General features: G+C 39.6%; 2 protein-coding genes and 1 long non-coding RNA gene across 3 annotated transcripts; 1 reads left to right on the top strand and 2 right to left on the bottom strand.

Moving 5' to 3' along the window:
- Positions 1–43,277: 43,277 nt before the first annotated feature.
- On the bottom strand, positions 43,278–132,059 carry LOC122654695 (AP-2 complex subunit alpha-1-like). Its single transcript, XM_043848904.1, has 27 exons — positions 131,617–132,059; positions 112,409–112,540; positions 108,939–109,064; positions 105,555–105,617; positions 105,376–105,473; positions 105,068–105,275; positions 99,387–99,458; positions 99,213–99,305; positions 78,408–78,509; positions 78,132–78,229; positions 76,676–76,757; positions 76,446–76,534; positions 70,262–70,367; positions 70,088–70,153; positions 57,280–57,386; positions 57,089–57,193; positions 56,368–56,488; positions 55,960–56,142; positions 55,628–55,870; positions 49,923–50,003; positions 49,551–49,715; positions 49,354–49,440; positions 49,132–49,257; positions 45,214–45,294; positions 45,064–45,135; positions 43,948–44,027; positions 43,278–43,866 (listed from the first exon to the last, which is right to left on the bottom strand). Exons 1-27 carry the CDS (start codon positions 131,746–131,748, stop codon positions 43,707–43,709), a joined length of 3,078 nt encoding a protein of 1,025 aa, XP_043704839.1. The 5' UTR covers positions 131,749–132,059; the 3' UTR covers positions 43,278–43,706.
- LOC122654696 lies at positions 106,991–124,555 on the top strand. The gene is made up of 3 exons (XR_006331952.1): positions 106,991–107,002; positions 124,128–124,233; positions 124,333–124,555. It is a non-coding gene; the product is annotated as an uncharacterized LOC122654696 (long non-coding RNA).
- Positions 132,060–134,409: 2,350 nt separating the features above from the next.
- On the bottom strand, positions 134,410–142,472 carry LOC122655411 (uridylate kinase-like; the record flags this gene model as incomplete). Its single annotated transcript, XM_043849606.1, has 6 exons — positions 134,410–134,948; positions 135,035–135,205; positions 135,341–135,576; positions 141,891–141,982; positions 142,092–142,145; positions 142,287–142,472. Coding segments are annotated over 6 exons (837 nt in total), but the record flags the coding sequence as incomplete, so codon positions are not given.
- Positions 142,473–144,179: the final 1,707 nt, after the last annotated feature.

Raw genomic sequence — 144,179 nt, 5'->3', positions numbered from 1 at the left:
CCTAATTCTATCCTCCGCCCTCCACTCTCCAATCTCCACTCTGATCCAGTCCTTATGGCAAGTTGCAGTCGCCGAAGTTGATGAAGTAACCGTGTACCACAAATCCTTGATGAAGTAACTGGAGTTGATGAAATAAACCGTGCACCCTTGTGAGCATACCGCCGGTCAGGTAAGAAAACCCTAACCTTACTGAATCTCTATCTCTTATATCTTACCCTAACCAAGAATCTTCACCGCAAGCCATTGTGTTTATTTGAAACAACCCAGGAAACAGGTCATTATCATATAGAGATTCTTTAACTTTAAAACAATAAGAGATTCTGTTGTGAAGATGCTCTATGGCAACCTATAACAAAACCTACATTCTTTGTCGACCAAATGGACAAGTTGTATAGAAGCATTATTAGCTGACATGTTGATAGCTAGCTCTTCAAAGTTGCCTTTTGTTGCAAATTTTATCCATGAGCCAATTTTGAAATTTCCACGGTTCAAAGTTTCCATACAGAGCTTGAACTTCTGAATGTTCACCTGCGAGCGTTTCTGCAGTGAATTTTCTACATAATCTATATACTCATTACTAGAGAGCCAGAAGTTTTCATTAAAATCTAGAACAGGGAAGGAAGCCCAAACACTTTCCCATCTCTTTGACAATAATATAGCAATCCGTTTATTTACCAAATTTGTTCCCAGAAAAATAGTAATTTCATTCTACAATTTAGCTTAACAGATTCAAAATAATCAAATCGAGTATTACAATTTAGCTTTACAGATTCAGCCGATTAAAAAGATGGAGAGAGCAGAAGAGCACTACAAAGAAATAATGCCAAAAATTCATCAAAAAACAGAGAATATAGTAAGGATTTATAAACTTTAATCCAAAACACCAGGCAATTTTCACGAAAGTAGGAAACTGTGATAAACCAAATAGTTATATATTAATAAACATTATAACCCACCAAAACTGGATTGTTGACTCAAATCAGATAGAGTTGCGCACCTGGGTGGCTGAGACTCTCTAAAACCAAGGGCAACTTCTCAAATGAAGAAGAAAAATTCATGAAAACCCTTGAACATTAAATAGTAAGAGTCATTAACAGAAACATGAGTTCTGGGCTATTAGGGATGACCTACTTCTTGCCAAAGAGAATGAAATCAGAAGAGCTAAAGTTTTAGTGGGAATCCATAAGCACCACCCTACTATGTTAATCCCCTTGGCACCTGACTCATCTATTGCATCACTAAAACTTCTTGTTACCTATGTTTAATCACATACTCTTCTCTCATTGTTAGTAGAGATAATGGGTCTAAAGAGGATCTTGGTAGGTTTCACTTATTGGAAAAACATCCCCAAATTCTGCTTTGTATAATTCTAGAATCTATGAGTTAGGGTTTTATTGAGTTTTTCTGGAACTGACCTTGAAACTCTGTCTATTTTGTGGTTAAATTTTCTTTTTGTACTGTAGATATAATTGTGATGATTGCTTTTTTTACTGTATTCTCTATTTAATATGATGTTCTTGATGGGTGTCCCTCTAATGTATTATGTTTTTTTTCCTCAATTGTCTAACACTGAGTATGGAGTATCCAATTTATTTCCACTAGAATGGTATAGTGACAAGAAAATGGTTTGACCCAGATAGATATGGGTATGTGGACATGGTCTTTGACATCTATAATTCAGTCATTGGCCATGTCCCTGTAGGACATAATGTGAAATTCAAGGTCAAAAGTATAATCTCGAGACAGGGTGAAGTGGAAGTGACAAATGATAACACTCTGTATCAATATTTTACTTCTCATGGTTTGGATGACATAAATTTCTATGTTTATGATGTTGAAGCAAGCCCTTCTGACAGTGAGACTTATACAGTAAATGGGTTTCCCAATAGTATAGTGTACAGAGAAAGTCAAAGAGAAAATGAAAGGCAAAGAGATATGGAAGTGGAATTTGATTCCATAGTTGATGATTATTGTCAGACTCGTTTGCTACGAGATAGTGTTTGGTGTAATAGGTCAAAGCATAATGTCAGGAGGTGTGGTGGTGTATGCAGGCTGTTTCAAATGGCAGCAACAATGGTAGTGGTGATGGTAATGGTAGTATTATTGGCAGATGTACTGCCGATGCCAAGTATCCTGATCATGGAAAAGCAATTGCAAAGACCAAGAGTTTTACTGAACCAAGTGGAAAAGCTACTAGTACAAGCTTTGCAACTAGTAGTGGATTGAAAAAAACTACAGATATTGGTGAGACTCCTACTAGGAGGGTGACCAGGACTGCTAGTAAGACTCCTACAAGGAGTGTGATCAGGAGTGCTACCAGGAGTGATTCTTTGCAATCTACTAATTCTTCAAGTGATGACTTGGATTGGACACAACTCAGTAATGAGGTGAGTGATGAGGGGAATGATGATGGGAGTCATGAGGGTAAGGATGGTAATGCTGTCCCAACTGAGATTGATGGTTTGATGGCTGATTCTGATACAGAGGTTGTTCCTCCATGTGAGTTATCTGACTATGGCTCTGAAGAGTTTTTGGGGCCTGCACAAGGTATTGCTGTTGAAGATAAGATAATGTTTGATGTTGGTCATGTATTTGCTGATGTATATGCATTTAGGAAGGCCCCCAAAAAGTATGCAATACAAGAGGGTATTGAGATTTTGAGAAGGAAGAATGAAAAACATAAAGTGTTTGCCTTGTGTAAAAGTTCTCGGTGTCCTTGGAGAATATATGCCTCCCTTGTTGAAGATGGTAAAACATTTATAGTGAAGTCATACAATGGTTTACATACATGTGTAAAATTGAGTACAAATAAGGATGCCACTTGTAGATGGATAGGTGAGACCATTGCTCCTCTACTCAAGAATGACCTGGAAATGAAAGTGAAACCTTTAATGAATTTTTTGATTAGGCAATATGGTCTGACAATTGCTTACATGAAGTTGTGGAGGGCAAAAAGAATTGCTGAAGAAATCAATGAAGGTAACCATGCTCATTCTTATGCAATGTTACCACATTATGTTAATTTGGTGTTAGAAAAGAATCTTGGGAGCATGTTCATTCTCAGATATGATGATAGACAAGACATGCCTGAAAATCCAAGATTCAAGAGACTTTTTTTTTTTCCCCCTTCTAAGCATGCAGTGAAGGTGTAAATACCGTGGTCCTCGGGACGAGGGTTCCTCAGCCTCTTGGCGACAAGAATTGGCTTCGATGAATAACGGTGTATCATTCCGATATATCATCATGGGGATTGGGATCATGCTTTATAAAGAAATGGAGTTGCCACCTAGGATTAGGGCCTAGGACCCAATGGATGTAGCCCCATCCGGGGTTAGCGGAAAGGATTACGTGATTCCATATGGTCTGGTCAGAGATTCAGGGTAAGTAGTCAGGTTACGAGGGTGGGAAGGTGTTAGGCACCCACCTCGCCCGGATAAACCGATCTTTCTACTAGATGCTGGTTTTTGAATATTCTCCCTTAATAATATATCCTATACTAACATGTAAGGCTAAATTATGATGCACTAATCATGACAAAAAAGGAAAAATCATTTACTATGTACACTAAAACGAGTTACTTTAATTGTCTACATTATGCCAAAAATAATAAGGAAAGAGACAGATACCTGTCAAGAAATACACAAAATAAATGAAAGCGCACCGAGTACGAAATATGTGATGTCCCACGGCTCAGGTGGAGACGGACGATCGGCTTGTCTCTCTCTTGTCGAACAGAGTAAGGACTATATGAGATGGGTTTCGCTACTCAAACTTCGGGCAGAGTAACGGCTATATAAGGGATTCTTGTTATCTGTATGCAGACAGAATAACGGCTGCGAAGGGGATTTTTCATTATCCGTACACTGACGGGATAACGAAGTTACGGGATAAAAACCACTCTTTACTCGAATGGGTAATCGAAGGATTTACCCATACCTTCGGAGTCTTGCTCCAACAGAGGGAGAGAATTGGGAAAAAAGGGCCAAAGAATGAGCTGGGAGGGTCACCCTGCCCGAAAAACAGTTGAAAAATAAGGGAGGGGGACCCTCACCCTTGGCCAGATAACACCTCCACGGTACCGTGGGGGACTTTTCCACGGCGTCGTGGGTGACGTTAGCAGGCTGATGTCACACCCCTTTGCAGCGTCATGGAAAAAGTACACTGGTGCCGTGGTGGGCCACCACGGTGCCGTGGAAGTGTCCACGGTGCCGTGGGAGCGCAGTGTTACTTTTTCCTTGATTTTGGGCTTTAAATGGGTCATTGGTCTTTTTGGGTTTTTGTCTCCCTTCTGACTCTTCAGGACCACCGTGGTGGGGGAGGGTGAGTAGTACTTCTGTCACGCCCCCATCCCGTTTGAGGAATAAACTAATGATAAAGGGGTGACTAGGACGACACGTGTCGTCCCATAAGACTACCAGAATCACGATTTGCAGTGTCCCAACGCACAGTCTTAGTCTAAAAGAACATACCATAAGATTCAGAGTACAAAAGGCAAGGAATATTCCATTTCCAACGATCATAAAATAAGCGGAAGCGTTTGTAGTAATTACCTCATGTTCATACGGTTAAAAGATACATAAATAGTTTGGATGGATATCCCGAATGACCATAGCATAACTACCCCAAAACAAGTATAGCAATAAATGTTTATACAAGGCACGCGGCCCCAAAAAGACAAAAGAAGGGAACACGTCCCATGTATCAATACGGCCCGTAGGCGCGATCGTCACAAGGACACCCATCACCGTGCTCCTCGGTCACGGCCTCGGGTCCTCTGTCCGATAATCATCGTACTCCGAGGCCTGAACCTCGAGTCCTGCAAAATAAGCATCTCCTGCAGCCTCACCTAAAAAGGTGTGCACAAGAGGGGTTAGCTCCACCGAGCCAGTGAGAGAGAAAAGGGGATGCACAATCACACAATCACAAATAGTCCATGGTGCATGCCATTATTAATTCATTTACCACCTAACACACAATGCTAAGTCAATGGGTATATGCTACGCAATAATTCGGGAAGACACTGTGGATCCTTCCATTCTCACCACAATGCAACCTCAATTATTACCATGGAGCCCGCGCCGTCGTAGTCATCACCACCCGAGGGGAGACCCGATAACCATTACTACCCCTGGCCTGGCCTCTCTAACTCTCCACAGCGGCGGGTGCTGCCTGCTACCCAACACCTAAACCCCTGTTGGTAAGGGTCGTAGCATAGGGAACGAGCCTAACCACAGATATACTACATGAATCCTATCGTGTTGAGAGGTACATCCGGGTGTGTCAACGTCCCATTCCATCTAACACCCGGTACCAGACAACACGGCGCATACGACAAGAATGAGATGCAATATACAATTCCCAGTAATTGGGGTTCCGGTGCCGATTTCCCGGCATCGTAACCCAACACATCCATATCATCCTAATCAATTATCATCATCAAATAAGAATAAATGCAAGTATGCAATCATGCTTGAATGATAATGTCATAATATAATTCATAAATGCATGAATAAACAATAGTAAACAAGCTCAAACAGTCACCCAAACCCACTCACCGTTTACTTGAACTAGGAATTTGATTAAGTGTAACGATTCCCGCACGAGATCACCCCCTAGCACAAGTGTTGGCGCCTACGGAAGTGAATAAGAGTATGAGAGAGTGTAGGAGAGGCCTCAATGAAAAGCCCCGCAGTTTGCACAAGTCATAGGCCTTGAAAACCATGTCGGAGGCAACGTCGGACTCAGCAGGCTTGCCTCCGACCTTGCCTCCGACCCTTTCTGCAGGCTCAGACCACATCGGAGGCAACATCGGAGGCACACAGACTTGCCTCCGATGCAACCCAAGTGCGATTTCAAGGTCTTAAAAGCCCAGGGTTGTCCCATTTGGTTCTCTAAGCCTCAAGGGACTAGGGAGGGGGTGTCTTGGAGTCTATTTGGGTCTTAGAAACACCCAACACCTAAAGATCTAAGGGGGGTTTAAAGGAGCCAACAACTCCGAGTCCAGATTTGGGGTTCCTAGGTGGTTGGAACCTTAGGTCGAGAGACCCAGTTGGAGATCCCAAGGGATGTAGGGAAAGTAGGATAGCATCCTACAAGGGGAAACCAAACATGGTTCAAGCTACCCCTTTGGGTTTCAAAAGGAAAAAAAAACCCCAACTTGGGGCTGCAACCAACGAACCACCCAAGCTCAAACGAGCAAGGGGGAGGAGAGAAAAAGGGGAAAAAGAGCACTTGGCTCACCTGGTTTGAGGTACACTCGAGGTGCCCTCTTTGAAGCTCCAAACTCAGCAGCCGTTTCTTCTTCTTCTTCCCTTCCTTCTCCTTGCTAGCCCTCTCTCCTCATAACTCCCTTCTCAAGCACGGTTAGGTTAGGTTAGGTAGAAATGAGCCAAGACTAATGAATAGTCCTACCCACCTCTCTCTTATAGAAAACCACTATTGATGGTCTATAAGGATAAGGCCTCATAAGTGCACCCTAGGGTCTATTTGGGTAGGGTCAAACATGGCAGGGCACCAATAGCACCTTAGCCACAGGGTCTCACTCACAAGGGTCCTTGTCGCACATTGGATGCAAGGTCGGAGGCAGCCGAGTAACCTTGCATCCGATGCGAGTAGGAAGGTGGTTCCCACCATAAGGGGTCAGGGCCTTTGGGCCACACTTCGAGGGCTTTGAGGGGGCAGTAAACACACAACAAAAATTTGGTCAACCACTTACCCCTGTCACGTCAAGGTGCAACCTCTGTGATCCCGAAGAGTTTTCCCACCGCGACGCTAAGTTCGTCACCAAGTGAAGTGTCTAAGTAGGGCGATACGGGGTGTGCTGCCCGATACTCCTCACTCTTGGGACTGGTACTTGGAGGGTAGTCGATGAAGCCACCGTCGATGAATTTTCCCCACTCCCGATTGAGGAATCTTTCCTCGACTGGCAAACCCGTGTCGAAGTCAACAATCTTGTAGCTTGGTTTGACCACCATTGTGAACAGCTCACCGGCATACATGGCAGCACCCTCTACACGTCACAAGGATAAAAGAAAGAAAAATATTAGGGTACCGGGTGCGGGTATAACAACTTCCTTCAGCGTTTAGTAAAAGGGTCTGATAAGTCATTTTAGGATGTTAGGGTAATTTGGTTCAGATGTAGGGACAAGAGTCCTTGAGAGAGATACCGATGTCTGTCCGTGTCCTATTGTCATCATCGTCGGGGGGTGACAAAATTCAGCGTCTACAGAAGGGTTTTTGAGGGGATGTAGACCATTTATAGGACTTGATGGCTGCCATCTGAAGGGTAAATATGGAGGGGTTTTATTATCAGCTATTTTTGTTGATTGGAACAACTCATTCTATCCTGTTGCATATGGAATAGTAGAGGTTGAATGCAAAAGTAGCTGGTTGTTTTTCCTAGAGATGTTAGCAGAGGCTCTCCACAATAGTACAAATGATTTGATCTTTATATCAGATAAACATAAGGTAAAAAATCTAAGTTCATAGTTATGGATTTATTCAATTTTTTTGTCAAATGATTGACTTTGACTCTCTATTTTTATATGTTGTAGGGACTGTCAGATGCCATTACTGCAACATTTCCACATGCACATCAAAGGTGTTGCAATAGACATACCAAAATTTTAGGTCAAAATTTCCTGGATTGATATTGAAGAATCATTTTTGGGCAGCCTCGAGATCCCACACTCAAACTGTATTTGGAAGGAAAATGAATGCAATCAAGGAGATTGATAATGATGCCTACCTGTGGTTGATGAGAAATAAGCCAGACATGTGAGCTAGACATACTTTTGACAATACAGCAAGAAGTGATCATATTACAAATAATATGAGTGAGTCCTTCAATAACTGGATTACAGATCTGAGGAACAAACCAATTCTCATATTGGTTGATGAATTAAGGAGCAAACTGATGGACAGATTTTACAAAATGTATTCAAGGGGGTGCACCTATCATGATACATTAACACCAAATGCTAGAAGCAAGTTAAATAAGGTCCAAGAAGAGTCTAGGATCTTTCGGGTCCTACTAGCAGATGACTTTCAGTATGAGGCGACAGACAACTTAACAAGTAGATGTGTGGTCAATTTGAAAGATCGTACATGTTGTTGCAAAGTATGGGAGTCTACTGGTATGCCATGCAAACATGCAACAACAGCTATCTTACACAAAAGGGAGTTGCTTGAGACATATTGTGATGCATATTACAATATGCAGAAGTATATGGCAACATACTCTGGGTTCATTGCCCCACTTCCTACTCTGGATGGGTTGAGAGAAAGTGTTATGAACTATGTAGTGCAACCTCCTCATTTGAAAAGGATGCCTGGTAGACCCCTCAATAAAAGAAGGGAAGATGAGGCTCCAGCTGTTGAATTCAGAAAGAGGAGTCGAACTGTGATGTGACAACTGCAACCAGTTGAGCCACAATAAGAGGAAACGTGAGAGAGCACTAGTAAAGGACAAGAGAGCATCTAATAGTAGGACTAAGGCTGTTGTGCAGGTATAATTTCTTAATGTTTTATCCTATATTTATGTTTGAGCATGCTATTCTGAGCTATGAAGTACTGATGAGGTTTAATTTCATGCTATTATAGGAAAAAAGCCAAAGAGCACCAGTTAAGGACAGTAAAGCATCTAGTAGTAGGACTAAGGCTGTTGTGCAGGTATATTTATTATATTTTTTTATTCTATAATGTATACTTATCTGAGCCATGAAGTACTGATGAGATTTAATTTCATGCTAATATAGGACAAAGTCCAGAGAGAATCAATGAAGAAAAAAAGAGGATCTAGTAGTAGGACTTAGGTTGTTTTGTAGGTATATTTATTGAATTTTTTTATCCTATAATGCACTGAGCCATGAAGTACTGATAAACATAGGATAAAACTTTAAGAAATTACACCTGCACAACAGCCTTAGTCCTACTATTAGATGCACTCTTGTCCTTTACTGGTGCTCTCTCACATTTCCTCTTATTGTGACCCAACTACATGCAGTTGTCACATCTGACAGTTCGACTCCTCTTTCTGAATTCAGCAGCAGGAGCCTCATCTTGTTCCCTTCTTCTATTGACATGGGGTCTACCAGGCATCATTTTCAAATGAGGAGGTTGCACTACATAGTTCATATCATCTTCTCTCAACCCATCCAGAGCAGGAAATGGGGCAATGAACCCAAAGTATGCTGCCATATTCTTCTGTATATTGTAATATGCATCACAATATCTCTCAAACAACTCCCTTTTGTGTAAGATAACTGTTGCTGCATGTTTGCATGGCATACCAGTAGACTCCCATACTTTGCAACATATACGATCTTTCAAATTTGACCACCCATCTACTTGCAAAGTTGTCTGTCACCTCATACTGAAAGTCATCTACTAGTAGAACCCGAAAGATCCTAGACTCTTCTTGGACCTTGTTTAACTTGCTTCTAGCTTTTGGTGTTAATGTATCATGATAGGTGCACCCCCTTGAATACATTTTGTAAAATCTATCCATCAGTTTGCTCCTTAATTCATCAACCAATATGAGAATTGGTTTGTTCCTCAGATCTGTAATCCAGTTGTTGAAGGACTCACTCATATTATTTGTAATATGATCACTTCTTGCTGTATTGTCAAAAGTATGTCTAGCCCATATGTCTGGTTTATTTCTCATCAACCACAGGTAAGCATCATTATCAATCTCCTTGACTTGCTGTATTGTCAAAAGTATGTCTAGCCCATATGTCTGGTTTATTTCTCATCAACCACAGGTAAGCATTATTATCAATCTCCTTGACTGCATTCATTTCCCTTTCAAACACAGTTTGAGTGTGGGATCTCAAGGCTGCCCAAAATGATTCTTCAATAACAATCCAGAAAATTTTGACCTGAAATTTTGGTATAAATGTCTACTGCAACACCTTTGATGTGCATGTGAAAATGTTACAGTAATGGCATCTGACAGTCCCAACAACATATAAAAACAGAGAGTCAAAGTCACATTTATGGATAATCATTTGACAAAAAAATTGAATAAATCCATAATTATGAACTTAAATTTTTTAACTTCTGTCTATCTTACATAAAGATCAAATCATTTGTACCATTGTGGAGAGCTTCTACTAACATCTCTAGGAAAAACAACCAGCTACTTTTGCATTCAACCTCTACTATTCCATATGCAACAGGATACAATGAGTTGTTCCCATCAATAGAAATAGCTGATAATAAAATCCCTCCATATTTTCCCTTCAGATGACAGCCATCAAGTCCTATAAAGAGTCAACATCCCCTCAAAAACCCTTCACTGCATGCTTTGAAGCAAAAAAAAAAGCCTCTTGAATCTTGGATTTTCAGACATGTCTTGTCTGTCATCATATCTGAGCATGAACATGCTCTTAGGATTCTTTTCTAACACCAAATTAGCATAATGTGGTAACATTGCATAAGAATGAGCATGGTTACCTTTATTGATTTCTTCAGCAATTCTTTTTGCCCTCCACAACTTCATGTAAGTAATTGTCAAACCATATTCCCTAATCAAAAAATTCATTAAAGGTTTCACTTTCATTTCCAGGTCATTCTTGAGTAGAGGAGCAATGGTCTCACCTATCCGTCTACAAGTGGCATCCTTATTTGTACTCAACTTTGCACATGTATGTAAACCATTATATGACTTCACCATAAATGTTTTACCATCTTCAGCAAGGGAGGCATATATTCTCCAAGGACACCGAGAATTTTTACATAAGGCAAACACTTTATGTTTCTCATTCTTCCTTCTCAAAACCTCAATACCCTCTAGTAATGCATACTTTTTGAGGGCCTTCCTAAATGCATATACATCAGCAAACACATGACCAACATCAAACATTATCTTACCTTCAACAACAATACCTTGTGTAGGCCCCAAAAACTCTTCAGAGTCATAGTCAGATAACTCATATGGAGGAACAACTTCTGTACCAAAATCAGCCAACAAACCATCAATCTCAGTTGAAACATCATTACCATCCTTACCCTCATGACTCCCATCATTATTCCCCTCATCACTCACCTCATTACTGAGTTGTGTCCAATCCAAGTCATCACTTGAAGAGTTAGCAGATTGCAAAGAATCATTCCTGGTAGCACTCCTGGTCAGAGTACTAGTAGCACTCCTGGTCAGAGTCCTAGTAGCACTCCTTGAGTCTTACTAGCACTCCTGGTCACACTCCTTGTAGGAGTCTTACTAGCAGTCCTGGTCACCCTCCTGGTAGGAGTCTCACCAATATCTGTAGTGTTTTTCAATCCACTACTAGTTGCAAAACTTGTACTAGTAGCTTTTCCACTTGGTTCAGTAATACTCTTGGTCTTTGCAATTGCTTTTCCATGATCAGGATACTTGGCATCGATAGTACCTCTGGCAATAATACTACCATTACCATCACCACTACTACTGTTGCTGGCATTTGAAACAGCCATGCATACACCACCACCCCTTTTGACATTATGCTTTGACCTATTACACCAAACACTGTCTCGTAGCAAAGGAGTCTGACTATAATCATCAACTATGGAATCAAATCCCACTTCCATATCTCTTTACCTTTCCTTTTCTCTTTAACTTTCTCTATATATTATATTATTGGGAAACTCATTTACTGTATAAGTCTCACTGTCAAAAGGACTTGCTTCGTCATTCAAACCATGAGAAGTAAAATACTGATACAGAGTGTTATCATTTGTCACTTCCAATTCACCCTGTCTCGAGATTATACTTTTGACCTTGAATTTCACATTATGTCCTACAGGGACATGATCAATGACTGAATTATAGATGTCAAAGACCATGTCCAGATACCCATATCTATCTGGGTCAAATCATTTTCTTTTCACTATACCATTCCAGTGGAAATAAATTGAATATTCCATACTCAGTGCTGGACAATTGAAGAAAAAAAACATAATACATTAGAGGGGCACCCATCAAGAACATCATATTAAATAGAGAATACAGTTCAAATTTAGAATAAAAAAGCAATCATCACAATTATATCTACAGTACAAAGAGAAAATTTAACCACAAAATAGACAGTTTCAAGGTCAGTTTCGAAAAAACTCAATAAAACCCTAACTCATAGATTCTAGAATTATACAAAGCAGAATTTAGGGATGTTTTTTCAATAAATGAAACCTACCAAAATGCTCTTTAGACCCATTATCTCTGCTAACAATGAGAGAAGAGTACGTGATTACACATAGGTAACAAGAAGTTTTAGTGATGCAATAGATGAGTCAGGTGCCAAGGGGATTAACACAGTAGGGTGGTGCTTATGGATTCCCACTAAAAACTTTAGCTCTTCTGATTTCATTCTCTTCGGCAAGAAGTAGGTCATCCTTAATAGCCCAGAACTCATGTTTCTGTTAGTGACTATTACTATTTAATGTTCAAGGGTTTCCATGAATTTTTCTTCTTCATTTGAGATGTTGCCCTTGGTTTTAGAGAATCTCATCCACCCAGCTGCGCAGCTCTATCTAATTTGAGTCAACCATCCAATTTTGGTGGGTTCTAATGTTTATTAATATATAACTATCTGGTTTATTACAGTTTCCTACTTTCATGAAAAATGCCTGGTGTTTTGGATTAAAGTTTATAAATCCTTACTATATTCTCTATTTTTTGATGAATTTTGGGCATTATTTCTCTATATTGCTCTTCTGCTCTCCCCATCTTTTTAATTGGCTGAATCTGTAAAGCTAAATTGTAATACTCGATTTGATTATTCTGAATCTGTAAAGCTAAATTGTAGAATGAAATTACTGTTTTTCTGGGAACAAATTTGGTAAATAAACGGATTGCTATATTATTGTCAAAGAGATGGGAAAGTGTTTAGGCTTCCTTCGCTGTTCTAGATTTTAATGAAAACTTCTGGCTTTCTTGCAATGAGTTTATAGATTATGTAGAAAATTCAATGCAGAAACGCTCGCAGCCAGGTGAACATTCAGAAGTTCAAGCTCTGTATGGAAACTCTGAACCATGGAAATTTCAAAATTGGCTCATGGATAAAATTTGCAATAAAAGACAACCTTGAAGAGCTAGCTATCAACATGTCAACTAATAATGCTTCTATACAACTTGTCCATTTGGTTGACAAAGAATGTAGGTTTTGTTGTAGGTTACCACAAAGCATCTTCACAACAGAATCTCTTATTATATTAAAGTTAAAGAATCTCTATATGATAATGATCCATTTACTGGGTTGTTTCAAATAAACACAATGGCTTGCAGTGAAGATTCTAGGTTAGGGTAAGATATAAGAGATAGAGATTCAGTAAGGTTAGGGTTTTCTTACCTGACCGACAGTATGCTCACAAGGGTGCACGGTTTACTTCATCAAGGATTTGTGGTACACGGTTACTTTATCAACTCCGGCGACTGCAACTCGCCATAAGGACTGGATCAGAGTGGAGATTGGAGAGTGGAGAGTGGAGAGTGGAGAGTGGAGAGTGGAGGGCGGAGGATAGAATTAGGGATTGTTATTCATTTAGGATAGAAAAGGGTAAATAGGTCACTTCACTACACCTAAAGGGTAGTTTAGGTGTTTAAAAAATATTTAACCCAAGCAAACGGTGACTCACTAATGGACAGGGCTACTTGAAAGACATGGTAAAGTACAGGGGGTGTTCAAGTAATTTTTTCAAACTTTGGGGAGTCTAAGCAAAATGGCTATTGTACAGGGGGTGTCCAAGTAATTTTCTCAAAAAGGAACCTATAAATGGATGCCAATAACCATAAAAAAAAGAACCTATAAATGGGTGCTTGGGAAATATCAAGTGATGTAATACTAGGACAGTTGCATTTGAATGCATAAATCCATCATGATCTAAAAGTAATGGAAATTCTAGAGTGGAATTTGAAATGTCTACGATGTCTCTAACATAGTATTTTGCGTAACGGATTGGGCTTTTTTTCCAGAGTTCAAAACTATAGTTTAGAGCCTCCCCCCCCCCCCCTCGAGTGATAGTTCTTAAAATGAGAAGTGCTATTCTAGTGCAAAAACTCGCTGATACAACATGTTTCGGGTTTTTTTTTTATTGTCCTCAACTATATCGTAAATGATGATCGAAATCCTTGATGCATTCATAAATAAGTAATATATGTACCGATAACCTTGGTTGTGCCAAACCCGCTCACACATCCTCTCGATAGCCATAAGTTTCGAATTGCCATGCACTTTTATGTAATTAATTTCAATTTATTTATTTTATAAATTTAACTTTGGGAACACTATAAAAATCAATATTTAACTAAAGAAAAAATGAAAAAGGGAAAACTCTATTAAACAAACTATCTAGATCGGCATTCCAACTCTTTCTTAGTTAATATTGACTCCAAATAATCTAATGCCTCCCCGATTCTCCTCGCCTCTTCACCCTTCCTCATTCTACATATGTCTAGAATGGCCAAGTTGTAATCCTAGATTTCGTCCAATGTAATCATCATTTCTTTGGCCTTGTGTAGACCTTGTATCAATCATGAAAAATGTTGGTCCTTCTCTGAACTCCTCTCTATATCTACACTTATAAAAGATGATGGTGTCACTAATTTTAAGCTCTTTCTCCCTAACAAACTTGTACCACTCTTTTGTAAACACAAAGCTACGACAGCTTTTCCAATAACAATATCGAAAATTCTAAGGCTTAAGATGGCTTTTATGGCATAAGTTTTGGGGATGAGTAGCCTGCTTAGTTTCCCAACATCACTAGTTGTTAGTAACTTTTCAAACAATTTTTTATACAAAAGATTCCATCCATTTGATTGTCTTTGGCACATCACTTCATTCAGAAGATCCTAACCATTTGATTGTCATTGGCCCACCACTACCCATCCATTAGATTGTTGTTGGTCCATCACTTCGTTTGGAAGTGCCCATCCAGTTGATTGCCTTTGGTCCACCATTGACTATCTATTGTTCGTCGCTTCATTTTCAATCTTCAAATATTGCTTCGTTCTAAAATTAGCCATCTCTCCGTCTCTACGTTCCCGATAAAGAATTGCGAAGAAAAAATGACAGTAAGGGAGAGTTGGAAAGAAATAGGTACTTCTACAAAAAAACAAACTCGGTGAACATAATACACTATAAACAATAGAATGGGAAAAAATTAGTTGTTATCATATGAAAAGTTTAATCTCGTATGGAGAAAAAACCTACAATTAACTTTGTAGGTTTTAGGAGATTTATAAATTAACTGTCCATATACTAGGAATTTTTTTTGAGAAACAGAAAGACGGTCAAACATGGGTAATTTTGAAGGTTCACTATAAAATCGTGAAAAGCTATAACATTGGGGCATAACGAATACCTGACTATGCCATCATGTTTTGCCAAGTTTCACTACAAATACCAAAAAAAGAAACTAGGGAAAAAAGTTTTACACACCTATTGTAGGAACCTTTCCTACTACTACGTGGAAAAATGATAAGGTTATTTTGACTGATGGATTGAAAGGTCCCTACAATAGGCATATAGAAACTTGTTTCCCTTGCTTCGTTTTTGGTATCTGTGGTGAAACTTGGCAAAACATGGCATAGTCAGGTATTAGTTGAGCACCAACGTTGTAGCGTTTCACGATTTTATAGTGAACCTTAAAAAATACCCATGTTAATTCATCTACAAAGTTAAGTGTAGATATTTTTCTCCATACGAGATTTAACTTCTCGTTTGATAACAACTCCTTTTTACCCATTCTAGTATTTATAATGTATTATGTTCACCAAGTTTCTTTGTAGAAGTTTCTGTTTCTTTCCAACCCTCCCTTATTATCAATTTTATAAAAGGCAATCAAATGGGCGGATTCTTCTAAAAGGAATGGAACAAAGGCAATCAGCTGGATGAGCACTTGAAAGTGAAGTGACGGATAAAAGGCAATCAAATTGGCGGATTTTTCTAAAAGGAATGGTGGACCAAAGGCAATCAATTGGATGAGCACTTCCAAATGAAGAAATGGACAAATGGCAATCAAATAGATGGGCTATTCTGAATGGAGTCGTGGATCATAAGCATTCAAATGGACAAGATCTTCTGAATGGAGTGGTGGGCCAATGGCAATCAAATGGACAAGATTTTCTGAATGAAGTGATGAGCTAAAGGCAATCAAATGGATGCACTCTTTTGTATAAGAAATTGTTTGAAAAGGTACTAATGGCTACTGACGTTGGGAAACTGAGCAACTACTCATCCCCTAAAGTTATGCTATACAGTACTTCACTAGTGTTATAGTGGAAGCCATCAATTTATTTGTCATCTTTTATAAGTGTAGATATATAGAGGGGATCAGAGAAGGGCTAGTATTTTTCATGATTGATACAAAATCTGCACCAGGCCAAGGAAATGATGATTATGTTGGACGGAATCTAGGGTATTGACTAGGTCATTCTAGACATATTTTGAAGGAGGAAGGGAGAAGAGGCATAGAGAATAGGAGAGGCAGTAAAATATTTTGAGTCAATATTAACTAAGAAAGAGTTGGAATGCCTATCTAGATAGTTGGTTTAATAGAGTATTTTCCTTCTCATTTTCTCTTTAGTTAAATGTTGATACTTTTTACCGAACATATAACTATTTAATATGCGAATAATAGAGTACATCTTTTACTCTTTACCTGTGGTTAATCTAGTAGTAGTTCTGTATGCCTACAATATACTTTGAAGTTCTACTACCCACAATCCTTTGGCCTCTTCAAATTTCTTTTTAATGCCCTCTAGAAGAGCGTTCTGTTTGTGACCTCAGCTTGCCCGTTTGCTTGAGGATGCTATGGATGTGGTTCGGTGGTCGATCTCTAATTCTTCACATATAGCTTCAAATTTTCTACTGACAAATTGCCTTCCATTGTCGGTAACAACTATTCGTGGGACACCATGCCTGAAAAACCACTGAATGCTTTAAGATTTTCTTAACTTTCTCCTTAGTAATGAGCGTTAGGAATTCTTCTTCAACCCACTTTGTAAAGTAATCAATTGCTACTATTACAAATTTTTTTCCTTGGTCTGCAACTGTTAAGGGTCCTAAGATATCCATCCCCCACATTATGAATGGGAGAGGGTTGATCATTGGGACAAAGTCGATGTTGGTTGCCTTTAAATTGGTGCTTGGAGCTGACACGTCTCGCTTTTTGGTATAATTCATGCATTCTTTGTGTAATTTTGGCCAATAATACCCTTATCGTAGAATCTTGAGTTCATGCATTGTTCTAGTACAGATCATTGGGCAACTATACAGCGCATCCTTAGATACCTCAAGGACACATCCAGACATTGTCTTCTGTTTGAAAGTCAATCAAAGATGCTCTCTGCCTTTTCTGATGTTGGTTGGGCTAGATGCCCTGATGATCACAAATCCACAGGAGGATTTGCAATTTTTCCTGTCACTAGTTTGATCTCATGGAGCTCACACAAGCAAGCTACGGTAGCCCATTCTAGCAACGAGGCCGAATATCGGGCTATTGCCGACACGACCGCTGAAGTCATGTGGCTCTAATCATTCTTAAAGAATTGCATATATTCCTCCCAACTGTTCCAACATTGTGGTGTAATCGTCAATCCTGTGTTTCATGCCTGTACAAAACACATCGAGATAGACTTTCACTTTGAGCAAAATATGTTAGCCAAAGGCACTTTGGATGTCCGGTTCATTTCTACGAAAGATCAGGTCGTTGATATTTTTACAAAACCAATGCAACACAGTCGTTTTGATATGTTAAAGGCCAACCTCAAGGTGGCTCCCTCCCCCTTGAGTTTGTGGGGGTGTATACTCGCCAGCTGCTAATGTTGTTAAGAATCAAGGTGGAGTTCCCACTGTTGATAAGGATTAAGGTGATCGTACTATTTTATCTACAACTACCAATAGTCGGAGATCTTCATCAACCGATTGTGATAAGGATGCATGCAATATTACACCTAATGTTCATAAGGGTACACCTAGTCCTTCCATAAATAAAGGACCACAATCATTGTTAAATACCAATGTATCCCAAAAGATTGAGTAGTGGAAATCAACTTATCACGTGAACATAGGTTACTAAACCGAATCACGTATATTGTCCTGTGGTCTTTTCTATCACATGTGTATAAGAATTGAGCTACCAAAAAGTTTTAATTGAAGAGCCCAAAAAATATAATCATAGTTTTTGTCTTCATTGAAGTTCACCACAATAACCATTAAAAAAACAGAAGCTATAAATGGGTGTTTGGGAAATACCAAGTGATGTAAATACTTGGATAGTTGCATTCTCATACCTAAATCCAACATGATCTGAAAGAAATGGAAATACTAGGGTGGTATTTGTAAGGAATGTCTACGATGTTCATCTACTGGCAGACACATGGGTCATCCCAATAAAGATTCTATTGTGTAGTGTTTAGGGCAGTCTAGGATGTGTAGGGACCCCAATTAGGATGGTCCGAGACGCTTGGTGGGACTCTGAACTGTCCTAAACCATCCCTTGTTTTTTAAATACCTTGTAGTAGAGTATGGGTATAAGTAATTGTAGTAGAGTATGGGTATAAGTAAACATGAAGCTAACCCAGATATCTGTTAATATTGAATGCCCCCCCCCCCAAGAAAGCATCCAATTCATACCTAAGTAAGATAGATTCTACGGACTACCCACATAGTTGTGCCTTCATATATTAGCACACACCCTCTCGATAATCCATGTTCTAGTATACCTTTCGATGTCTTGATCTGCATCTACTTTTTGGAGCCTAAGAAATCCTCCCATAAATCATCTCTACCATTGAACAAATATCAGTGAAAAATGTAGTTTATTATTCACATATCAAATAGCTATATGTTTCGAATTGCCATGCACTATTATGTAATTAATTTCAATTTATTTATTTTATAAAGTTAACTTTGGGAACGGTAAAAACATTAACATTTAATTGAAGAAAAAATGAAAAAGGGAAAAGTTTATTAAATCAAATATCTAGATCGGCATTCCAACTCTTTCTTAGTTAATATTGACTCCAAATAATCTAATACCTACCCTATTCTCCTCTCTTCTCCCTTCCTCATTCAACATATGTCTATAATGACCAAGTTGAAACCCTAGGTTTTGTCCAACATAATCATCATTTCTTTGGCCTTGTGTAGACCTTGTATCAATCATGAAAAATGATGTTGGCCCTTCTCTAAACTCCTCTCTATATCTATACTTATAAAAGATGACGGTGTCCTTACCTTTAAGCTCTTTTTCCCTCCAAGGCTTAATGTTTGTCAATGAAAAATAAATTGATGGTTTCCACTATAACACTAGGGAAATGCTTTATAGCATAACTTTTGGGGATGAGTAGCCCGCTCAGTTTCCCAACATCACTAGCTGTTAGTAACTTTTCAAACCATTTCTTATATAGAATAGTCCGTTCATTTGATTGTCTTTGGCACATCACTTCATTCAGAAGATCCTTTCCATTTGATTGTCATTGGCCCACCACTCCATCCAGAAGAGTTTGTCCATTTGGATGCTTACAGTACACCACTCCATTCAGAATAGTCCTTCCATTTGATTGTCGTTAGTCCATCACTTTGTTTGGAAGCCCATCCAATTGATTGCCTTTGGTCCATCATTTCATTAAGAAAAATCCGCCCAATTGACTACCTTTTATCTGTCGCTTCATTTTCAATCTTCAAATATTGCCTCAATCTAAAATCAGCCATCTCTCCCTCTCTACGTTCCCGACCAAGAATTGTGAAGAAAAATGACAGCAAGGAAGAGTTGGAAAGAAACAAGAACTTCCACAAAGAAACTCGGTGAACATAATACACTATAAATACTAGAATGAGAAAAAATGAGTTGTTATCATATGGAAAGTCAAATCCTGTATGAAGAAAAAAATCTACAATTACCTTTGTAGATTTTAGGAGATTTATACATTAAATATCCAGATATGAGGAATTTTTTTGAGTAATAGAAAGATGGTCAAACATGGGTCTTTCTGAAGATTCACTATAAAACCGTGAAAAGCAATAATGTTGGGGCTCAGCGAATACCTGACTTGCCATGTTTTGCTAAGTTTCACCACAAATACCAAAAAAAGAAGCTAGGGAAAAAAGTTTCAACACACCTGTTATAGGGACCTTTCCTACATTTTCTACTACATGGACAAATAATGGGGTTATTTTGGCTAGTGGATTGAGAGGTCCCTACAACCAGAGTGTATAAACTTTTTTCCATTGCTTCTTTCATTGGTATTTATGGCGAAACTTGGCAAAACATGGCCTAGTCAAGTATTCGTTGAATCCCAACGTTATAGCTTTTCACAGTTTTAAAGTGAACCTTTAGAAAGAGCCATGTTTAGTTATAGCTTTTCACAGTTTTAAAGTGAACCTTCAGAAAGAGTCATGTTTGACAATCCTTCCAATCTCCTAAAATCTACAAAGTACTTGTAGATTTTTTCTCCACGAGATTTAACTTTCCATTTAATAACAACTCTTTTTTTTCTCATTATATTATTTATAGAGTATTATGTTCACCAAGTTTCTTTATATAAGTTCTTGTTTCTTTCAACCTCCCCACTACTATCATTTTTTCTTCGCAATTCTTTGTCGGGAACGTAGGGAGAGAGAGATGGCTGATTTTAGAACGAGATAATATTTGAAGATTGAAAATGAAGTGACGCACAATAGGCAGTCAAATGGGCAGATTCTTCTAAATGGAATGGTGGACCAAAGGCAATCAATTGGATGGGCTCTTCCAAACAAAGTGATGAACCAACGAAAATCAAATGGATGGGTTATTATGAATGGAGTGGTGTACCGTAAGCATTCAAATGGACAAGCTCTTTCTGAATGGAGTAGTGGGCAAATGGCAATCAAATTGACAGGATCTTTTGAATGAAGTGATGAGCCCAAGACAATCAAATGGATGAACTATTCTGTATAAGAATTTGTTTGAAAAGGTACTAATAGCTAGTAATGTTGGGAAACTGAGTAGGCTACACATCCCCAAAAGCTATGCTATAAAACACTTCCCTAGTGTTATAGTGGAAGCCATCAATTTATTTTTTGTCAAAAAGGATCTTAAGCCTTGGAGCTTTCGATATTATTATTGGAAAAGTTGTCGTAGCTTTGTGTTTACAAAAGAGTGGAGCAAGTTTGTTAGGGAGAAAGAGCTTAAAGTTAATGACACCATCATCTTTTATAAGTATAGATATAGAGAGGAGGCGAGGAGAATACGGGAGGCATTAGATGAAACCTAGGGTTACAACTTGGCCAAAAAAATGATGATTATGTTAGACGAGACCTAGGGTTACAACTTGGTCATTCTAGACTTATGTTGAATGAGGAAGGGAGAGGAGGTGAGGAGAATAGGGGAGGCATTAGATTATTTACAGTCAATATTAACTAAGAAAGAATTGAAATGTCGATCTAGATATTTGGTTTAATAGAGTTTTCCCTTTTTCATTTTTTTCTTCAGTTAAATGTTGATGTTTTTTATCGTTCCCAAAGTTAACTTTATTAAATAAATAGGAAAACTTTCACGGACACCCTCTAAGTATTCAATATGTCACGGACTTACCAAACTTGGTCAAAATGGCAACCTTCCCCCTCACGTTAAGCAGGGTTACCACCCAAAGTTAAAATGTCGATTTTACCCTCTTAGTTATTAAATAAAAAATGGGTAAATGACACTTAAGGTACCTAACGTTTGATAAAATTATAAGTTGGGCATCCAATGTTTGACAAATTACGTTTAAAGTACTAACCATCACCATTCACCACTGCCGCCGCCACCAGCACACCCTCGTCTTCCCACACGACCACCACCACCCCACCACCTGCTGCAACGGCCCGCCCCCTTGACTACTCGTGACGCCTGCCCAACCAAAATTGTCGTGTCCATGATTTGTTTATTCGTTTCTGTAAAGCCACTCTATGATTCCATCCCTTTGATCCTTCAATTCGTTTCTGTAATCCAAAGAGTCAACAGAGATTGTCGTGTCCATGAAATTTCAGACATCCACCCCTTGAATTCCTCAAAATCAATCTAAAATCATCATAGTCCATTGTAAGAAATAACCTCCGATCCCCAAATTTCACCTGATTTTTCCCGCTGGAAACTGTTGGAAGACCTAGAGTTTGGAATTCATACAATTTGCAAATTGATCCGATCAGATAACGTTAAGAAAAACAAAATGATGTTGTTAACATCATTTAACCTGCAAAAACCAGGGAAAGAAGTGGTGGCAGGGGTTTTGAGTTGGGGTAAAGAATGAAGTGAGGAAGATGGGTTTCGTTTTGGGGGTTTTGGAAAGGGAGTGGGTAACGATGATGATGGATATTTGGTTAATGGAAGGGAAATAGAGATGAATTTTGAAGTTCAGTGGAGAGATGGGTTCGGTTATGGTGTATGGAGAATAATAAGAATAAGAAGAAGAAGAAGAAAGGGAAAGAGAGGGTAGTTGGACAGCGGCTGTGAACAGGTAAACAAAAAAAACAAAATGGTCTTCAATATTGCTTCATTCTTATCTCTAATAATCTGTTTGATTTCTGATCTAAACTTGAAGAAATTCAAAAGCAACAAATAAAATCGCACAATATAGGTACCTTTGGTTGTGGAGGGAGTAGATTTGGTCAGGACGAACATTAGCGAGCGCACTGTTGAACGCCGTGGAAAAGGGATTACCGGAATGGGAAGAGATGAAATCCTTGAGAATCTCCTTTGGAATTAGATTAGTCTTTTCAGTACTCCTTGAAGAATCAGGGGTGCAGCTCCTTTGGTGGATGAGCTACTGTCTTGTTAAGATCGCCAATATCTTCTTCTTCTTCATCTTTGAGCTTGGAACAATCGAATTGAGATTCGAGAAACTAAAACTCGAAACAGGAACAGAGAAATTGAATGAAAATAAAAGAGGAATCGATGAGTAGAAGATGGATATATGTAAAGTGTATTTATAGGTTGATAGACATGCGAGTCTGGGCATCGATTACGATGGTCCGTCTAGGTGCTGCCATGAAAGTCATTGACATTGGTGGTGGTCGGAGGTTGCAGCGGTTAAGCAGAAAGAAACGAAGAAGAAGAAGAAATGGTGGGTCCCATGAAGAGAATGGTTTGTATTTGGGATTTTACCCTTAAGGGTATTATGGGGAGTTCACAGGTAAGGGTAATTTTGCCATTTAAAAAAAGTTAACAGCCACTTAACTGCAGAGACTAACGGAGTGGACTAAGTTGAAATAAAGTCATAAAATAGGGGGTGTCTGTGACATTTTGACCAAGTTTGGTAAGTCCATGACATATTGAACCGTGAAATTTTCCCTAAAATTGAAATTAGTTAAATAAAAATGCATATGAGAATAATAGACTACATCTTTCACTAATTTGTTTCAATGGTCAAGAGGAATTATGAGAGGATTTTTTAGACCCCAAATAGTTATCCTACTCCCTCTCATAAAAGATGACGAGAGGGTATGTGCTAATATATGATTGACTTTGAGTCTAAAATTTAACAAATAATCATTCATCTTGTCCATTCCCCATATTTATTAAACGGTCGAAATTGTCACATCATATTCCACACGGCACAAATATGTGGGTAGTCCATAGATGTGAGAAGAGAGAATTTAGAGAATGCTTGGATGTCTTAATCGATCACCTATAGCCTTTATTTATAGTAAACAGAATTACAACTTATTCCTAGTCTAATTAGGAATGAAACTTACTCCTAATCAAAGTAGGACTAAACCCCTTTAAAATAAAGGACAAAAAATAATAAAGCTAAAAGACTAAATTACCCTTATCGGGTATTTTAGCCTATTTCAACACTCCCCCTCAAGTGGGAGCAAAGATGTCGATCATGCCCAACTTGACTAGATTTGGATGAAACAATTTTTCAGACAATCCCTTGGTGAAGATATCAGCAAGTTGATTAGCAGATGTCACAAAGGGAATACAAATCAGCCCATCTGCTAATTTCTCTTTGATGAAATGCCTATCCACCTCAACATGTTTGATACGATCATGCTGTACTGGGTTGTGTGCTATGCTGATTGCAGCCTTGTTGTCGCAGTACAGCATCATAGGAAGACGAATAGGAACACCAAGATCTTGTAGCAAACCTTTAAGCCATAGTAACTCACAAATATCTTGTGCCATAGCTCGAAACTCAGCTTCGGCACTAGAACGAGCAACCACATTTTGCTTCTTGCTACGCCATGTGACAAGATTTCCACCTACAAAGGAGCAATACCCAGAAATAGACTTCCGATCTACAGAACTAACCCAATCAGAATCAATGTATGCTTCTATCCGTAGATGACCATGCGTAGACAAAAGAATTCATTTTCCAGAAGCTGACTTCAAATAGTGCAAGATACAAAGAACAGCCTCCATAAGAGAAGAGTAGGGATCATGCATAAACTGGCTCATAGTACTCAAGACGACAGCAATGTCAGGACGAGTGTGTGAAAGATAAATCAGCTTTCCTACAAGTCTTTGGTACCGGCCTTTATCAACAGGCTCACCCTCTTTCTCCTTGAGTCAAACAGTAGGGTCCATAGGAGCAGAGGCATTTACTTTGCATCTTTGGGATATAAATAAAAATCATTCAATTCAATGCCATCTATAAATTACAAACAATATTCTGTATACGTTCAAGTTTTTTGGGAAAAGGAAAGGATTATATTAAGAAATATAAGAGAGATTACATCCTAAAATAATGATGACCCAATGCATCTTTGTGCAAGAGGTCATAGAGCCCCTGAGGGAGGCTATCTATCGATACAAAAGTGGAGCTCGTGAGTAGTATTGACAAAGCTGGCCAGAAAATCTGCACAAAAATTGGTTTCCCGCACATGGAAGTGGAACTTTATAGCCGAGAAGGAATCACAAAGATCCTAGATCTCATGAAGAAGCCCCATAGAGTGCCAAGGGACCACCGAAAGACCGTTAATAATCTGAATGGCGGAGAGGGAGTCGGAGCGGTAGTGGATGTGATCCAAACCAAGGCTGAGGGCTTTTTGGAGGCCAGTATGGATGGCCAGCATTTCCATACGGAGGATGTTTGTATCAGTATTCCCTCCTGCAACAACGAAGAGAGGAAGACCAAGGTGGTCATAACCAATAGAGCCACATCCACTATAAGAGGCACAAACAGAGCCGTCGCAGTTGATAGCCGTCCAACCTGAGGACGGAGCCAACCACAAAAAGGGGGTTTCACAAATATGAACAAAAGAAGCGAGATATGCCAGCGGTCTAAGAAAGCCCTAGAAGAGGGCGAGTCCTTGACCCAATGGGTGAGGTTCGAAAAGTGAAGCCGGGTATCGGTGATGATAGACTAAATAACCGAGATTGGATGCTGAGCTTGGTCTTGAAAGGCCCTGCGATTTCTTTCAGCCTAGATACGATAGATTGTGGCTGAGAAACAGAATTTCTTTATGGAAGCTATGATGTCAGTGCCTTTGAAGTAATCTGCCACCCAGCTGATCTCCTCAGACCAAGAGCCACGAGGGTTATGGCTGTAGCCACATCTAAATAAAATCTCTTTCCAGATCTGGGTAGTGTAAGAGCAACTGAAAAACAAGTGGTCGATGGACTCTTCCCCCTGGTGGCATAAGTAGTAAGAGAGCTCCTGTGAAATCCCCCATTGTGCCATCTTAGAACGGGTGGTGAGGGCATGACAGATGGCAAGCCAGGCAATGAACGAGAACCGGGGGTGAGAATTTGGTCCAAACAAGGTTGTACCAGGTGACCTCTTGACTGTGTTGGCGGATGGAGTTCCAGGCAGATTTGACAGAGAAAGTCGCAGAGGGCGTTGCGGTCCAGATAGTGATGTCGCAAGGAAGTCGATGCAAGAATCTAATAGTGCTGATGTCCGGTCAGCGAAGCTGGATAACAGGATCAGCAGTGGGCGATTCGATAGGGAGGTCAAGGGATAGCATGGAGTTGACCATGGCAAAGTAGTTGCGGCTGAGGGCTGGGGCAATAAGAGTACCGGGTAATTTGAGAGGACCCGTTACAGGGGTCATGCCATAATAAGGTGTGAGAGCCATCTCTGAGAAGAATACGAGTGCATCACATAACATCTGGCCGAGTATCAAGAATAGCTCTGAAGGTAGCAAAACATCGAGAAGAGGTAAGGAGAGACCACATCAGGCTAGCTCTGTTCCAATCGGTAAGGCGGCGAATGCCAAGGCCACCTTCTTTCTTTGGTTGACAGACTCGATGCCACGCAACTTTGTAAGCACCCCGATCACTATGCCTAAACCAGAGGAACCGGGCCATGACCCTTTCAAGGTGGTGAGTCACACTAGAAGGCAGCTTAAAGACATTGACCCAGTAAGATATGGTACCAAAGATGACAAACTTGATGAGCTGCAAACGGCCAGCGAAGGAGAGAGCTCTACCTTTCTAAGAGGCTACCTTCCTTTCAACCTTGGAAGTGAGACTTTCAAAATCAGTGGGGCACATCTTTTCAGAGGATATAGGCACGCCGAGGTACTTGATCGGGAGGGAGCCTATTAGAACGCCAAGAGAGGCCAAGATCAGAAGCTATAGGGGCTGAGGACAGTTGGCGAAGAAGATATTTGACTTGGATTTGTTGAGACAAGCCCGATAAGGTTGAGAAATTATCAAGGCATTGCTGGAGAACCAAGGAATTTTCTGCAATGGCCTTACCAAAAACAAATAAATCATCAACATAACAGAGGGAGGTTATACCAGGCTTGGCACAAAGTTGATGGTACTTGAAGTGACTGGAGGAAGCCATGAGATTCAGGGAGTCCGAGAAGTGCTGCAGCACAATGGAGAACAACGCCGGAGATAAGGGGCAGCCCTGTCTTAGACCATGAGTTGCACAGAACATCCGAGATTGACTGCCATTGATAAAAACCACAAAAGAGGGATTTGTGACACATTCAACGATCCAAGAGATTAAGATGGGAGGAAACTTCAAGTGCATAAGGGTGGTAAATAGGAAACTCCATTGCACAGAGTCGAAGGCTTTCTGGAGATCGAGCGTCGCAGCAAATCGAGGCATGCCCAAAGGCGAGTGGTAGTCATGGAGCAGGTCTTGACATAGGAGAACATTGTCAAAGATACATCTTCCTGTCATGAAAGCCGTTTGGGTTTTATCCACAAGCTGATGAAGTACATCATGAAGCCGATTGGCGATGAGCTTGGCGATGAACCGATAAAGGATGGATCCAACCGCAATGGGATGGTAATCCGAGAAGGTGGAAGGGCTCTCCCACTTAGCAACCAGAATCAGCTTAGACAATTTAATTTCAGAGAGGCGGCGCCCGTGGGTAAAGAAATCATGAATAGCCGAGCAAACATCAGGCCCAGTGATGTCCCAGGAGGCCGTGAAGAACCTAGAGGTGAATCCGTTTGTGCCCGGAGCCGAGTTTTCATTGTAGGAGAAGATGATCTGTTTGATCTCCTCGTCAGTGAAAGTACGGATAAGGTGCTGACCTTCCTCGTGCAACAGAGACCGATCGATTAGAAGATCAAAAGGGGGACAATTACCCTGAGAGTTCTGAATGGCGGCAAAGGAGTGGTGGAAGAAGTTTGCAGCTTCATCTCTAATTGAGTCTTCATCATGTAACCAATTACCCTGAGAGTTCTGAATGGCATTTACTCGGTTGCGGCTTCGCCTTGAGCTGATAGAACAATGGAAGAAGGCTGAGCAGTTGTCACCCTGTTCAAGCTAAAGGATATGCTATTTCTGGCGGATCTCAGCCTCTCTAGTAGTAGAGATATTGCGAAGATCAGAAACTACAGCCTTCTCCCTCAACAGAAGAGTGGTATCCCCAACATTAGATCGGAGAAGGGATTGAATGTTGTTTAAGGAGATGGAACATTCTTCAACTTGATGATCCAGGTCCTTGAACTTAGACCTACTCCAATTCCTGAGCCAATTTCTCACTTCGCGAAGTCTAGAAACTAGTCTAAAAAGGGGGGTACCCTGCTGAGGTATCTCCCAGGCCTCCTTGACAAGAGGAATGAAATCAGTAGATTCAGTCCATTGATTAACAAAAGCAAACTATTTCCCTTTCCTTTCAGGCCGAGGCTCCAAGGTAACCAAAATAGGGCTGTGATCAGAAACCAGGGGATTAAGGAAGATAGCCTAGGAGGAAGGGAACAAGGCAGTCCATTTAGAGTTAACAAGAGCTCTGTCAAGCTTACAGGAGATGCGTAGGTCGCCTATGCTGCTGTTGCTCCACGAATAGAGGTGCCCACTCCATTTGAGGTCAGTGAGGTCTGAGGCCCATAGACATTCAACAAAAGGTTGAGTGATAAAAGGGGTGAGAGGGCACCCACCCAGCTTTTCATGAGGAGATAGGACAGAATTCCCCCAAGACAATCCAAGGAAGCGGGGAGGTGGCAGCAATGTTCTGAAGGGCATTCCAAAGAGGGATACGCTCAATTGCAGAGTTATGGGCGTAGACCATCGTGTACACGAAGGACTGTTGGGTTGCCTTGATGAGGACAGAGGCATGAATCATTTGGGAGGATTGGTCAATGATCTGGACATCAACTAGTTGAGGGTCCCAACAGAGCCAAATGCGGCCAAGAGGAGCAGTTGCATAGTTGGTGGATAAGTTTCATTGGTGACAAAATCCACGAGAGATAGTATCAAAGTTCATTTCTTACACCTTTGTTTCAAGCAATCCAAAAAGAGATTGATGTTGAGAGCGAACCCATTCCAAAATGAGACGTAGCTTGTCGGGGGCATTGAGGTCCCTCGTATTCCAACTGGCGAGCCGGATCGCTGAGAAGAGGTATGGTTGGGGTCTTTCACAAGGCACCCCATGCTTGGACTTCAATCGCGTTCCCAATGGATAGAGCTAGGGGATCCACTTTTGTGCCTCGACTTGCCTCTATTAGAACGACCCCTATTTGAAATAGTTTGAGGCAAAGAAGTTTGCATCTGCAAATTCCCGAAAGAGGGGAGAATCTATTGGATTCACACCGTTTTTCTGCCGCCGAGGGGTGCTTTCGATGGTTATTTAATGAGCGGGCCATAGCTTTGACATTCACCGGGTGGGATCCATCCAGCCATTCAACCGTGAGATTGTCGGCTGGAGCAGGGGAACAAGGCAGGAGATTGGGAGGGACAATGATGTAGTCCTAGGTAGGAGTAATCCCACTAGGAACCAGGGTAATAGGATCAATAGCAAAAGGAATTAAGGGGGCTGCTGGTTCAACAGTTACATTAAGACAGTAGTGTAGTTTTAGGTCAAAATTCTAAGGTTAGGGTAAGGTAATGGGAAAATAGTTTATAGGATTAAACTAGGCAGGTTTTAAAGGTCTTAATGAACTAGGTTTGGTTAGATTAGAATAAGTTTTTAAATTTCAGAAATTCTAGGTTTAGGGTTTCGAGTTTTGGGAATGAAGGGGGAGATGAGATTTAGGGTTTAGAGCTGGAATTTGGGCTGGAGCTTAAGGTCGAGTGTTAAGGGCAGTGTAGGGGTGGTTCGGTTGTAATATTGAAGGATTTGGATGGTTGGATAGGTTTAGGTAAGTTTTAGGGTTTTGGGTTTTAATGGGGAAGAGGGGAATTAGGTTTTAGCTGTTAGAATGGGGGCAGAATGGGCATCAAATGAAGGAGATGGCTTGTTGGAACTATGGTGTAAAATTGGAGCAAATCTGATGGAGGGAAGGGGCTGGACAGGGTAACTAGGGTTTAAAACAATAGGTTTAAGGGGAATCGATTAGGGTTAGCTTGGATGGAGAAGAAGAAGAAGGAAACTTGCAGGGAATTAAAAATAACTCACTGATTTGATCTCCTTTAAAGGCAACAGCAGCTTGATGTAGCTTGATAGCAGAAAAATGACCTCCCGATCTACAAGATGCAAGGAGTCGCTGGAGTCCACCAGCCCTTCCACCTTGATATGACTCACAAGGCCTTCTTGACATTACCCACAAGGAACACTCCTAAAGAGCAAGCAGCAGCATAAAGAAACGATTTTTTTAAAACATAATTGGTGGGGGGAGCCTCTCCCACGATCTCTTATTAAATAAAAAGCCAAAGGCCTAAATCCTAAAACTATTACAACTTAATCTCCATCTAAAATCGTGGAGAGGTACAATTAAGTGATTTAAAACAATTCAAAAAGCATAAAAAGACTCAATTGACCCTAATGACTTAAAAACAACTTAAACTACTTAAAATAAAAGAAGATTCCCTACCAACCAATAGGATATAAGAACCTCTTAGCCAATAGGATCATTTCAATTGGATGCAACCAATTTAAACCGGTTCAATTAAAAACACAAAATAAAAACTAAGTACAGAACTAAAATAAACTAAACTAAGGCTCCTACTAAAACCCTAGGCTTAGGGTGGCTTCTTCAATTCGAGGAGGCTAGGATCTGCATCAGACAGTGTTGGCATCGGTGGTAGCTGAAGGGGTGGTTTGGTAGGGGATGTCAATTTCGATGGGGGCCTCGGATGGGAGGATGGAGGTCTGATCCAAGTTCATTCCGGTGACGACTGTAGGAGGGGGAGTAGGGGGCACAATAGGAGGGGAGGATGCCACTTGCTTGCCCTTACGCCGTCTAGGCTTGGCCTCTTGCCAACCGGGGGGATTTGTAGTAGACGGGGCTGGAGGAGGGGGGGTTATTGACTGGGCAAGAACTCTCATTATGACCAAAAATAGAACAGTGGTTACAATAAGGGGGTTTTCAATCATACTCAACCATCTGAAAGATTCAAGACCCATCAGCAAGGAGGATTTGGATTTGATCCGGAAGACCCTCTGCAGCATTCATTAAGACACAGACACGAGCATAAGAGAGGCGCTCACGGTTCATGGTCCACCTGTCGGTGCAAATCGGCCAACCCAGAACACTAGAAATACGCTCCAAGCAGCATTCACTCCAAAGGTGTAAACCAAGACTAGGAAGACGAATCCATAGGGGTAGGCGGGCTTCTTCCTTGGAAGAGAGGGAAATATCCGTAGACCATGGCCTAAGAATAAGCGGGCGAGCGCCAAACCGCCAAGGGCCATTATCTAGAACCTGTTGACGAAGCTCTGTTGATTGAAAGTCGAAAACGAAAACACCACTTTCAAGACCGAAGACCTCGATGGCGCTGCTATGCACTCCCAGTGTAGTTGGACAAATCATCTCATGGAAGCATAAGAGGGTTTGGGACCAAGAACGTATCCCACCAGGGCTACATCCCAACGCGTGATCTCATCAGCGACGTCTTGTTCCTCGCATCGTGCGAATTTCACACCATCAATGTTCTCTGGCTCAATGTAAGAGAGAGAGAGAGATGCCTTTGTCGTTTCGGGTAGCGTTAGAAAAGAGGGTTGCCCAACTACCACCATTTACTCCACCAGAAGGTTTGGTGGGGTTTGAAGGGCCACTGTCCACCTGGAGCAGAGGGGAAGGATGGACCACCGGAGGTAGGCCACCGGTGGCCATGTGTCAACGAGAGGGGAGAAACCTTAAATCGAAGGAGAGGGAAACCCTAAATCGCCAGAGCTAAAGAAATTTCCCCATTTTTTAATGATCAATGTCCTGTATACGTTCAAGTTGGCCCTTCAGCTTGTTCCATTCAAATCAAAATATTTCTGTACATTAATCATATTTGATCGATAGACTCATTCAAACAATTAGCCACAGAGACAAATCATGGAAGCTTCAAAGTCTCTTAGTCCCTGTTCCATCCTAATGTAGGCGCATTGACAAAATGTGCATAAAGCTTGTTCTTGCCGCAGGTCACAGAGATCAATCTATGAGAACCCAATTGATCCATCAATCTCATAAACATAGTAGACCTGCCCCTTGTCATCCTTCCTCTCTTCAGACCTGAAGCTATCAATGTTGGAGATGACATCCTGCAACTCCACATCCGATAAGGCCAAATTGTTCAAGATGATGTCCATGGGTGCAAGCTGCCTGAACCTAGCAAGGAACGTAAGGTACTCTCTCTCGGATTTCTTCTTTGAGTTGCAAAATTTGTTGCCGGTGCCATTGGTGCTCTGGGGGATTTTTATCCCCTCAAGTTCACACCGTCCAGTGCTCAGGGCGAGTATACCGGATCGCAGAAGCAACAGGTTGAGTGACAGAGGAAAGTAGATGAGAGCAGCAGTGTGGTAATGTCGCCATCGCAGCAGCAGCGTGGTAATGCCACCGTCGCAACAGCATGAGAGGGTGAGGGAGGTTATCTTGAAAACTTTTTCAGTTTCAATTGTATTTTCCTTTAAACCCTAACAGATTTGGGGGAAAAAATTTTCAATTTCAAACCATAAACTATTTGGGGAAGATGAGGGCAATTTGGTCATTTTATTCTTTAATTTTAGTGGGTTTTTATTAGAAGCGCATTTTGATCATTAGATTCCCTGAAACTAACGTCTACCGTCTCAAATTAATGGACTGGACTAAAGTGCTACACTGTTTTGAAAGTAGGGGGAGTTTAGAAAAGTTGTAGCGATGCATTTGGACAAATGGGGATTTTTAGGGGGGCATTTGTAAAAAGCCAAAGATTTTAATTCACGAACCCCCAAACAGAGAGTACATCCAAAAAGGATAACATCCACAGTTTTATTAAGACATCCATAGATGCATATGCTAGTTGATCAACTATTCTCTAAAACACATTTAATAGACAATGAATACAAGAAGTTCCACTTCAAGGGTAAGCAAGCAAATAAACTTCTTGGTTCCGAAATCCAAATATGCACAACAGCACTCATGAAATCATCCATGCAACAATATCAATTTTAGTTCTTAGAGGCAAGATTCAATAAAAAATCACCATAATACTCCCAAGTGAAACAACCAAAAAATACAATTAGTCAATAAATCCTAGGGAAGCAACCTATTTCAATCATGCAGAGAATTCTACATTAAAAAGAAAATCAATACAAACCAAATAAGAAATTACCTAATTTTCTTCAATCGTTCCAAATCATCTCCCAACTTCATTTCCAATGTGTTAGACACAACCTGTGAGAAACAAAGAAATAGATTGAGAGAGAGAGAGAGAGAGAGAGAGGAAAAAAGAAAACTCTAACCTGAATAAACAAACAAAGCATTGAATCCAAACGGTTAGATATCTTGTTGGTGAATTTCATCTCGAGGGTCATTCGTGCCCCTCTGTTTTCAATTTGAGAGAGAGAGAGAGACTCACATTATCTGTGAATGTCGTCAAGCACCGGGCAGATGTGGATGAGAAAGACGGAGGCTTTTAAGAGGCAAATTCGAAATTTAGGGTAATAAATAACAAAACGAACAGAAAACGATACAGACAACATATCGGATAAGACACTGTGCAGAAAGAAATGATATTCACGGAGACGAAACACAATAATTAATGGGCTTGCAGAGGCCCGAAAGAGAGAGATTTCCAAGCCACCACAGCAAAAACTCCATATTCAACAAGAATGACACACAGAACTCGAAAAAGGAGGGCAGAGGTATGGCAAGGAGAGGAAGGCACAAATTTCACAACCGTGACAGGAATTGAGACGTTGTCTTTCCGTCGGTATGCACTTGTGAGAGAGCAGACGCGAAGGTTTGAGACGTTGTCTTTCCGTCGGTATGCACTTGTGAGAGAGCAGACGCGAAGGTTCGCATCCGCATGCCTTAGAAGAGTGGCGACGGTGGGAGAAGAGTATCAAGGGGTGACGGTTCGCGCGCGAGGGAGTTTTGGAGTACATACTTTTATTCTAAAAAAAATTGAAAAAATATACCAAAAAAAAGTACATAAGTACGTACTTTTACCCCTACTGCCTTGTGCAACCCCCCACCCCCCCCCCCACACACAAGCAAGGCGGAATGTATCACCATACACCTGCCCATCTGCCTTGCCCGAGCGGGGGTAAGACACTTTCCACCATGCTTCTGTGTGAGGGTGGACAGCAGTACCGGGCAGGCGGAAATAGAGAAGTCGGATCACTCTTCGTGGGAATAGATGTAAGATAGTTAAAGGGGGGTATTATAGTCCAATGAAAATCGATTGAGTTTGAAAACGATATTTTTTTGCCGAAGGTAGAAGGTCCCAGATTCATGAACTAGGTATTACAAACCCTTAACCCTAGAGTTCATAAAGCCAGCAACGATCTGCTTTGGAGACTCTTCATTAATAAGTAATGGATTTATCTTCTGCTATCTAATAAGGTAAAAAAGTGTGAGCGTTTTTCAGGGTTGTAGGGGATGAAGGAAGGGAGTAGGGAAAAGGACTCATGTTCAAGGGGAAACAGAGCTACCAAAACCAAAAGGGACATGGAGAGGAGTTTGTTTGAGAAGCATGGTGTAGGGGGGCCTCAGCCACGGAACAGGTTTCAGCAACATGCAAAACCGATACGATATCGATATGATATCGGCTGTATCGGACAAAATTACCCCTTAATTTTCTTAAAAAATAAGTTTTCTGACCATTTTATCCCTTGTCCGTACCGTGCTACTGATACGGTATCAATATGGTATTGCTATTGATGATAAACAAAACCGGTATGTATCGCCTATATCGGGTGATACGATACCGATACTTAGGACCATGGCCTCAGCGTCGTAGAGGTGAGAGAGAGAGAGAGAGAGACTGGTGGAGCGGGCGAAAGTTCATGAGAGAGTGGGATAAGGTTGGTTTCCAAAGGGGGGTCTATCGGTGAGAGAGAGAAAGAGAAGAGGTTGGGATGGGGAGAGGGAGACCTAGAGAAAGAGACGTAAGAGGAAGAGGGTCAGGGAGGGAATAGGAAGAGAGAGTGAGGAGAGGAAGCGTTGTAGCTTTTCATAGAGAGACACGTATGAGAGGGTAGCGTTTGAAAGGTTATGGAGCATTTTGCCATTATAAAAAGTCTATGCAAAAAAGTGACTGCAGACATTATTTGGGGTAAGAGTGTCAATTTAGAATCGAAATCAAAATCGGCCGTTTAAAATCAAATCGAATTGAACCGAAATAAATCAGTTCAGTTTTGGTTTCCAAAGCTGAAATCTTGTCTAGGTTCGGTTCAGTTTCATGCCTTAAACCGTTAAACTGAACCGAATTACCTATTTTCAAACCAAATAAGGAACCGTATGAAATTCTATTAATTTGTTTTTTAAATCAAATGTTGATAATAAATTCTTTTCCATTTTTGTGTTTGAGAAAAGTTTGGTGGACTATGATCCAAACAAATAAGGGTATTTTATTGGTGAAGATGTAAAAAATTGTCCTAGACATTTAAAATATGACCTAAATCGAATCTGAAACCAAATTAAAACCACTAAGAAGATAAATACAAAATCAAATAAAAACTGAAACCGAACCGAACCGAGTCGATTCGGTTTCAGTTTTGAAAATGTATTCCTATTCTCGGTTCGGTTCAGTTTTGGTTTCTACTTTCTACATTATATATATATATATATATATATATATATATACTTTTAAAGAGTAGTATGATAGTATGATATGATTTTGTTTAGGGGGTTTAGCTGGCCCTGACCGGGGTGGTACCTTGGTCAGTTTACCCGGTTGGTACTTGGTCAAAGGCATTCAACTTGTCCTGACCGAGGTGTTACCTTAGTCAGTTTATACCATCGCTAACATTTGGTCTAGGCCTTGACCGTGGTGGTACCATGGTCGATGTACCTCGTCTTCATACCATGGACTAGATCGTGGTGGTACCTCGGTCCGTTTACCTCGATTGGGTACTCGGTTTGACCGTGGTGGTACCTTGGCTTTCGCGTCGTGGGCTGGACCATGGTGGTATCTCAGTGAGTATACCCTGGATGGGTGCCCTAGGGCGTGACTGTGATGGTATGTCAATCGATGTACCTCGAATTTGTGTGGGCTGGACCGTGGTGGTACCTCGATTGGTATACCCCGGATGGGTGCCATGGGGTGTGACCAAGGTGGTACCCTGGTCGATGTACCTCAGCTTTGTGCCATTGACTGAACCATTGTGGTACCTCGGTTGGGTGCTCTGAGGTGTGGTGGTACCCCAGTCGATGTACCTCGGCTTCATGCCGTGGGCTGGACCGTGGTGGTACCTCAATCGGTATACACCCGATGTGTGCCCTAGGGTGTGACTGTTGTGGTACCCCAGTCGATGTACTTCGGCTTCGTTCAGTGGGCTATAGACTATTGTGGTACCTCAGTCGGTATACCCTAGATGGGTGCCCTGGGGTGTGATCGTGATGGTACGCCAGTTGATGTACCTCAGCTTTGTGTCATACCTCGGTTAGTATACCCCGATCAACACACCTCGATTTCATGGCGGTGGGACCTGGCCATGGTGACTCTACTATAGTGAATAATCATGCTTGAGTGGAGCTTCACGTAACCAACTCTGGGCTTCATTAATGCCTAAGTTGATATCCTGTCAAGTGGATGTCTTGGATGATGACATGCCATCCCTTCTCTTGGGATGTGAAAAAGTTTGGTGAGATGTCATAAATCTTTTCTCCGGGAGCTCAAAGGTTGTGGTTTGGCGGTTTCATGATCTTTATAAGGGGGTGAGGGTTGGCCATCAGTTTTCTTTGGCTCGATAGCACTGTGAAGCCCACCCCTAAATCTTAGGGCCTAACTTGAACTTATGGAATGTCAAGTTCAGATTTAAAGGGTATGTCCATCTCTGCATTGTGGGCATTGCCCGTCGTTAAGACGAACCCATTTCCTGTTGCACCAACTGCCGAGAAACCATCCAACATAGCCCTGATGGAATCCGAGGAACCCGATGGATCCTTACACATAGGCTTTGCATGCGAAAAATGTTGGATAAAGCACATGCAGAGTCTATCCTTGTCGGATGCCGAACAATAGGTAATAACACTCGCCTTGTACTTGGAATAAGATTATTATTTCATGTCTGTATCAACCGGCCGTGTTATTGGATTACCACTATAAACTGGTCGTGTCAGCCCGATACCCAGCTTTACCTTGCGAGCCCCGCACGATTGAATCTTATTTGAACCCCCGTGTCATATACCGATACGACCTCTTTAATTATCAGAGTCTTATATTCCAATTTATGGCATCGAAATCCACTAGGACCAGAATTACCTTTCAAAAACCTATTCTAATACATACCCTTAGCCAAACAAGCCTTATGGGCTATGTATATATTGAAACCTTGCTTTAAGAGTTCATTTTTTTTTCAAAGTTTGGGAGTAGAAATCGGTTGTGGAGAAGAAGTGGATGAGGCTTGATGACTCAAAATTGCTTGCATATATGTTCAAGATTTCTTCTAGTTCTCACTCTACTCCATCCTTAGGTAAGTTTAAATTCTGTTTTGGCTTCCAAATCCATCTGATCTACATGATTTAGCCCTTAATCTACTATTCCTGAGTTCTTCAGCTCAGTTTCTTAAATCCTCCTCCAATTCAGTCCAATTCTTGTTTGGATTTGTAATTGCATGAATGATCCTTTGATCATCCATGCATTAGTGCAAATGAACCTAAAATATGTGTTCATCCTCTCCCCTAAGCCCCTGAACCTGTTGCACTAAGTTTGGAGACCAAACTCAGCCAAAGAAACCTGCAAATTCTGAGTTCTGTTTCAGGACCCGGATCTTCAAGGGAGGCCGACCGGCTCTAGTTGGGCTTGAAGATCTGGCCCCCTGTTGAGTGTGGGTTTTGGCTCCGTTTGGGCTGGATTGTGGTTTAGGCCTCTTATAACCTTCCCTAACTTCTGTAATACCATGTTTAGGGCCTCTCTTTGAGCTTGGATCCTTTTCTTAAAGTTGGGGAGAACTTTTCTTTTAATTGACATCAACACAAGGCTTGAGGTGAGTTGGGGTGTTGTTGCATGTTTATAAATTGATGTTTTGAACACTGTAATTATATATGCTGATCTATCTATTTTCCTGTAAAGATGGCTAATCTGTTTTTATATAATAATCTTGTAAATTAGTTGCTAGCCTAGGTTCTTGGTTCTTAGTAATATTGATAGCATTATACATCTGATGATGTTGCTGAAATCTTCATGATGTAAATTACTAGTTTCATATGAAAGTTTTGTTATGTATAATTTCTTATGAATGTATATGTTATGGAATTGGTTATGATGTGGATCTTGTGATTGTATACCTGTGTGTGACCCTGTGTCCTTGAGTGGATGTGTACGTGGAACACAGTGCACTCTTGGACACAGTATGTCATCATTTAGCACATATGGTTAGGTTGGTAAAACCCGAACTACAACCCTTACTAGCAAGGGTTTAGGTGTTGGGTAATCAGGACCTAATGATTGGAGAAAGGGATTAACCCAGGGTCAAGCTTACTTGGTTATCGAGGTCTGCCTGAAGGTTTGGTACCTTATACCAAGCGCGAAGGTGGACTCCTTGTGGTCTTGGCTGAGGGAGTGTGATGGCACCGACGAAGAAGTGTCCCAAAGCACTCGTCGAGTCAACACTGTAGTTTAAATTAATGACTTAGTCTGCTTGTTTGGTGGATTAATAAAATGAAAACATACATACATCATGTGATTGATATTTATTAATAAAATATGTTGCATGCATCATTCCTATATTCTGTGTTTCCCTCTCATTGGGTTCAGTGGAGCTCACACTCATGGAAAACTTCTTTCAGGTGATTGTGCAGATGACGAGCTACCTGTGTTTGACTGTGATGATGGTGGTGGTGATGAGGACTTCACAGAGCAAGAGCCTAAGGAACACGATGGGTCTTGCATCTGTGACCTGTGTGCCTTCTCTTAGACGGGCCTGATGGATTAGGCCGTTCCTTTTGATAGTTCCATTTTTGTGTGTGTATAACACTTTAATATATGTAAATATTCTTTTTGGATAATTGTAGATATGGGTTCTTGGGCTACTTAACTGAACATATGTATATAAGTTTACCACTCGGTCCTCAACGGACTCCTTTTGCATATATTTAAGTTATTATAATCTTCCGCCACTTTATCTCTTATTGGTTTGTGCTTGGTAGTTGTGATGCATTGAGCTTCTTGGCTAAGTTGGGTACATGATTGCATCAGTTCATGCCATGCCTGGGCAATCCAAGGCGGGTGTGACAAGCACGGTTACTCGGTTGGTTGGTTGGTGCTCAAGCTCTTTTGCTAGTTGAAGTATCTCTGCATTCATCAATAAGTCTTGATTCCCCTTGATTTCTTCAGTCATGTCCTCATCGTTCAACTTAGGTCGGGCTTCAAGTAGGACTACCCCGTATGGGCTTGGGGGATCAGCTCATCCCAACCCCTCTTCAGACTCTCATGGTGGATCAAGTTCTCGATCATCTTCATCTTCCAAGTCATCCTCCTGGAGTGGAGCTCAGGCCTCAGTCTCTCCCCGCTTAGGTGTGGATGAGGGTGGTTCGGATTACTTTGAGAACTGTGCTACGACCACGACCATGGCTGATCCCATACTTGAGGTAGCAACAAGGGATGTTCCCAGTTACCTAAAGAAGAGGAGCTCAAGTGTATCAGGGTTCTTTATGGTATCCTAAGCTCTTTCCACCTCAGGCCAGTTGTGCCTAGAGAGAAGGCCAACTTCAGAATTGTGAGGGGATCAAAATCCACTCCAAGACTTATTCTTGATAGCATTAATTGATGGATTGTTGAGTTATAGCTTTCCCCAGTCCCTTTATAGAACATGACTCAACCTGACAATGGGAATGGTAATGCCTTTATCCTCTACCCCATCTCAAATACTACACATCTAACAGAACCTGTTTTGATTTGTGCAAGTTACTTCAACAGATGTCTAAACAGATCCGGATGGGCCATTGATCTTTTGTACAACAGGAATTTTGTTTTTGTAGAAGTTAATAGTGTTATGACATGTAATTATATAGAGGTTAAAGCAAGGGGACTTATAAAAGGAGTACAGTTTGGTATTAATTTTGGTTGGACTAACGTGCAGGCCTGGAATGAATCATAGGAATTGCTGGATATGATCAAAGATACTCTGACATCACAAAATATGTGGAATTCTCTTTACATTTTTGAACTCTTAAACTCCCACTCACAAACATTTTTTTTTTTTTGTAATTATGGGGATAATTGAGTTATTTCTTTGTTCAATCAGCTTGCTATCAAAGCAAGCACACTCCAAAAGGGTATTTGGGTTAATTGCCATGTAAACAACATTTTATCATTGCTATAATTTAATATTTCTTTTTTTCTTTATAAAGAAAGAGTGTAAGGTGTGTTGTCAAGCTACACTAACTTAGAAGATCTCTCAAGCTGGTGGAGAGGCCACACTACTAATCAGTGATCTCCTGCTCAAAACACAATAGTTGGAAAACCCGGTTTTGACTCGAGCGAGTCGACTGAGTTGAGCCAAAACATAGCAAACTTGGTCAAGAGTCATGTAGATTCGGTCAGGATTAAAAATACTAGACTCTTTCTGAATTGAATCGGGTTATATAAGACTCAGTTTTCATATCCGAGTCATTTTAACCAGACGAGTCCGGTCAAAACTGATAATCGGACCAACAATCGTCAAACCACCATTAAACTTTACAAATCGTCTCTTCCCATTCTCTCCACCATGAGAAGAGGTTGACTAAGGATGTCAAAACCTAGCCCTAACCGATAAGACTAATAAAAAAACCCAGACCAAACCGAACTAACCTTATCAGATTGGTTTTCGATTGGGGTATGATGGAACCGGTTAAAAATCGAACCATACCAAACCGACCGATGTCCAAATCGAAAACTGAACCGAATGAAACCGATAAAAAATCATTGAGTACAAGGATATGAATAGGTGAATTGATTATCCATTGATTTCAATATTAGTGAGAAATTTTTTTATTGTAAAGGGAATTGTTACGAATAAATGAGTATGAGTTTATGAATAGGGAATGTGATTCATAACAACGCTTCCATGGATCTCCTTGTTCACTATATTAGTTGGATAGTAAATAAATGATTTGATGATAGGGTTCATTTTGAGATTTCAATAGTAGTTATCTTCTTAGTGATTAGTTATTCATTGATTTCAATATTAGTTACCCTCCCTTTACAATTAATGATAAATAATGATATGATTTGTAACAATGACTTCGCTATAAATTCTACTTATCCGTTGATTTCAATATTAGTTATCTTCTCCTTACCAATTAGTCCTCTTTGTTCGGATTACAACATGAACACATCAAATCAATTTTCTTATTCATGGTTGTTTAATTGTTTGACTTGGGGAAGGTGAATTAAAGTGTTCTTATCGAATCTTTCCTCACTACGTAAAATTTAATTGTGGTTCAAACCCGAAAACAAACCGCTATTAATCTGATATTGAAAAACCAAAATAAACCGAAACCAAGTTTCTTAATGGTTTGGTTTTGGACTCACTCATTCTGAGACCAAAACTGATTCAGCCTGACCGAAACCAAGCCTAACCGATCGTTTGACACCCCTAAGGCTGATCGAGAAAATAACTTGAAAATCAAAACCCTAAACCCTTCATTTCTCCTTCAAAGGTCGGGCTACAAATCCCCCTTCCGGTGCAAGGTGGCTACGAAGATTTAGTGTTGGCCTTTGGCAGCAAGAGGACTCTCGACTTTTCTCCCTCTCTCTCTCTCTCTCTCACATACTTGCGCACACAAACACCCACACTTTCTCCCCTTCTTCCTCGTATGCTTTAGACTAGAGAGATAACCAATGTAGGGTAACAGAAGTAAAGAAACAAAGAGGGGGAAAGATATGAAGCAAAAGAAAGAAAGAGGGGCCTTAGCACTGTCTAGATCAAACCTCCACAACGATGCTTTGCATAGTCTAATCCTTCACTAAAGCGAGTCTGATTACAAGGTAATGTTTAACACTAATCAACTCCATCTTAACTTTGTGGGTTAAGAGGTCTTGAAAGCTAGATACTTTCCTTATACCTCTCTCTTTGACCCTAGTACCAAACTGAAAAAAGGATCCTGGACTTGGAACAATATCACCCGAATCCTTACACCTCTTCGATCCTTTAGCTTTAGAAGAATTGTGAACGACCTTGAAACCTTCTTCTGGACTGATCCCTGGGTCCCTTCCATTCCTCTTTTTACTATCAAACCAGGGGCATCTCAAAGAGTTTATCCTGAAAAAGTCAGTCTATTCTGCTCTAATGACCGTTGGAATAGTGACCTTATTAGAGCTGCCACCCCTTCTTTAGTGCCCAATATTCTCAACATTCCTTGTTCAAATTCTAGAGACTCTTGGTGGCGCACGCTTGCCAAGGATGGCCACTTCAACACTAAAAAAATGGCTTCTTTTTTTTTTTTTTTTTCTCTTGCACCTCTAATACTGATTTTTCATGTACCACTTGGTGGAATTATTTTTGGAAACTCAAATTGCATCCGAAATTTAAAATGTTTTTTTGGCGTGTATTACATGCAGGGGTTCCAGTTAAGGATATTGTTTCGAAATGGACTCAAGTTGACCCCACTTGTGCTCTCTGTGGCACTTGTAATGAGACCTTCTAGCATATCTTCATCTATTGTGATTGGGTTAAACATATCTGGGCAGTTGGTCCTTTGGGTCTGAGGATAGAATTCCTTTTATTTTCATCTCTGAGACATTTTTGCATTTCTACCTTCTTAAACCGCAAGCTTGATAAGCCTACTCTTATGTTTTTTGTTTTCTGTTTTTACTATTACTTACTATTTCATTTGGGATAATAGAAACAATTGTCTATTTAATTCTGTCAAGCCCAATCCTCTCATTGTTTTGAGAAGGGTTGAACAATGGATGTTGGATCTTAATATTGCCCTCCTTTGTTTAATTTGGATGTCAATATTTCTACTACCAAGGCTATGTCTGCTTTGATTAAGCTTGATTTACCTATTCTAGATTTTCCTGTTTTGTATGCACAGGGTTTGTTTTCAGAGACCTAGGATCTTCTGGATGGGCCTTTGGCATTTTGTTAGATGCCAAATTCATTTTGTTGACCGTAGGTCTGATTAAAAACAATCATGAATTAAAACCAAAGTTAGCTGGAATCATCAATGGTTTTGATTATGCCACTTTGAGATGTTGGAAGTGGAAAGAAGTTTGGTGCTCCAACAAGGCACTATCTGGACTTCTTCCAAATCCATCCCATTCTCCTTGGCCTTTTGAAGTTATAATATATTTTCTGCAGATTTTGGATGGGGCAAAAGATGTTTTTTTACGGCCTCTGGAAAAGAGTACTTTAAAAACATGGTTTAGATCTCTTGTACAGTATACTAGTCATACTAAAGTCCCTTGTCTCTTTGAACATTGTACTAATTTGCCATCTTTACAATATATTAATCGTTATTTTCATTTAAAAAAAAAAAAAAAAACCTCCATCTTTAACCCTATTAAAACTCACTCCGAGTAAATTGGCATCATGGAGTGTGGATTTTTCGGTTTGATTTGGTATCAGTACTGCACCGGAAAAGAGGGGGAAACTGTGATTTCTTTCTCATTCATTTCTTGCTCTTATTGATATATCAATATGGATAAATCACAAACGAAAACTGTTACAACGACTACCTCATTCTTGACTATTATCAGATTACAGGAACCTTGTATCCTAATACCCATTACCTACATAACACCACCTCACCAATGCCACCAAGTAAAACCCCCCAAATGAATCTAGAATCCCTCAACCCTCCCAAAAAAAAAGTTACAAAAAAAATGGAAAATCCACTCAATACTATGCCGATCACAACGTGCTAATCTCTATTCCGCCAGCCCATGCATTGTACCAATTCTCCCCACCCTGCCTCTGCAATTTGAGGCACTGAACAGCGCTAGGATGCCTAAATCAGGTACAATCACCAATAGTAAAAAAATTCTGCACACACCATTAAATTCCATTTTCTTAAAGCAACCCAGCAAGCATGGCACCAGGATCCGTTACACTTGTAATTGGGCTTACAGGCCGTGCCTGTGGTAGTGCTAGTGTTGGTGCTGGTGCTGGTGCCGGCGAAGGGGTCGTTGTAGGAATGCCAGCTAATTGGTCTTTGATGAACTCCTTCAACCTGTAGAGAAACAGAGAGAAACCCTACATTTAGTATCCAATAATTTTTTCGTGAACAACCTAAAATTTGAGATAAACTTACTCAAATGTTAGTGTTGGCTCTCCTGAAGCAACTGTCATTCGGAGTTGTGTTCTATCTGATGGATCTGTTTCAACTCTAATCTGAAAATAGATAAGCAAAGATTATCAGTTTATCACGTAGAAATCCTTAGACAGTTCTATTGCAAACACTGAAAGATTATGTTTTTCATTATCAGCAAAAGAAATTGTCAAAAGAAACTTGAAAGCATACATTACGGTCACAGAATAGATATTCTAGGGAGGATGCCAACCTAACTTTGGACTTGGGAGGTCCAGTACCTATATGGCCTGAGACAAAATATATCCTTATGCCCAAATTAACTATACAGGTAAAAGGAAATTTGGTGGCTCATATATTTGACATCAAGTTGAGAGTTTTAGTTTTCCTGAGTAATCAATCCCTTTTCTGGTATCAGATATCTTTTGACATCAAGTTGCAAGTTTCAGTTCCAGAATAACTGATTCCAACTCTGAAATACAGATATATTGACGACCTACAAGATTATTTCTTCCTTATTTACTATGGTTTTTTTTTTAAATCTTTCATCATTTTCCTCCCTTCTCGGAAATGCATTATTTCCCTTCAAATTGATGTAATTAGGGATTCTTGAGTTAGGCCCTAAGTCCCTACTAGGATGAAATGATTGTCATTCATCAATAAAGCTACTGGCCAGCTGTCATTTACTAATTTGTTACTTGTCAAAAGGGAGCTATTCATGATGGTTATTAATTATAAAAAAAAAAAAGAGAAAAGAAAAAGGAAAGAAGAAAGAAACTAATATCGCTCACAATTGATTTCCAACTTGCTAAAAACTCTGAAGTATTATAACCTCTAGAAAAACAATACACATCCACTGACTTTTAAAACAAAGTGAAAAGGTGATTTATTTATTTATTTTTGGGGGGAGGTGTGTGGAGTTAGGGTAACCAAAAGTGGAGTCAATCATATATAATTTTTTTTTTTTGGGGGTGGGGTGGGGGGAGGAGATAATAAAGTGGAGATTTAATCATGTAAATTTAAACCCACATTGAAAAATTACCACTATTTTATTGCAATTAAAAAATCAGTGAAAAAACATATCTGGATAACAGCTAGGAGACAGTTATAATCCCTTACCAAGCAAAGCATGGCCCGAGTACTTTCAGAGAAAAAGGTTGTGCTTGCAACCAGATTGTTTGGATTTGGATCCTGAAAGAGAGCCTCAAACTTTGAAACCTTACACTGAAGACATATAGAAGTCAGAGTTCACAAGAAACAGTAACTTACAAGGCCAGGTGTAACCATAACGTGAAAGCTGTTGAATAAGTTGGACATCTCCGGAAGAGATAATGGTCTTACACCTCTAACCTGCTCAAAATATGAAAATACAGACAATAAGAGATATTCTGTTCAAAAGGAAGTTGACATTTTAATTCTTCGGGAGGAAAAAACAGATGCAGCCACAGTGAACTGAAAATGGGAACATAGCCAGGATATAATGCAGTGTTTTGAGCTTTTTGAGACAAAATATTACAGTTTTTGCCTCACCAACAAGCAGGCACTGTTTGGATGAGGGGCTCACTTCGCATTAGCTCTGAAATCTATTGCAGTTGTCATTATTATTCAATAATGTAGTAGTTTCTGACAATAAAGAACATGTAGGGAACTTTTTTTTCATACTGACATATAATTAATTCCGATGCCCACAATTAATAATTATTTTAAGATGTCCTAGTATATTAGTTGTTACTTTTTTTCATACTGACATAATTAATTCTGATGCCCGCAATTAATAATTATTTTAAGATGTCCTAGTATATTATTATTATTACCGAAAATCAGTACATTGTTTGTTTTTGGGTGAACTAGCACTTTCTCATGAGTCATAACCATATATTGTTTCCAGGATTATATTAATGTACCCGTCATTCAATAAGAAAAAGATGCCAAAATTGGCTCCTTTGACTGATGTACAAAGCTTTGTATTGCCACAAAGAAAAATGTTAGTTCTGAAGCTTACTGGATGGATATATTTTGGTGTGGACATGTCTACAATTTAAGTGCCACATGGCAGTATATATAGGGCCTCTTCTGGAGCCTTTTCTAAACAATCTGATGGGTTTCTAGAAGTCTTAAATGATAGGTTTCAGAAAACCAGATTTTTCCAGAATCGTCATGAAGTGAGAAAGACCATGTTCAAGAGAACTTTAATATCTAACAATCAGCAAGCCAGATGACCCTAAATTTCTGGTTAAATGTCTGCATTATTGTGTGGAACAACTTCTCAAAAGATGAACCTGATCCAACAGTTGGATCTGGATTTACAGGAGAATCCGACCAGAAGTAAACTCTTGATTAGGTTTCCAGATCAAGGGATCGATCTCAAAAACAAGCATTAACAGTTAAACATCAAGCTGGAATTAGAAACCAGAAATTAGGACTGAAATTAGAAACGCAATCTGTTCATTCCAGCAAGTTGTATAGCAGTAGGACTCTATCAGAACTTCAACAAAATCAAATTTTGCAACTGTGGCCAGACTTAAATTTTGCAACTGATTGCCATTAATGAAGCCCGATCTGAAATCACAGTTTTGATTCCTAAGAAACCAAAAATTCGAGAAACTAGCATGCACAGGAATAAACAGAAACAAAGAGTACTAACCTCAGTTGATGGTGATTAAAAAGGGGAGGAATGGAAGGAAGGAAGGGTGATATGAACCAAGCTTCTAACCTGGAACCAGACTAACATCCCATCGGTCAACCTTAGCATCTCAATAAGGGGTAGTTGCATCTCACAACTGAAGATTCTGAATCCCACAAAACATAGAAGCAGCAAAAGCCAATTTCATTGAATGGTAAAACCATGGGGGCTTCTAAAGCCTTACATCTTACCAAAAACTAAAACAGAATTACAATAGGAAAGAAGTAAAAAAAAAAAATCTAGGAAACATCCTCGTATTGGTAAAAGAGTGTCCCAGTGCATGAGGCTCCCGCTACTGCAGTGTCTGGGAGGGGCAAATGTATGCAGCCTTACCCCCTGCTTTGCAGGAGAGGCTGTTTCCAAGATTTGAACCCGCAACCAACAGGTTGCAATAGGAAACATCCTCACTTAACTAAACTAACTCTTACAAGGAAAGAAGATAAAATTGAACTCTAAGTCTCTAACAAAGAAAGAAAACAAATTGAAACTCTTTGCGAACCAGAGGCGGAAATCAGGGTGGTAACCAAGGGGATATACCTCAATCTCCTTGCGGATTGGCCTTGTAAAACTCTAACTCAACAACGAAGGAACAGTACTGTTGAGCAGCGTAGCTTGAGTTTTGAGGATGCAATAGGGAGATAAACCTTGCCGTAACGAAACCAGGACACCATGACTCCTTCAGACGGCACCTTCCAACGACTCCTTTACACGTCTCTTTCCAACGGAGAAAGCAAGAAAGCAAATCCATCAAGCAATGTCAGCTCCTTCCGTCTTATATAGTTTCCTTCTTCTTCGATCAGATGAAGAAAAAGGTGAATCAACTATCAGCAACAGCAAACGAAGAACCAATCGACACCAGCAGCAAATAGCAGATACACCAGATTCGAAACCAAAATCAGCCACAAGTCGTAATAAACCTTTGTACCCCTTTTTTTTAGCAACTAGGGATTTTCAGACCTTTTTCTTCTTCTTCTTCTTCTTCTTCATAGCTCTGAAACCCTAGTATAACTCTTAAAACTAATATCAAGGAGAATCAGGTACTGATTACAGCTCTGATACCATGTAACAAACCCAAGACCTGTATGTTAGGTACTTGACCGATACGCCAAAAGCTCCAAAGCTGATGGAACGCATTAAATCAAGCCCTTTAACCTATCTCATACTAGGCTGGCCCAATCTAGTGCCCATATGCTAGAGTGGGCCTCACTAGGCACATACAAACCACCATGCTTCCGCAGCCGTCATCCTTGACGGCTCTCACTCTAAGCAGCTTTCACTTTGATGGTAGGTAGCCCTTTCCAAACGGCTCCACTCTGTTCCAGGGTTTTTGCCTAGTGGCTGGTAGCCCTTTTTTGACGGCTTGCACTCTATTCCAGGTAGCCCTCTTCTAGGTAGCCCCTTTTGTGACTCGAACCCGTGACGTGGTGCCCAGCTCTGATACCAAATGTTTGGTACTTGACCGATACACCAAAAGATCCGAAGCTGATGAAACGCATTAAATCAAACCCTTTAACCTATCCCATACTAGGCTGGCCCAATCTAGCGCCCATACGCTAGAATGGGCCCCATTAGGCACATAACACTATAACCAGTACCTGCAATTGGAAAAGAAAGGAGAGAAGAGAGAGAGGATTTGCTGAACCCACGATAGGTTCAGTCTACTCTTATTGTGGTCAGGCTGCCTTTATTTATAAACTTCAGTTACAGCAAATAGACTCCAAGTAGGACTCCTATTCAGAATATAACTCCAAGTCATAAACCAAAAGAGGAAATTAAGGAGACTATAAAGAGAAGCATAACATATGTCCCTATCGTGATATACCCAACACATAACTATTGCCCAACAATACATCTTAACACTAACAAACCCCACCGGTAGGTTTATTTTAGTGAATCAACTACTACTCAGTTGTTTGAACCAGAACCAGAAAACTGGTTCAATGGTGAACCACCAACTGAGTTAATGGCTGAGTTAACTCAGTAACAGAAAGGCCGAGTTACTGAGTCAAGTTCTTCCTCTTTTGGTAATTTTTAAAGTACCTTCCTTAGTGCTGATCTGCATCACAACCCATAAAGGAAATTAGCCCTTATTGGTTACTAATAGGATCATCAACGGATAGACATGGGAACGCATGACATGCTTCACTATGGCCCAGACCCTAACGATTTCTTATCAGCAAAGAGGGGAATAGAAAGGCTCTCCAACCATCTAGCAGGAAGAAGTGGATAAAAAGACCATACTATTAATGTACTTCATCATTCAACTGAAATCAGAATGCAAAAGACCAAACTAATAGTATTATCTGTGATCCTGTTTAAATTGCTTTCCTTTTCAAGGTAGCCACATTGAAGTTTGATACCATCATGCAAACTAACAGAATAAGCCAGCTGGAGCATTGCAGAAAATGAACAAAATATTCCATAAATATCCTATATCAGCAAGAAACCAAAATAGGACATACTATTTGACTTTAGGATAAACTTTGACATCAAGATGTCTTTACCACTTCTTGGAGCTTTAAAGGAGGGCCAGAAAGTGATCTCCATTGAGGGAAAAATTCTTCAGCAGACAGAGATATAGGCTGCAAAAATTTGTTCAAGACAGCTGGAAGTCGAAGCTTGACATTGACCTACAAAAAGCAAAATTAATGATATCTGAAATACCGAGGACAATAATGGGTAATATTATCAACACAAACACAGGTATCCCAGGCTTAGAACTGTACCACAGTAGTTCCAAACTTATATGAAAAATCAAGAACAGCTAAATCCCTGCTTGGGCGAAGATTTACAACTTCAAGTGGACATTGCACCTAGGCAAGAAGGGGGAAAGAAAAAGAGAAACGATAAGATTACCTCAAATAAGATAAAGATTTTCAATCCCGAGAAAATAAAATGTTGTAAAATTTATAGTAGTCTCCACCTGTGCCCTCGGAGGAATAGTTTCAGGTACTAATGAGAGCTCCGTCTTCAAATGGGTGGGAGGTAATATCAAAGCTTTGACAGATACAAGGGGGGAGGTATTCTTATTTCCCAAGAAAAGGACAAGACGTCCATGGTGGGCTCGCCACTCTGCTTTTGTGCCAATCTGGGCAGGTAGTTCACAAAAAAATCACCAGTGCTCAATGAAAGCAACCACAAAGTATTACAGCAAATGCCAAACTTATGGCAGTTTGAAAAGATGATACAGTTTTGGTCGATGTCTGCTAAATGAAATATCAGGAGAAATATATAGTACTAATCCATTGCAATTAACTAGATAACTGACAAATAATATGCACGGAGGATAGCAGACCTGGATATAAGGGTCCTCGTATAGCACACCGCTGTCCTTCAGGCACAAAGCATGAAACCTTTCAGCAATGTTTCCTATTGGCTGCAAACATATAAAATAGAGTAAGCTGCATGTTGACTGGTACAAAATGTAATCAGTTTTAAGTCAGTCATTGTCATAAGTGCATGACAGTAGTCAATTGAGCAATAAGAAACAGAGAAACTGAATAGTGGATATATATGATATTGGTAATAGGACAAGTGAAGTTGGGATATATTATGTACAAAAATAACATAAAATCACCAGACAAGAATTAAAGGACAAAAACTTGCAATTGGTGTTTCTAGAGAATGTTAACCGTGATCAGACAATTCGGAATTCGGACTGTCAACTGAGAACATATCCTGAAAATGGGACTGACAATTCGATGGTTTTCAGGATATGTTCTCATATTAAAAACTAGGACTAACTCTAATTAGAAACTAGGACTGATAAGACTGACTTTAATTATAATATAACACTAACTAGGAATCTCGATTAGAATATTCTTCTATTCTAATCGAGCTACATACTTACATAATTAACAGTCCCCCTCAAGCTAGAGCATACAAATCACTTAGGCCCAGCTTGAAACAACCTTTTCGAAAAGTAGGACCAAACAGTGGTTTGGTAAACATATCACCCAGCTAATTAGTAGACGAAACAAATGGAGTAGAAATCAACTGTTTCATAACAGCATCTCTCACAAAGTGACAATCAACTTCGAAGTGCTTGGTTATCTTATGAAACACTAGATTACTTGCAATATAAATAGCAGCTTGATTATCACAAACATCTTCATAGGTTGAGTAATTGGAAATCCTAACTCTTGAAGCAATGACTTTAACCACATTAACTCAGCTGTGGTATGAGTCATAGCTCAATATTCAGCCTCAGCACTAGATCTAACCACATTAGTCTGCTTCTTGCTTTTTCACGTGACTAAACTACCACCAACAAAAGTACACTATCCAGTAGTAGACCGTCTGTTACCATCAGCCCCAGCCCAATCAGCATCAAAGCCCGACTTGTTGCAAAAGGTTTTAGTCAGAAGGAAGACATTGATTATAAGGAAACTTTTTCACCTATTTCTACAAAAGATTCTTTCAGAATCATTATGGCTTTGGTTGCACATTTTGACTTGGAGTTGCATTAGATGGATGTAAAAACAGCTTTTCTCAATGGAGATCTAGTGGAAGATGTGTGTATAGAGCAACCTCATGGTTTTAAAACAGCTGATACAGAGCACATGGTTTGCAAACTTAAGAAATCACTCTATGGTCTGAAACAGGCGTTCAGACGGTGGTATTTGAAGTTTGATGAGGTTGTCACTTCCCTTGGTTTCAAAGAGAGATCAATGCATATATCTCAAGGTCCGTGGGAGCAAGTTCATCTTCTTAGTACTCTATGTTGATGACATACTCTTGGAAAGTAATGATGTTGGCATTCTGCATGAGACAAAGCGGCTTTTGTCCAATCGTTTTGACATGAAGGATCTCGGTGAGGCGTCTTATGTGTTAGGGATAGAGATTGTCCGTAACAGATCATGCATTATCCTCGGTCTGTTACAGAAGACATATATTAAAAGGGTGTTGAAACGATATGGTATGAGTAATTGTGCTTCTTCGAAAGCGCCAATAATGGAGGGTGACAAACTTGCAAAGTCTGATGGTCCACAGTGTGATATTGAACGTGCTCAGATGAAAGATATCCCTTATTCTTCTGCAATTGGCAATCTCATGTATGCTCAAGTTTGCACACGACCTGATATTGCTTTTTCCATTAGTGTACTTGAGAGATACTTGAGTGATCCTGGCTAGGCACATTGGGTAGCGTTGAACAAAGTCAGGAGGTATCTACAGAGTACCACATATTTCATGCTTACCTTCAGGAGGACAAATACACTTGAAGTGGTTGGTTATATAGATGCTGACTTTGCAGGTTGTTCAGATAATTTGAAATCCACATCAGGTTATGTTTTTATGATGGTTGGAGGTGCAGCGTCATGGAAAAGTGTTAAACAGACAATAACGACTTCTTCGACCATGTAGACAAAATTTGTGGCGTGTTATGAGGCTACAATTCAGGCATCATGGTTAAGAAATTTTATCTCGGGGCTTCAGGTGGTTGATTCCATAGCTAAGCCGCTGAGTATGTTTTGTGATAATTCTGCTGCAGTGCATTTCTCACGAAACAACAAAAGTCCTGATGGGGATAGAAGCACATTGACATAAAATATCTCTTGGTTAGGGAGAAGGTTCATGAGTCGCAGATCACCGTTGAGCATGTTACTACAGATGCTATGATTACAGATCCACTAACAAAGGGTTTAGCTCCGAATGTTTTCCAGGGGCATGTTACCAGTATAGGGCTGGTTAGATCTTTTGATGTATTTTGTTAGTGGGAGTTTATAATTTTAGCATCCATTGTTAATTTGATTTAATAAAGACATTCTGCTCTTTGGTTTTTTCATGCATTTATTGTTGCATTTTATTTTTCTGTTGTTATATTGTTTATTGCACATATGCATGATTATTTGTCTCGAATGACAGTAGAGACAGTACACAACACGCGTTATGGAAACTAGTAGAGTCACTCAAGTAGAGGACTTGGGCTAGTGCTTTTGGGACATATGGATCCAGTCCAAGTGAGCTTCTACTGACGTAACTATGGGGAGCTTCAGAATGAAGTAACCGTTTTTAGGTAGTCCCAAGTGGTTTATGGCCATGTGACATGTGCCGGTGAGTTCCTAGTAATGGAATAACCATAGACTTCAGTTAGAAGTCTAAGACCGATTTTGGATATGGCATGTTTGATCACTGTGGCATGCATATGAGCATATCCATATCACACATTTATTTCAGTTTAACCCATGGCGGGTGGGGATGCAAGCACTTTGACGTGTAGGGTCTGATGTCAACTTTAGATATGATGACGCTTACGATTGGGTGTTTTGTATTTTTGCTTGGACCTAGGTGGTTTGTTAGAGTGTTCCACTTTCAACACCTCATGTGTATGAGCTTAATATCCTAATCCATGGTTGCAACAATGACTTTCAGCTGCCCAAGTGGGAGAATGTACTATTTTCTTATGTGGGATGTGCTGGTGAGTTCCTAGTAATGAAATAACCGTAGACTTCAGTTAGAAGTCTAGGACCGATTTTGGATTTGGCATGTTTGATCACTATGGCATGCATATCCATACCACACATTTATTTCAGTTTAGCCCATTGTTCCTGCGGGTACATATGGACTTGTGATCTACATCACTCGGCCCTTGCTGTTCACTTGGAGGAGAGGAAAACTTCTTAAGATCTGCTAGATTTTATTTGCACAATATAGGACAGAAATATGTCTTGAGTCACGTGAAACAAGGATGAAGAACCCACAACTCAATTATTCTCAGTAGCAGAATTGGCCGTACAGGCCTTTACTATTCAAGGACAGATTTTGATGAAGTTCCTCCTAATGCCCTCTCCATTTTTTGGATGGATAACAATTTTACTAGAAGAGTCACTGCTCTACCCTCAAGTCCTCAACAAGGAATGACAAAAGGCTATAGCTTCACATTGGAATGCTCTCAACAGACAAATCCCTGCATAGCTAATTTTCAACTACATATTTGCTGATCTGTATTCCATTGGAATGAGGTATTCACTTGCTTTGGGAGAAATGTATCAGATGTGTATAGTAAGATATGCAAACACCAAGTCCGAACAGATTGCCTCTGCATCCAATGTATGCCAAAGTCTAAGCCCCCTATGATGATGAGTTCATGAGCTCCAATAGAACCTTAGAAGGGAAAGTGAGATGTATCCAAAAGATATGTAAGACTGGTCCCTTTAAAGGCAGAGAATTGCAAAACTCCAGTTTAGAGATAATTTTTGAACTCATGGTATGATATGTGAAAAGTACAATGTAGTAGATGGTCTATTTTTTGTAAACAGCAACTTAAACTTAGTTTCAAGCTTTGCAAAAGTCTCTTTCTCTTGCACACTTCATATTCAATACAATTAATACAAGTAATGCAGATCTCATCACAAGGGAAGAGAAGAAGGAGATCAGCAGAAATCCCAGCCCACGAAACAGATCTGATTGGTCCATGCAGTTCCAGTTTTGGTCCAAGTTTTGACCAGGTTTGGTCCAATGGTTCAGTCTCTGGGTTTAGTTTAATATTATTATGTGGGGTTCCTTTTTTTTAGTTTCCATTTTTGCCATTTGGCTGTTTAGAAGCTGGATTCTGGTTACTAAATGATTCAGTCTCTGGGTTTAGTTTCTACTTTGTCAACCTTCAAGTTAGTTTCTATTTTACTACTTGTTTCTAGTTGTTAAGTTCTAGAATGTTAGTTTCTGTTTTGTAGGGGCTTCTAAGTTTGAGGATTCAAGTTGTCAGGAACCCTCTAGTCCACGGAAGAGGGTTCTACATTCTTCTATTTTTTTGAAGTCACAAATTAGAAAGAAGGGGGCAGACAGCCCATGATTTTGACAAACCATTACATGGCTCTTTGCTGTTTCTGTGTGATTCAGGACTATTCTGTGAGAGGCAGAAAACTCTGGTGCAATGCCAGGTAGGCTGGTGTGATACTAGTCAAGGCTTGGGTGGGATACTCAGGCCATATCTTCCTTTTCTCTATCTTCTTCTTCTTCTCCATTCTGTCCTTGCGATACCAAGTAAGAATCTGAAGTTTATTCAGTTTATCTACTATTTTTCTGAAGGTTATTTGAAGGCATTCCTTGCTGAGCATCACCCCTGTATCAGATCTGAGATTTACTGTTGGTTTACGGCTGCCAGAATTGATTTGTCGTTCCAGATTTTTGTCTTTGCTGCAACTATAAATGGGTTATATTTCTACATCTAAGCAATGAATGCATGAGATATTTTGGGGTTCATACCTCGTACCAAGACTCATCGGTCAACCAAAACTTGGTTCTGATTTGTTCAGCCAATGGGAGTTCTTGGTAGTTACTAATTCCTGAAATCCAAGTTTCTATTTTGAATTACTGGTTATTACCAGCCTATCCAACCATTGGATCACTGCATAATTTTGAGGATTTTAACCTTTCAAAGCAATACTCGACCAGAAATTGGGGCTGATCTGAGTTGCTGAAACTATTGTTATTAAATTTCTTCCATTCAGGTTGTGACTACTACCCTGTGATTCTGCCAGTTGGGAGGATTCTGAAACATGCTGTTAAGCTGAGCCAGGATCCATCAACAAGTCTAGGATGGATATCTTGTCCATTCTGTGCCTTAAACCAACATATCACACAAGAAACAGTGAAAGGCAGACTAACTTGGCAGCTTTCCTAAACTTCCTTTCCAAACCTAATCTTCAAAAGAAAACTTCCAACATAGTATTGAAATTAGGCAGTTGATCTTTGAAGCCAGTAATGTTAGAGATTAGAGAACACTTAAATGTATAATTTATTCTCATAATAAATTTCTTTTACTCATCAGAAAAACACCCCATCCCACAAAGAAAAAGGGCTTTTGTTAGAGTTATCAACATTGCAACTAGAAGCAAAACAAATCTACATACAGAGATCATAGTTAACAAGGCGTCGCCTAGGCGTCCAGGCTCCTTGGTCGGCTTGGGCGCCTTGAATTTAAAACCTTTCCAATGCCATGGTTGCCTTGCCGCCTTGATAACTATGACAGAGATGAATTACAAAAACAGAATGTAGTACCTGAACTGAATTTGACTGCTCTCCAACAGGAGCAAGTGCTAGTGCATCAGCTGCAATTGGTGCACCCTCTAATCCTGAGACAGCATTTTGCTGAGCTGAAAGAGCAGCTCCAGGAGGACCCTCAATAGCAAGTGGATCCAAAAGATTACCAACGATATCTGCTGAGGGTGTAGCAGGTTGAGGATCTACATTACTTATAGCCCCATTCGCATGGACCAACCCTTGGTCTGCTCCATTAGCATCCTGCAAAGTAATCATTTCACATCAATTTCTACTCGAACCTATTGCTTATGATGTCTACAGTGCAATGAAATAAGCAAGTAAGATCTTACGGCATTACTGCTGATGCTTGGCATTTTAACAAGGTTAAACTGTCCAACAGGTAGAGATCCATTAGAAGAGCGTTGATCAGTTACAACCAAAGCATTTGACATCTGCTGCTGGGCTCGCAACTTGATGGCACTTTGCTCCGCAGTATCAATTTCAGTATCTTCAGCTTTTTTGAGTAATGATGACTAGTTTTCACAAAAATTACTACAATAAGTACCAACTACCTAAGCATATTACATAACAAAATTGTTTTTTTATCAGAGGAATCCAGCTGAACACATATTTGTCGAGATAAACTAGACTCTTCTCTTTTGTTCATGGTCCATCATCATCTTCGTGACAGAAATAAGCTTTATTTTTTTTTGGTTTTAATAACTATGCGTTTGTTTATGTTGCACTAACTCATGTACCTGCCGCTCTGGGAACTTCGGCATTTCGGCCAGTATATCCATTAAAGCTGCACCTTTCCTACTCAATGCAAAATATTCAACAGCTCGCTGCTGTATCTCTACATCAATGCAACTTTCATACCTAAATGAACAAATAAATGAGTTAGGAACTCGACACCATCTCTACGCATTAAAAAAGGGTGTATCCAGTGCACGAGGCCCCTGCCACTGCAAGATCTGGGGAGGGTCATAATGGATGCAGCCTTACCCCCGCTTCACAGAGATGCTGTTTCCCGACTCGAACCCGCAACCTTACAGTTGCACCGAGGTCAGCCCTCTAGCATATCTACCCATTAAGGTATGAAAATTTCTACCTTAACTAAAAGAATTCTCTTATTGACAACCCTTAAGGTGTCAAATAATTTGTAACCTTACTTTTTGCCCTTTTGAGTATAACACACTTTTTTTTCAATATGGGTAAATCCAATAGTTTCACATGTGTACTAGAAAAATGTGCAAAACAATGACATCTTTTGATAATAACATAATGATAAGTCACTTACAAATTATCTTCAAAACCCTTTTCTTACCTCTACCTTAAATAACTTTTCGGAATAAGACAAAGGGACAATCAAAAGAAGGTTACATGTTCTAAATACACCTATTGAGGTGTGATTTAGACAGTCCCTAAACTATATGAATAAAAGCCAACTAATATATTGACAAGAAGCGTAAATCTCACTTGTTGAATATTGCCCAAATATGGTCTTGTAATTCTGGATCTGGGGGTTGCGTGTGCATCATGATCTTAGCATACGTTGAAAGAAGAATAGAAACAGTAGCAGTCCTGACAAACGAGCCAATTCCAGGATGATGGAATATATGAACACCACAGATTAGAAAGGGAACAGGTCAAAGGTGAAGTAAGCTTACGATACTGTAGGAAGCTTCTCATGTACGATGGTGAAGATTTCCTTTGGACTACACCCAGGTCTTCTCGCCAAAAGGTGGCTGTACTCTCCAAGGAGATAAGCACTGACCTGTCACATTAATTCATTATGATGAACAAAGACTTATATTTCCCCTGTCCCTCCTAGGGATTTGTCATTATTGTCTGTTAATTCATCAACTAACTGTAACAAATGGATATAGAGCAAATAAAATGCTTAGCAGTTTGTGGGCATAGAAGTATATACTAAACCAGAGAACAATTAGAAGGAACTGCACTGTTGGATACAAAATCTTAGACTTAAAAAATTATCCAAAACAAGATTGGCAATGGATCTCTTTGAATAATTTCTTTAGCAGGCCTAGGGAAGTTATTCAAGAATGTCTCTCCCCCTCCCTTTGCGTCGATACTTCCTCTAGTTGTAATAGACTAATAGCAGCACATCACAAAATCTGTAAAATTACATTTGAAAGACACGGCGGGCGTTATTACAATGTAATAGTTGGACAGAGATCTCAGGATTCCAGCTAGGGTCTAGTCCATGCCTTTGTCAGCTACTACTGTCATTACTTAAATTACGACAATCTTTCTCACATTCCTCTTCCCTTGGGCTATTCATATAACAATCACATGCAGAGTGAAGGAATTGTCATAGAAGAATGTAAAAACCAAAAGGGGAAAATAACCAATGAGAAAATTCGGCCCTCATGTTAAAGACCTGGACAATTACGAGGGAGTTGACAAATGACAAGAAACGGCTGACAAAATAAAAGTGCAATACAGGCTACAACCAAAACAGACTTGACTAACCTGATTTTGGATAGCCTATGCTCAGATTAAGGATACAGACAATTAATCATGGAAAATTATGACCATATGTTTTGGCTCATAATCCTAACCTACAAAATAAATAAGGTCACGGTTAAGTAATTTAGACTTAGGCAGCGTACCTCAGGTAGAAATAGTTATTCAGTTCTAAAAGTCAGGCTTGGGATGTGACATACCCAGGTTTAGCTATATGGGACACTCTTAGCTAAACAAGCTTCCAATCCCATTTCACCATTTCCACACCAGCATCATGGATCCAAACAGTGATTTTATCATCCATTGCTAGATATAATACAAAAATTCGTGCATTTAGCTTATATGGTTTAAAGTGGGAGGATAGGAGGATCTGAGTTGGGGGTCCTGGTGGAGATTTCTCAGTAGCAGTATACTGCAATGCTCTGGCCAGAGAGCTGAATAATGAAGAGGAGTTGAACTGCTGGAAATTAGAAAAAGTCAGGAAAACTAATGCTCCACCATTGCTTTATGCTGCATTGCTGCCAGTCCCAAGCTTGGATAAAGGAAAAGGGTTGGTGTTTAAGGTCACCAGCTGGCATTGTAAAAAACCTTTAGCCAAACCCTTTACCATGGATCCTAGAATCTTATATTTTTGACCTTATGCAAGGGCATCCCCCGGAAGCGACGCATGGCACTAGGCTGTCCCTGTAAGTGACACACCGCTTCAACGCCCAGTTGTGGTGACAAGTGGGCAAGGTTTCTCGCATTGTGAACAAGTGCTGGTAAAGAAGCTAGTCCAAAAGCGTAGGATTAGATTAGCATCTTGGAACATAGGAACTTTAATGGGAAAGAATTTAGAATTGGTGATATAATGAGAAGAAGAAATAACATAGTGTTGAATTATGTACACCAGAATACCGTGGGGGTATTCTGGTCATTTTACAGTTGTATTTTTTACTTCTTTTTACCTCTTAGTTAAGTCGGCTGTACTAGGGGTACTTTGGTCATTAGTATGTAATCTCTCACATTATAAATACAATGCTTGGTTGATCATATTGATCATTCAAGCAATTACTCTCTAATTCAGGTCTGCTAACATGGCATCAGAGCAGGTTTCAAATTAGGGTAGTCCCCTCTCCTTCCATTTGCGATTTCCCCTCTCCTTCCGTTCATTCTCGAGCTCCTCTTCCCCTCTCTTTCCCTTTGTTCTTCATCCTCCCACTAGGGCAGCACTGATGAGGTGATCTACAGATCCAGTTGCTGCCCTCCATCACCTCATTCATGCTACAAAAAAATTTTCAGATCGATAGGAGCTTGTACACTGCCTACGATATTTGAAGACTTCAAGTTTTTTTGGACTGATTCATCTACCCTGCCGAAGGATCTCTCCACATTATTGAAGCTCAAGAACTGCAGTAGATTTATATTGGACAAGGTTCTATCTCCAGCCATACTACGGCTTCTCTCCCTGATCGATTTTGCTCTCATCTTGGGTGTGTTTTTCAAAACCCTGCAAATATCGATCTTGGTGTTCTACTTCTCTGTTGAGGCTGATTTTTGGAAGGGTACTTTAGTACTATTAGAAGCACACTCGATCCAAGTTTCAGCTCTTCTTGGTGATTTTTTGCTTGCAATCTGCCCTCCATTGATTTTACCAAAATCAGGGTTTTTTTCAAAACCCTGAAAAAGTCGATCTTAGGGATTGCCCAACCTGTTGCTGCTGGTTTTTGAGGACAGCTCTTCCTACATTTAAAAAGGTTTCTCCTCCAATTTCCAGCTCTTATCTTGGAGTATTTATTGGGTTTCTCATCACCACAGCCCCTCTCTGCGATTTGGATTTTTCTGCTGCATCATGGCTGGCTCTGAGGTCTCTTCTGGCACTTTTGCTGATGATGGGTATGGTAGGAATGATACCAGCGACATTCTCCCTAATCCTATCAAGTTGGATGGGAGTAATTACCATATGGTCTCGCTCTGCCTACTTTGCCATAGCTGGCCATGGGCTTACTGGACATATTGATGGTACTGTTGCTCGACCAACTGAAGCTGGTGCTCCTTTGAATAGATGGATCTCCAATAATGGTATCCTAATGTCTTCTTCTTAATATTGCTGCCCAGATATGGTCTGCCTACAAGGAAACATATGGACAGCTTAGGAATGATGCCCAGGTTTATGAACTCCGTAAGAAAGTCCTTCATACCACTCAGGGGGAATTAACTGTCTCCAAGAACTATGCTACTCTTCGCAGCCTTTGGCAACAGTTGGACCATTTTTCTGATTACCATCCTTCCATTCCTAGTGATATTGCCTCTTACAAGAAGCATGTTGACAAGATACGGGTCTATGACTTCTTGGCTGGATTAAATGTGGATTATGATCAGATTAGAGTTCAAGTGTTGGGTAACTCTCCTTTTCCCACATTTGAACAATCTTATGCCTTGGTCTCCTTTGAAGAGAACCGTAGGGCTGCTATGCTCCATCCTCCACCTATTGAGAGATCAACTCTCGAGACTGCTTCCACGGGTATTCCTATGACTGCGGGTTCCTCCCCTTCTGGTGATGGTTCTACCAAGGGCATTGTCACTTGTGAGCATTGTAATAAGCCCTACCACACCAAGGACACATGTTGGAAACTTCATGGGAAGCCAACTGACTTTGAAGCCAAACGGGCTTCCAAGAAGAAACCACCCAAGAAGGCCCATCACTCTGAGTCTGTTACTACAGCCCTTACTACTGACACTGGCCTATCCCAGGAGGATCTACAGGCATTCCTGCGTATGCTCAAGTCTTCCGCTACTGCTGCCTCTACTACATCAGCTACTGCCAATTCACCTACTCCTTCAGGTTCAAACTTTGCTCGGTCAAGTATTTCATTTGGCGGTCATTGTGCTTCAGTAGGTTCCCATCCTTGGATCATTGATTTTGAAGCTACAGATCACATGACCGGGTCCTCTAGCCTCTTCCATCGCTATTCTCCCACTTCTGGGAAAACAAAGTCAAAGTAGCTGATGGTTCCCTTTCTTCTATCTCTGGAAAGGGAATCATCAACTGTACTTCCTCTCTTCTTTTGTCTTATGTTTTGCATATTCCTAATTTTACTACTAACCTTCTTTCTATTAATAGTATTACTCGTGATCTTAACTGCAAAGTAACTTTGTTTCCTTCCCATTGTGTTTTTTAAGATTTGGCCTTTGGGAAGACGATTGGATTGGGTAAAGTGCACGGTGGCTTGTACCTGTTTGATGATGGTCGTCTCACTCCACCCACATTACCATCTCCACATCAAAACTCCTTAATCTCTTTTGAAATTTACCAATGACACTCTAGATTAGGTCATCCTCCATTTTAGCACCTTTATTTCCTACTTTGGTCAAAAAATGTGATAAGACCAATTTTTTTGTTAGGCTTGTGTTCTGGCCAAACAAACACGTTCAACTTATTCAATTTCAAATAAAAGGAGTTCTTCACTTTTTCAATTGGTGCATTCTGATGTTTGGGGCCCTAGTCGTTAAACTTCACTTTCTGGTCATCGTTGGTTTGTTTCTTTTATTGATTGTCATTCTAGACACACATAGGTTTATCTAATGCACACCAAAAGTCAAGTTTTTACCTGTTTTCAGCATTTTCATAAAATGGTTCAAACGCGGTTCCAGGCTACTCTCAAGGTTTTAACAAGTGACAATGGTACTGCGTATAGGGAAAATCAATTTCAAAAGTATTTTGCTGATCATGGGATTGTTCACTAGACTAGTTGTGTTGATACCCCAGCCCAAAATGGTATGGCTGAAAGGAAGAACAAACACTTGTTGGAAGTAGCCAGGGCGTTGATGATTTTGCGCCATGTTCCCTCCCAATATTGGGAGGATGTTGTTCTCACTGCAACCTATCTTATTAATCGGTTGCCTTCCCGTGTTCTTGACTCCCGTAGTCCGGCTGACATTTTACATGGGAATTCCACCTTTGTGGTTCCTCCCAAATTGTTTGGTTGTGTGTGTTATGCCAGAGAAACGAAATCTCATGGCAAACTTGAACCTCGTGGGCTGCAGTGTATTTTTTTGGGTTACTCTCGAACCTAGAAAGGTTATAAGTATTACCATCCCCCTTCCCGTCGTACTCTGCTCAGTATGGATGTGGTTTTTCATGAGAGTCTTTCCTATTATCCATCCCCACATCTTCAGGGGGAGAGTTCTAGTTCTAGTGAAGATGTGTTGTGTTTCCTCCCCTTGAAGTTCCTCCTCTCCCATCTCCTATAACTGCTGCCCCATCTTCTTTGGCTGCTGCCCCTTCTTCCGAAGGGATTCCTTTGGAGAGCTAGTAGAAAATAATGCTGGTGATGTTCCTATTCAGGGGGAGTTGACTCCAGTCCAGAGAACCATCAGTGAATTTCATAAGAGAATCAACAACTCTAATATCATCACCTACAAAAAGAGATGCTCCAAAAGAAGGCGGCATCAATCCACTGTGGCACCAATACCTATCCAATTGCCGGCTCAGAATCCAGATCCTCCTCCTCATGGTGAGACCTCTCCTTTCGACCTACCTATTGCTCATCGCAAAGGTACTAGGACTTGCACCCTGCATCCTATTTCTCGCTTTGTTTCTTATAGTTTTCTTTCTCCATCTTTTCATGCATTTGTGTCCTCTCTTTCTTCTGTTTCTATTCCTAAAAATTGGCAGGAAGCTTATACAAATGGAAAATGGAAGGCAGCTATGTTGGAAGAAATGAGAGCTTTGAAAAAAAATAACACTTGAGATCTTGTAGCCCTTCCTCTAGGGAAAAAACCAGTGAGATGTAAGTGGGTGTTTGTGGTCAACCAAAAGGTTGATGGGACTGTGGATCGATATAAAACACGTCTGGTTGCAAAAGGCTTCACTCAGACATATGGAATTGACTACCAGGAAACCTTTGCTCCTATTACAAAGTTGAATACAGTTCGGGCTTTGCTATCTTGTGCAGTCAATCTTGGATGGGATCTACAACAGCTGGATGTGAAGAATGCCTTCCTAAATGGAGAACTTGGTGAGGAGGTATACATAGATATTCCACTAGGGTTTTCTTGTGACAGTAATCAAGGTAAAGTGTGCAAATTGAAGATAGCATTTTATGGGCTGAAGCAGTCACCTCGAGCGTGGTTTGCTCGGTTTCACAAGGCCATGATTTCTGTGGGCTATAAGCAAAGTAATGCTGATCACACTCTCTTTATAAAGAGGGCTGGTGAAAAACTCACTGTTCTTGTAGTTTATGTAGATGACATTGTGGTTACTGGCAACGATAGTGATGAGATCAGCCGGTTGAAGAAGTTTCTTGGGCAGGAGTTTGAGATTAAAGATCTAGGGAAGCTACGGTACTTTCTTGGAATTGAGGTTGCCAGATCTTCTAAAGGCATCTTTCTCTCCAAAAGGAAGTATGTCCTAGACTTGTTGGTTGAAACTAGTTTGTTAGGGTGTCACCCTTCAGATACCGCTATGGAGGCTACTGTCCGTCTCAAAGAAAAGGAGGGTAAACTTGTTGATAAGGGCCAGTACTAAAGACTAGTAGGGAAACTGATTTATCTCTCACACACACATCCAAACATTGCTGTTGTTGTGAGTACTGTGAGTCAATTCATGCATGACCCCTATTCTTCTCATATGGAGGCTATTCTTCGGATTCTTCACTACTTGACGTCAGCTCCTGAAAAAGGCATTCTTCTGTCTCCTCGAGGCATATACCGATGCTGACTAGGCTGGTTTTGCAGATCGAAAGTCTATCTCTGGGTACTATTCTTTTGTAGGAGGCAATCTTGTCACTTGGCGTAGCAAGAAGCATAATGTGGTGGCTCGTTCTAATGCTGAAGCAGAGTTTCGAGCTATGGCACAGGGCATTTGTGAGTTACTTTGGCTGAAAGGCTTACTACAAGACCTTGGTATTCCTGTTCATCTTCCTATGATGTTGTATAGTGACAACAAAGCTGCAATCAGTATTGCACACAACCCGGTACAGCATGATCGCACCAAGCATGTTGAAGTGGACAGGCATTTCTTCAAGGAGAAGTTGGAAGAAAGGTTGATTTGTGTTCCCTTTGAGAAGTCTACTGATCAGGTTGCTGATATTTTCACCAAGGGATTGTCTGGGAAATTGTTCCATCCTAATCTAATCAAGTTGGGCATGATTGACATATTTGCTCCAACTTGAGGGGGAGTGTTGAATTATGTACACCAGAAATACCGTGGGGGTATTCTGGTCATTTTACAGTTGTATTTTTTTACTTCTTGGTACCTCCTAGTTAAGTCGGCTGTACTAGGGGTACTTTGGTCATTAGTATGTGATCTCTCATATTATAAATGCAATGCTTAGTTGATCATATTGATCATTCAAGCAATTACTCTGTAATTCAGGTCTGCTAACACATAGCTTGTATACAAGAGACTAGGTGAAAGGGTTAAAAAGCTAAGGAATGAGATGACTATAGACTTTAGTATACTAGGGAAAGGAATAATATAAATGGGGTGGTAATAATAGTAGATAAAGACTTTAAAAAACCAATGATGCCATAGATATTAAATCAAATTGTGTTAGGAGAAGAGGTAATCAATAATTCAATATAATTAGTGCTTATGCACCCCAAATAGGATTAGACAAAAATACTAAGAAACAATATTGGGAACACATAGATGGATTAGTTCAAGGAATTAGTTAAGGTGAAAAGATTATTATAGGAGCAGATCAAAATGGACATGTTGGAAGAGATAGTAAAGGTTATGAAAGTATTCATGGTGGATATGATTTTAGAGATAAGAATGAGGAGGGGTTTCAGCTTTAGCATTTGTTGTTGCTTACCTTCGCATAATGGTATGGCTGCTCCACTGCGACCTAGTGGTCATGGGTTTGAGTCAAGAAACAGCCTCTCCGCGAAGCGGGGGGAAGGCTGCATACATTATGACCCACCCAAGACCCCGCAGTGGTGGGAGCCTCATGCACTGGGTACGCCCTTTTTTAATGATTTATCAATAGCAAACACATGCTTCAAAAAGAATGAACATTTAATAACCCTTCACAAGTGGGCAAAATAGTAGTCAAATAAATTTCTTTCTAACTAGATGAGTTGATAGGTTATTATGTAAAGATTGTAATGTTATCCTAGGGGAGAGCTTAACCACACAATATAGATTACTGGTCATAGATGTGTTTTAAAAGCCGTATTGTAGGAAATGTAAGATTATTTGCCCTAAGAAAAAATGGTGGAACTTTAAAAGAAAAAACTTGGGGGTGGGTAAGGAAGTTCAAAGAGCAATTAAGGCTAAGAAATTCAGTTTTAAAACTTTGCAAAGGATAAAGGATGAAGAGGATTTCAAAAGGTATAAATACAATAGAAACGAAGTTAAGAAGATAATAGGGAAAACAAGGGCTACAAAATATGAGGATGTCTATAACAAATTAGGATCAAAGAAGAGGAACAAGGTATCTATAAACTAGCCAAACTGAGGGAAAGGAAGAATAAAGATTTCAACCATATTAGATGTATTCATAGTGAGGACAGTATTATTTTAATAAACAAGGAGAAGAATAAAGAGAGGTGGACTAACTATTTCTACAGTTAACAAAATGAAAATAATAAAAGTAATAGTATCTTAGAAGGGTATAATAACCATCAAGAAACTACAAATTGCAGATATATACAGAAAATTAGGGTTGCTGAAATGAAAAAATAAAAAACCTTGAAAAAAATGAAAATAGGTAAAGTAGTAGGTCCAATAATGTCCCAATAGAGGTTGGGACAAGTGTAGGAATGTGTGGATTATTGTGGCTAACTAGGATATTTAATAAGATTTCAAGTACAAGGAAAATGCCAGATGAACGGAGAAGAAGCATTGTGATCCCGATTTATAAAAATAAAGGTGATATTCAAAGCTGCAATAATTATAAAGGAATTAAACACACGAGTTATTCTATGAAATTATGGGAGAAGTAATTGAAGCTTGCCTGAGTCAGAAAACTAATATTTCAGATAACCAATTTGTTTTTATGCCAGGGAAATCTACCATGAAAGCCATTTATTTGATTAGGAGACTAATGGAAAGGTTTAGAGCATATACGAATCTTCATATGGTCTTTATCAAGGTTTAATGTATCACTATCGGGTATCATATCGGAAGAGTGATTTTAAGAGACGTATCGTATCGTACACTACAAATATGCATGGAAATGGTCAAGATACACATGGAAATACATTTTGGAGCAAAAAAATTATAAATAAGCAATATATAACATGTATAATACATAAACACTAAAATGGAGAACAATGTATAATGACTAATGAGACAAGAGACTTTCATCAATTTGAGTACAAATCCTTGCAAATGTCAAATTTGATACAACAACAAACTTAGTTTTACCTAAATCTATCGATTTGTAGCAAAAGATAGGATTAAAAACCATGATTTAAACACAAAGATCAAGCTTTTCTAAAACCTATCTTTTTCTGTGAAATCTCCTTTTTCAATGAAACCTCCTTCAATCTTTGATCTCAAAAACAAAATCATAGTTTGATATCACATGGGTCTTTAATGGCCATATCAACGTGTATCGGTTGGTATCGACCATATCAGTATGTTTCGAGCTGTATCGGTCTGTATCAAGCCGTATCGGCCGATACATACCAATATGTATCGATATTCTCACATAACCTTTAACGTATGTATTGTAAGTATCGGTACGTATCGGTTTGTATCATATTGTATCGGTCCGTTTTTGCCGATACAATACAATACCAATCGAGACATACTATTTTCTTTAAAATAAAAAAAAGATACGTATCGGTATCGGTCGATATGTATCGTATCGTATCGTATCGTATCAGCCGATACTTTAAACCATGGTCTTTATTGGTAGAGAAAAAGCTTATGATAGAGTTTTTATAGAGTTTATTCGCAAGTTTTAGAGAGGAAAAACATTTCAAGTAAATGCGTGGACATAATTAAAGATAGTATAATGATTTAGTAACTAGTGTAAGAGTTGTGAGGGGAGAAGGTAGTGAAAAAAGATATTTTCTTTGCAACTTGGATACGGTCCTTTTTCTTATTTATGAAATTACTTGAAGTTTGAATTCGAACTTTCACGTTTGAGAAAGACGGTGACAGAAGTATATTTGGGATCAGGGCGGTGGTTGTTATTCTGGACCCTCTTCCCGTTAGGTGAAATACCATGGGCAGCTTTCTAGTAATAGTTGGATTACACCAAGGTTTAGCTCTAAGCTCGTATTTGTTTGCACTAATCATGGATGAGTTGATTAGAGACATTCAAGATCAGATCCATTGGTGTACGCTTTTTGCAGATGATATTGTTTTGGTGGATGAGACAAATGTTGGAATAAATGCAAAATTGGATTTATGGATATCAACCTTGGAGTCAAAAGGTTTTAAACATAAGTAGAAAAGAAAAAAAAAAAAAAAGAGTATATATTGTGTAATTTCAGTAACAATAAGATTAAAAGTGAGGTGGTAAAAATTGATGATATGGAGTTACCACAAAGTTATAGCTTTAGGTACCTAGGTTCAATCATGAATAAAGGAGGAGAAATAAAGGATGATGCTATACAAATAATTAGAATAAGGTGGATGAAACGGAGGGGTGCACCCGGAGTGTTGTGTGATCGACGTATCCCTTTAGAACTCAAAGGGAAATGTTATACGACCAAGGACGTATGGTGTTGAATGTAGGGTAGCGAAGCAAAAACATTTAAACAAATTTATAGTGGCTGAAATGAGGATGTTCCGGTGGATGAGTGTTGAAACTAAACATAAAATACATAATGAACAAATTAGAGCAAACCTGGGCGTTGCCCCTATTCATGATAAGTTGTGGGAAACTCGTCTAAGGTGGCATGGCCATGTGCAATGGAGGCCTTTGAATGCTCTAGTACAGAGAAGTGATTTATTTCAAATTGAAGGAGCTAAAAGAGCTAGAGGTAGGCCTAAAATAACCATAGAAGTGGTGAGGAAAGACATGTATAGCTTAGGACTGTAATCTTGTATGGCTTTGAATATAGCTGATTGTATAAATAGGATTCATGTTGCCGACCCCATTTAGTTGGGATAAGGCTGAGTTGAATTGAGTTGAGTCGTCAAATAGATATTTGTCTGAGTAGTATTAGGATTAGGCATGTTCTAGATGCCATAGGAGTCAGATTTTGAGAGTTCCAACGGACCATGCCCTCTAGCTATACGAGATTAAATGGAATAAAAGAGTGTTTAAGTGTGACCGAGTGAAGGCCATGTTCTCTCTCATTCTATATCTTCCCCTTCCCCTACGATTCTCTATTTCTTCCTCTTCCTTCTCTGTTTATATCTCTTTCTTCTCTTCCCTTCAAATTTTAATATCCTCGGTTAATGTTTACAGGTACTGTTCACACTCCCAAAACAGCAGCTCTCTCTTCTACTTTCCCTATTTTTTTTCAATTTTTTAAAACCCTAATCTGTCATAACTTTTTGCCACCACCTTTCTCTTGTAGTTCAATCCTATTGAAACCCTCGTCTGCCCTACATCTTATCGAGTATAGATATTCTTTTCAGGTTTTGTGGGTTCTAAGCAGTTCCGCACACTTCTCTCAGAAATGGTATGAAAATGTTTTTATTGTTTATCCACCCAAAAATGACAACCATATGCAGGAAAAGAATCAGTAAAAAAGACAAACAGATATTGCTCATGCTGAAAATAATTAAGCATTTCAAAATAACTTGGCCATACAAGGGATTCCAAAACTACTTGCCCATGCTTTTAACATCAATTATAATTAAGTAATTCAGAGTACTTTAGAGTCGTCACTTTGCTCATGGAGCTACTGCTTTGCTTCATTTGGGAAGAGGTGAGGTTCTTGTGGAAATATAGATGCACACTTGCATCTGTACATGAAACAGAGGAAGTTGAGAATGCCGTTGACAGTGTTTATCCCTTACCGGCATAGATTTGATCAACATCAAGGTTGCTAACACCAAAGGTTTTTGTGGTATTATCAATTGTCAATATTGTTAAGGCTGCTGATATGGTTCTTCTCAATTGACCCCACCTATTACCAGCCAAGATAGTCCTCCTTCCATTTTTACTAAGGCTCCGTTTGTTTCGGCGCAACATTTTACCTGGAAAATTTTCCGTGGTAAATTTTACAAGTTGAAAAGTTTTCCAATGTTTGTTTCCATAAAAAACAAGCATTGGAAAACTTTTATACATGTAAAATTTTATAAGTCAAAATTTTCCAAGTAAAATTTTACACCAAAACAAACAAAGCCTAAACAAAATTTTTTTTTTTTTTTTTTGGAAATCATTCACCAAATTAAATTTTAATGGATGTTCTAGAAACCTAGAATCCGGGTTTATGAGGGAGTTTCACATATGACTCAGGAATGTATAAGTTTGCATACTCTGTCCCAATTTACTACGATAACTACATTAGAGAAAAGTCAATGCACTTTTTTGCGAACTAATGTATAGAATGATGATTAGACACAAAATTTGAAGTATGACAAAATTCTATCAGGAGTCTTTGAACATCAAGCAAGCTTTGAGATCATTTGCGATCCCAATCAATATATTGGATTAACAGCAGATGGGAAAGAGGGGAAGGAGATAGGAGGGGAGAGATACTGCAGATTCAAACAGTTTTCTCCAGAGATGTGCCAACCTGTAACCTCATGTCCTCTGACCCACACAAGCAATAGGCAAAGAGCCTGGACCTTTTCCTCAGTTACAGTTCAATCGGCTCACCTGCTGCAGTTCTAAAGAATTTATTTGCATACACTAAGAATAAATTTCATCTTCTCTATTCCTGACCAAGCAACACAAAGATGCTAGGATCACTTTACAAGTCAGCCCTGTATCAACACAGCTTGGTTTTACACATTGATTCAATAGTGTTCTGAATATCCAATACTGAAACTTGCATCAACACAATAACCAACTAAGTATAGGATGTGAACTTTTGGCCCCAAAAAAAAATCTCAGGGAAAATGGAAGATAGAAACAAGATGCACACCTTTACCATAGTCTCATGCAGAGCAGGCTTGTCCATATACTCTTTGGCCTTCGCTGCTGCATAAGGCTGATAATAGCAAGTGTCAAGCATATAAATATCTTTTTCAAAAGATAGGCATACTAATAATAATCTTCCAAAGGAATGCAGAAAGATCAAAGAAAGAAATCAAAGTACTTGTAGATCTTCATTATTTGTAACAAACTGCACTACACGAAACCATATGTCATCACTGACAAAATCCCCTGCCTTATCAATCAACTGAAGAATCACATCAACATACCTGTATGAAGAACAAAGAAAAAGATACTGTCAATTCAATTTGGATATTATTTGCACTGGGCTGACAGTTACTGCATAATCAACAAAGAACTACTAAAAGAGGTACTCTAGATAAAAAAAATTTTAAAAGAAGTTACAGAAGACAAATCATACTCCAGGAGAGCATTATTTCCAATTTTTTTTATAAATAAAATTATTGAAAGTCTCCTAATACATGTTTAAGACCCTCATGATGTCACTTCTTTCACCTCTTAAACAATATCAGAAACAGAATACCAGAACTAGCACTGTATAAGAAGCAGAAATGAGGAAGAAAGGAGATAAGAGACTGCCGCAAGAAAGAGTAAAAGTAAATACCTGTGGCAGTCCCTCACCAATATTATATAAAGTGAATAATTAAAACAGAAGAGAATACTGCAGGTATGACAGTCCTTGCGGGAATAGAAGACTAATAAGACTAAACAATAAAAACTAATGGTAACTAAAACAGAACTGAATACCCCGCAGGACATAAAGTACTGCCCCTGCGGTACCACATACATATTGTTAGTCAAAACTATGTAAGTCATGGTTAGATGGTCAGAGGTAGATTAGGTATTATGCTTGTGTTTTCTTTCTCTTATATTTCCTGTTATACCCTTTGGATACTTATATATTGAATGAAGTGGGAGATCCAACACAATGTTGTGACTCCCAGAGTTACACAAAGCCATCACCTCTATCTCTCTCTCGTTTTCTCTCTTTCTCTCTTTCTTCTTCTCTTATTATTTACATGGTATCAGAGCTTTAGGCACTGCTACAGTTCTCCTAGCCTATTATCTTCCCAATTATCTAGGTTCCAATCGATTTGAATGGTTCATTACCAGTTTGGGGTTTTGCGGCTTCTCTTGCTTTTCGTTTGAAGGGGTGCAGCACCCTATGCTGTGTTTTGGGACTGTTTAGAGACTAGTTCATATTTCAAAATTTAGAACTAGGTCTCTCTTTTATGGTGTTTGATTTATGGAGTGAAGATTGCAGCTGAAGCTTCAGGATTAGAGATTGACAGCAACCTGTCAGGGTTTTGAGTTCAATTTTCCTGCCAGGGCTTTCTGAAGAAATCGATTTTTGTTTGGGTCGAATTTTTGGGTCTTATGAAGAGATCAACTTTCTTTTTGGTTGAGGATTGGAATCGATTTTTGTCAAGGTTTTCTGGCAAAGTTGATATTTGTCAGGGTTTTTGGGAATCGATATTGTACAGATTTTGGACTTCTTGTTGCAACTTCACTCTATTTCTTGGCTTGTGAATAATGTCTGAGCAATCGAAGAATGTGGTGACTGAGGTTCTTTCCTCTTCATCCAATCGTATTACTGAAAAGAAGCTAGAGTCGATTACCAACTTTCAACAATGGAAGAAAATTGTTAAGTTGGGTATTGACTGGACGTGATCAACAGGATCACTTGTCGAAGACTGAACTAGTTGATGATCCGTAATGGGATACTATTGATGCAAGAATTTTGGGACAGAAGCTGAATTGTATGGAGAATCAGATTGTTGACTTGGTGACCCGCATTGACACTGTTAAGGAGCTATGGGAATATCTTAATGTTTTGTTACAATCTTTCTCACATCTATGATATGTCTCAGGAGTTTTATAGGTCTGATCGAAAGGGTCGTCCTTTGACCCAGTATTTTGCTGACTTCAAGAGGATGTATGAGGACCTGAATTCTCTACTTCCAATCACTTCTGATGTGGAACAAATGCAAAATCAGCGAGAGCAGCTCGCAGTCATGGGATTTTGGAGAGGACTTGGGAGGGAGTTTGAATCAGTCCATTCTCAAATTCTTGGTGGTGATAAGGTAGACACACTCCCAGGTTCCTTTTCCCGAGTTCTACGAGTCTCATGAGAATTCTCGTGATTCCACCCCAGTTTATAATTCAGCCTTGGCTTCTTTTACACCTAACCGTGGGCCCAATAGTGGGACAAGTTAAGGTGGTAGTGGTTGTGGTCGTGGTCGTGGTCGTGGTCGTGGGGCTGGTTCTGGCAAAGCTCCTATTTCGGGTACTCAAGTTGCTTCAGATAATTCAGGTTCGGTGAAGACTTGTCACCATTGTGGTCACCCAAGACATATCCAACGTTTTTGTTGGAAACTTCATGGCAAACCACCTCATCAACAGTTGGGCAATTTCAGATTTCTCAGTCATCCCAGCCTCCAACTACTACATTTGTTCAGACAGATAATGCCACTGCATGTCTTTCGACTCCTTCCCGCCCCTGGATCATTGATTCAGGTGCATCGGAACATAAGACTGGGGTCTCAGGTATATTTTCTTTGTCCTTGTCTTCAGTTCTTTATATACTTGAGTTTCCTTTTAATCTTTTGTCAGTTAATAGGTTTTACCAAAACCTATAATTGTTCCATAACCTTTTTCTTCGATTCTTGTGTATTTCAGGATCTTACAACGAAGAAGATGATTGGTAGAGGTCGTGAATTGGGGGGGGGGGTATATCTACTAGAGGATACATCATCTGTGGCGTGTTCGTGTGTAGCGTCACCTCACCAAGTCCATTGTCGTTTGGGTCATCCATCGCTGGATAGCTTAAAGCTTTTAGATACTCGTTTTCGTGTGTGGCATCACCTCACCAAGTCCATTATTTTCCTCGCCAGGGTTTTTGATTCCACCCAAGCCCACCTCATCCATCTCACTGGGTTCTCCATTGGCACCCTTCCTGTTAGATACCTTGGCCTTCCCCTCATCCCCGCCAGGTTGATTGCCTACCATTGCTCCCCCATTTTAGACCTATTACGCAAAAGGCTGCAACTTTGGAAAGCAAAACTCCTCTCCTATGCAGGTCGCCTGGAGCTTACTAGATCCGTGCTCCAATCGTTCTACATCTACTGGTGTGGTGTTTTTGGTCTCCCCAAGGCCATCATCTAGGCTGTCGAGTCCATTATGTGCTCATTCTTTTGGAAAGGTGTTGACTCCAAAGATTTCTTTAACCCATGAGATGGGCCTCTGTCTGCCTTCCTAAATCTAAAGGGGGTCTTGGTTTGAGAAGAATAAAGGATGTAAACCTTGCAAGTTCTCTTAAGCTGATCTGGAAACTTGTCTCCAAGGACAGCATCTGGACCTCTCGAGTTTATGTCGGCCTCCTTCGTAGGGACTCTATATGGTCTGTTGGCTCCTCCTTTGATGCTTCTTGGGTTTGGCGTAGAATCCTGCAAGTCAAGCATATTGCTATTGATGCCATATGTATCAAGATTGACGACGGCCTCTCCACCTCCCTTTGGCATGATAAGTAGCACCCATCTGGTGTCCTCTTTTCGGTGGTGAGCTCTAGGGATATCTACTCTTCAGGTCCTAGCAGAGGTTCCATGGTTGCTTCTATCATTTCTCATGAAGCTTGGTCTCCCCCTCCCCCCCAAACAACAACTCAACCTTATCCCAACTAAATTTGGTCGGCTACATGAATCCTTGCCCTCAATCAGCTCTATCGAGGACATATTTGAAACAAGCCCTAAGTTATGCATGTCTTTCCTCACCACTTCTCCATTTTAGGTCTACCCTTGGCTTTTTTAATTCCTTCAATCTGAATCAAATCACTCCTCCGTACTGGAACATCCAAAGGCCTCCGTTGAACATGGGACATGGCCATGCCATCTCAAACGGCTTTCTTGTAGCTTATCATGTATCGAGGCTACACCCAAACCAGCTCTAATATGAGCACTCCTTACTTTATCCTTCCTAATTTTTTCACTTATCCATCTCAACATCCTCATCTCCGCTACATTGAGTTTATCTGTATGATGCTTCTTAACTGCCTAACATTCCGCACCATACATCATAGCCGGTCGTATGACTGTCCTATAAAATTTTGTTTTTAAGTCTTAAAGGAATACGGCGATCACACAACACTCCGGACGCACCTCTCCACTTCATCCATCCAATTTCAATTCTCTATGAAACATCATCCTCTATATCACCTTCTTTATTTATAAATGAGCCAAGAAATCTAAAATAATCTCTTTGTCTCTCATCAAGTTTCACGACCTCATTATTCGTCCTAGTATAACCAAAGTTACACACCATATACTCCGTCTTCGTTCTACTTATCTTAAAACCTTTTGATTCCAAGATTGATCTCCATAACTCTGATTTGGCGTTAATCCTAGTTTTTGTCTCATCCACCAAAATAATATCATCAGCAAAAAAGCATACACCAAGGAACCTCATCTTGAATATATATGTTTAAATCATCCATAATAAGCGCAAACAAATAAGGGCTTAAAGCTGATCCTTGATGTAACCCAATTGTAATTGGGAATTCACTACTTTGTCCCCCTACAATTCTTACACTCATCACTGCTCCATCATCCACGTCTTTAATTATGTCCACATATTTACTTGAAACACTTCTCTTCTCTAGTACTTGCCAAAGTATTAACCCTCTAGGGACTTTGTCATAAGCTTTTTTTAGGTTAATAAAGACTATATGGAGATCCTTCTTGCAATCTCTATATCTTTCCGTAGTCTCCTAATTAGGTAAATAGCTTCCATCATGAATCTTCATGGCATACAACCAAATTGGTTCTCCATAATGGTAGTTTCTTGTCTCAAGTGGGTTTCAATAACCCTCTCCCATAATTTCATAGCATGACTCATTAGCTTTATGCCTCTATAGTTATTGCAGCTCTAAATATCATCTTTATATTTGTAAATCGGAACCACGATGCTTCTCCTCCATTCATCTGGCATTTTCCTTATGCTCATAATCTTATTAAATAGCTTAGTTAGGCAAGATAAATCACAGATTCCTAAGCTCTTCCACAATTCTATTGGAGTCTCATCTGGGCCTTGTGTCTAGCCTACTTTCATCCTCCTTAAAGCTTCTTTTACTTCAAACACCCTAATTCTTCGTATATATCTACGACATGCGGTACCTTAATGGATAATGCAATCTTCCGGAACATTATTACTCGAAGTGTCATCTTTTAGTAGGCTGCAAAAATAGTCTTCCCATCTCTTCTTAATGTCCTTATCCCTTATTGGTACTTTACCATCTTCACTTTGTATACATTTAACATAGTCAAGATTTCTATTCTTCCTTTCCCTCACTTTAGCTTTCTTAAAAATAGCCTTTTTCCCCTTCCTTTGTGCTCAGATTGTTATAAAGATTTGGAGCTCCCCCCCCCCCCCCCCCATTCCCCCTGGTCTCCATGATAGGGGAGATGTGATTCTTTGGCTTCCCTCAGCTTCAGGTATGTTCAACTCCCATTCTGCCTAGGATTGGTGATACACAGAGGCCCCACCACCCTTGGCACAAGATTGTTTGGTTCAAACGCCACATCCCCCGCCACAGCTTTAACACTTGGCCACCCTCTCCAACTGCCTCCCCATGCAGGCTTTCCTCATCCATCGCCACATCCAAGTCTCCCCTTCCGGTTGTCTTTGTTGGAATGGGCAAGAGGATTCGGACCACCTGTTCTTCTCCTGTCCCTTCGCTGCCTCTATCTGGAAGAGAGCCCTTAATCGTTGCTGGCCTGGCAGAAGAAGAATCCTTCCCCTTCTGAGAGAGTGGATCTGGATCGAAATGACTTTTGGTGGGAACTCAATCTGTGATACTGCTGGCAAGCTTGCTTTCTGTGCCTACATTTACCACATTAGGATGGAGTGTAACCTTCGGAGATGGACTTCCAACTCCCACTCTTTTTATAAGATTTGGAATGCCATCTTCTTGATGTTTCATCCAAGCTTGCCTTGCTCCCTCATGTACCTATAAGGGATTCCCCAAGGAACAGGCTCATTGTTGTATCCTCGGGTGAGGGATTATCCATTTCCCTTTTGCAGCCCTCCCCCCCCCCCCCCCAATGCCTAGGCTAGCTGTTTGTTTCATTTGTTCTTTTGCTTCCCTTTATTTGCCCTAGGGCTTGTATATTCTCCCCTTCTTCGTAATATAAATTTGTATTCATCCAAAAAATATATATAATCTACAAATTGGAATATATGTATGTATTTGGGAAAGTAATGTAAATAGGAATCAAGTCCTAGTTGCTGTTGCCTGGAGTAAAGCCATCAGTGCATAGAAAAACAACTCTTACCATGATAGATCAGGGGCAAACTTTTCTGCAAGAATAGCAGCTTTGAGAGCCAATTCTTCACGCATTGCAAAGTCTGCAGTGTTGAGATACTGAAAGAGATACGGATATCAGAGAGATGCTTGTTTGAATATTCTCATGGGAAAAAAAATTTCTCCAAGGACGAAGCAGACAACTGTGCTCCATTCACATGCTAAAATGAGGAAAAGTTATTGGATTTTCTCAACACTTACCTGCAACAACTCTTCAACAATGTCCTTAGCATTTGAAACATCGCACATGCCATAAAGTAAATCAAGAGCACGCCTTCGAATACTGCAAGGGGGGAAAAAGGAAAATAACCACAATTATTGAGGGTCCTTTTCTGTTAGTTAGGAATTGTTTAAACAGGAAATATTCACATACAAAGAGAAATAGAAAATCATAGAAGAACAAAGTTTCGTGATGGTTCAACAGTTAATTGCTACCAGACTTTAAATAACTTAGATGCAACCAGAACAAACAAGTACACCCATGAGTATAGAAACAACAGACCAGCTCCCACCATGGAGCTTGTATAACATAAAGATCGCTTTTCTTATGATGTCCAGAGGACACATCCTAGGTGAATGTTACAGAGATTACCATCTAGAATTAGTATGCATGGATTTAGGAATATATGCGTATCATCCATAGTTCAAAAACTCGGCCAAATTTTGGCGAAATTTAGGATATTTTGGTAATTTCATACCCCCCGAAACGAAACGTCAAAACCCAAAAAAATCAATGTTTCGACTGAAATTTCGGAAATTTCAGTCATTTCATTTCGGAATCTTGCTCACTTCAGTCTAAAAATGCACTATTTCGTCGAAATTTTGGGTATTTCGGTCTTTTTCATTCAGTATTTCGCTCAGTTCGATCATTTCAGCCTTTTACACCTGAAATGGCCAAGCAAAACTCATAGAAAAAGATAATGTTTGGGCGAAATTTTGGTAACTTGGAAACTTCGGTCTGACCAAAATGGCCCTCCGAGACGAGTTTTCGAACTATGATATCATCATTGGCGTAACCAAGCACCTTGCATAACAATTTTATAGACTGACCACTACAACTAAATCCTGCAATTTCCTTTTTCCAAGAAATGGCAAACATATTCCATTGAATAACATTTTTTCTTTTGATAACTTCGCCTTCAGGAAATTTCCAGCAGAAAAATATCAAAACAATAGAAACAAAAAAGATAAAAGCTTATAATCTGTTGAATCAGAAAATTTAACATAAGTTGGGATGAAAATCAAACCACTTGACAAATAGGAAATATTAATGTGGTATTCTAGAATCAGGACCAACTGCCTCAATAGTGGAAAAGAATTCCAAGCCAGAAAGAGATCCAGTTCATAAGTAGAGAAATAAAAAAGAATATAAATCGAAAACGCCTTCCACACTACAGCTTCAGAAAACCAAATATACTTTGAAGAATTGAAGATGATGTAAAAATAATTTAAAAAATGAGACTATCATTTGCTTAATTACAGGCTTCCACCAAAATATCATCAAAAACATAAAAAAAAAAAAAAGGGGAAATACTTTTTAAACGAGGAACAATTCAACCACAATATCTTCCAAAATTCAGAATTTTGTTTGTACTTTCCAATTATAAAGATTACGGACATCAGCTATCAGATCTTCAAGGAACTCAGTGTGTGTAACCTGATATCAGGATCCTTCAATGAGGTAATGATCTGGGATTGGTGCCTCTTAATAATATCCTGCACATCTGCCACCATCAACATCCGGGTCATATTCTCCTGCAAAAGAGCAATGGACATTATGGCATGAAAGTTATCTATGAATCAATGACACAGGTGCATAGGGAGCATATCAACCCTTTCTAACCCATTATAGTTCCTCAATAAAATGAAGCTGTGAATACAATAAAGAGATCTCAAGTAATTCGACCACACACTTCATCCAGGGAACACCTACCAATCCAAGATATCGGATATTGGGCTCACGGACAGCAATAAACTTCCCAAGCAATGCAACACATTGAGACATCATTTCCTTCTCAGCATCAAGATGCATGACCTACAATAGGAGAGTTCCAAAAAAAAAAAATGAAGAACAATAAATTACATCCAATGGGATCCCTACAGGTGATAAGATTCGAGTTATGAGAACACTGACGGTATGCAAGATAATACATCTCAAACAATATCAAACACAGCAAACCAGTACAATAATGTAGAAGAGAGAGGGACATTTTGGGCTGAAATATGCTAATGATTACATATCAGAAAGGATAATCGAATACAATTCACCACAGAAATGTCAATTCTTTTTGCAATTAATTTTAAAACCAGTTACAGACATAAAAAAGAATAGAGATTGAAAAGAGCCTTCTGCCTTTCCAACAAGTTCAAGTACAATTTTGGGCCTTTGAACTCACATACAGGCAACTTAGATTTTTCCTTGGATGGAATGAGCTCTCCTCCCACTCCTCTCCCTCCCCCTCCCCCCCGCCCATGGTTGTCAAGGCATCGCCTAGGCTCCGCTTAGGAGTCCAGGCAGATTTGTAGGTGTCTAGGCAGCTGCCGCCTTATTGTAGGGCGCCTTGCATTAGTTTAATTGGTATCGAACCAGGTTCTAGCACTTATTTATGCCAAATATCATTTAAGTAAATGAAATTTCATTTACTTAAGATATTATTCATAAAGAAGCAAATACCCCCCTATTTGAATCCAATCAAAATAGTTAAAAAATCAAATTCCAAAAGGATAAAAACTCAACGCCCCAGTTCAAGAACAAAAACTGGATTTTTGACGGTAGGTGAAATTTTCAACTTTCTAATGCTGGGGTTTTTCTCAAATCTAAAAATTCCATAAATCTTAATATGGTAAAACATTGCTAAAAACAAAAAATGCGGTAAAATGTTCATTTGTTTTTATATCTATAAAAATAGTTTCATTTAGAGCGATTTTGACAGCATTCACGCACACCAAATAAGGTTTGACCGGAACATAACTCCTTCAATACAAATCAGATTTAAGCAATCTTGGATTTATTGGAAAGCTGGTTTTAGGCCGCCTAGGCACCACTTAGGCGCCACCTAGGCGCTTAGGGAGGACCTCAAACACCTTGGATCGCCTAGCGCCTTGACAACTATGCCCCCACCTATTCCATCACCCCCTCCTCTGACCCTACCTCTACCCCCACCCCTAAGCCCTGGTCCTTTCTCTGCTCTCCAACTTCCTCTCCCTCTCACTCTAGTCTTCCTCTTCATTATGTCAAACCATCCCATGATGGCTCCTCCAAGTTTGCTCTATGCCCTCTTGACTTCTTATCCCCAGAAATTGCTAAATAGAAATCTTGCCTAGAAGGCCATTTCCTAGGCTCTCGACCTTCTTTCAACAGAGTAAAAACATCTTTGACCAAACAATGGAAAGCTCAAGGTATCTTGGACACTTACCTTTTGGAAAATGTAGTGTTCATCTTCCAAGTTTTGCTCTGAGGATGCAAAGCTCGTGCTCTGGATGGGGCTCCCTGGCTTGTTGGTACCCAGCCCTCTGCCCTCGTGCATCTCCTTCCCATTCTTCTCTGTCATCATCAATGACTCCCCTGCCGGCTTCTTCCCCTCCAAAGTTGGAATCCGCCAAGGCTGCCCTCTTTCTCTTCTCCTCTTCTCTCTTGCCCTTGAGGTCCTCTCTAGGAGTATCCAGTCAAAAACTAACCAACTCCTCATCTCCCCTTTGCCCAAATGCAAGGCCCTTAAGGTTACCCATCTTGCCTTTGCAGATGATCTCATGATCTTTTCCAAGGCTTCCCCTCCTTCCATCTCCTCCATTATGTCCTCTCTACAGCTTTTCAAGAGACTGTCCTGCCTTCAGATTAATCTCTTGAAATCCCAAATCTTCCTTTAAGGCATCCCTGAATCTGATAAGGAAACTCTCCTTCACCTAACGGGATTGACCCTAGGTTCCCTACCTGTCAAATATCTTGGTCTTCCTCTTATCCCTGGTAGACTTATGGGCCATCATTGTACCCCTATACTGGATCTTATCTGCATAGACTTCAGCTCTAGAAGGGTAAACTTCTTTCCTATGCTGGCAGGATTGTGTTGATTAGATCAGTTCTCCAATCCTCTTACATTTACTGATGCGGTACCTATGGGCTCCCCAAATCCACCATCAAAGCCATGGAATCTCTTTTCTGTGCATTCCTCTGGTAAGGAAAAGAATGTTCCAAATTCCTCCATCCAATTAGCTGGGCTACCATCTGTCTCCCTAAATGTGAAAGAGGTATTGGTCTTTGCAGGATCAGGATTTCAATACTGCGGGTATCCTCAAGCTAATTTGAAAAATCTCCACCAAGCATGACTTTATCTGGGTCAATTAGGTCTACTCCTACCTCCTAAAAAATGACTCCATTTAGTCTATCCCCCATCCCACAAACTCCTACCTCCTCTGTGGTCGCATATGGGACCTCCACCTCCCTCTGGCTTGATCCCTAGCACCCCTCTGGAGTCCTTTTCAATACCTTAGGTAGCCATTTGGTCTACTCCTCTGGCATTCCTAAATTTGCTCCCCGCTCTCCTCTATCATCTTCCATGGTACTTGGTCACCCCCATCCCCCTTTCCCCCATGCCTCACTCATGTCTGGGCCTCACTCCCCCCCATCCCTCTCACTCGGACAAGGTCATTTGGATCCCCTCCCCTATGGTCTCTTCAGTTCTAGCTCTACTTGGGACTTTGTCAAGCCTTGTGCCCCCTCTGTTCCCTGGCACAATCTCATATGGTTTAAAGGCCACATCCCTCGCCACAGCTTCAACGTTTGGAGAATCCTAAACCACTACCTTCCCACCCAAGCCCTTCTCCTTCACTGCCACATACCCGTCGCCCCCTCCTGTATCCTTTGTTGGAACGGCATAGAGGACGTTAACCACCTTTTTTTTTTCTTGTCCCTTTGCCTTCAATATTTGGAGGAAAGCCTTAGCATCTATTTGGCCCCGCAATAGGAGATCTATATCCTTCGCTCAGGAGTAGCTCTAGTTGCATATGATTTTTTCAGGCAAATTTATCTGTGACACTGCTGGCAAATTGGTATTTAGTGTCGTTATCTCGCACATTTGGATGGAGAGGAACCTTCGCAGATGGACCTCCAACTCGCTCATTCGACAAGATTTGGAAGGCCATCTTCTTTGATGTTAGCTCCAGACTTCATATGCTTCCAATGGTCTCTTTGTGATTCCCCAAGGAACAGGCACATTGTTATTTCCTGGGGCTTAGATGTTTATGTTTTTCATTCTCCTAGACCGGCTCCCTAGTCCCTAGGGCTTGAGGTTTTGTATAGCTCTCTCCCCCCCCCTCTTTCCTCCCCTTTGGGGTTTTGGTATTGAATTATTTATTCACCAAAAAACTATAGAAGAAAGAGAGAGAGATAAGAAGAAGAAGAACCACAAACTTCGAGGAGAGAACTGTTGCCCATGGTTGGGCAGAATACTCCCACCGAAGGCGTTGGAGGGACATCTAGGTAACAAGGCGCCCTAGGCATTGCCTGGGCTCCCTAGGCGTGCAATATATGGCTTATATGTAATATAGCAATGACATTTTTAAATAATTATGCTTATGTGAAAGATAAAAGCAATATCAATGCAATATGATATAAGTATGCTAGTAATGACCTAATATGAGAAAACCAACATACAATAAAAAAAAAAGTATAGAACATAATATAACCATAGTTATCAGAAAACAAAGCAATAACATAAATCAATGTAACTCATGAAGTATCAACAAGACATGTTGTTGCCTTGGAACCAAAAAGGAGCATGGACACCAACGCGGTGCCTAGGCGATGGCTTGACAACAATGGGACAAGTATACCCCTGATATAAACACTATTACAAATAAGCCCTTAATAAAACAATCGAATACCCAAAAAACCCCCGGCGGTTATACTAAACAGAATAAATTCAATCTCTTCACTCCGCCCCAAGCAGGAGCCTATACATCACCCATGCCAACTTGGAAAAACTTTAGCAAAAAACGGGATGAAACAGAGGCCTAGTGAAAACATCACCCAATTGAATTTTAAAAGCAACAAGCAGAATAGAAATCAACTTCTGATCATTGCATCCCTCGCAAAGTGACAATCGACCTCAATGTGTTTGGCACTCTCATAAAACACTAGGTTGCTAGCAATGCAAATAACAATTTGATTATCACAATACATATTTATAGGTTTAGCAACCAAAAACCCAAGCTCCTGAAAAAATGATCACAACCACATCAACTCAGCTACAGTATGAGCCATAGATCTATACTCAGCCTCAGCACTAAACCTTGCTACAGTTGTCAACTTCTTGCTTTTCCATATGACAAGATTACCACCAACAAATGTACAGTAACCTATGGGTTGTGGTAGATCTCAATCACCTTTAGCACCAGCCTAGTCTGCATCCAAATAACCAACCAAATCAATATATTTACTAGGTCTGTAGATAAGCCCCTTTCCTAGAGCATCCTTAAGATACCTTAATATCAAACAGACTGCATCCTACTAAACCTTCTTAGGAGATTCAATAAACTAACTAATAACTCAAATACCAAAAGATATGTCTCGTCTAGCAACAGTAAGATAAATGAGTGTCCCTACTAATCTCCTATATTGATGCTTATTTGTAAGCTCCTCACTATCATTTGCTCCAAAATTTTATATGAGTCCATAGGCATATCAACAGGCTTGGACGTTAGCATACTAGTCTCAGACAAAAGATCCAAAATATATTTCCTCTATGAGAGATTAATTCCCTTACTACTCCGAAGAACTTCAATTTCAAGAAAATACTTGAGGGCACCGAAGTCTTTCATCCTAAAATGTTGTTGAAAATAAGATTTCACCTCTATAATACCAAAAGTATCATTACTAGATACATAATAATATCATCCCCACATAAAATCACCCTAAAATCCCGGCGATGAACAAAAATTGAATGATCAAAATAACAATGTGAGAATCCACATCAAGTAACAATTGAACGGAACTTATAAAACCAGGCTCTGGGCGATTGTTTTAAGCCATAGATCACCTTTTATAACTTGCAACTTTCTCAGTATTCTCTCCCTAGAGCAACATACCCAGGAGGGTGCTCCATGTACACCTCCTCAAGCAGATTCCCATATATAAATGCATTCTTTATATCCAACTGATACAACAGCCAATCAAAATTACAAGCCAAAGAGATAAGCACACAAACTAAATTAAGCCAAGCAACGAGCGAAAAGGTCTCAAAGTAGTCCACACCATAGGCTTGAGTATAGCCTTTGGCTACCAACCAGGCCTTAAGCCGCTCAACAGAGCCATTAGGATTGTACTTAACTATATACACCCAATGACACCGCACAAGTTCTTTACCTGGGGGTAAATCCACCAATGTCCATGTCTTCCGAGATAGCAAGGCATCCATTTCCACATCCATAGCCAACTTCCACCCAGGATGAGACAAAGCCTCATGATAGGTTTTAAGAATATAATGGATAGATAAGGATAGGGCAAAGCTATGTATGAATGATGGAAGATGAGATATTAAAACAAATTTTTAAAAAGGATAATCAATAATGGATTTTTTTAGTACAAGAACAGGTATATTTGCGAAGAGCTACTGGTAATTCATCAGGCGACAAGGAAGAAACAGGAGCTCCAGGCAAAGAATCAGACTATTCTTATATGGCTTGGGAGTTGGGACAGTGTCGATATACTTATAGTGGTGCTTGCCGAGTGATGGTCAGAGAATCATAAAACAGAACCAATACAAAAAGAGGAGTGGAACTGACAATATTACTATCAAGATTATGACTCTCAGCAGAAATACGTAGTATTTTCAAAAACCATACCATCAGCACGAAAAAACTACTACCGAGTAATAGGATCATAACATTGATACCCTTTTGTGATAAAGAGTAACCAAGGAAAACACACCTGATGGCCCAGGGTGTAATTTATCAACATGTGATTGCAAAGTATGGAGAAAACAAGTACACCCTAAAACTCATGGCATCAAAGAAAACAGCGATTAAATGGGAAAAACGACAAATAAAGGACAATGGTTATTAATAGCAGAATAAGACATGATATCAATTAGGTAAAAAGCAGTTGGAAAACTTAAAATAGCATCTCCCAAAAAACATTTCGAAACATTCATATGAATCAATAAAGATTGAGCAATCTCCAATCAATGTCAATTTTTTTCTCTCACCAATCCCGTTATGCTGAGGAGTACTTGTTTGATGAATAATGCTCAGAACGAAGTTTCATGCTGAGTATATTCAAAAGCATTATTAGAACGAAAAACTTTAAGAGAAGCATCAAACTGAGTTTTTATTTCATTATAATATTCTTTGATAACATACAGAAACTTTGAACAATCTTTCGACAAGTACAACCATGCCAAATGGGAATGATTGTCCACGAAGGTAACAAAACCTTGTGTTGCCTAATGCTTGAATCTCTGTCTTCAATCTCGTTTGAGATTGTTTCGCTTACAGCGCCTGGTGGTCTAGGTTGGTCATACAACTTAAAAAAAGTGAGAACACAAAGCACAAATGAACGTGAACTGCTATACCGAATTCCCCGCTGGCCATCAGGGACCGAGTGGTAAGGCCATGATCTGCAAGGGAACGGATCACTCATTCTTCCATTGGGGCCAGGCGCACAAACGATAACTCCAAACGTCACACATCCAATGCCTACCTACCATTTAGGTGGCAGTGTTACACCAGCCATGCGTTGGGGACACAACCTATTTTTGACACGACATGGACCCCAAATATCTGAATGCATTAAAGAAAATAAACTAAACGACTCCTAGACACACTATGAGAAAGAAAAGAAGAACGATAACGCTTTTTGAGGTCACACGGTTCACACTCAAGGCAGGACACTGACTTGCAACTAGGTATCATTTGTTAGAGCTTGGACAGTGACAAATGTTCCAAACAAAAATGCCACTGAAAAGGGGCAACAACATCAGAAGTAGTAGCAGCATTCATAGAAGATGCAACATAGTCGATATAGTATAGCCTGTCCACACACCATCCACCAATCTTCCTCTTTATATGAAGATTCTGAAAGACACAGTAAGAAGGATAGAACGTAATTGAACAGTTTAGTACGTTAATGAGTTGACAAATAGATTACTCAAGGGTACCTAGGGTACATGAAGAACATAAGACAAATTCATAGACGAAGTAGGTAAAACTATACCATGGCCAGCCACTTGGGTAGAAGACCCATTAGAAAGAATAATGCAAGATAGATGAGGAGTCTTATACAAGAAGGAAAACAAATCTGACTTACCAGTCATATGGGTAAAGGCACCAGAACCAATGATCCAAGAGGTAGGGAATGAGGTGGTAAGAAGTACAATTGTACCTATATCGGCAAGTGTAGCCATAGTGGAAGCGGATGACTCAAGTTGCTTGACACGTTTCAATAACTGAGTGATCATGTCGTCGCGAAACAAGGAACCTGATGAACTAGCTCTAAATGAAGCGATAAGATTAGTGTTGCTAGATGACACCACTTCAGCATTACCATCAGACACTGTTGTATTGGCCAATCGTTGGGCCCACTGAGGTCTACCACATTCTTCCCAATATGTTTCGAATGTATGATTAGGTTTGCTACAATGTGTACACTGTCGTGAAATCTGGTCTATCTGCTGTCCACCCCTTGAGCCACGACCTCTCCTAGGAAATCCAGAACCACAGCCACAGCCACCACTACAAATGACAAATATAGAAGTTTTCTTACAAAAGGATGACGAATCAGCTCTGGAGGGAGAGAAAAAATCTCATTCAAAGAAGGCACCTTTTTGCCAGAAAGTAGCTGGCTTTTAACTAAAAGTATATCAGAATTAAAACTGCCAAGAACTTTGTAACCTGAAACTCAGCCCTCTGTATCTTCAACAGTTCTAGGTCAGTGGTGAGAGGCTGATAAACATTAAGTTCTTCCCACAGTCCCTTAGAGGCATTGTAGTACACATTTAATGACTCGTCTCCCTGCTTGAGGTAGAAAATTTTGTCATAAAGGTCATAGATGAGTGGCATTCTTTTCTTGAGAGTAGTTTTCATTCAAGTCGTCCCAAACTCCCTTAGTTGTGGTGTGGAACATAATATTTGCGGCAATGGCAAGCTCCAAACTGTTCCACACCCATATAGAGTGTTGTTTTCATGCATCCACTCATGATAGTCCTTGGAAACAGGAGGCAGAGGTGCTGACATAAGATACTTCAGCTTACCTTTAGCATTAATGTAGACCTTATGCTTGGGCCCACAACAAATAATTAGAAACTCCACTGAGTTTAAAAGAAGTAATTTGGACATTAACATTGTCCACTACAGACTTGGAATCCACCATTATATCAGACAACAAATACAAATGCTAAAGAAAAAGGCTTGCAAGTAGAAAACCAGCAACCAACAAGGAGAAACTGAAGCTGCAGACAAGGACTTCACAACAAGTCACAATGATTTGAGGGACCTTCATTCAAAACCAATATAAACATAGGAAATAATGAAAACAAACCCTCGTGAGAAAAACCAGAGCAAAGAACATCACCCACAGCCAAGGGGAAACAAACTGCAGGGAGAGAGCTTCACCCAAAAAAAAACATAAGCAGCAGAAACCCTAAAATCGCATAGATTAATGGTTGACAAAAACACCTGAAATTTTGCTCAAATAACCAGCAACATATAGAAAAAAAGTCAGCACAATCTCCCAATGATCAGACCAAGAAAATTAGGTTTCTTGAAAATCTTGCACCATAATGAAGCAGTAACAGCCACATATAATAACCAAGAGAAGTACTAATATCAGCAACATCACCAACCTTCAACCGCAGGAGTGAAAAGAAAAATCGCAGGTGAGAAAATCAATTCCTTGTGCAGTAAACTTCATGCGCAACTAGGACTTCAACTTAAATGTATGATTTGTAAACATCAACTGCATCAGTAATGCAGAAGGGCAGCAATCATCACCAATATTGAAAACCCTAGTTCTTCAAGCATTACCAATTAGGGTTTCATGGTAAGGAAAAGGCTGCTAGATGTCTGCACACCACAAGAAAAAACCCTAATTAGGGTTTTAAGAATAGAGAAAAGGAAGATGAAAACACTGATTAAACCCGATCTGATACCATGAAACAATATCAAACAAACATAGGAAACCAGTGCTAATAATGTAGAAGAGAGAGAGAGAGAGAGAAGAAGAAGAAGAAGAAGAAGAACCACAAGCTTGGAGGAGAGAACTGCGGCTCACAGCTGGGCAGAATACTCCAACCGTGGGCTACAGACTACATTATATATAATGTTGAGAAGTGTACCACGATTGGGGGAGTGTCCCTATTGTGGTTGAGTCCATTATGGTTTCCTTTATTGTTTTGTCTTTACTTGTTAGGAGTTAGGAGTCAGTTTCCTAGTCTAAGTTAGTTACCTATTTTAGATTTGGTTTAGTTTCCATTTCCTTTTATGATTGTAATGGATTTATTATAAATAAGATACTTGAGGGAGGAACCAAGTTAATACATACGGCTCCTCCCCTTGCAGCTACTCTTCTCTTCTTCTTTCTTCTCTCTATTCTCCTCTCTAAGGTTACTGGTTACAGGTCCTAGGTTTTCTACATGGTATCAGAGCTCATGGTCTGAAGTTACCCTGGGTTATTATCGTCTTGCCGGTTTGAGAGTCTTGTAAGGTCTCTGGTATGGTGAGCAGCCACTGTCACCGCTGCTGCATGTTTATAGATATTCAGTTTTTTGTTTGATTTTTGTTGCTATGGCTGTCGATTAAAAGTTCGAAGCTAGTTTTGTTTGGCTATGTGATTGGTTTTATGGCTTTTATCAAGCCTTGTTTATGTGTCGGTTGCTTGCCGCTGGTACACGGATGGAGTTGTGCTTGGCCACTGGAACAAAGGCCTCCTGATAGTCAATGCCATACACCTGTGTATAACCCTTGGCGACAAGTCTTGCCTTATACCTCTCCACAGTACCATCAGACTTGAACTTGACCGGGAAAACCCATTTGCATCCAACAGGGATTCTCCCTTTAGGGAGCTCAACCAGGTCCCAAGTGTGATTCTTCTCAAGAGCCAACATCTCTGTGTTCATCGCTTCTCTCCATTTCGGATCTACCATAGCCTCTACCACATTCTTGGGAATAGATATGGAAGAGATAGCCACAGAAAAGGCTATACCTGTAAGGGAGATAGAATCATAGGAAACAAACTTTGCAATGGGATTAGTACATGCTCGAGTTCCCTTGCGGTGGGCAATAGGAAGATCAAAGTCTGAGGGTAGAGAAGTAGAAGGAGGTATACCTGTCTCAATGAGTGAAGGCTCAGGATGAGGAGACAAAGAAGGGTTTTGGCCAGTCTTCTTTATAGGAAGCCATGTAGCCGGAGTTCTCCTGTCCTTCGTATACACTAGTAACTCCCCCTGTTCTCTGTTCACTTGTGCACTAGGAGGCTCCCCCTCAACCACATTATCCACAGAGGGCTCCCCTTCAATAACAGTATCCACAGGACTTTTCTTTCCCCTGTCAATTTGAAAAGGAGAAATGGGAACAGGGAAGGAGAGGGGAACAGAAACAAACTCAGGAACCTCTTCACCCTCAACACCACCAAGAGATGAACACTCCCCCTGAAGAGGTGACTAAAAATATGGAATAGTTTCAAAGAAACGGACATCTTTAGAAAGAAGCCACCAACGAGTAGGGGAATGATAGCACTTATAGCCTTTGGAGGTGGAGGAATACCCAAGAAAGATATACTTGAGAGCCTTAGGGTCCAACTTAGTACGGGCAGATTTACTAATATGGACATAGCAAATACACCCAAACACCCTAGGTGGAAGGGAGAAGGAAGAAGAACAGGGAGGTAACACATCAAGGGGAACTTTAAAGTTCAAGACACTGGATGGCATGTGGTTAATAAGAAAGACAGCAATTAATATGGCATCTGACCAAAACGTTTTGGGAACATGCATAGAAGGACATCCACCTGCAATTTTCTGCTGGCTGTGTTCTTTGTCTGGGGAACCTTATTATTGTTTCTCGGCTCTGTCGAAGGTTCCTGCTGGTTTGGGATGTTGAAAATTTTCTTCTGACTGGTTCGATTACTTTGATTGATGTAGTTGAAGGTGTCTTCTTGGAATATGCCTCAATTTCTTTTAGATCTATCACATCAGCAACCTTCTTGCAATTTGGGTTTTCTCCAAAAAAAACCTGACCTCTATCGATCTCATCATTGGCTCATCTTCTTGAGCTGCCTTTTGGAGGATATTTTGGACTACCAGAGAGAGTAACTCGATTACAGTTTGGGGTCATTCTGCCAGCTGGTTTGTGAGATTGGATTAAATCTCTATCTGCCATTTTTTCTGCTGATCGAACAAAGTTTTTTCTGGTTGGTCGATCATGTTCTCCTTCACTCGATTTTTTTCTGCGAGATGGTATTTGCTTTTGTGATCTGGTGTTTGTTGAGTCCAGAGGTTGAAGACAATACTTCCGCCTCTGATTCACGCTGGAGGTTGGAGATGGTGCTGCAAGTTCTTGGTAGAAGTGCTGCTGGTTCTTGGTTTATCGATTTTCTGTTCTTGATGAGGTATTCTTGTTGAGATCATACAACATGGTGAGTTGCCGTTGCCACTGCCGCTGCCGCTGGTTCCTCTTCTTCCCTAGTTTCCGCTGCCTAGCTTTCCCTGGATTCTTTGTCGTAAGGTTGAAGACAACCTCCATAAATTGGTTTCTTAAAACCTTATTTTTTGAGTTCCAATAATACCCTTCTCTTTATCTCTTATTCTCTTTAATCCATCTTTTACATTCCTTTCCTAGTTTACCCTTTCTACTAGGGAATTAAATTCTTTTCCAAATCTATCCCCTTGCTTCATTATTTTCCAATAACCTCTTGAAAATTCTAGTTATTTACCAAATTGCCACTCTCCATAGCCATTATTTTACCAATTGCATCCCTTGCTTTTTTGTTTACCAAAACCCCTTGCAAAATTCTGGTTATTTACGGAACTGCCATTACTTTTTAATACATTCCCCTATTTGACTACCCAATTGACCTTTGAAAATTCTGGTTTATTACCAGTCTGCCTTTTGGCTTGGATTGTATTTAAAAGTGGATTTCCACCAAATTACAGCCATGCCATCCTTTTTTTTTCCAACACCGTTCCCTTTCAACAATTCTAATTCCCTTCATATCCCATACCTTTGGTATTTACCCATAACATCTTTGGAAACTTCTGGTAAATTATAATTTTGCCATTCCTTCCTTTTTAATTACCCTTAGCACCTCTTGGAAAATTCTGGTATAGTATGTTTTTGCCCTATCTCTTACATCATCTCTGTTATGTCCACATGTACTACACGTGAGGGGGGGATTATGTACAATACACCTGCAAACCTTGCAGAACGCAGAACTTGCAGGAACATTGGTGCAAAACATAGAAGATCAGTTTTCTCCACTATTGCCATTGGGTATCCTTCGTTATTGGGTTGAGTTTGCCGTAAGGAGGAGATTGAAGTATTGAAATATTGAAGATATTTGATTGTTGCCTATTTGAGGATTTTCGATTGGGTTGATATAGTTTTTTTCCGCTGCCTGATTCAGTTTGTTTTCGCTACTTGTTGCTCTAGTTATTTCACTTTAAGATTCTATGCCACTATGACAATTTGAGATTCATCACTAGATAGCTATTGAAGATCGTTGAAAGAATTAGATTTTAGGTTTAGGAGGTAAGAAGAGAGAAGGAAGAAGTTGGAGGAGGAAGAAGATAGCAAGAGAAGAGAGAAGAGAATATTTGGTTGTAATCGATTGTGATGGAGAGACTTCTCCATACATCCTATATTCATTCAATCATAACTAATAGAGAATTACATCCACCTCCCTAGGGAGGTAAAAGAGAAATAAAGAAGAAAAAATAGAATTACATAATAAGGCAACTAGTAATATAACTAGTTCCTAAACTACCCCTATTACATGACTTCTAACACTCCCCCTCAAGCTGGAGAATATATATCATGCATTCCCAGCTTGCTTAGGAAAGAACTAAACTGAGGAGAGCCAAGAGCTTTGGTGAAGATATCTGCCAACTGATCACCAGTCTTCACAAAAGAAGTACAAATACAGCCAGAGTCTATCTTCTCCTTGATGAAATGCCTATCAACCTCAATGTGCTTAGTCCGGTCATGTTGTACTGGGTTGTGGGCAATACTGATGGCAGCCTTGTTGTCACAGTACAGTCTCATGGGTCCTTCAGTGTCAAATCCCAGTTCTTGAACAAGTCTTTTCAGCCAGATGAGCTCACACACTCCGTGTGCTATAGCTCTAAATTCTGCCTCGGCACAAGATCTGGCCACAACATGCTGTTTCGTGCTCCTCCATGTGACTAAGTTACCTCCCACAAAGGTACAATAGCCGAAGGTAGATCTCCTATCTGTAATGGAACCAGCCCAATCGGCATCTGTGAAACCTTCCACTCTCAAGTGGTTGTGCCTTGCATACAACAGTCCTTTCCCTGGAGAGGACTTCAAATACCTTAGAATGCGATACACAGCATCCAAATGGCCACTCTTGGGAGCATGCATGAATTGGCTGACAACTCCCACTGCATAAGAGATATCTGGCCGAGTCATAGAGAGATAGATAAGCTTCCCCACTAGCCTTTGATACTTCCCCGCATCAACAAGAGAAGGACCACAATCCTCTCCTAGCTTGTGGTTCTACTCAATAGGAGAGTTTGCTGGTTTACAGCCTAACATCCCTATCTCTGTTAACAGGTCAAGAATAAACCTCCTCTGACATATGTTGATTCCTCTCTTGGTCCTTGATACTTCTATTCCTAAGAAGTACTTCAAGGGACCCAGATCTTTGATCTCAAATTGTTGTGCCAAGTAGCTCTTCAATTTACCTATCTTAGCTGTATCATCTCCTGTGACCACAATATCATCAACATAGACAATGAGAGCTGTGATAGTACCATTACTCCACTTGGTAAAGAGAGTATGATCAGCTTGGCTTTGGGAGTATCCATTCTTCAGAATAGCCTGTCGAAAGCGCTCAAACCATGCCTTTGGTGACTGTTTGAGACCATATAGAGCCTTCTTAAGGAGGCACACTTTCCCTTCAGCAGAAGGCATCTTGAAGCCTGGTAGAGTTTGCATGTACACTTCCTCTTCCAAGTCACCCTGAAGGAAGGCATTCTTTACATCCAGCTGATATAAAGGCCAATCTTTATTGGCAGCCAAAGATAAAAGAACTCTTATTGAGTTATGCTTAGCCACAGGGGCAAATGTCTCCTGGTAGTCAATTCCATAAACTTGACTGTACCCCTTTGCCACCAACCTTGCTTTGTATCTCGCAATACTGTCATCAGATTTATACTTGATTGTGTAGACCCATCTGCATCCAACTGGGAACGTCCCTTGGGAAGGTCAACAAGTTGCCAAGTACCATTCTTCTCAAGTGCCATCATCTCCTCAGACATGGCTTGTCTCCACTTTGGGTCAGACATAGCATCAATGACATTCTTGGGAATGGAAGCAGTAGAGAGAACAGTAATAAAGGCAAGGCCTATAGGAGAAATTGCATCATAGGAAACAAACTGGGACATAGGATTAGTACAAGTTCTTTTCCCTTTCCTAATAGCAATAGGAAGGTCCAAGTCAGATGGAGGAGAAGAAATGTCATCTGATTAAGAAGGATGAATCTCAGGATGTGGATCTGAATCTGAAGAGGACTCTTGGTAGGTCTTCTTTCTTGTATTATGCAAGCCTTCACCTTTTTTGTATCTAATGTGGTAATCCTTCTCCTTATCAGAACCACTTTCAACAACCAAATCTGTATTCCCCCCTAGTTGATCATCAACCTCAACCACATCTACAGTCCTGTGTTTTCCAATGCCAAGCATAAAAGGAGATGTAGGTAGAGGAGAAAGGAAGAAATCCTCAGTAGCCTGTTCACTCCCACAATTCTCCCCCTGAAGAGGATTCTGAGAAGGGACAAAGAAGGGGACTGATTCAAGAAAAGTAACATCCTTGGAAATGATATATCAGCGAGAAGAAGGATGATAGCACTTGTACCCCTTGGTAGTAGAAGAGTACCCAAGGAAGAGACACTTGAGAGCTTTGCGGTCAAGTTTAGTGCGAGCAAATTTGTTAACATGCACATAACAAACGCAGCCAAAGACTTGAGGAGGAAGAGAAAAAGCAGAGGCCTTGGGAGATCAGATGTCCAAGGGAGATTTGAAATTAAGAAGCTTGGTATGCATATGATTGATGAGAAAGGAGTCAGTGAGAAGAGCAGCGGACTAGAAGGTCTTAGGACATGCATGCCAAACAATAGACTACGGGTGACCTCCAGAAGATGGCGATTTTTCCTCTCAGTAACCCCATTTTGTTGGGGCGTGTCAACACACGTTAGCTGATGGATAATGCCATGAGTAGTAAAGAAGGTTTGAAGACCACCAAACATGTACTCGCCCCCTTTATCAGATCACACAATTTTGATGTGGGTCTCAAATTGAGTAAGGATCATTTGGTAAAAATTCTGAAAGGCATCACAAACATCACTCTTATGCTTCAAAAGTACAGTCCATGTGGCACGGAAAAAATCATCAACAAATGATACAAAGTAACGAAAGCCAAATAAATAAGTAGTAGGGGAAGGACCCCAAACATCAGTATGCACAATATGAAAAGGAGCAACAGTTCTATTACCATGATAAGGATATGAAGACCGACAATGTTTGGCAAACATACATGGTTCACATTAAAAAACATGAGAAGAGGCAATAGATGAAAATAAGTATGGCAATTGTTTCCTCATTACTACAAAAGATGGATGGCCAAGACGGCGATGCCATAACAAAACAGAATCCACAGAACTACTATCATTTCGACCACACACATAAGAATGAGCTATGGGCAAAAGCGGATCAAAAAAGTAGAGGCCTTGTTCCTCACGTCCACTACCAATAATCCTCTTCGTCACCAAATCCTGAAAAAGACAGTAAGAAGGAAAAAAAGTGACACAACAGTTGAGAGATTTAGTCAAATGACTCACAGATAAAAGATTCAGTGTAAGGTTAAGGACATGAATAACAGAAGAGAGGGAAATAGATGACGTCACAGGGATATTACCCTTACCAGATATGGATGAAAGGGAGCCATCAGCTACCCTAACCTTGTCCTTACCAGAGCAAATGGTATAGGAATCATAATAATGAGACGTACCAATCATGTGGTCCGTGGCACTCGAGTCAATGACCCAAGACTGGGCAGCAGTGGAAGCTGAGGTGGAGACCTGCAAAGCTGAGGATGATGAGGATCCAGCCATACTAGATGTAGAAGATGTGCTCAACTGTGACACAACCCTGCGAACCACTGCATCCATAAAGGTGGAGTCATCCTGTGGGGCATCAGCATCAGTCGCCGCTGCGGAATGAGCTCGAGCTCCCCCCTCTACAGCCACCATGACCACGCATACCAGGAGGACGACCATGGAGAGACCAACACCTATCCTTAGTGTGTCCAGTGCGTCCACAATGATCACATTTAAATCTGTCTCGCCCAACTCCACTGGCACCAACTGTCTCCACAGTACTAGCTTCCTCACAGTTAGGCCCTGGGCCTCTACCACCTCCACGGGTGTCTCGAACAGAACTAGAATTGAGGGTTGACCTCCCAGATGATGCTGGTGGTGGTGCCATAGTAAGTCGCTTGGTCTCTTCACTTTGTAAGTAACTACAGACTTCACTAAGAGAGGGAAGGGGAGACCGGCCTAACAGCTGGAGTCTAACTGGCTCATAGTCAGAGTTCAGACCACCAAGCAAAGAGAAGACATGCTCCTTTTCAAGAGTCAGATACACCTTGGCTTCATCCTCTGGGTTGGTCAAATGAAGGTCTCTGTAGTGATCATACTCTTCCACAAGACTAAGGAACGCACTATAGTACTCAGAAATAGCGTTGTCACCCTGTTTCAATGAGTGGATTCTTTGATGGAGCTGATAGACCTTGGCAGTGTCACCTACTCTGTCAAAGGCCACAGAGACACTATCCCAAATAGCTTTGGTTGTTTCCTTCCTTATAAACCTTCTCCCAATCTCGGGCTTCATGGAGAAGCTCAACCATGTCATAACTGTAGAATTTTCAGTCTCCCATTTATCAAAAGTAGGTAAACCAGCTGTGGGAGCCTTGATAGCACCTGCGATACATCCAAGTTTTCCCTTACTACTAAGAGAAAGTCTCACAGAATGTGACCAATCTAGGTAATTAGTACCATCAAGCTTCACAAAAGAAATCTGTTGGTGAGTACTCTCATAAGCCAACTAAGGGACAACAGTAGGGGGCTGTGAATCAGTGGTGCCAAGCACAGATGCATCTAAAGCAGCCATCCTTTACCAAAGACAATAAACAAGAACACCAAAGACAAGTGGGGAGTACACACTCAACCCAAACAAGCAAAAAGAAATCCAATAAGCAGTCTAGGATAGCATACTGCCAAAGCAGTCCTAGCAGCAAATCTCTAAGAGGACTTAAATCAAGCACTTCTAGTGCATAACAATAGCAGTCCAGCACGCAGTCCCTAAGAAGAGGCCTCACAAAGGCTTGTAAGGTGTAGTAATAACTTCAAACACGTAAAACAGCCTCACAAAGGCTATGCATACACATCCCTCAACCAAGGGAGCATCAAACTACAGCTTGAAGCAAGAAAAAAGAAGTAAACACTCTCGGGTTTACCTAGGCATAACACAGGATCCCACACAAGAACTCCATCTGCTCCTATGGCTTCTACAATCAGCAAGGGAGATCATAACAACTCTCATAAGTGTCCTTGGGCGATCCAAATAAGCCAGACTAAGACACAAAAGGAATCCAAGAAGAGCAGCAGCTGCAACCTAAACTTGAACTTGGCAGAACTTGTAGCAGCCTTTGTATGAGATCCAAACTATCAAGAGAGCTTCAAAAAAACTCAGGTATATCCTTCAATCATCAAAAGAGGCTAAAATAAGCCTATTCCATACTCTTTAAGCAAAGCTGTACACAGAAATCTCCTCTTTGGAATCCTTAGACACAAAGGATTTCAAAGAGAAGAGAAAGAATGAAAACAAGGACTGAACACGACTCTCAAACCTTGAGCCTGCTCTGATACCAAGTTAGAATTTAGGTTTAGGAGGTAAGAAGAGAGAAGGAAGAAGTTGGAGGAGGAAGAAGATAGCAAGAGAAGAGAGAAGAGAATATTTGGTTGTAATCGATTGTGATGGAGAGACTTCTCCATACACCCTATATTCATTCAATCATAACTAATAGAGAATTACATCCACCTCCCTCGGGAGGTAAAAGGGAAATAAAGAAGAAAAAACAGAATTACATAATAAGGCAACTAGTAATATAACTAGTTCCTAAACTACCCCTATTACATGACTTCTAACAGAAAGCTACCTTTTTTGGAAGACATTGTAGTACCGGTTTGCTGATCATGTCTGTCCAAGTTTTGAAGATCTATTTTTTCAAGTTCTTCAAGGTTTATTTGAGAGCTGCATTCATATGTCAAGCTGGATTCTGCTGCACCTTAGTTTTTTCCTATTTTGTTTAAGTTAGGCATTAGTACCTTGTATGCGCCAACTTGAGGGGGAGTGTTAGCATTATTATGGAGTTCTTTTTTTATTTAGTTCAAGCTGGATTTTCCTTCTTCTCTTATTTGTATTTTGCAGCTTGAGGGGGAGTGTTGAGAAGTGTACGGTGTACCACGATTGGGGGAGTGTCCCTATTGTGGTTGAGTCCATTATGGTTTCCTTTATTGTTTTATGTCTTTAATTGTTAAGAGTTAGGAGTCAGTTTCCTAGTCTAAGTTAGTTACCTATTTTAGATTAGGTTTAGTTTCCTTTTCCTTTATGATTGTAATGGTTTTATTATAAATAAGATACTTGAGGGAGGAAGCAAGTTAACACATACGGCTCCTCCCCTTGCAACTACTCTTCTCTTCTTCTTTCTTCTCTCTATTCTCCTCTCTAAGGTTACTGGTTACAGGTCCTAGGTTTTCTACATAAATAAAAATAATATCAGGGACAAGTATACCTCTGATATAAACACTATTACAAATAAGCCCCTAATTATATAACTAAATACCCAAAATACCCCCTACGGTTATACTAAACAGAATAAATACAATCTTAACATCATCATTCATAGATCAAACAAATAGAATGGCATGGTGAATAAGTTTATAGTTATTTGGCCACTTAAAATCAGAAACCTGGTGGCCAATTTCGGGTGCTCATTCTGTCTTTAAAGCATGGTAAGAATCCAAAGGATTCAGTCAATAAATGAAATTATAATATTAAAATTATAATTCCTTTTTATCAATTTGGTAGAACAAAATTTATAATCAATAACTGATCCACTAATCCACAGTTGAGATATAGATATAAAAACCTGCATATTACCTTCATTGAGACTAATAGAATTCTGACACTAGGCCTCAAGAACTTTAAACATACTCAAATCTTGCTAACATCAAGACTCTTTTCACATTAACACTGGATGCATCATTTAACTTCAAGATTAAGAACTTCAATGAACATGATATATTATGAAGACTAAACTCAAACCAGGGAAATCTAGTTGAAACTTCACTTGAACAGGCTCAGAGCACAGAGAATATAAACCAGAAAAAGAATAGGAAAGAAACTCTGTAACTTCAATCAAATAACTTAGATAGGCCTGAAACTTCAATTGATAGGTCTGTTCTACAGGTAAAACGTCTGCAGAATCTGGTTTGAATGTGAAATCAAAATAGTTAATTTCTGAAGAATCTTATTGTGGTAAGGATTAAACAAAAGCAAGATCAGAACTGAGAAATTGATTATGTTTTTGGAAATTCAGAACAGAACTTCAAAGAGAGATAAATCTGGAATTATAATAAAGTAACCTGAAATCAGAACTAGAAGCACAAAGCAGAAACCAGTAAACAAAACAGAACTGAAGATTGAACAAAAACAGTATAGCCGCAGGGGATGTGAGTGTTCACATCTGATCTGCAGCTTGATAAATAGATAGAGGAACAAATTGAAGGATAAAACAGGTTAGGAATCCACCTAAACCCTAGGCTACAAAAACAACAAAGCCTACAAAGAGAATCCACTCTTCCACTATGAAATCCACCTAAGTCTTCAATTGGAATACAACAAGAACACCTAGAATCCACCCGTAAACACCACTGAATCTACAGAATCCAATTTCAGAAGGTAGGGAGGGCCTTTTCAAATCGTTGGGAGGGCCTATGTCCAGTACATATATTTATAGCTGCTCCAAAAAGCCTGTGATTGGCTTAGGAGAAAGCTTACATCGTCGAACCAATAAAAAATAAGAGCATCCATCAGCAACCAATTGGAAAGCTCCAATCTAACCTAATACATTATCAATCAATAAGAAAAAAGGAGCCAACTCATACTGGAATAAAATTATTCTTAATTCAAAATAAGCTTTACAATAAAAGAAAGAAAATAACTTCTAGAAGACCCTATTAAGTAATTAATATATCCCATCTTCCTACCTCGTACCTATATTTTAAGCCCATTAAAGTGGCCCAAGACAACAAAGATCCCTTGGACCAAAGGACAAAACATATGTCACCCAACCCTAGGCTTATTCCACTAAAATGAGCCCACTTTACTGTTATCTGCATCAATATAGATCCCAGACTACAACTTAAATCCAAAAAGCTATACAAACTTACCAATGCAAGGGCTTCAAAGAGAACAGCATGTGATGCATTATTCTTGTTAACATTTTTCACCACATCAGTTCCCATTAGAATACGTTGTAAAACCTACAGAAGCCAATAACAATGTTAATCACAACTAACGCACTATAAAAGTAACTTTAAAATACTCCGTCACAAAAGACTGACCTCAAAAAGTGATCTTCTAATATTCGGATCTTCCATTGCCGGAAAGTATTGAAGAGCCCTCATTATCTTAACCTGTAACAACCAAAATTTAGAGCATATTACGTTGTTTAGACCCCCAGAAACCACTTCGAAAGAATCAATATCATGGCTTTACATAACCTGTATAAATTAGCAAGAAGAAACTAGAAAAAACATAAAACTAAGGAGTTCAGGAAACATTGCAAATCCATACACTTAGCCATTCTAGTTGACTCCGTTAATAAATTGTGTAACCCAAAGGAAGGGATCAAATAATAGAACGTTAAACCTGTGCAATATAGTACCTTTGACCTTTCCCATTCACCATAAGTTAATTTTAAGAGCAAAAATTTCACCCAGAAATCAAAAGAAGAAATGCAGATTGTTCCAATACTTGCATGCTTTGTTGGGAAGTGGAAAAAAACAGATTACCAATCCACCCATTGTATTTACACTAGAATATTCTTCTAGTGTCAAATAGTTGTCACGATGTCTAGGCGACCCAAGGCATTGTAGAGGGTCCAAAATCAAGGCGACACCAACAAGGCGTCCAAGGCGCCCAAGTCGACCAAGCGCCTGGATGCCTAGGCGACGTCTTGACAACTAGTAGTGTCTCTTCAAAGTTACTTGGTCATACAAGGGAATGATCTCCACTTTCTCTTAATGCTGATCCCTGTTCCATTATCCTTCCAGAATATTACCCTTCTGAATTGCACATGCATGAGTGCCCAATAACAGGGTAGTGAATACATAATTCATCAAAAGAGATAATAGTAATAACAACTAACAAGAACCATAACAATAAGGTATTTGTGAAGGTTTGGAAACTCTAATGCAGAAAAATAGAATCTCCCTCCCAAAATGTTTAATTTTTGTTTTAAGAAGGTAACTATACTAATAAACCAAATTGAATAGGGCAACCTGTACACTCAGGATGCTGTACAACTGCCACAGCCACAACCTGCCCCTTTACAAAAAGGAAAAGAACTTTACCTCCTGGACAAACCCAAACATCTCAGGTACACCAGTTAGCGGGGATGAGAGGATTAATGTTGGATCCCAAAGGACAAACCTTCATGTACCATCTCTGATCATGTACCCCATATCGCATATACAGAAAGGGTTATTCCCCCTGTTCTGGAAGTATAGCGCACCAAGCAGCCAGTAGACCCTTAGCATTCTCTCGAATGCTACCTGCTGATTGACTTGAAAAATCCTAGCATTTCTCTCCTTCCAAATAGTCCAGTAGACAACAAAGGGGATCATTCTCCAAAATGAAGCCATCCTTCCCATTCCACCAGTATAGCCAATGGAGAGTTTGAGAATATCTAGCATATCTGTATCACTGAGAGGCACTTTCCCATACCTCCCAAGCAAAATGGCAGATGAAGAATAAATAATATAACTTCCTGGCACTCCATGCATAGATAGGAACTGTACCTCATCCTCCATCCCTTTGTAAATTAGATTATCAATGATCAATATTTCCCCAGGATTGCTGTCCAAGTGAAAACACATATTCTAGGGGGGAGGGGGGGGCCAGTGATTCTTTATAACCCTATGTGGAAAAAGATTTTCCCCTGTATGAAGCATCCCAGAAAAGGACTTCACCAAGAATCTTCCGCCCACTGCCAGAACCCCACACCCCCACATCTCTCCCCTCCTTCAACTTAGGTCCCTTCCAACAGGAGGGATCTAAAATTTCCATTTATTCAATTAAACTTACGAAGTAAAGTTACCAAGTAAGATAAGGTAGTTAATAATTTGAGTTAACACAACCCAAAGGAAATGTGAATTATCAAACCAATGAGCCAAGACCTTAATGAGAGCATCTCCTTTTCTAACACCTTAATCACTTTCTTATGACCTACCAAAAAATTCATTTTGCTCTAGACTGGGGGGGAAAATGATAATGTCATTTTGGCACGTCAATTGACATGTATTAAGGGTGTCTCGCCATGACCCATGAGCCAAAGCATCAAGCAATCTGTCTGGCATGTCAGCAACAGTGTAAAGACACAAGAGGCTTCACTAAAGACATGGAATGAGGTCTCGCCGAGATCTCCGAGATATCTCGGTTTTTTGAAGGTCCGAGACGAGACAGAGGACGAGTTAAGGAAACAGCATCATGGTTTAAAGTATCGGCATCAGGTATTGTATCAGAAGGGTGATTTTAAGAGATGTATTTTATCGTATTGGAGAGACGCAAGATAACACTTTTGATTATAAATAAAAGATATGGTTTCTTACATGTACTAATAGGAATTTGTTTAGGTATCGTACCGCATCAGTACCTTAAAAATAAGATACTTATCAGTTAGTATCGGCGGATACGGAAGGATACTTTAAACCATGAACAGCATCGACTCGAGATCTCGGTATTTTACATTAATTGTATGCTTTCTACTTGCTAAATGATGTGTAGAATAGGACCTATTAGTACGTCATAGCCTACCAACCTAGGGTCCGAAGTCAAACTCCTATTTGGACTTTGATATTTCAAAATCTGATAGTGTCATTGTGTTTAAAGGGCCCAAAATAGGTTGTATACCAAGTTTCATGACCTAACTAGATCAAAAACCCACCGAAACCTGGGTTCGAGTTTATTTAAAAAAAAAATACACCAACTCGCCAAGATCTCGGCCCAACTCAGTTTTCTGCCTGGCCAAAACCAGGTCCGGAACTGACACCTTGAACCATGACTAAAGAAGCCTCTAATGTGAAGCTCTTCTTTAGTTTACTCATGTTAATAAAGTATAGACAGCATCATGTGATGTAGGACAAAACATGAAGAAAAAGAGGTCAAAACACTGTTCACATGAACAGTGTCATAGTTATTAGAAGACACAATTTTGTCTATGTGTGAGGGAATTAGGAGTTTAGTTTAGTTTCTATTTTTAGAATTATTCTCTTAGATATTTTGGTTGTCTATTAAGCAACCTTAGCTCTTTAGTCTCTAATTCCAGATTTAGAAAGTAGGCTTAGCTTTTATTTAGAAGTTTATATTTTTAGTTTGTTTCCTTTTCTTGCAAATTTCTAATTACTTGTAAGCCAAGCATAGCAGCCCTAAATATGTAATGCCCTTGGAGCCCCAGATTCTGTTATCCCTTGTGTGGATGAAAGGCTGAGAGGCCTAGCTGGTGAGAGCCAAAACCTCTAGGGTTGAGAGAGCCGAATCTCCTTATCCCTTATTTTCTATCTTCTCTATTCTCCTTTTCCTTACAATTGATCCTTGTACTGCTGCTGTTCTCTGTTTAGCAATCCCAGTGCTGTGAAGACTCATTCAAAAGCTGCAATCAACCCCAAACACTCCAAGACTGTTGTTGATGTTGCTGCCATTGATCGAAGCCTGCTGCTGCTTAATGTAGTCCTAGATAGGTAGGAGACCTACTAGGAGCCAGACAACCAGGATCTCACAAATATGCTGGCCGATTGGGGCAGACTTGAGGAACTAGGTCAAAACTAGGGTTAGGTTTAGGGTAATGAGGTGGGGTTTTATTTAGTAAAGTCAGGCAAGCCTAGGGGAAGCTAACAGTATAGGTTTGAATGATGTTTAATTGAAATTTTAAATTTCAGAAAATTAGGGTTAGGGTTTCGGGTTTTGGGAAATAGGAAAAGAGTTGGATTTAGGGTTTGGAGTGGGGGTTTGGGCTAGGGCTTCTAGCTGAGTGTTAGAGGCAGTGGGATGAAGGTTCGGCTGTAGTAGGGAGGGGTTCTGATGGTTAGATTGGTCTAGACAGAAATTTAGAGCTTTCGGGGTTTTATAGAGACAACGTGGATTAGAGTTTGAGTGGGAGAATGGGGCTACAAGTCGGATCGAGTATTCTGGGCAGTGAGGCGGTGACTCGAGTGTAGTTTGGTTAGGTTTTGATGGCTGGAAGTAAAGGATCTGTGATTTAGATTTTGGGTCTTAATGGGATTCAAATAAAATAAAAGGGGATCGATTGGGGGAGGGATTGGAGGGTTAGAAACAGAAATTGAAGCTCAATCTTACAGCAGATTCCACTGGCAGCAAGCTTGAACAAGGAGGAGGATAGAACCACCTTCAATGGAGATCCTCCCGGCCATCTCGGCGCAAGGAGTCGTAGGAGATCCACCTACCCTTTCCACCTTGATAGAACCACAAGGATGCAACACTCTCTAAAGAGTAAACAGCAGCAACAATGGCAGCATTCATCAAACACGATTTCTGGGAGGCTAATCCTCTTCTGATTTTTTATTAATATATATAATAGGGCCAAAAGGCCAAGCTCGACTCAGCCTTGGAATAGAATTCCTTGGCTGAATAAAATTACAAAGTAATCTCCCTTCTAAAATCGTGGAAGGGGGAGGAATTCTGATTTAAAACAACAAATTAAAAAGATTCCTAAGTAGCTAAAAAGATTTGAGACCCTATCAGCCAATAGGATCATTTCACTTAAATTGAACCAGTGGATGCAACCAATTTGAACCGACTCAATTAAAAACATAAAAATAAAACTAAGTAAAGAAAATGTAAACAAATACTAAGCAAACTAACTAAGTTTGGGGGCCAAGGCCCAACCCTAACTAACTACTCAATAGGCCCCACATAGGAGTGGGGCTGGTTCTTCTTCTTCCTATGGATGTGGCTGAGTCGCTCTTTGATGCTGCATCACTGTTCCTACAAGTTGAATTGTTGTTGCAACTCCTGAGTCCATAACTTCACATCCCTCCATCAGAATCTGTGAAGATTTGGAGTACAGAATCACACCATCAACCACCCCACTCGATCCCAATCTTGGTCTATTCTGCTGGCTGGATTGCTCTACACCAGTAACCTTCTATTTCCATCCCCAACTCCCATCTCCAATTCTGACCATCAGAACTGAACCAAACTTGCAGCAAAGCTTCTCACCATCAAAGCCTACACTCGATCTTCATTGGAGCCCAAATACAGTACTGTTTGTGAGATATTCCACAACCTTCTATTTTGGAGTTCTTTTCATATCTCAGCATCTAACCATAAGAATTTGATGCATTTTGGAGCATAGACCCTGTTCAACATCACCTCCGCTCGACCTAAGTTTGGTGACCTTCTGCTGGCTGGTTTGGTTCTTATTTACTAACTTACTAATTGTGAGTTTGTTTCTAATTTTATGTTCTGCTGCAACCTATCATCGATCCTACTATAGAGTGATTCTTAGTTGAACCCCTTCTACATTATCTTGAGAGATGATAAAGGTGATATCCCTATGTAATTTGGAGCTACAAAGGGGATCAGAGACGCACAATTCTAGCAGGATAGAGATCGATCTTTAAAGTGAGGTAATGAATTTGTAAACTCTTTCTCTTATCCGCTGTTTTCAAAAGATTATTCATTCAACTCAACAGCTATAAGAAGTGATACGCTTCTTCCCCAGGAGCCTTGTAGCTGAGGTGGACATACACAATATTAGCTTTTGACTCAGCCATGTTCTAACAGAGGCAACCAAGAATGAATTTGTCACGTAAAGAAAGGATCTTGATACCTTTTTCTCAGTATTGGATATTGAAAATTTGAAATCCCTTTATAGCATTCATTTTGCTTCTCCTAATAAAATTGTTGTTTTCCGCAGATACACATAGTGTGTGTCTTTGCGTATGTGCGTGATGCAGAGAGCAGAAAAGACCGAAAGAGAGTACAGAAAATAAAATAAACAAACCTGTAGCCAGGGAGACGGGATACCATAGTATGTATACTCTTGTGGGACATCTTGGTTCCTAGCAAGCCTCTCCAAGATCTTAACGCATTTTGGAAGACAACTCCAGTACGCATCATGATTATTTGACACTAAAGCAACAAGAAGGCTCATAACAGATGTCAAAACTCCCAGATCCCGCTCATCCAAAAGCTGTGCCATACGATCTGACCTGATAAGGTAAATGGAGAAATAGAATTAATCGGAACATGTTAAAATAACTTGGAGTGGAAAACATGCATGTTGAAATAGAACACAAAATTCAAACTCACCAGCCATCTACATTAACAACATCAGGATTTTTTCTGAACAGGCGAAGAAGACACAAGGCAGCCTTCTTTCTGACAAGTGGTCTACAGCTACTGGACATCTGACAAAAGAGATGCAAAAATGCATCATCAATATTCAATTCAAAGCTAACTGAGACAGGAAAGTTGTGTTTTTTGCTTACAAGCAATTTTTGGACATCAGGTGCCAATGATTCAGCAAACTCCCTCCCACCAATATTCCCAACCTGTAAGCATACTCCAGTTAATAAAGTTAGAAAAGAATAAAAAAAAAACAGACAGAATCACTAAATATACATGTCTGTGTATGTGTGTGTGTGATATGCATGCGCATACAAGGTATTGTTTGTTGGCAATTCGCACACCCAAGCCTCTGCGGCTGGCACAATGGGTAACAATAATTCTTTCTCCTTTCATTCTGCTTTTGACAAAAAAGAAATTGCATTTGAATCACTTAAATTGTCCCTGCCAGTCCCAACAACACTTTTTTCTTCTTTGGATCACCAAAGCTCCACATGCCAACTAATCATATTGTTTAGACCTTTGAAATTATATAACAAAAATATTATGAGAACCACCAGAAGATATTGGTGAAAGTAGGTACAAATCAGAACCATACAAAAAGCACATTATGAGCTTATCTGCATGGAGAAAAATCAATTTTCTAGCAGTGCAAACTTTTAGCAATCCTTAAATGCAATCAAGATTTTCACTTTCCCATCCCACATCAGCTTCAAGGGAATTCGTTAAGCAAAGAATGACATAAAGCATAGTCGGATGTTATATTTCAGACTGCCAATAACGGAGAACTATCTCATGTTTCTTGTACTAGTAACCAATTGTCATCAATGGCACAACCAAATAGAAGAGGTATATTCTTCTGCATCACTGGAATCTCCACGTGACAGAGAAACTTAAGCTTCTAGGATGACAAAGTGAATATGACCATCAAGGCTGACTGCCAAGTGCTGCCTACTTGGGATCACCTACTGAACCATCACATAGACCAATTTTGAAGGGCAGGCTCAAATATGGGGGCAACGGTCCCAATTCTGTTATATGGCTTTATACTCTGTTTGGTTTAATATCTCTTAATTTGAGAATGGGAGAGGGTTCCCCACGGTCGATTCTTCTGGCTCATTCAAAATGTGATTCTCGTAGTTGACAAAGCGGCAAGGCAACCCAAGGCAGTGGAGGGGTGCTTAAGCGCTTAGGCGATAAGGCGGTCGCCCAGGCAGCCAAGTGTTATTTTTTATTTCCCCTCTTTTCTAACATGATTTTGTATGTTACAATATATACCTCATATCTTCAAAAATCAACATTAAGCCACATCAAGTCATCAAAAATAAAAATAAATTCACATCAAGTAATCAAAAATCAATATTAAGCCACATCAAGTTGTCAAAAATCAACATAGAACTAGAAGACAGCATAACTGAAGAAGCAAGCTATTGAACGTTTGAAACGGTCAAAACATACAGTTGGTTTATACTGTTCTTGGAATTGGTCATTGTCATGTATACCTAGTCTCACATTTGGTTTATACTATTCTTAGAAAATATGATCTTATCTATAAGGAATTAAATTGTTCTCGATTTAGAGAAATATTCTTGTTCTCTAAGAAGTTTGACTGGTCAAATGATTTTATTTTCACCTAGACTTTTAGTATTAGGTAGAGCACAAAACCAGCTTTTCAACAAATCCAAGATTGCTTAAATCTGATTTTTATTATATTCCGGTCAAACCTTATTTGGTGTACCCAAAGGCTGTCAAAATCATTTTGAATGAAAATATTTTTTTAGATATAAAAAAAATGAATATTTTATTGCTCTTTTGATTTTTAACAATGTTTTACAATATTAAGATTTATGAAATATTTAGATTTGACAAAAAAAAAACCCAAGTTGAAAATTTCACCTACCACCGAAAATCCAGCTCTTTGTTTTTGAACTAGGAGTGTTGACTTTTTATCCTTTTAGAATTTTATTTTTTAACTATTTTTATTGGATTCAAATAGGGGGCAATTGCTTCTTTCGATAAGTCATGAGACGAATTCAGATGGAGATAGGAATTTGGATTCGTTACTTGGGGCTAATGTGGAGACTATGCGGCATCTAAAATCATCCCAAGAGCCAGTAGCCTCTTGTGTGTGGCGGGGGGAAATCTTCTATACCTCCGTTCCTCAACGTTCCTTATTCAATTTGAATGAGAATAAAGAGAAGTTCCATGAGTCTGCTTGGAACCGATCGATTCTTGAGCCATTCATTCTCCCTTCTCAGTAGCCGCCAATATGGGGTGGGACGAATCTCCTACACCACACCAATGGTGGTGTGGGGAACAGTATCATCCACATGGGGCTCACATGATCAAGGGAGGAGAGAGAAAATAATATAAAAAAAAAAAAAACCACACGAGAGGGCGTATGGTACAATGGTAGTGTAGGAAACACTTTCCCCTCGAGAATTATGGGTATTTTAGAAATTTAATTGAGAATAACTAGTCTAGATTTGGGTTGATATTCTTACTTATCTTGTATCTCATATTTTGGATTCACTTTTGAAATAATTTAGTCAGTCTTAAGTATACAACCCAACCCTCAATACAATAGTCAAGCCCTCTCACCCCATACAGACACGACTCTAATAATTTACACTTCAATTACTGGTACGTTTTACCACAATTTCTTTGCTACTTGTGACAAAACTGCCTAACTTTCATTGCTTGTAGGTCAAGTAAGAGAAACAGAGTTACGTCTATAAACAATTGTATACCAGTCATATGTTTCAGTTAATGAGTTAGTTCATGTGACTTTTCGCAAGCATGGTGATTGGTTTCTGAAGAAATAGTTCCCTGTGGAATTGCAAAGAGTACTAGAAGCCCATTCAATAAGTAGTTCATTTTAAAGATTTATTTTTTTCCTCTTTATCCAGTCTTTATGCAACTCCTTGCGTTATTTCATTAATTGTTTGATCTTTGAAAACCGTCAAAGCCTAGTCTTTATCTACTCTAAACCTAGCTCCAATCATTAAATCTCCAAGTCTTTGATGTATCTAGTAACGTGCCAATTTTCAATGCCACTGGTAATTTCCATACCAAATCCTAACTAATTGAACCAGGCTTCTATAACTTTCCCATAACTAAAGTTCTAAACCCAACTATTTGAACATCAGATTTCTTTTTTTTCATTTTTTGTTCTCTGCATGGATGAGGGGGAGAGGGGAGTTCCTTGTACATTTGCTTTGTTCATTGTGTTTCTCTTCCTTGCTGGACTATAAACCATACACCAAGAGTATGATAATTTTGCAGAGTCGATTCTGCTGAAGTTTGCGCTATACCATAAGATTGCTTGAACATAAAGGTTCATAGAGATTAAAAATAAGACGTGAAAAGAGATGTTATTTATGCACTCATGCATGAAATCTAACCGTCTCATTTAAGCATACACTATCTGTTTGCATACATTTCGGTAACTATAAAACAGGAACAGAAATTAAAATAAAAATGGGAAAATAAACTAATCCAACAACTAAAACAGCTCTGTTAATTACCATGGTCAATGCCAAGCACTGGAAAGTTTCATTGCGCCCAATAATATCATTGCGTACAGTATTAATGGCCAATCTGAGAAAGTCATGGTTCTCATTAAGCAAGCATGAAGTCACAATGTATCCAACCTGCAGCAATATTTAGCATAATAAAAGTACTTTGTCAGTGCAGCAGTCATGTACTGTATATCCGAAAAACAGTTCACCAAGAGATTGAAGGTAAAAAATATGAAGAAACAGGACTATGTGTAGATGGGTACCCATGAACAAAAACTCGATGCTGCATGAAGTATGTTTTATTAAGAACAGCATCTAATGAAATCATGTTGCTACATTGTGCGAGAAATGAACTAAGTTCTTTATTCCTCCCTCAAGATTTGTCAAATTTTAAGTCTTATCTCATTTTTGTACTTCTCACACAATAAACTTTTCTACCATCTTAAATAAAAAGTAGTACTCAGTAATATGGAGCGAGGTGGAACTGTATACAGAAGCAAAACAGATGTTCTACCATACAGACATCAGTTCCCCCATCAAAAAACCAACAGCCCAAATCAGATAACTCTCTCTCAACATATAACACCATTAGAATGGTTGAGAACCACAATGAAAACATACAATCAGTTGCATCAACAGTTTCTTTCCTCCCCTAAACCCCATGTGATGCAGTATGGATAATAGTTGTAATGGCAACTAGACGACCCATGACGTCAGAGGGACTTCCTAGGCGAAAAGACGGTGCCCGCCTAGCAAGGTTCTAAAACTTGGTTTTGACACTGGTTTCGACCAGCCAGAAACCGAGATATGGTCGAAATTGGTCGAAACCAGGGATTTTTTCCTAGCCAACTCGGGTTGGTGGTTTCGAGGCCCAGAAATGCTTTTTATGCTCTGGTTTTTTCTATACAGCATATTTTTGACATTCTAAACACAATGCATGAACTATATTCACCCAAAAAAAAAAAAAACACTTAAAATGGTACTTATGGTTATTGACCTAAGTTTACTAGTGTACGCACAGTGTACTAAGAATCATAGTTGTCAAGGGCGACGCGTATTTATGAAGTAAATGTTCTTATATTTTTCATTTCATTTACTTAAGATATTATTCATAAATAAGCAAATACCCCCTATTTGAATCCAATAAAAATAGTTCAAAAATCAATTCGAAAAGGATAAAGTCAACCCCCCAGTTCAAGAACAAAAACTGGATTTTCGGCGGAAAGTACAATTTTCAACTTTTAAATGCTCAGGTTTTTCTCAAATCTAAAAATTCCATAAATCTTAATATGGTATAACATTGCTAAAAACCAGAAGTGTGGTAAAATATTCATTTGTTTTTATGTTTACAAAAATATTTTCATTCAGAGCTATTTTAAATAGCATTCGTGCACACCAAATAAGGTTTGACCGAAGAGCAGAGTTCAAAATCTCGGCGAGATCTTGGAAAACTTGAGCTTCTTGAAACGAATTATTATACGAAACAAAAAAATGTAAAAACTCGACCAAGATTTCGAATATTTCGAGAATCTCGGAGAAATCTCTGTGAAATCTCGATTATGTTGAGAATCTCAACCTCCTTAGTAGTTAGTACTCATAGAGTCATAATATTGTATTGTTGGGACTTGGGAGTTAAGACGTGGAAGACTAGGGTAGTAAGGTGTCTATGACTTATGTATTATTCATTGTACTTAGGTTGGGTGTCTATGTAATATGCATTGTGAATATGTCATTGTATCTTGTGGTTTGTAGTAAAAACTTAAAGTCTTCAACTATTTCTTAAATAATTATTCAATAATATGTGCATAATTTGCTTGTTTTACTTGCCAATTATGTCTCATATCATTCAAACAATGTGTAAAATAGGCAATACTACATTAAGAGTTCGGCATTTATTGCCAACCAAGGGTGCAAATCCAAAACACCAAATTGGGTGTTTTTTTTTTCAATTTGAACCTTTAAATATGTTTATTAAGCCTAAAACAAGCTTACCTTTTCGGAGCCAACTATGGCCATATGCCCAACGAAACATAATTCCAAAACATAAAAAAAAAATACACTGTCTCGCCGAGATCTCGGAAAACTCGACCTGGTCGAGACCGAGTTTTAGAACCTTGCCGAAGAGGTAAAAGAACATTGAAGTCTGAAGAAGATTGATGTGCAGAGCAGGAAATTTAAGTGATGCAGACAGAATATCAGATCTGAAATAAGAGGGTTGAATAATAGAATTGAAGAGGGGGAAAAGGTAACCGCATGTGATAGAGAAGATGAAAGGTCAGATGAAGTTGCTGGTTTAATGGATGATGGTGTAGGTTCAAGAGAAGAAGAGAAGAAGGTAGGTTGAAAGTTAAAGAAGATATGAGAGAAATAGAGGGTAGGAGGGAGAAACTTGAGAGAGGGAAGGGTGATGAAAGACTCCACGTACAAGGGGGTTGCTCACACAACTATTCTTGAAAAATTCCAAAGGAATCACTTCAATTTCTAATTCAATGATAACTCAAATTCATGCCTTACATCACTGGGTTACATGGTATTCAAAGAAGAAAATGACTCTTGGACTTTAACAAGAAACATTAATGACTAGCACACTATTCTAAACTAATTACTCACCTAGAAACTAACTAAACTAATTACTCACCTAGAAACTAACTCCAAAAAAGTTAATTCTTAGCACACAACTATTGGACTCCCTAGACTAATAACTCACCTAGAAACTAGTACCAGTAAAGTATGAAAGACTTAGACTTAACTCTTAAACTCCTAGTCTAGGAATTTAAAAAGTTACATTAATACACCTAGGAATATGAAAAGACAAAACAAGAAAAAGGGAAAGACTATCTAATTTATTATTCTAGAGCATTTCAAGGGCCATGTGGGGCCCACTTCAGTCCACCACGTAGGGGAGTGAACCTGGCCAGCACAGAGGTCATGCAAGGAGGCTGGCTGGTGCTCGGCTGGCCATGCAGGGGGCTGGGCTGGGGCTCTCCTGGCTTGCCCACAGTTTCCAGTTTTGGGCCAAAAATGCCCTGCATCATTAAGTCCATCAAAGGTAAGATTGAAGTGTACAGAAAGTTCCTAACCTAAGGAGAAGATTGAAGCTAAATTGGCCCAAAAACGAAAAAGACGAGAAAAAAGAAAAGGAGCAGTTGCATGACTGCATAGCAAACCAGGTCTATAAAGATCAATTCCTCTCCGTCCTCTTCCCCCTTCCATTTTCTTTCTTCCACTCCTACCCATCCCAAAATCATTTTTTTTTAGTTTCCCCTGATGATGTCATGTTACTCCCTTCCCAGTCTACCCCCTGCTGCTTCTTTTCCTGTCCCTATCTCTCTCAATTATAAATGTGAAGAAAAAATATTTAAGAAAAAGAAACTTTAATGTCAGAATTTACAATATATATCTCTAAATATGAGCCTTAATCGAAAGTTTTCCAAATTCACTTAACATGTCACAAATCAATTTAGAGATGCCTCTACCTGCTTTTCTGGATACTTGGGTGCAGATATTAAAGACACGGTTTCCATGTGACCAAATTCTACATCATATCCCAGCATATATATGTAGAGCATTTTCCAAACATATTTCTTCTTCTCATAAGGTGTCAAACCCTGTCAAAAAGAACAACAGAGCTGAATCACTATAGCTTTACAGAATCCAAAGGAGAACTGGTAAAGGATTGAACAATAGTGACAATTTGATGTTCAGCTCAATTTCCATGGTTTGCAATTTGCCAAATGTTTTATGAATGAACACATTTGGCTACAAGATGTGCCAAATGAGAACACAATTATCGGGTATTCTAGAGAATTAGGTATCTATGATAATTGACATAAAAAAATAAGGGACAGTGTTAACTAAATTCCGGTTAAGTAATTATAAACATAATGAAGGTAAGACTTAATTTTTTATAGAACAGTCGGAAAGAAGATTAGGATTTGTTTATTAAGTCAGGGTGCATAACTATAGTACTCCGAGTCATGAGTACCTGTTTGATGGAATTAGGAAACCCTGATTCCAACTGGGATTCATGGAAACAAAAGATCTAGTTCTAAGTAGGACAGAGAATGTTATTCCAAGTATTGTTAAGACGCCAGTATATGGATGCATTGTGAGAGTGATATAAACATTCTATTCAGCTGTAGAGGCTTTAACTTATGGTTTCTTAGCAGACATCTGCATCATCAACTTCTTTTTTGTTTCCCTCCAATCAGTGTTTAATGAACTTAATTTGCCTAAATTTTCTATAAAGCACAGTGGACATTCTCTTAATATTACCAGACTGGTACAAGAGAACTAAAAGAAAAGGAAAGGAAAGGAAAAGAATAAAAACAAATCAAAATTTCAGGAATGTGCAACATGCTGCTGGTTTCATTGAATCACAGTTCAGGAGGGTTATGAGGAGTTTTTCTCTCCTATGTCAACCTGCAAAGCTTTCAGGTAGCAGGGACAATAAATAATTTGCTTTCCTGGGCAAATCATGTTCTTTGTCCTAAGCCAGCATGCACAATAGAAAAATAGAGAGGGTTCTCCTAGCCCTAACCTCCCCCACTTCTATAGAGTAGGTACCAATCAAAATTAAGTTTGGTTCTTCTCTCCTAAGTTTTCATTTTCTTTTCTTCTGGTTACATTTCTATTCTTATGGTTTTCTTCTGCAGTTTTCTTCTCTTCTGACGGCTAACCTTAATCCTTCAGATTTTCCCCCCTTCCTACTCCCAAACCTATACAATCTGTCGAGCCTCTTCTTCATGCGATTCAAACAACCTGCAGCCTAAGAACCTAATGCCCACTACCAGCACCTTACCCCTCATGCAACCTTTGTTATCTACAGCCTCATCTAACAAGTGCTTGCCCTCCACCAGCACCTCACCACCAGCACCATACCCTACTTCGAGCAAGTCTTTGGCCTCATTGTCATCCAATTCTCATCCTGCAGATTTACCGATTCCAAGCCAAACCCACTCAGCTCCACCATCAATCTCTTCCCAGTTAGATGAGCCCCATTCCCCCACCCATTAGAAATCTTTAAGTTTCATTATTATACCCTCCTATTTCCAACCCTTTAGACTCCCCTTTGCAATCCGGCCTGCAGACCAATGTCAACCATACTTCTAAACCTCCTCCTCAAAGGTCTGTTATTTCTTCTGGAAACCTTTTGTCTCAGTCTAGTCACGGTTCTCGTGAAGGGTTGCCCCCTTCAACCTGGTCTGGTCTTTTCTCAGGTCACTCTTTCGTTGAAGACGGGTTCAAGCTCAAGTTCATTAAACCTGCACCTCAGAGGGTAAACCAGTTGCTTTTCTCCCGTCCCAAAATCTAGTTTCGGGTACTTCTGTTTTGGCATCTGCTGCGGTGGGGTTTTTCCTTGGCAAAAATCCTCCTTTTTCAGCAGTTAAGGCCATGGATCGAGAACTCGCGAGATCTCGCCAAGTTTCTCGGTTTTTCAAAAACTCAAGTCGAGATGCCATACGCATTATAAAATTACATTTCTCGGCGAGCTGAGATATCTCGGTATCGTCTCGACCAATGCATCTGAGACCAATTTGGAAGTTTTTTTCCTGCTTTTTTACGTTATAAAAATGCAATTTCTCGCCGAGATCTCGGTATCGGGTCTGGATATGGGTTTTGACCCATTTTTTCTCCCCATTTCACCCATCTAACCCATTTTATAAACTAAGTTACATGGACAGAACTCGAAAATCTCGCTGAGTTCTGTCCATAGCTCTAAAGAAAGGGAAAACAGCCCATTTTGCACCATTTTCTTCCTCTTTCCTTCAAATCTTGGGTGGATTGCATGGTTTCAGGTGAGATTCAAGTGCTAAATTGAAGATTCAACTCCAACAGTCCAAGAATCATCACCTATTTCAAGAATTTTCAAAGGTATTTTCTAGTTTTCCCCAAATCTATTTTTTTCAACAAAATTTGTGTAATCCTTGATAGATTCATGTGGTTTTGATATATGTTAAACATCTTTGGCCGATCTATCACTTGATGGAGTCGGATTTATTTTTCAGTTAATAAATTTTTTATTATAATTTCTGAAAAAATAAATGATTTATTTGAAAGAAAAAAATTGAAAAAAATAGGATGAATAGTGATTGTTTGAAAATGATTTTCATATATGTTGAATAACTTGGGATGCTCTACAACCCCATGGATCAGTTTTTTATTTTCACACATTAATAAATTTATTTTATTTTTCCGATTTAATAAAAATATTATAAAAATTAAAAACATATATATAATATTAAGAAAAAATACTTGTTGTTTATGAAAAATTATGTACAACATATATACATAATGTTCAACTTCAAATGATGTCAAATACATCATTACATTAGATTTTTCTTATACTTTAAGGTATAAATATTTTTAATAAAAATTCTAAATATTATTTTTAATTAAGAAATAAATACTAGGGTTAGGGGATAAATAAGAGATAGTTATTTCATAGTTCTAGTAGCTTGAAATTATGTTTAACAGTTATGAATAGCATACTTTAAGTCTTGAATACCTTACTTTAAGTGAACCATAGTTATTAATATATGTTTTTTTATGTAACAGTATAAAATATAAGATATTTTGTGCACAATGTTTGATATAGCATGGCAACATGGAGTCCCGATGTCCGCAGACAAAAAGAAGTCCAAATGCAATTATTGTGGAAAGTTGCTATCTAGAGGAACCACCAGGTTAAAGCAACATTTGTCTGGTACAGGCAAGGATGTTGCCTCATGCCCAAATGTTCCTACCCAAGTGAAAGTTGCAATGGCACATCACTTGAAAGGAGGAAGAATAAAGAAAACTGAGAGGGAAACAATGCAACAACAGTTTGATGAGGCAGTACTAGAGAGGCCTGGTGTAGAGGTCCATAGAGGAGATGATACTGACTTTAGGCCTCCACCTGGTGAGTTTCAATCAGAGGCTGAATGAAGAATTTACCAGCAGACTTTGGCTGAGAGTAGACAAAGTTTTCATTTTGAGAATATAAGAGCATATAAGCAAGCAAGAGGAGCTGGTAGATCTGGCTCAACTGCACCACTGTAAGAAGATGCGAGGAGGAAAGCACTAGGATAAGAAATATACCACGACCCCCAACCCGACCACGAGCACATTCTCCAGATCCCATTTTTTAGCAGGATCCAACAATTTTTAGGCAACAAGATGCCTACCAGCCAACCATCCCGTAAATGTTTGGTGGTAAACAAGAGGAAGCACGAAAAGCCTTTAGCAAGTTCATGTTTTACCATGGCATTCCAGCCAATGTAGCATAAAGAACATACTATAATGCATTCTTTGATGCTGTAGGGAGGGCTGGCCCAGAATGGAAGGGGCCTTCACTACATGAATTATACAATGTATATTTGCCTCAGGAGGTACAGGAGTTGAAAGATTACATTGATAGTTTGAAGCCAATGTGGGAGACATATGGGATTACTCTTATGGCTGATGATTGGACTGGACCTACTAGACTGTCCATCATAAATTTCATGGTGAGTTGCAATAGGAAGACTGTATTCTTGAAGTCTATCAATGCATCAAAGCATGTAAATGATGCATCATACTTGTATAAGGAGTTGAAGCAAGTGGTGGAGGAGGTAGGACCAAAGAATGTTATCCAAATTGTGACGGATAATGGTTCCAACTCTAAAAAGGCTGGAGCGAAGTTGATGAATAAGAAGAGTAAGAGGATCCGGCTCTTTTGGACTCCATGTGTAGCCCATTCTATTGATTTAATGCTGAAGGACATGGGGAAAAAGACTTTGGTGGCGTGAGTGGTAAATAGGGCAAGACAAGTAACAAATTTTGTGTATAACCATGGTTATGCTTCAGCCTTGTTGAGGGACAAATGCAATGGAGATTTAGTGAGGCCTAGTGTCACTCAATTTTCCACCAACTACATTGCATTGAAGAGCTTTCAGACGAAGGTGATAGGTCTGAGGTCTATGTTTGCAAGTGAACAATGGTTTAGTTGGCAAGGTTCTAAGTCAGAAGAAGGGAAGGCAGCACAACAGACCATTACAAGTGATGGATTTTTGAAGGACTTGGACAAAGTAGTTGCCATATTAGAGCCAGTGGTGGCAGTACTGAGGATGGTTGATACAGAGAAGAAGCATACCTTGGCCCACATTTATGTTGCGATTCAAAAAATGAAGGAAATGGTTAGAACTGCTATACCTCGAAGTCCAAAGTCCTACATTAACATCATTGATGAGCGGTGGGAGAAGCACTTGAGTCATCCATTGCATAAAGCTGGTGAGTTCAACATACTTTACACTTTAAATGTTAAAACTTTTTTACATTTACATATTCATAACCCAAAGGCATTAAGTCACTAACAAATTATATTTGTGGTGTCTACTTTACCAGCATACTATTTGAATCCAAAGTATCAGTACTCCCATGATCTTAGGCTAGACACAGATTTCTTAGAGGCAGTTCAAGCTGTTATTGAGAAGTTGGAGCCTAATCCAAATATACAAGCTACCTGCAATGATGAGGTGAGATTATGGGACTGTGGTACTCCATTTGTTAGTTTATGAATGTAATTACTAAATAGCAAATACTAATGCCTTTAACAATGTTTGAAATTTAAAATGAAAATAGATCAAATACTTCAGAGAGGCCTCAGCAAGTTTCGGTCAACAAGCTGCAATGGAGGGTAGACAAAAGTCAGACCCTGGTAGGTGGCATGATATTACATTTATGAATTATAATTTTATCCCTTTAGAATGCGCATATTCTTAATATTCTATATTTGTAATGCAGCCGATTGCTGGGTGCTTTATGGTACAAGTTCACCCAACCTGAGGAAGGTAGCAGTGAGAGTGCTCTGACAAACTTGTTCATCCTCCGGATGTGAGCACAACTAGAGTACATTCTCATTGATACATTCAAAGAAGCGGAACAGGTTGGGTAGCGAACGACTGGAGCAGCTTGTGTATGTGCACTACAATATGAGATTAAGGATGAGGCACATACGTGAAGGAATTGAAGCCAATGATAAAGAACCCATTGAACTGTCCAATATTTTCCAAGAGGACTCTGATGAGGATGAGGATCCCTTATTCCAGTGGGTGAGGGATCGTGGTGCACCCGATATGGATCAGCCTGGGGGTAAGCCCGACCCCACCATTGCGTCTGTAACCGGTACTGATGTTGACGAATATATGTCGTCGCAAGAGGGGCGTGCACATTCAGACTCACCGAGACCTTTCGAGCCTGCTGTAGGAAGTCATGTTGATGATGATGGTGGTGGTGATGATGACAATGATGGTGGTGATGGTGGTGGTGATGGTAGCAATGATGGTGGTGGCATGCAGAGTAGTGGTTATTATGATGATCGTCATGAGGAGATGTGCGAGCAGTACCAGGGTAAAGTGGGAACGCAGGAGGACCCTGTGTGTTTCACAGGTGAGTCTCAGTTTACGCATGCCACTCAAGATCAAGACCATGGTGGCCACTCTAAAACATACAACAGAAAGAAGGGTCGCAAACACTCACATGCTCAGGATGATGACAGCAGTATGAACACCATGCTTGCAAGTTTCGAAAGCATGAGTATAGATACTACTAGTAAGCATCAGTCAAGGCATTCATCTCAGCATCATCATGGCTATGACTATGGCCAGGAGAGCACCGGTTCTGAATATAGTGACTATGGTCAGTATGGGCAGTCAGCAGTTGAGTTTGACAATCAAAGCTCTGGGTCAGGTTTTGGACACATATTCCCAGTCCCAAACCAGCCATACATGCCTCAAACTCAATATGACAGTAGCAGTGGATCTTACACCTCATACCAACAGCCTCCTATGTACCCTAAGATAGGGAGGTTGGTATATGTTGATAACAACATTTATGACTTATATGGAGGCTGTGTCATACTATGCGCAACACTTCAGCAATTCTATGACATGGGAATTCTTTGTGGATCAATATGGGGATGAATTTATTACTCGATCACATTTTATGTAACAAATTCAGAGAACATTGATGTAATGTACTTTTTATTTGAATGTTTTGATTGATATGTACTAATTTGGATGTTTTGATTGCTAATTTGCTATATATTACTAAATTATGTGTAGAGTAGGTTGCTTTAGTACGACTCGTTGCCTACCAACCTATGGTCCAAAGTGAAACTCATATTTGGACTTGTTTTTTGGAAAATCTGGGCATGCCATTATGTTTAAATGGCCTAAAATAGGCTGAATACCAAGTTTTAGACCCAAAATATGTGTAAAACCCACCGAGTTGGGGGTCTGAGTCACAAAAAAAAAATATGCAGCAACTCGCCGAGATCTCGGCGAGATCTCGACTCGTCTCGGTTTCTGGCTGGGCCAAGATGCCACCGAGACCCGAGTTTTAGAACCTTGGTTAAGGCATCGTCACACGTCAGTGGAAGCATTGTAAGGAGGTGAAAATTCAAATGCTGGATAGTGGTCATTTCATTTTTACATTCCCTTCAGAGGAAGACATGCATTTAACAATAGACAAAGGTCCTCGGTTTGTATCCCTAAAACAAATTGTTCTTCAGCCGGGTCACCAGATGTTCAAATGCATCACAATGCTCTATCTTCTCTACCTATGTGGGTTACTTTTCCGAAATCGCCACTCTATCTCTGGACTGAGGAAGGCTTAAGTATCAAAGGTGGGAAAGCCATTATTTTCAGATGTAAGAACAAAGGTGAGAGATCGATTATCTTATGCAAGGATTCTTATTGATGTTTCGGCGGATTTCTATTTTGGTTCCTCAATTACTGTTCTTCCAGAAGATGGGAAATTCTTTCCCAAGAGGTCTGTTTCGAGTGGCTTCCTCTCAGATGCATTTATGTCTCTGTTTTGGTCATCAGGACAAGCATTGCCCACGTCAACCAAAAGGAGTTCAAAAAAACTCTTATCCTGACATATCATTGAATCAAGATATGGGTGCTACTTCTCCAACGGATAATAATCATCATTATTACAGAGAAATCTTTTCTTTCAGCAGCAGAAAAGATCATTGCTCAGCCTCCTTTGGTTAATTCAGATTTGGTGGCTAAAAAGGAAAATGCGCCAGGATTGAACCTCCACGGGAGCCCCTCACAGCAGTTACCCAAATTAACTTACTGAGTTATTGCCTCTTGATTCAGTTTCAAATCCCCCATTTTTGAAAATTTTGAATCCCATCCTTTCATAGATAACAGCAACAGTTGTCCCTCTCATCCATCTCTTGTTTTCCACAATAACCACACCTCACATTCTTTCTTTGTTTCCATTAATCAATATGCTGTGTTGGCAGAATTAGAGTCCCAAAATAAAGATGTTTCTTGTCCTTCAAATGCTTCAGTTTCTCACTCAATTGCTTTGTCTAACCAACACTCAAATCTGAACATGTGTTCCACTTCTTCTTTGGAGCTTCCTGAGGACCCCACTATGGTTAGAGGGTGCAACTCTTCAAGTAACCTGGACCAGCAGATATATAGTTTGGACCCAAGCTCTGAAAATAACCTTAATCCAGTCCATCTTGACCCAAACCGACCACATCTGTCCCTTCATTGCCCCTTCCATCTCCATCACATTATAACCAAGCTCAACCCGATATGTCCCAACCCATTTCTAAAATGCCTAGCCTTCTGACCTCTACCCAACCTCACCCACATGACCTGAAATTGAACCAACCCAATCCATTTTCTTCCCAGACCAATCCCCATTGCCCAGACCCCTCTTCATCCATTGTCTCACAAACCAAAGCCAACGTCATTCATTCCCAAACCAGCATCTCTTGACCCCAAACCATCGAAACCATATCATTCCATCTATCCCTAATCAGCCACCTCAGCCGAACTTATCTCAATCTAAACTCTCTCCAACCCAATCTCGGCTTAACCATCAAAACCAAAACCGTCAAATAACCTGCCCCCCAATCCCAGCCCAAAACCACCTCTTCTCCATCTCATCCGACCCTTCCTCCTTCCAGTTTCCCTTCAGGTTCTTCCAATCCTTCTGTTTCTCGTGATTTAGGGGCTCTTCCTCTCCATGTAGACCTGGTAGGCTCCGAAATCTGGCAAACCATTTGTCCCTCCCCCTAGGCCCCTTGTTCCTACCTCTAAGAGGAAGAAAGGAAACCAGTGATTTTATTTACCTTCTGGGTTTTTCATTCTATCTTTCTTCTTTTTTTTCCCTTTCTCTTTCAGGTTTATGGACTCAATCATTTGTTGGAATATCAGAGAATTAAATAATCCTTCAAAGCAGGCAGAAGTCCAAAGCCGTTTGCATCGCCAACGTTTCTGCGTTCATGTTCTTGAAAACAAAGATCAAGAAGGAGAATTATGTCCCTATCTGTTCTTCAATTGCTCCTTCATGGGTATTCCACCACAACTATCAGTACCATCAGAATGACCATATTTGATGTTTCTGGAATAAAGGTAAGGTTGCTATCCATTTCTTGCCTGCTTTTGATCAATACATTCACTTTAAGGTCACCCTTCTTCAGAATAATCAAGATTTCCTTTTTACTGCAATTTATACCTCCAGTTCTCTATTGGAAAGAGGAAATCTCTGGTATTCTCTTGTGAACATTTCGAGTCAGGTTGGGTCTAACAATTGGCGTCTAGTGGGTGATTTCAATGTTGTGTTATTCTCTCATGAAAAATCGAGAGGTCTTCCTGTAGATGACACTTATCTCTGAATTTGCTTCCTGTCTTAATTCTATAAATGTTCCGGATCTTAGATGAACAGGTTTCAAATTCACTTGGTTTAATAGGAGAACTGCTGATTCTAGAATATCTTGTAAACTAGACTGTGTCCTTACCAATGATAGCTTTACCAATGATAGCTGGATCTCTTCCTTCCTTGCATCCTATGCAAATTTGAGCCCCCTGGTATTTCTGACCTCAGCCCTAGCATTATCACTATTGGCCCTTTATCTCCTTTGGCCCAAAGCCTTTTAAGTTCTTTGATATGTGAGCCAGCCATAGTGATTTTCTTCCTCTTGTTAGGCAGGCTTGGAGCCCTCCAGTGAAGGAGAGGTTTTGTCCTCTTTGCATTTTCTCCCAAAAGTTAAATCTGTTAAACTTGCCCTTAAAGATTGGAATAAAAATACTTTTGGTGATATTTTCCAGAATGTTTAGGATTGTAGATCTAATCTTTCTGATATTCCATATAAGCTTCAAGTTGACCTACACAACCAGATTCTTGCTGAAGAGGAAAGGTCCTTATCTTGTAGGCTGGGTTCCCTTTTAAAGATAGAAGAGAGCTTTTAAAAGCAGAAGTCCAGAATCAATTGGTGAACCCTTGGGGATTCTAATTTGGTTAATTTCCATAAGTCTATGAGGGCTAGGCAGAGTTTGAATTCAGTTTATAGTCTGAGCAACTCCGCGGGGAACCTTTTTACTAAACAATTTAATCCATCCAATCTTAATCTCATTCAGCCTATTCCATTGGATTTGCCTTTTTCTAAGGTTCCCCCCCCCCCCCTCTTCTCTTACCTGAAGAGGATTTTTTCTTCCATTCCTGCTATAAAGGAGATTTTGGCAGCTATCAGATCAGGCCCTGACTGCTTTAGCTATCGGTTTTTTATTGCTGCTTGGGACATTAGTAATGAGGATCTTGTTAAGGTTGTCCATAGCTTCTTTTTCAATCCTTTGAATATTAGAAGCATCAATCAGACATTCATTTGCCTTATTCCCAAGCATGAGGGGGCTGATTTGGTTTCTTCTTTTCGCCCCATTTCGCTTGCTAATCTCCTTTATAAGTTTGTTGCTAAAATCATTGCAAACAGACTGAAACTTGTTACTAATGACCTTGTCAGTAACAATCAGGATGCTTTGATTACTGGTAGGAACATTGCTGATAAAATCCTCTTATGTCATGAAATAGTTTGAGGGTTTGATAGTAAAAACCATCCTCCTGTTCTTCTTAAGTTGCAAACCCATAAGCTTTTGACTCTATTAGATGGTATTATATTATCCAAATTCTAGCTAGGATGGATTTCCCTCCAAACTTTATCCATTAGATCCATTGTTGTATTTCATCTGTTAATTTCTCTGTTTCGGTCAATGATTCCCCGCAGGGTTACTTCAATTCCAAGTTGGGGATTTGCCAGGGTTGTCCTATCTCTCCTCTTCTTTTTTCTATTGCCATGGAAGGCTTCTCCAAACTTTTAATGGCAGGAACTGAGGCAAATCCCATTCAACCTATCCCAAAGTGTAAGGCTTTGAAGATCACTCACTTATCTTTTGTTGATGATCTTATGATCTTACCAAAGCCTCTCTTTTTTCGGGGACAGCTATTTCTGAAGCAATTAACTCCTTCTCTGCTATGACTGCCCTATCCATTAATCCCCATAATTCTGTTTTTTGGTGGGGTTTTTGTGAATCTTAAAGCCCAGTTGAATGAAATTTCGGGGTTCCCTGAGGGTCCTCACCTTCCTGTTAACTACTTGGGGCTGTCGCTAATCTCTTCTAAGCTCTTTGCCCATCATTGTTCTCCTATTCTTGATAGGCTTAGGAAGAGACTTCAGTTTTGGAAGAGTAAGAGCCCGTTTGATCAGAACGGAAAAACACCCTAAAAACTGTTTGATAAACCTGTTTCGTTTTTAGTGTTTTTTGAAACATAAATAGAAATTTATGTGTCCTAGAACACATTTGACAAACTAGTCCAACTTGTTTTTACGCTTCTCAGAACAAGTTGGACAAAACTGTGCCTGATAAAATCGCGAGTAAAAAAAGGTTCCCTTCTCATCTACTCTCTTCGTCCTCACGACCAGCAAGAACTGCCTCAGCTTCTCATTGTCTTCTACATCGACCACTGCAGAACCCCTCTCTCTCTCTCTGTTATGCGGATTCTTTGGTCTTTGGTCTCTGTTATGCTGATTCTTCATCTTATCTTGTTCACTAAATAGATGCTTCTCATCAAGTAATCTGTAATTGTCTCACATTACTGCCCCTGTCCATCTTTTACAAGCTTACACATAAACCAAGCGGCATATACTAGAGGAAAGTACAGATGATTGATTTTATTCTGCTCTATATATATCAAACCGGAGAGTGGTAGCTTAGCAATTGGTTATCGATGTTCGGTGGTATTAAAAATTGGAAGTCAGTTGGGATGCCATAAGTGAATTCCATATACTTCAAATTTGTTTGTCTTTCACTGTTGAATATCTTTCCCCTTTTAATTTCTGTCGAATTATATATAATTTTTTTTTTCATTATATAGGTTATGTGTGATGCTTACACCCCAGCAGGAGACCCGATTCCACCAACAAGAGATATAATGCTGCAAAGATTGTCAGCCAGCCTGATGTTGCTGTTGAAGAACCCTGGTATAATTTTGTTATTGATCTCTCTTCCCCTGTTCCAATTGGTCCTTCTGTTGATCTCTTCTTTAATTACCTTTTCATTTTATTATCCGAAAAAATCAGGTATGGAATAGAGCAAGATTACACCCTTTTGCAAAAGGATGTTAAGTGGCCTGTGGGAGGTTTTCCTGGCCCTCAGGTAATACGTTATGCCAGGTTAAGCTTCAGTACCATTGACTTGTGTTTTTATTATTGTTTTTGGGTTCTAAACCTCTATTGGGTTTGTTCAATTATGTTTCTATAGCCTAGGTCTTGGGGGTTTTTTTTTTGGGGGGGGGGGGGGTGGGGTTGGGAAGATGGGATTAAGTCTATGTTTGCTTTTGTTGCTTTCTTCCATTCTTGTAAGTTACTGGAATTCTTTGTTTTCTGTCATTAATCTTAGATCCTTCTCTCCAACTTGGTCTTTTTCCTAGAACTGATCTCTACCTGGTAATAGAATGAATTGGATGAAACACTGTTTTTTTTTTTTTTGGGTGAATGATGAAACACTGTTATTTGATGCAGTATGTTAAATGTGTTGAAGCTACATATATTCTTATGTGAGCTAAGGTTTTAACCTTGTGATAGGCATAATTGAAATTGAAAATCCATATTTATTGCAAAACACAGTGAAGTTCTTTCCCCAGTTCTGCAGCCAGCTCGACTGTTACTGTTCTCTACTTAATATCTTCAACTGCTGTGAATGATTGCTTTCAGCTTTTAAGAGGATATATTGCTCTTCATCTTAGATGTGAATCACAATTTCAGGTAAGGTCTAATCAGTGTTTAATTTCAATCTTAACACACCTGCAACATACTCTGTTTTCATTCTAATTGCAGCATATATTGACCTGCTAATTGCTCCTGATCCCCCCTACCAAACTTTGGCATATTAACCCCCCCCCCGGTGTGCAACTCGATCTGACATTGGAGCCTCATTGGATCTGTTATTAGCAAGCTACCTAAAAATCTCTGTGACTCAATGAGTTGAGTTCCAGATTTCAAGTTGATCTAATTCCTCTCTATCTAGCAATATTTTGTTCTAGAGAGCTATTCGAGGATACTTGAAAGCTTGGCCTTCACTGTCCAGAATTGAAGATGTTCTTTATGTTGATTCCCTCGCTAAAGATCCATCGGCTGAGTCAAAAAGAAAACTTTCAATGGATTCCCTTCCAGTGGTGGAACCAGTAAAGTTCTCAGATCCTGGTGAAAAATTAGAGTTGTTGAATTCAGCAAAGACACCTACCTCAATGAAATTATCGGACTTCATGGATTGGCATTTGGATCAAGGAGAAACTGAGGAAAAGAAAGATTCGTCAGAGAATTTAGAGGAAAATTGTAAAGATGATGATGAGAAGTCTGCCAGCGAACTTGCTAATATTGTGACCAACAAGAAAACTTCCTACATAGAGAAGCTTGAGAATTCAATTGAATTCCTTATCTCATTCTTATATTTTTTGACTGTTCTCATTACTGTTACTATGAGCTAGCTAATTGTGCGATTATGCAATGCATGACAGCTCACTTAGGCCATCTTTGGTATAGTTTTTGTTTTTTATTTTTACCGGAAAAAACGTTTTTGGTTGCGTTTGGTATCGTTTATGGAGCCTGTTTCTATTTTAAAAAGATTGAAAAAAACCAAAAATCAAAAATAGATCAAAGGCCGTTTATGGTTTTTGGCCAAAAATCACTTTTGACCATTTATGCGGGACTTTAATGAGCACGTGCTCATAGGTCTCAAAATAGAAGGGTATTAGTGTCATTTTCTTGTTTAATTAGAAATTCCTTCTTCTTCTTTTTCTGCGACGCAGTTCTCCCTCTCTCTCTCTCCCGTCTCGCCCTCGTGGTTTTCCATTAGAATAGAGTGGAAATCGAGCCACATCGAAATCATGAACTACTGACTCTCCTTATTTGCTTCCATTCAATTCAACTTATTCATCGAATCTGCTGCTCCAAATTCCAAAGTAAGGCCAAAGAGGAAGACTTTGCGACATCAGGGAATAATTACTCTCACCTCCATCTCTCAAAGCCCTCAACAATGGCGCACAAGGTCAGCCTGTTCTCTCTCTGTTTTCTTTCTTTCTTTATATTTCATCTTCTTCTTTCTTTGGAAGCTAGCGTTTTAGCCCTTTTCCCCTACACCTACATGGGTTGTAGACCTGCAGTGCTTCCAATTCACAATTTCTTTCAAATCAATTCCTTCGGATCTCTTTCTATCACAGGGTTTGTTCATTTATTTTTTAAAAATCTTGTTATTGAACAGAATTTGGCTTCTTCTTGCTGTCTGTTTCCTTGAAGAAGAAAAAAAAAATTGAAGTGTTTGGGTTTTTGATTGTGTTGCAAGTGTCAACGATAGTGCTGAAGGTTGATCTTGGGTGCTCACGCTGCTACAATAAGATCAAGAAAACCCTCTGTAAATACCAGGGTGAGACATCTCATCTATTCCTTAATTAATTCCCAATGAACCTATACCATTCCTGCTCACCTTCCCCTGAATTTTTTTTTTCTTATTAGTTAAATTGCTTGTGTAATACATTCAGAATTGTAGAGTTATTGCGGTTTGTTTTCTCTCTCAATTTGATTTTTATTTTAGGGGTTCAAAAAGAATTCTGAGGTTTTAGATAGACTTCTATGGCGATTGTTGTTCTGTGCTGCTGATATGCAGTTCCGTTTCACTTTCTGAATTTTAACCTCTTCGTCAGATAATACTTGTTCTGAAGTTTCTGGTTTTAGTTGATCTTTTTATGTCTTTCACTTTCGACTGAGGTCTTGGCGTCGTTGCCATTGGATTAATAGAAGTCAAGCAAAGCAATGTTTTGATACTTTCCCCTCCTGCCGACTAAGTACTTGCAGCTTTTATGCATTTTTACATACCTAATTCGCATGTACTGTTTCGTTTTTCGTCTCTCTTTCCTCCTTCATTTTGATAAGTGGTGGGATGGGGTGGGGTTGTGGTGACGGTGAGAGTTTATTTGTTTTATCCTTTTTCTGGACCATATTTGGTTCTGCCCGACTCAAGGCATGGTGGTTTCAACCGAGTCTCAGTTCTGAGTTTATGCTTTGGGAAGGAAGATGGGTAAAGGTGGCATTTCTCCACCCACCCACTTCAACAAACTATTATGCATGTAGATATGCCAAACATATTTCTTTGTCTACAATCTATTCTGTGTAGTGGTTACCAAACGATTTTTATGTTTTGACAAAAAATGGTTTTCATTAATGATTTTTGTTAAATAGATAAAAATCAAAAATAAAAACTATACCAAAGAGAGCCTTAGTCGATCCTATTTTTTATAGGTTCACAACACTTTGAATCTTAATTGAAATTTAGAAACCCCATTGAGTGTTATCTTTGAATCAAGGTCTGTGTCAATGTTTCAGGGTTACTTGTAAGTTCCAAACTCTATTTGATGGGTCTTTAGCTCAAGTTGGCAGAGCACTTGGAACATAAGCATGTTCCAAGGGATAGTGGTTCAAATCCACTAAGACCCTTTTTATCTAACCGTTCAAAGTATAGTCTATTAAGGTAATTTTAGAATGACAACTCTCAGCCTTTTGTTTGAGGTCTTATAGCAAATTGATTGTTTTTGTAGTAGCTGCAGCCAAGGATCACCCATGTGTCTGCATACATTATTAGAATTTAAAGATTGTGTTATCCACTAGAAAAGTAGGAAATAGTGTTAGTTCTTGTTATTGATATTCACTAGTTTCCACTTGATTAACCATCTGTTCCAATTGCTTATAGATAGGTTATCAAGTGGCATCTAGCTCAAACCCTACTCCAACCACTTTTAATGTCGTTATTAATTTTTATTAGCTAAAGTACATTCTTAAAGACAAATGCATTATTAAATTTTAAAAATATTGATTGTAATATTACAAAATTTTGATTTTGATTTAGAAAAATAGTAGGGCAATTCTGTAATTATTGGTAATAGTATAAGAAGATGTTTCCGGAAACAGATTTTATCAAACACCATTGGTGTTCCAATTGTGTTCTGAAAACGTTTCCAGAACAGGTTTACCAAATGCTACAAAAGTTGTTTCTCAGCACAGAAACGGAAAATTTGTTTTTGTTGTTTCTCAGCACAAAAACAACAGAAAGGTTATCAAATGGGCCCTAAATTTCTCTCCTTTGCAGGTCACCTTGAACCCATTAGATCTGTTATGCAAAACTCCTATATTTGCTGGTCGGGAGTTTTTGGGCTTCTTGCCTCTGTCTCTTTTAAGATTGAGTCCCTTATATCCTCTTTTCTTTGGAAAGGTCAAGATAACTCGAAATCTGAACCCCTTGAGTTAGGCTAAGGTTTGTCTTCCTAGGGATGAGGGGGGTCTAGGGCTTCGTAGGGTCAAGGATTCCAGTATTGTTGACATTATTAAGCTTATTTGGAATATTCTTCTAAGAAGAGAAGCATCTAGGTCGATTGGGTGTATTCCAGATACCTCAAATATGATTCCATTTGGACTATCTCTTGCCCTACGGATGTGTACTGGCTCTGGAGAAAGATTCTTAAATAAAAGACACTTGGTTTCAAATGCAATCCAAACTTCTATTGATGATAGTTCTGATACCTTTCTTTGGCTAGATAACTGGCATCCTGATGGTGTCCTGATTTCTAAATAAGGAGATAGAATCAGATATAATGGTGGCTCTGATAGACTTGCCAAAGTTTCTTCAATTTTGCACAATGGTTCTTGGATGCCTGGCCCTAGAAATTCCCTCAATCTCATTGAGTTTGGAATAAACTGGCTAGCATTCATTTGAGACCTAGAGGCAAGGGAGGTTGTGTTCAGTTGGTTGCTAACTCTTCAAAGAAGTTCACCCCTTCATCTGTCTGGAATTTGGTGAGGTCCCAATTTCCTAAAGTTACCTAGTTTAGGTGGGTTTGGTTTATCTCTAGCTTCCCTAGACATTCATTTACCATTTGGATAGCTTTGACTAATTCTTTTCCTACCTAGGAGGTTCTTCTTCAAAGAAATGTAACAATTCCAAATTACTGCCTTTGTTGGAACTCCTTAGAAAATGTGGATCATTTTTTCTTCTCTTGTCCTTTTTTCCAAATCTATTTGGGAGGGTATTCTTCGTACATGTTGGCCCAGTCCTAAAGTTATCCATCCTTTTGATAGAGAACGGAGGTGACTTTTGAAATTCTTTGATGGTAAGTCACCTTGTTCTAGGAAAGTTGGCGTTTAGTATTGTTATCCACCATATCTGCTAGGAAAGAAATAAAAGAAGATGGTCTTCCTTGTCGTGTACAATTGAACAAATTTGAGAAAATATTAATTTTGAGATCAAAAATAAACTTCTTACAAGTTGTTCAATGTGCCCTGACACTATTAAAAATAAGCACCTTGTCTATTCTTGGGAACTTCCTCTTATTTTTCTCCCTCCTTAGTTTGGTTATTTCTCCTTTGGTTTTTGTTTCTTCCCTTCCCTAGTAATTTGGTGTATCCTTGTTGTGAGTTGCTTCTTCCCCCCTGGAGTTTTTATGTATCCTCCCCTTTGTAAGTTGTTTCTCCCCCACCCCGGGTTTTGATATCATCCCTTTTATGAGCTGTTTCTCCCCCTAGGTGTCATGTATCATTACTATCATCTCCTTGTGAGTTGTTTCCCCCCCCCCCCCCTCCAAGATTTTGATGTATTATCCAGTTGATAGTTGTTTTTGTGGTTGTTCTGGAGCTGCTCCCTTGGATTAACCTTTGTGGCTTTTGTTCTATATTTGTTCAGTTTTTCCTTCTAATATACTTTTCCATTCACCCAAAGAAAAAAAGTTCTTTGTCTCAGAATCATTTTCTCTCTCTTATCTCTGCACAAACAAGGTAGAAGGGAGGTTGTTTGCATTACAAAAACACACAATTTACCAACTGAGCTAAGCTTGCACCTTCTATACGTAAAGTTCTACAAGGTCAGAGCATCCTGCTCTCTTTCGTCCTTGGTCATTTGAATCATGCGACATAATAAATGAACATCGACGGTCTAAGCTAGATATCCCCAAGGATGTGTCCAACAAAATCAAAGACCTCTCTTTGCAATTTCAAACGCAATGACTAAGCATTAACTCCAACTACCAGTCTGCATAGCAACAAATGAGCTGCTGCTTGATATCACTGGCATTGCCAAAAGGAGTGTTGGGTAATTGTATTACAACTCCTTACAAATAATTGAAACAATACAAATTGTAATACAATAGATTGAGCAGTAGAAACTAGGCTTGACCTTTGGCTAAAATGAGAAGACTAAAGCTTGAATTTGATGTAGAACCACACCCGCAATAACTTAAACAAGCTTGAGGTTGAGTCACGCTTGTGATGCTGCCTTTAAGGTAATTGATGCCTCCTACTGCCAAGGAATGTTCTGCACCACTATCTCAAGATAAAACAACCTCCAACTAGAAGATGAAACAGTCTTTCTAATCCCTTGAAGGAGCCAAGAGCTTCAACACAGCAACCCTCTAACACACTTAGAAGAAAAGAGATAGAGAGAGAGAATAATACTCTTAGTGATTGCTAAGTATGGACATGAACATGTATCCAAAGATGTATCTTACAATGCAATTGGTTGGGTTTATATAGGCCCAAGACCAATCCTTGCACTCCATTGGAATTCCCAAGAATAACCATCCACTTATGACCAAATTGAAGAATGAGATTTATGGATATGAATATGGACATTAATTGGAGGTTAATTCCAAATTCATGACCATTCCCCACTAAGGGTCATGAATGGCCTTAAAATTCATTCATTCTCCACTAAGACCATAAAGGCCTTAAAACCCCATAAAGGGTCATCCTCCACTAAGGACCATAAAGGCCTTAATACCCCATAAAGGGAGAAACATCACCTATGACTATGAATTGAGAAATTAATCTCATTCAATATCCTTGACCCACCTTCCCACTCATGATAGTGACCATGAATAGACTTTAGGGTACCCATACAATGTTACAACCTTTGGAATTCAACCATTACTTCTTTGATCACATGGGTCCCACACCATAGCAAAGCAATCAAAATATTTTAAAACTTACAGAATAAAATAAAATATATATTAAATATATTTTAAATAAGTTCTTTGTGTTGTTGTGTTTCAGATTATGTTGATGACATGACATAAAGCCAGGCAACCTCCATCACAATTGAGGTACCATAATAGTCTCACGGAGTCTTAAACCTCAACAACCAACCATTTGAAACATTTAATCATCTTCAGCAAGTGGTTACCACTGACAGAGGGTTATAGATCCCAGCGTGCTTAAAAATCATTAATGGATAAAGGAAAAAAAAATGTAAGGGGCTGAAAGCGGAAGATACGTTCATCAACGGCAATTTTTTTCAAAAAAGAGAGACAGAAAGAAGAGAATCCTAACCTTTTCATTTTTGAAACGAGTCCTGATGTTGCCAAGCTCCTTATCAACCCTGAGCCTTTCCTGCTCTTTGTTCTGGCAGTTTCTAACATCGCTAATGAAGACAGAGAGACCTCTCATTCCAGATAAGGCCATCTCCTCTCAGATCCAGCGAGGGATCAAACGCGAAAATCTTCAGCAGACACGAATCCTCGATTCTCCTCTCTATCCTCTGGAGCCTCAGAGCTCAGATCCGATTGAAGACAAGCGAGATCTCCAGAAGGGACTCCTCCAATTCCACTCTGCTCTATAATGTATTACGACAAAATCACCGAAAGAGGAGAAGATGAGAGAGAGAAGACTAAATTGATCACCTAAGCGAGCGAGAGAGGGAGAGCTGAACCTAGAAATTTGGAAAAAGCCGTCGCACGCTGTAGGAGACGACTTTTACCCTTACATCACTCCATTAACGCTCGTTTTCTTCTTTCTCTATTTTTTTTTTCATTTTTTCAATTTCCTTTCCTTTTTGTTTTTGTAACTGAGATGGATACAACTTAAGTTGTAACCTCTCGTTCTTGCCCCAGGTCAACTATTATTGCCTTTGTTTTTTTTTTTCTTTGGTTTTTGGTAAATAAAATGTATTATAGGTGACGTGACTGAAAGGTCATGACTCAATATTACAAAGATTACAAAGTCATGGAACGGAATTGGATCAAACTAGAGTACATGTCATTAATAGAATTCTCTTTTCAATGAGTCAGTCATGCTGTTAATCTCCCTTAAAACAAATTGAAAAGAACAAAACACAAAGTAACTAATAGGTGAAAAATGTCTTCTAAGATAATCCTCAAAAGAAAGGATGATGAAGAAATCCCATTTTGTATAAAAGAGATAAGATCTCTGTTGTCCGATTCAAGAACAACCTTCTCATACCTTGCCTTTGTTCTTATTGAGCTCTTATTGAGCCCGTATCATCTACACGTATGTGCATAGGACTTATTCTGGACATACGATCCCCTCTTGACAAGTGTCCAGCCTTCTCACCGAGGGAAACCTTCCCTTAACTAATTTCTTTCTATTTTTTATTACTTTTTTGTAGTTTAAATCTCTCTTCTTTATTTCCATTGTTAGAAACTGAATGCGAGTTTTTAAAGTGGGTAGTTATTGAAACTGAATTAATGGGAGTCCAACGCTTCTTTAATTTTCTTTTGTTCTTCTTCAACCAATCTCTCCCTCGCTATCTCTGCTTCTTGGATAATATGGAAGAAAAGGACTCCTAGGTTTGAATGTAAATCAAAGCTCTCTCTCTCTCTCTCTCTCTCTCTCTCTCTCTCTCTCTCTCTCTTTAAATCAAGAACAATATCTGTTGCAAGCATGGTTTGAGGTATTAGATCAGATCGGTCGATTTTGGCCGGATCAGATCAGTATCGGCCAATCCATCTGTACGGACAGGGGTAAAAATGTAAAAAAAAAATAGTTTTTTTTATAAGAAAACAAGAACAAAAGTGTCATATTTGCCCGAGTTTGGGCGATCCGATCCAGCCGATACCGAGATCACGATCCATGGTTGCAAGTGCCGGCTACTACCTCCTTGGGTTGAGATCATAGTTGTCAAGGCATCGCCTAGGCGTCTTGGTCGACTTGGGCGCCTTGATCACCTAAGCGGGTGCCTTGGACGCCTTAGTTGCCTACTTGGTGTCGCCTTGGATTTGGACCCTCTCCATCGCCTTGGATCGCCGGGACACCTTAACAACTATGGTTGAGATCATGTCAAAAGAAACTCCTCCTCCATCATCCACTACTCAAGTTCTACTTCATGAATGGGTTGAACCTGTATGGGCCGATGTTGGGTAAACTAGTTTGTTCCTTGTGTAGGTTCGTGCACAATATGGCCATGAAGTTTAAGGAGGACTGTATAGTAATCGTAACTGAGGTGGGGGATTGTGACACACTAAACTTCACATCCCACATTGGAAACTGTTGTCCTGTGCGGACTTGTGGTGCATAATAAAGCCTAAAGGTCTTGATAAAAGAAGCCAGAGATACCTTGTTTGGACTCTGGTGTGTGGTGGTCTCAGGTCAGTGATGGTGTTGCACTAGGGTCCACGGATAAAATCATATTCTCTTCTAAGCTCTCACTTTCTCTGCATAAATTTGAGGACGGAACGAGCCCGTTCTTGTCAAAGTTGGACAATTTGAAGGTGGTAATCTGTGGCTCTGGCAGAAAGATTGAGATAAGAGGACTTGGGCTAGTTTCACAATTCTTTCTCGCCTTCGCTTACTACCACCGATGATGCCATGGTCTGCTTATGAGTTTCCCGACTTCTGATCCCTCCTCATCTCTCCTCGAAGGTGTTGAATTACTGCTGCAGCAGGAGCACTTCACTGCATTCTTCATCTTTTACATTTATTTATTATTGTAATGACACGTATTCTTCTTGTTCTTGTTCTCTCTCCCTTGATAAGCCTACAATGCATCATCCCATTACGAACTGTAAATCTGTAACCGAACTCGTTCATGGTTTGTCTCTATTCTTTCTCTCCTTCGGAAATGAAACTCCTCACAACGGATGACCCAACCATAACAGCCACCCATACGCAGCCTTTGGTTCAGTTAAAAGAGTCATGCACGTGCCCTTTGACATTGGGGCTCAGGTAAGAAAGGGCAAATGCTGCCTTATATGGCTAGCACTAAGCAAGAGGAGAAAATATAACCTTCAGTGCAGTGCATGACTGATAGGAGTAAGGACTACAATAGATCATAATTGTGAAAATCATGTGCATTTGATCTCTTTTCTCTACACGGACAAGCTCTCCTTTCAAATCCAGACCAATTTAACTTATATGACATGGGCTGTCAAAACCATTTACAGAGAAAGAAAAAAAATACAACGGGGAGCAAACAATATTAGCCAATTCCTCTAAACCTGTATCAACAAGAATGTCCTCCCCTGCAGCCTTGAACGGATGATAAGTAGGCGAGGCAATTTACCTTACTTTGCCAATAAAATTTAGTCAATGGCAATGATCGAACCAAACCTCCAATCCACGCCGTCCTGTACTCACAAGCAGCAGCTTCAAATTAAAAACAAAGGCTTGCTGAAATCCACTTGCGTCTCAAATGGATGGAGATTAACCCAAACGATTGGTTAGTTTGGGTGCACACGGTACATTATAGCAGATGACTACCACATATTGTTTGTGCTTCTGTGGCTTTTCAACAGCATGCAGAACCAAGGACAATATGTTCAAAATACATCAGCTGATCCTTCCTGCTTGGTCAATCAAGGTACCAACTTGTTCTCCACATAATGCTCTAGAAATGTTCCCGGGCTCATTTAGATTAAATACGACAACTGGAAAGGCAGGAAAGGACATTTTAGCAATAGAGAAACATTAATCACTCACAATATCGAAAGTAGGAACAGCATCATCGACGTACCAGGGATTCCATTCTCTTCACAGAATGTTACTGCCATCATGTCCATAGAGGAAACACCTTTGGAAACAAACTCTTGGAAGGAGAGGTGTTCAAAAGTCACATTATTGGTGTTGCTTCTGGAGTCATAGACATCCTCAACATTGGTACCTTTCAGTAATGCTTCCGCTTGTACTGGCCAGAACAATTGACACATAAAACGTCAGAATTTCCTTCAGAACAAGCAAATTGAGGAGCAGCAAAAACTGCCTATGAGCAACAGGCAACAAAAGATGTGCACAGCATTTTGTGTGCAGGGTAGGATCTTACTCTCTGTAGCTCTTAGAGCTGCTGCTGTATCCGTAGTGAAGAGAGGATTTCCCATGCCTGCCCCAATGCCACCAAATATTACAACTCTTCCTTTTTCAAGATGCCGAACAGCCCGTTTCCTGCTGTATGGCTCAGTAACCTCTGGAATCTGAAATTGAGTTTGTACTCGAGTCTGAATACCCATTTTCTCCAATGCTGACTGAAGCAATATTGAGTTCATTACCGTAGCCATCATCCTGATAGCATTTAGTTCCCAACAATGTTAGGTATTAACAACCACTTGGAACATAGAATAATTTTTATGCATCATTTCATCTGACAGCAAAATGATATGAGAAATTTTGAGAACAAGGCCTCAAATGGATCACTCTATGGAACAACAGTTCACCATCCAAACAATCAAATTTTGTTAACTACAATTATTAAGTCTAGAGATACCAGGTATTAAATATTCCATATATATTTTTATTCGAAAAAAGAGAAGAATTCTCCCTTATTTCCTGCACAAAAAATATAAATATTTCATATATGCTTGATCGATTAATATAGGAAACCAACTAGGAAGAGAATGTTGGATGAATTGACTCATAATAACAGCCACCATCTATTGGTTTTAAATCCATCCAGTTACACCTTTGAATCCATCTTTCTTACTACATGGTGGTGTGTAACAGAACTCCCTAGTATAATTGTCCTCAAGCATTGTTATATGTTTCCATTAAACTACCATACAAAAGACGAAAAATCATACAAAAGCAATACCAAAAGGTCATCAAGATAATTACACTATCAGGATGATTACATGGATTTGATTAATCTTAAATAATAATAGCATGGTTATGTGGATTCTGGTTATCTACTCTCCCTAACTTATTCAATTATATTTATGTTGTGGTTATTTCAAGATAACTAGAAACAGTTGAGAGAGGGTTTCCCACCAAACCAATTAACTCCCTCCAATCCCAATTAAAGAGAGATTTCCCCAACTGATTCCTTCCTCCGGAAAAAAAAGCATCGTGTCCCTTCCATCTCCCCCTTTCGATTCGGTTACCATCTCACAAACTTGTCGGCAATTGTTTTATATTTCACAACAGGTAAAGGGGGATACAACCTGAAAGGTAGTCAAGGTGGGAGTATGGAGATAAAATAGTCTTTTGAATAGACATACACAAGAGCTTGGGGTACGCAGGAGTATCTCATTGCAATGGATAAGTAATTCAGCAAATATTATAAAAGAGACATTATTCAAGGAGCTTGCAGATATTATACATAAATGGTATCCTGTTCCATAGCCTCCTGTGAGTGTCCTTTTCGCTGTTTTCTCTTTATTCCCCCCCCCCCAGGCCCCAAGGCATTCTATTTAGTTTCTGCTTGCAGTTCTAATTTGAAGGTTCTATTCTTAATAAAGGTGTTTGTTGAAGTATATCGACCTCATAGGGAATTAGGGTAATCTCGATTAGAATATTCCAATATTCTAATCGAGATTCCCTCCTATGTGTCTCTTCCATTTATCGTTTATATTTAAGATTGCGTAGTCCTAGTTTCTGTTTTTTGTCTAGTTCCTACGGTAACTAGGATTTCTTTAGTTTCTATTTTCCTCTTGTAACTAGGATTCCTAATATGATGATCCTCCTATAGTTGTAATCTAATACATATAAATACAGGCAGGGTGAGGGAGGCTGTCAAGTGCGATTATCCTTGATAGCTCTCTTCTCTTCTGCCTCTTCTTCTTACTCTCGGTTCTGGTTCTCTAAGCTTGTCATCAGTTACAGTGTTAATAAAAAATCCATAGTAATTGTTAAAATCTTTGGCTTGTTGAAAAGGTTGTAAATTGAAATTTATTATTATAAGGGAGTTTTTATCCAACAATAATTGCTGATTGGGAATTTTAGTTCGGTCATTCTTTGAGTTAGTGAGTAGGAATCCTGTGAGAGTTAGAATGTCTTTTACTAATCTATATATATATATATATATATATATATATATATATATATATATATGCATGTAACCCCCATCAATTACCCGGCTGAATAAATAAACATATTCCGAGTTTTTAAGTCTGCTGGTTGCGGGTTGTTGACGAACACCAAGTTCAGTTTGGTTGATACCTTTCTCCCTGGTTTGACTACCTTCTTAAACAATCTTCGCATCAGATCAGATCATTCAACCTTTCTCCCTAGTTTGACTACCTTCTTGATCATTCTTCACCTCAGGTCAGATCCTCTTCTCATTCTCATCATCTGATTCTATTCTTCTTTCTGCTATTTATTCCCTTGTTTCTGGAACAGGGTGCATCCCCTGTTTTGGGTTCAAATTCCAATTTGCTTCTGTGGTTCATATCTTCTCTATTAGTTAGCTCCGAAATTTCGTAGTTATACTTCTGTCATCATAGGATCATTCTCTTAGAATCTGCTTTTGTTTTCTAGCTAACCATCATTTTATAGACTGACCATACAACCTGCTCTGTTTCGGAAGTTTTCTGCAATTGACATTACAACAACAACAACAAACACAGCCTTTATCCCAACTTAATGGGGTCAGGTACATGGATCCAAACAAAACAAAGAAGGTAAAATTGAGGTATTAACAAAAAAAAAAAAAAAAGAATGATCGTCAGTGTCTGTAAGTCCCAGGGAGTAGTGAAACTTTGAGACCTGTAGCCGAACCCGCACCCTTTCTTTATGGTGCTGCTGGCCCGCAGCAAAGAACAGCACGCCTTTTCTTCGCTATTAGAGATACAGACCGCCGGCCTTTGACCCCCAACCGCTTCTTCTAATCAAAGACTACAGCGTTGCCGTTGCATCCCTAACTTTTTTGAGTGAACGTGAACGGCCACTGCTTTCCTTTGTGTTACATGAAATGAGGGCCCAACGACAGCCTCCTAACCCGTGGAACCTGCTTGCCCGGTGGATGAGAAAGCGAGATGGAAAACAAGGGATGAGAAATGAGATGAGAGATGAAAAAATGGAAAATGACAAATGAAAGACGGACATTAAAAGAAAAAATGAAAAATGAAAGTAAGAGGAAAGAGGCACAGCCCAGCAAATCAGGAAAATCTCAGCTAAATGGGATCTGCTACATGGATCCTTGCCCTCCAATAGATTCTATCTGCGGTAATACTTGGTACAAGGCCTAGACTATGATTGTCCTTCCTCACTACTTCTCTTATGGTCATTTTAGGCCTGCCCCTAGCTCTTTTTGCTCCTTCAATTAAGCTCATATCACTACTCCTTACTGGGGCGTCCCCACGCCTCTGTTGGACGTGACCATACCACCTCAAACGACTCTCTCGGAGCTTGTCATTGATCTAAGCAACACCCAAGTCCGCTCTAATATGCTCATTCCTTACTCTATCCTCCCTAGTTTTTCTGCACCATCCATCTTAACATCCTCATCTCTACTACACAAAGCTTCTCAATTACACTTCTTAACTGCCCAGCATTCTGCCCATACATCATAGCCGGTCGTACAACAGTCCTGTAGAACTTTCCTTTAAGCTTTAAAGGAATACATCGGTCACACAACACTCCAAACGCACCTCTCACCACTTCAACCATCCCACTCTAATTCTCTGCGGAACATCATCCTCTATGTCACCTTCTTGATTTATGATTGATCCCAGATATCTAAAATAGTCGCTTTGCGGTATTTCTCTTTCCCCAATTCGCACCATGTCAGTATCCAACATAGAATAACTGAAATTACACATCATATACTCCGTCTTCGTTCTACTAATCTTAAAGCCTTTTGTTTCCAAGGTAGATTTCCGCAACTCTATTTTCTGGATTTGGTTATAGTTAAAACGACATGGGCAAAACTATTGCTAGTATTAGTGGCCAATTCAACCGGTAGTTGGGAAGTTACAGCCCTCTACTTAATTTCCTGTTTACCTTCTCTTCTTCTTCTTCCTTTTAATTTCTGAAATTGTTAAAATATTTACTCAAGTACAACATCCGGATAGTGTTTCGTAAATCTAGAATAATCCCTTTTCTGAAAACTACATTAAAACATCTGGAATCTGTTTAACTTCTCAGTTTTCTTCAAACTCTTCAATCAGATCCTGGTCCTAAGTGTGGTCCCTACTGTGAGCATCTAGATTTATTCTAGACTGGGTCCACCAATTAATAGTCCACAAAGAAAAAGATTAACATCATGACGGGCCACGATGTTACGATAAACTGCCAAATTTTCCATGCATCCTATCCAGAGGATTCCCATCTTCCTAATGGTCAGATTCAGAATTACAGAATAACCAGCCAACCTGTATAACAGTGGCCATGTTGTCAGAACCCTTATTCCATAAACATAACTACTAAAGTTGTTTGGTGATACAGAAAACAAAATATATACAATGTCCAATCATCTAAACCATTCAACCACAAGGATTTAGAATCCGGCATCACAGGTCAAGCAATACTTAAAACAATGATTCAATCTTCTTTTTGTGACTTTCATAAGTAAATTTATTATACCTTACACACTGCTAAAAAGCGTCCAAGTTAGGTGCTCATAATAACCATATACAAGCGTAATAGAACACTATATATCTGAGCTATCCCTTTCTATCTGTTCCTTTTTTTTGGATGGTGGTAGGGGATGTAGTGAAAAGGTAGAAATTGAGTTCAGCTATGATCAAGATCCCAATTGTTCTGTTTTTTCTGTTATGTTTCCTTCTACGGTTTCACTCTAGCTCCATGCACAACTCCAACAAGCAATCATGTAAAGAAAGAAGACCGGCTTTCGACCAGGCTAAAACCGAGATATGGTCGAAACCTGGTACTTTTCCCAGCCAACTCGAGACAATGGTTTCGAGGCCCCAGAAAGGTTTTTTAGGTCTGCTTTTTTGTATATAGCCTATTTTTTACATTTTAAACACAATGCATGAACTATTTTCACAGCCAAAAAAAAAAAAACATTCCAATGGTATTTGTGGTCTTTGATCCAAGTTTACTAGTGCTAGCACAGTGTACAGAGAATCATAGTTGTCAAGATATACACTTATTTATGCTAAATATCAATTAAGTAAATGTTTTCGTATTTCATTAACTCAATATATTATTCATAAATAAGCAAACACTCCCTATCTAAATCCAATAAAAATAGTTAAAAAATCAAATTCCAAAAGGATAAAAAAGTCAACCCCCAGTTCAAGAACAAAAACTGGATTTTCGGCGGTAGGTGAAATTTTCAACTTTTAAATACTGAGGTTTTTCTCAAATCTATAAATTCCATTAATCTTAATATGGTAAAACATTGCTAAAAACCAAAAGTGCAGTAAAATATTCATTTGTTTTGATATCTAAAAAATTATTTCCATTCAGAGCCATTTTGAAAGCATTCGCGCACACCAAATTAACTTTGACCGTAACACAGCTCCTTCAATTTAAATCAGATTCAAGCAATCTTGGATTTGTTTTTGGACCAACTCGAAAATTTGGCAGGTCAAAACCTATACTTGAGACAAGTTTTAGTTCCTTGATCACAACAAATGAACATTTTACCACACTTTTGGTTTTTAGCAATGTTTACAAGATTTATGGAATTTATAGATTTGAGGAAAACCCCACCATTAGAAAGTTAAAAATTTCATCTACCGTCGAAAATCCAATTTTTGTTCTTAAAATGGAGGGTTGACTTTTTATCCTTTAGGAATTTCATTTTTTTAACTATTTTTAATGGATTCAAATAAGGGTATTTACTTATATGATATTAGGCATAAATAAGTGTATGTCCTAGTTTCTAGTCTGGTTACTGGCATACATAAGTACTTGTACTAGTTTCGAGTCAAGTTTCACCAAGTTTCGATGGGCATAAGTGTCAAAACTTGCGAAATTACCAACATCTCAGTCGAAACCATGCATTTTTTTCAAGTACCTGGCCAACTCGTCTTGGAAACCTACGAAACTGAGATTTAGTTCCATGCAGAAGAGGCAACCTTCCCACTTGTCCCCCTGTTTCTTAAACATAGAGTATGAAAAAGGTTGGCCAGGCTCATAATATTCCCAAAGAGGATCCCAATAAGATTAGGCATCCAACATAACAATGGCATACACTAAGATATGAACATGAAAACATTCCAACAATCCAATTATTAGAGGAATCTAGATCCTACATGCTTGGAACCTACAGACAAATCAGTGGATGTGGCAGGTTTAAAAAAGATAGGGAGACCACTGGAGGGCTGAATCCAAACATTTCATTTAGATGTCAATCCATCCATTTCATTCTGCCCTATTTCCTTTACTGCGGAAATGTTCACATAGAGGTTTGGAGAACTGAACAGATCAAATGGTCAAATGTCACTAAGAAATGCTGCAATTTGATTAAGAATTCAAGACATTTCTAGGCAATTCACTATTCAGGGTTGAACAACCTTTCAGTTCAATTTCATGTCAACCCAAAAACAGAAACAGTGTCAGGGCCCCATGTCAAAGCAGTGTTCGAATAAAATTAAGAAATTCCAGTAGCGTACGATCACAGGCCTAATGAGAGTAAAACCAGCAAAAAGATGTAAAGAAAGTATCACAGTAAAGATATAAAATTACGTTACCCAATCTGGTATGCTGTAGATCTATCAAGACCAGTTGCAGCTACCCACGTGTCTCCGCAAAAGAAATTACGACCCCCAACAACAACTGCAACCTAATTGACAGCATAAACCTAAGCATCTCGGAAATGAAAGGTTATAATAGATAAACATGCAGAAAGGGATACTTCTGACAAGAAAATTTGGAAATTTTCTAGGAAATACCTCCACACCAAGGCGGTACGCAATTGCAATTTCTCTAGCAATCAGCACAGTCACCTGAAATAGGAGGAAGCAATTCAACTTACAGAGTCCATGCCAGAAAAATCAATAACATGATTTTATTCATCCACAAATGTTTTCATTGCATGGTAAGTTATCCAAATTATAATAGCAATAAACTTGAACCACCAAATGCACCTTTGGGTCAATATTCTGAGGAACAGTCCCAGCTAATGCAGCACCACTTATTTTAAAGACCACCCTCCGCCATCTATGATTTGTCAATGATTTGGACTTCATGTTATTTGGCAAGCCACCTGGACTAGGTGTTGAAATTCCATATCTGTATACAAATAACCAATATAAGTTCAGGCAACAAATACAATATTATTCTTTCCATTCACCTTATTCATGATGGACCCCACAGAAAATACAACTTTAGTTCTTCAAAATGAGAAACTTTCTCAAGTGATATAAAAGCTTTGAACTAACTCCAAGAAAATTACTTCTTAGCACACAACTATTGGACTCCCTAGACTAATAACTCACCTAGAAACTAATACCAATAAAGTATTAAAGACTTGGACTTTTAACTCTTAAACTCCTAGTCTAGGAATTTAAAAAGTTCAATTAATGCACCTAGGAATATGAAAAGACAAGTACCGGAAAAAAAAAAAGACATAACTAGAAACTCTAAAATTTTGGAAGCTTCCAGGATTGGACCACATGGGCCCCACACTAAAGGGAAACGCAGGGGTTGACCCCTGGCCACCATACAACACAGCTGAGCTTGGTTCTTTGCCCTGTGGTTTGGGTCCAGTTCTGATGTGGACCAAAACAATATGAAGGATCTTCTTCAAGCTTGATACTGCATCAATAAAACCATTCTCCCAAGTCATTATTTATCCCATCGGTAAAGTGACAAGTTCTCATATATCCATATATATACAAGTCCAATAGCGAGATTCCGGTGGCATCTATTAACTATTAACATTCCATTTGAGTTATGGATCCTAATTGCCTAGTGAAAATATAATTATATCATTTACACAACAGAACAAAATCATACAATTTACACAGTCCACTTGTTTAATACAAACCAAAGCAAAAGTCTGCACAAAATAAAGCACTACTTAGAAGGGTTACTCTCGACCCTTATCACCAAACACGCACTCTAAACAGTGGCATTGTACATGCACAGGATCTAAAGAAAAAGAAACATATGGAGTGAGCTATAAGCCCAGTGGGATGGAACATACATAACTACAAGACAAAAACAACAACAACCATAACCTTATCCCAACTAAATGGGGTCGGCTACATGGATCCAATAGATTAAGACAATAGTAAGAAAAAGAGAAGTAAAAAGAAATAAAAATGAGTAAGAAGAGGTAAAAAGGAAGGGAAAAAAAAAAAAAAAACTAGAGGAAGAAGTCAAAGCAGCATCCCAGAAACATACCCCTCCAAGGCTCCAAGGGATCGGCTACATGGGTCCTTGTCCTCCAAACAACTCGATCCGCGGTCATAGTAGGATTTAACCCTACCAGATGCATATTCTTTCTTACCACTTCTCCAATAGTCATTTTCGGCCTGCCCCTACCTCTTTTAGCTCCGTCAAACTGAATCTGGCCACTCCCTACTGGTGCATCCATGGGTGTCCGTTGTACATGACCATATCACCTCAGACGGCTCTCACGGAGTTTGTCCTGGATTGGTGCAACTCCCAATTCGGTTCTAAGAGAATCATTTCTTATTTTATCTCTCCTGGTCTTACCACACATCCTCATCTCCGCTACACTCATCTTATCTATATTACTCTTCTTAACTGCCCAACATTCTGCTCCATTTGTCATAGCCGGTCTTATTACTGTCCTGTAGAATTTCCACTTAAGCTTAACAGGCATGCGTTTGTCACATAACACTCTCGATGCACTTCTCCACTTCATCCATCCTACTTTAATTTTGTGGGACACATCATCTTTTATATTGCCCTCCTTGTTAAAGGTCGACCCAGGTATCTAGAGAAATCACTAGTAGCTCTCGCTCCTCAAGTTTCACCCCTTCATCACCTCTCCTGAGTTGACTGAAGTT

This window comes from Telopea speciosissima, chromosome 3 (assembly GCF_018873765.1).
Source record: "Telopea speciosissima isolate NSW1024214 ecotype Mountain lineage chromosome 3, Tspe_v1, whole genome shotgun sequence".
Lineage (NCBI taxonomy): Eukaryota > Viridiplantae > Streptophyta > Magnoliopsida > Proteales > Proteaceae > Telopea > Telopea speciosissima.
This window is presented reverse-complemented; position numbering and strand designations above follow the sequence as displayed.

Excerpts from the sequence above, each read along its gene's own strand:
- LOC122654695 (XM_043848904.1), bottom strand. The coding sequence starts at position 131,748 with ATGGCCTTATCTGGAATGAGAGGTCTCTCTGTCTTCATTAGCGATGTT. Across the intron at positions 45,295-49,131 it reads CTTTAAAGCTCCAAGAAGTG|GTTAGAGGTGTAAGACCATT; the intron begins GTAAAGACATCT and ends TATTTTGAGCAG. Across the intron at positions 45,136-45,213 it reads TTATGGTTACACCTGGCCTT|GATCCAAATCCAAACAATCT; the intron begins GTAAGTTACTGT and ends GCTCTCTTTCAG.